This window comes from Lytechinus variegatus, chromosome 7 (genome assembly GCF_018143015.1).
Source record: "Lytechinus variegatus isolate NC3 chromosome 7, Lvar_3.0, whole genome shotgun sequence".
Classification (NCBI taxonomy): Eukaryota; Metazoa; Echinodermata; class Echinoidea; order Temnopleuroida; family Toxopneustidae; genus Lytechinus; species Lytechinus variegatus.
In genome coordinates, this window is record NC_054746.1 from 7,279,253 (window position 1) to 7,409,891 (window position 130,639).

Sequence of the window (130,639 nt, forward strand, 5' to 3'; positions counted from 1 at the left end):
AAAGGGAATGCTTCTGCCAGTCTCACCTGCATTAGAATGTTTATGAGTGCAAACAGTTGTCAAAATAGAACAAGTGGAGTGCCTCTGGCAGTCTCACTTACATCACGTGAATCAATATAGCAGCAGTGCTGACTTTTAAAACTACTATATAATCATTATTCACAAAAAACACATTTTCATATAATGATACAATATTATGTTCATTGACAATAAATGGCATTGACCTTGGTCATGTCAACTGAAATTCCCACAGTATGTTCAGTAATACTTAATTACTCTTATGTCCAAGTTTCATGAATCAGATCCATAAATTTTCAAAGTTATGATGCTAATTCAACAGATACCCCAACTTGGCAAAAGTTCATTAACCCTAAATGACATTTGACCCTAATCATGACTTGAAACTCAGGCAGAATGTTCAGTAATACTTGATTAAACTTATGTCCAAGTTTCATGAACTAGGTTCACATATATATTCTAAGTTATGATGACATTTAAAAAACTTAACCTTCGTTTAAGATTTTGATGTTGATTCCCACATGGTCTACGTTCATTGACTCTAAATGACCTTTGTCATGTGACCTGAAACTCAAGCAGGATGTTTAGTAATACTTGATTAACTTTATGACCAAGTTTCATGAACTAGGTCCATATACTTTCTAAGATATGCTGTCATTTCAAAAACTTAGCCTTCGGTTAAGATTTGGAATTGATGCAGTCGCAGTCAGAAAAGCGGCGCCTATAGTCTCACTCTGCTATGCAGGTGAGACAAAAACGGTGGTTGGAACTGCATTTAAACATTTTGATTCAGCCCTACTTTAAAGCTGTTTCTCCTTTTATCTCATAAAACAAACTTCCTACAGCAATTCTGAAAACCGTAAGGAAATATAAATCTACCTGATCTTTATTTATTGAAATATAAATTATAAAGTCAACACCCTATTCAAGGCTCACTTTATGGATAATACTGATATCACACATTGGCATGAACATGGGATTGTAAGAATTGTCTACATGATATGGAAAGTATTGATTTGTTGCAAATCTTCTTTATCTTGGAAGAATGGTCCAAGGACATTCCTACATATTGCTCATCTAGTCATGAAACAGGTCCCTGATCTTTATAAAACACCATCCATAGAGGTGTTTCATACAGACCCCCTGGTTCTTATCTTCAATAATGGAAGAAGAAATTAGTTTATCGAAAGAATGAAAGGAGAGGGAATGTGGTAGGAAAATAACAGCAACAAAAGGTCATTTTGTAGTTTGTTATAATTCCTTTTATTTGCATTGCAAGCGCTTTGAGCCTTATGAGAAAAGCACTGTATAAGTAATTATTATTTTCAAAAGGTCTTGACCAACCTGCAGTTTCTCTGCCTATTCTATAGCATCATCTCTCTCCGTGAAGATTCTCCATCTCTGCATAACCAGGAGCCGGAGCTACCATTGGTGGTGGTGAAGATTCTCCATCTCTGCATAATAACCAGGAGCCAGAGCTACTATTGGTGGTGGTGAAGATTCTCCATCTCTGCATAATAACCAGGAGCCAGAGCTACCATTGGTGGTGGTGAAGATTCTCCATCTTTGAATAATAACCAGGAGCCAGAGCTACCATTGGTGGTGGTAAAGATTCCCAATCTCTGCATATTAACCAGGAGCCAGAGCTACCATTGTTGGTGGTGAAGATTCTCATCTCTGCATAATAACCAGGAGCTGGAGCTACCATTGTGGTGATTGTGAAGATTTCCATTTCTGCATAATAACCACTGGTGCTGGGAAAGCAGGAGGAAAAGGGCTGGGTAGCTGGAGAAATAAACAAAGATGATTGTGTTGATAACATTTTAAATACAGACATTTTTAAAGTTTTGTATAACAGCTACAGCTGCACGTACAAATGTGCCAGCCAATCTGCTGGCACATCCGTACACTCAGCTGTAGCTGGTGGTGATGGAAGAAGAACCCGGGTCCTGGCTGTTCCCGATCTGTTTGTCATCAAAAAGAGCTTTATTTTCCAGAAAGGTGGTAAGCTGATTGTATTTGGTATAAATTTATCTTTATTATTTCTTCCCTTTCCCCTATCAAAAAGCAAAATTTAGGAGTGATCAAGGAGGCGGTGCATAAGCGCACCCATTCTCCATACTGCCTCCATGCTATAGTTAACATGATAAAGCGGCAATTGTTTGCTCCACCATTAGAGCCCAATGGCTGTCATCTGAGTAGGAGGGAAAAAAATCAGAAAATGTTGAAAAACTCCTCCGAAACAGCGGATTTATTAGTCTAACTTAAAGTTACTCTACATGTCAGTACTGAGCCTCTGGCATCTTTAGAAGCCAGGAGGCTCCTAGAGATTAATTCATTTACTATGTAGGTTAATCTCCATGGAGCCAGGGATGGCATGCCATTGCAGTAGACACACCATCATTTTTCCCACGATTAAAGCTCCTCAAAATCACAACTTTTCTTTTGGGTTTTGAGCCCAAACTTACGTTAATGGGCTACAACAATCTTATTAACCCTTTTGGCCCACATTTGTATCGTTTCAAAACAAAATTACACGAAAAAAATAAATAAAAACATTATTTATAAGAAGATGAGCATTTACTCACAGATGTTATTGTCACCATCTTATCTTCTTTGTTATTGTAGCCTAGCTACAAGACATGTCTTGAGGGCGACAGCATCATCAGTGGTGCTAGATAAAATTGCGTGCATTTGCTGATAAATATCATGAATCTCACCTCGAGGGATTTAGCATGGAGGTGAGATTCATATTTATCTGCAAATGCAGCCATTTTTATCTAGCACCGGCCATGATGTTGCCGCCCTCATGACGCATCTGGTAGCTAGGCTACAATAACAAAGACAAGATGGATCTGATGGCTACAATAACATCTGTGAGCATGGTGAGTAGGGTCTAAATGCTCATCTTCGGTCATATTCATAATGTTTTTATCTATTCAGAAAATTTTGTTTTAAAACAATACAAATTTGGGCCAAAAGGGTTAAAAAGTTAGTAAATTAAGAGGCTTTTTATAGGAGGAGATTATAATTTGTTTAACAAATTTTCGGCATTACTCCTATTTGTTTAAGATCAGTATGCTCAATCTGTAATGAAAATCATAAGATCAGTTTGCTCGATCTGTATGAAAATCATAAATCATAAGTCAGAAAAAATTGGAACCAGTGGGATTCGAACCTGCCATCTTCTGCTTTCCGGGCAGCGACTCAACCACCAGGCTATTCTGGTTCACGGTTAAAAAGTTATTGGGAAAGAGTTCCATATCATATGCACAGCACCCCCTACCCAAATTAACAAAAGATTGTTGAGACTTCCCGTTTGTTTACTTCAGAACGGGAACACTTCATGAATTCAGAATCATTTTATTACTGTTGCTTACCTTAGGACTCAAACTTACCTTGTTGTATCGGCAGTAAAGACCTCTTCCCACTATACTAGCAAGAAGCACTGATACTGAAAGGGGTCTTTTAGTAATTATCATGTGTGTGTGTGTGTTTTTTGTCAGACGTGTATAAATTCAGAAATGATTATTTACGTCTGGGACCGAACTTTAACGTCACCATCCGAAAGATGTGACCAGGGCTCGAACCTCTGCATCAATCTGTAACTTCTCCAGGATTACAGGCGCAGGCCACAACACCCAGCCAATGGTTCTACTAGTCTAGACTCAAGACAAATTGGCAATTTTGTTTTGTCTAGATAAACATGTTTAAAGAATAAAAAAAGACTAAATCCTCATGTAAATGGGTAGACTAAAAGCTTCGGACTCTGTTTTATTGGTTGTTCCGCTGAACTCCGTTGGCTCCACTCAATACAGAGACGGAAGCTCTAACTCGATCTGTACAGGGACTCAATGGCCGTATGTTTATTAAAATTCAGATAAACTAGGGAAGTAAAGTCGCGCGAGAGCCAAAGTAAAGAAGGTGCGCGATATTATTCATAAGCCAGTTTGTTTACGGTTCTGAAGCTTGTACTGCTTGCTGCATTCTAGGCGCTCAGCATTACTTTCTTGCTCGTTCAGTCCACTTTCATCATCATCTCGTCAAAAGATGGCGTACTTCACCTATACATGGGTATATATAAATGAAATGCAACCTCTTGATTTTTTTTGTACAATTTCCTATTATGCGCCTATGGTTGATAAGCTGATTAGTACTAAGATTTCTAAATGTCTAAAGGAACTTTCGTCAATTTTGATTGTGATTGTACAATCCCAATTTCTCATACTTCACACCCAGCCATTTTCATGATGATCTGATAACTTGATCACTCTGCTATTGGAGTTAAAACCAGGGTCCCATGTTACAACTATGGAAAGCCAGCAAATTCATCATATAAAATGCATGTTTGTTCAAAGAAATTTCTAGATATGAATGTATATCATAAATTCATTGATTTCTTGACAATTTGGTGTGTTCTCCATGGTTAAAAAAGGACACTTTGAAAATTTCCTGGAGAAAAAATTATGACACTGATAGATTTCCATAGAGTTACGGTTGATTGGATCAATCGTAACTCTTTGTAAGACCGGGCCCAGGTATGCCAATTTCACTTTCTAAGTAACGGAGTAGGCACATTCTCTCATATGAGCCTGTGTGTTATAGTGAATGACATCAGGGAAAAAATGGCGACCAACATTGGCTCGCGGAAGTGTTAATTTTATTTGAGGACACGTTTCCAAAATCCATTAACATCGCGAAATCGCCGCAAAAATCCACGTTTTTAGACCCCTTATTTCTTAACTATGATGTTAAGGAAATGCAATTGTGACATTTTTAGTGCAGGTGCGGTCATTTAGATAGGAAAATTTCACTTTTGTTTTGCCCATGTCATCGGATGATTTTGTTTAGTGATAGGGAGCTTGTGAATGTGTGGGGTGAATTGTATAGTTTGTGGCTGTGTTCAGTGGTATTTTGCAAAGTATGTTGAACTGCTGATCATTTTTTGTATACGACAATTACAAGTATTGAGGAGAGTTGAGCTATGTTTTCTCGAGTCAATTTTTTGATTTGTCATGTAGCAGAATGTGAAATCCCAAATTATGTGTGATTTTTTTATGTGGGTAAAACTGATTTGCATGTGTCGTGTGTGTGCGCATATGAATGATATTCCTTCGCACGCGAGATGATATGAACCCATGGGTGATTCTGCTATGAGCTATGTGACTCTATGACATTTACCGAACCATTCATGCCATTTAGATCCTTTGGTGACTTCTCCTTGATTGATTTTTTTTTCCCAAAAATATGTATTTTTCTAGATCTTCAGTGAAGATTTCATGGAGATACAAATTGATCAGCGACAAAATCAATTTTTGGCCAAAAGAGGGCGCAAGATGAATATCAAAGACAAGGGAAATACTACGCACCTAAACTATTTTACACGCAGGCATTACGCGGAGTCCGTGAAGTGTCCAATCTTGTCATTGTAGGCCTATAGATTTTGGTATATTATAGGCCTCCCGTATTATTGACATTTGTTAAAGCTTGTAGGCTACTACTGATGCTGGTTTGTTCCAGGCACTTAAAAGACATTCATGGATTCCTCTAACTAACGTTAGGTATGCAGCAAGTGTGATGCAAAGAAAACGGTTGGAAAATATGAAATACTTTTATCATATTCATAAATCATGAGACATAATTTTCATATTTGGAATTTGATTGTATTTTCTCTAGGCCTAGATCTAGATCTAGTCTTCTTCATATGACAGCATATACAGATATAAAAAACATCATCATTGCGTCCTCAAGACTATATTTTCTCTAGTTATCATTTTTAAAGCAATAGGATACACTGCCATAATCATGATAATACGCCTGCCTCGTACACGGACGAGAGCTCCCTGGCCTGGATCCTGAATGAGTGAATACAGAATAGACATGACATGCCATGACTCATAGACCACATTGACTGACTTGCTTTCATCCTCCTGTATCATTCAATATATGCCATTAAAGAGCACAAAAATATAAATCAGGTGGTGGGGTACACTTACCTATAAATCGCCATTGTACTGCAAGAAAGAAGACAGTTTTCAAATTCAAAACACGTTTCGCCCCCTGAAAAATCTCTCGACTTCTTGTACAGGTGCACAGCTAGCACTGCACAGCATGTGCAGCACTAGACCAAAAGCTTCGGTCTCTGTTATGTTGTGTTGGTTGTTCAGCTGAACTTCGTTGGCTTCACTCACCAAATACGACGAGGAGAAATTAAAAAAATAAAAAAATGTTAAAAAACTCCTCGAAACAGACGGCTGCCAGCTGTCTAGTGCAGCACAGCTAGCTCGCTAGCTAGCTGAGTTAGTTCAGTTCTAATTCAATTATGGCGCGGCCAATTATAGTGTCGGCAATTGGCAAAACGAAAAAAAACTGCTAAAAACGTACGTTCTACTATAATATAAACCAAATCCTCCATCTAAGTCAGGGCAGAGAAAGAAATGATGTTTTGGTTTCCAATACGGTATTATAAAGTGCAGATAATTGAAAATGTAGACTAAATATGTAAATCTCAAGATATCATGATCAACTTATGGAACTTAGCTTAGCTTAATTCCCAGGTTTGATGGTGATAGATCTCAAAGTGTTCGGGTTGGGTCTATTCATAGTAATTTAGCAAGAACTACCTGTGGCGTCCCGCAAGGGACAAAGCTCGGACCCATTCTTTTTTTTTTAATCATGATCAATGACGTTGCTACGGTCTACTCCCTAAGATGGAAATGTGTTGATGATTTGAGTGTTGCTGAAAGCAGAAATCACCGACCCTCTATACCCTACCGGAACATATATATCTTTGATTTCCAAATGTTCTTCTGATATGCAAATGACCCCAAAACCAGAGAAATGTAAAATAATGCATATATCCCTTTTAAGGAAACCTACTCACATGCCGGAAATCAGTATTGGGGATGATGTTCTTCAGTCCATTGAGTCTGTACTACAATCCGACATGAAATGGAATATACCATGTGGATTATGTCATCAAACATGCAAGCATCAAAACGATTGTATATTCTTTGTATACTTAAGAGATACAATGTCCCAATGAGTGATTTGGTTGCTATTTATAGCATGTATATTAGGCCAGTAGTCGAATATGCCTCACCAGTTTGGTCATCCTCCATAACTGCCCAGCAATCAGATAAGATCGAACGTGTAAAAAGGAGGGCCTGTCGTATAATGTTAGGTTATGGTAACTATATTGAGTATCTTCATGCACTTGAGTGTTTGGACCATATTATAAGGTCTTTGGTTTGGACATCCCAACCCTTGCTGATAAACGTTTGCAATTACTTACAATGTTTGTCAGATCTTTTGTACAATCAAGGCATGCATCCCATGCATGCATGCTTCCACAACGTAGAGATGCCTTGCCAAATTTCCGTCAGTTGAGGAATTCTGACCCTCTTTGCAGCATATACCTTGCCGTACTTCTAGGTACCAAAATTCATTCCTACCTCAAGCAGTAAAGATGATCGATGATTTGAAGCTTGTTTGATTTCATTTCTAACTTGTACCTTTTGTTGATGAACTGTACTTTTCAATTTTCTCTCTCCTCTTTTCTGTCTTTCATTCTTTTCCCTTCTGTCATCTGTTATTCTTTCTTTTCTCTCTCCTCTCTTGGAATTCCCTGCCCCTTTCTCTTTCCTCTTCTCCCTCGATCCTCTCCCCTTGCCTCCTTCTCTTTCTCTTTCCCTTTTTTCCCCCTTTTCCCTCTCTCCCCTTCTTTTCTCTTCCTGTCTTGGAATTCTCTGCCCCTTCTCCTTGCTTCTTCCCCTTTTGTCTTTCCTTTCCCCCTTTCTCCTTCCTCTCTCTTACTCCCCTTCCTCTTCTTCCTGCTTCTTTTTCTTTTTCTGCCTTTTCTCTCCTCTCTTTCTTCAGGAATTATTTGTTGTCTCAGGTTTTGAATTTAGATGGTTTGCATTTAATCTCCTCATGTGCAATATCAACACAGTGCTTGGACATCTTCCGGGAGTCTATTTCTTCAGCTATACTTTTCCCTTTTTGTGCTCGATTCAATTCAATTACTACTTTATTTACATGTTATTGACTATTGTAAAATGTCTAGTATTGTATAATGAGTTTTTTTTATTCTTAAGGTTGTCTCTTATTGGCTTGCTTTCTTGAGCTTGCAAACAAATATTATTTCGTATATTTCATGTTTAGCGGGATATTTAGCCGTCAACCACTGGCGGAAAATTGTGTTGCCATGGTACAGCATTTTTCATTGCAAAATTTAGGTAAAAACCTTGCAATAACTACTTCATCAGTCTTCAACCGAAATTTGGCTCACACATTCATGCCTTGAGGTAAAGACGTGCTAGAGACATTTTCCAGACAATGTGTTGACATGGTTACCACCAATTATAGCCATAAATGCAGGAAAATCCTTGTGGATCAAACTACTTTCCCAGTTTTTAGTCAGTGCTCATATAAGTTGGAACAAATTTTCATCTTAGGGTACTAAGATTTATATTAATTTCTAAATGTCTTCTAAACTGCATTACAATGTTCAGCAATAGTGTGGGGTCAATCACCTCCAGTAATATTTCTAGGTTTTGGGGGGAGGGGCAGGAGAGTTCCTTAGAAACTGACATTAAATGAAGAAGGTTAAAGGCAGTGGCCATTGGGAACATAGAAACTCTTAAAGTAAGCATCCCCTGAGTTCCACCTCTCAAAGATGTGCACCCCTTTAGTTCCACCTCCGCATCAAACTAGCCTACGCCCTTGCCCCTCAGGGGTCTTTGCACTTTTTAAGCGAGACTGCCTTTTTTTTGGGGGGGTCTTTAGAAAATGACCTCATAAAAGTAAAAGTAATAAGATTATGTCTACCCCCCCTGATAAAATAGTGATATATTTTTTTGAGCAGAAAATGCCCCCTCTCCTTAAAAGGTAAAAAGAGTCCTATGCACTTAAGACCATTCATTTGAAGTTTAAAGCATTCTGCTTTGACAAGATAGTTTACTATACCCATATTTAATCATTGTTTTATTTTCTCCTACTCAGTCTTTTTTCATATTCCAATCCTACTCTTTGTTTCTAACTTCATAACATCACTGTTTGATTTTGAGCTTCACCATACCATTTTCTTTCCTATTTTAAACCTTTAATCATGCAAATAATTCTAATATATATATATATATATAAACAAAATTATATGCTGAAGATAAATGGTAATGCTTTCAAAGCCAATATAGTTTTTATTTCCTCGAATTTTCGACGGACCTCCGTCTTCTTCAGGAGTATATACAATGTGTGGTATCAATCAGAGAGCGCATCCTCAGACAGGTGTTATGATTGATACCACACATTGTATATACTCTTGAAGAAGACGGAGGTCCGTCGAAAATTCGAGGAAATAAAAACTATATTGGCTTTGAAAGCATTACCATTTATCTTCAGCATATTTTGTTACTATTAGAGAAGCCAATACATGAAACTTTAAGATATATATATATACATACATATATATATATACACAAAAATATCTCCACTTGCTTTAGAAATTCCCTTGCAAATCCATGACTCAATAACATATCATACCCCATACCAAATATATATATAATGAGTGCACAATAGATTTTAGCCTTCTGTTTTCTTTGATCTATTTTTTTCAGCATACAAGTATTTGTGTGACAGCCCCTGCTTTATAAATCCTACATCTCCCATTGTCAAAAAATGAATATTATGTTTCAGAAGCAAAATTGTTGGATGCAAACTCTGTCATTTTTCCAATAAAAATGGAAAACAATTTTCCATCAGAGTTAAGACAAACTTATCCACTCACTGTTCATTGAGCAAATAATGACTTTTATTTCTCTACGCTAAGCATGATATTCTAGTCACTACACCATGGCCATTCCAAATGGTGGTGACTGCAGGTATGGGAAATCTGAGTGGTAAAACAAAAAAAGTTCACGGATGATTTTTGGAAAATAACTATGTCCATTATTGTAAAGCAATAATTATTCCATTCTGAATGCTGCAACCTTGTTGATATGAATTTGATGCACCTTTTCCAAAATATAATACCATGACAGTAATTAATCCAACTCTTGAGACAAATAATACTCATAGCAGGCCTATTATTCAGAACAGAGAGTAGCCAAAATGGAGTTTAAAAGATTATAAAAGAAATGTCATCATGGTATTATATTTTGGTGTAGGTGTAAGCATTCAAAAATGGAATAATTTTGCTAGCTAATATGGAATGATTTTTGCTAGCTAATATGGAATGATTTTTGCTAGCTAATATGGAATGATTTTTGCTAGCTAATATGGAATGAATTTTGCTAGCTAATATGGAATGATTTTTGCTAGTTAATAATGGATTAAAACTTATTAAATTGCCCTTTAAAGGAATGTTCTTGGCTGATAATAATCTGATTTAAACAGATAAAGAAAAATCAGACAAACAAACACTGAAAATTTGATCAAAATCTGACAAGGAAATACAAAGTTATGGCATTTTAAAGATTTGCATTATTCTGGTGAAACAGTTGGCATATATTCATCAATATTCAATGAGAAAACTGATGATTTCATATCCCCACTTGATCTTTTGTATTTGAAATTAGGTTTATCAGAATTTTTCTACCAAGAACTGAAAAAAAACTGGAGTGACAACTGATTTAGTGCATTAAATTTTCATTGCTGCAACTTATTTCATTACAAAGGAGACACATCATTCACACATGTATGTAAAAGTGAAACAATTATGATTTCATATAACATAAGAAAAAGGAAAAGGGGATGTGACACCATCAGCCAATCTAATGAATATTCATGATGACGTGCATACAACTATTTTCACAAAATACTGCAAAACTTTAACATTCAATAACTTTGTTATTTGTTATCAGATTTTGATGTAATTTTCAGCATTTTACTCTGTGAATTTTACTCTATTTATTTGAATATTATAATTTTCAGACCGGAGTACCCCTTTAAAAGTAAGAATATGACAGAAAAAAGTAAAAAGTATACAATTCATTCTCAATCTTGATATTTAAAGAAAAGTCAAACTTTTATTGGCTCTTTATCATCCAACGTAAAATGATACACATCGAATAATTATTATACACTTTAGAAGTGTGATTGATCTATTTAACACATAATACACTTTGATATATTAATTTGTATATATCTTACACAGTTGACACATAACTAGTTAATCATTTTGAATTTGTTATAACACATCACTAGACTAGAATTACATCCTGTTTTCGTTCATTTTGATTCAATCTGTTTTTTGTTGCATGATCTGCTTAAAAAAGCTTTGAATAATACTTTTTTCTTTATAAGTCATTATAATCTACACTATATGATTATTTAAAAACTCAAATGCCTGTATAAACTTCAAAGAATTACTATTTTATTAAGACTTCGAAAACAGATGTTGATATTGATATCTGGTTTTAATTGAATTTTTAAATCTAAGTATAACATCATTCTTAAAGTATTTATCCGTAGACTTGACTTCTCCCTAAAACATGTACAAGACTTCAATACATACTGAAATCAATTTAATCTATACATAATATAAGAGCTGCAGATCACATACGTCAGTTAATGTACAATGTCATCATCTATTTGAAGATAGAAGAGCAATAAATCTTTTAAAACATGAGAACTGTTGCATTCAATAGATTTTTAACACAATGGGCAGTGGTAGAAAAAAAAACATGAATACCCAGGAAGAGAGTTCAATCACACTGTTCTTCCTTCTTTAAAGCCCACCCACAGCAGAATCATGGAGGGGAACCAATAGAAGCCTGAACAAGAAGATGGCCAATTCAAAATAAAGTCTTGATAAAGAGCTCTTTGACATTCAATTGACTTTTAACATGGAAGGTTCTGCGAAATGCTTTTAATAAATGCACCCCTTTAAGCATTACACCTTTTCATTTCAAAGTCTTTTAATTTGACAAACAATGTACACAGTAAAAAAAAAATATACAACACTGTTTACTATATGAACCTTACAGTAATTGTTTAAATCTTAAGCAACAAAGTTTAATTTTCAATATCTAATCTTCAATAAATTAAACATGATTGTTTTAACGGTTAAACAAATACTGTAAGGTTCATATAGTAAACAGCGTTGTATAAAATCTTAAACAGCTTTTTTACTGTGTACAATTTCTTGAATGCAACCGTGTATTTTAAAAAGTCTTTTAAAAAGATGTTTTGTGGCTAAAAAAAAGTGTTGACTGAATGCAGCCTTAGAAAGATTTATTGCCCTTCTTACTCCTAACAGACAATGCTTTCTTCATCAGCAATTTCATCCCTGATTTTTTTTTACTCTCGCTTACTCCAAATATACAATGATTTCTTCATCAGCAATTTCATCCCTGATTTTTGTTTTTTACTCTTTCTTACTCCAAATAGACAATGTTTTCTCCATCATTGATTTCATCCCTGATTTTTTTTCTCAACAAGTATATAACATTAATTTTCATGAACATGTATCAATGTCAAACTACATGGCCTCCTGAATGATTGGGTCACACATTGTATCTGGGCCCCATTAATGGTAATCAAAAACAAATAATGGGTTTTAAAAAATACTAAATTATTACATTTGATTGATTAAGAGACAAGTGGAACTTCATATTTTATTACTGATAGCAAATTTCATAAAATGGATAAATAAACATGTTTATAACCAACATGAAAAATCTCAAGGGTAAAGAAAGCAATTAAGATGGTAATGAAATTTAGCATTGCATAATACATGTAGGTCACATATTTTAAATGTTTTATTAGAAATTTCAAACAGTATAGTCTCAACAGACTGTGTTTTACAATAAGGCCAAAGATTGATCTGGCACTTTAAATTCTATGAAAGATTATTTCAATAAGAGCACAAAAAGCCTAAAATACAATAAAAATTGATTAAAAATACAAATAAGATTATACAGCTACATTAAGACACAAAAATAATAGAGATACAGACAGCACATAAACATTAATAATCCAAGTTTGTTGCATTTCAGTTTATAAAACATTTCAGACTCTCAACAAGTTAATTAAATCATTCATAACATTTTTAAGTAGAAATGTTGCAAAACAATTTCAGCTGTGCACAGTAATTGCTTTCATGATATGAATTTTTTTTTTCTCTTATACTTTAATCAAAACTGTAAAAATGCATGGAAATACTAACCAGTAACTTTATAATTTACAATTAAATTCTACCAGTACTCTTATTAAAGATATAACAAGACAATACAAGCGCTTCATAAGCTGTTCGTTAAGTTTCGCCCAACTTTATGCACAACTGGAAAATGTTCTGAGGTGCTAAGTGAGCTAAATATGGCAGGGTAGCAAATATTTTTTTAAGAGCTATGTTTTTCCCTACATTGGGGCAATTGCAGAAATTTAGGGGCTATTTGCTTTAATTCCAAGGGCTACTTTTAAGGAGGTAACAAGCATATATGCAATAAAACCAAATATCATTTTCCATAATTAGATTATTGATTTTAAAAATAATCTTGAAGATGGTTTGTGACAGATCTTGGGGCGACCCTAGAAAGCATGGTCGCCCCAAAGCATGCATTTTGGCAGAATTTTAGCGGTGGTTTCGGCTATCATGAGGGCGAAATCGCCATTCGCCCTCATGAATTCCCTACATTGTACATAGGGATATATCATTAAAGGACAAGTCCATCCCAACATAAAGTTGATTTAAATAAGAAGAGAAAAATCAAACAGGCATAACTCTGAAAATTTCATCAAAATTGGATGTAAAATAAGAAAGTTATGACATTGTAAAGTTTCGCTCAATTTCACAAAACAGTTATTCGCACATCCTGGGCGGTATACAAATGAGGAGAATGATGACGTCATTCACTCACTAATTCTTTTGTATTTTATTACATGAAATATGAAATATTCTGATTTTCTCCTCCTTGTCAAGTGAAACAATGCTTAATTCCTTCCTGAAATTTTGGAATTAGCATTGTTTAATACTATATGGTTCAGTCAACTTTGTCCTTATTGTTAAATCTGCAAAAAATAAAATATTGTATAATTCAAACAATAAAAACATAAGAAATAGTGAGTGATGGACATCATTGACTGACTCATTTGCATGACACTGAAGTGAGCATATCACTGTTTCGTGAAAAAAGCGAAACTTTAAAATGCCGTAACTTTCTTATTTTACATCGATTTTGATGAAATTTTCAGCTTTATGCTCGTTTGATTTTTCTATATTTATTCAAATCAACATTTTTCTGGGGTGGACTTGACCTTTAAGCACAAGACGGGGTCACCAGTCGTGTGTAAAAGTAATTCGTAACTTAAAAACAACTTTATGAAATACCCAACATAATAAAGCTTATCATATTAAAAAAAAAGGTTAACACTGGTTGTGAAGAATCAATTCCTGCCTACAATTAAACAAAAATACTGCAGTGTAAATCACACATTTCGAAGAAGTATTTAGACAAAATTTAATTGTAAGACATACACAGAAAAATAGCCAAGCCTTCATTTTCATCCTCTGCAATGAAAAATCCTTGAAAAATCACATATCAACAATAATTAAAAGATATATTTTCATCTGAACATAAAACCATAAGTATGACACATAAACAATTGGTTGAAAGCTGGCCTCAAAGAGCAAAAGGATAATATATATATATTTGAACTTATATACATTTCATATTGCACGATGCAATACAGGTAAACAATATATGGCACATGATAATTAATAATAATCAATTACATTATAAAAATAAACATCACATACACTCTTCTTATGATACACAGATTGAGAAGCAACAAATTCAATATTTTTTTAACTTTTCTAATATATTTCATTAGTTTAATTGAAAGGGCAATATAGTACTGATATTATCAGCTTTGTTTTCTTCCCCCTCTCCTGGTATTTTTTAAAATCCTCATTAAAATAGCCCATTGAGCAATTACTTTACATATTTAGTAACTCAGACAATGCAACACTTTTTGGTCTGCCCCCTCCTGGCCAGAGCCATTTCGTCTTACAAAGAGTTACGATTGATCTGATCAATCGTAACTCTATGGAAATCCCTCGATGTCATAATTTTTTTCTACGAAGAATTCGCACAATGTCCTATGTATGCAAAGAGAAGCACAGTGAATTTTCAAGGAAACAATGAATGCATGATTATCTTTCATAGCTAGAAAATACTTTGAAAAAAAAACATGCATAATAGATGTTGTTGTTGCTGGCCATCCTTAGGTGCGATTGATCGGATCAATCATAACTTCTTGTAGATTTTTTTAGATTTTTAGATTTTATTCATTTTCCGTTCACAAAGCACAACAAAATCAAACATTACATAGTCAAATTCAAAGTACATCAATCGAAATAAGGTATAAACAATGAGAATTAATGCAAACTAAAGTAACTTTGACTATAATAACTATATAAAACAGAACGGAGGGGCTTGCCAAGAAAAGCGAAGCTTGTATGGGAGGCAAGCCCCCGTAACTTAGTTTCAATACGTATATTACAAAAACTATAGTATAAAAGGAGAGACGGAAGACAGTTTAAAAGGAGGCTATACAAAATATCGAAGGTAACAACGAAAGAGTGAACCAAATTAGAATAAATAATAATAGTAATAAAAATAAAAATAATAAAAAATAACAACATGGTTACAATAATTGTGATTATGAGGGAAGAACAGAGGCAAATATAGGGAGAGAGGGGGTGCAGGTACAATTGGAGGTGCAAAGAAGAGCATGGCAGGTGCGGAAACAGGTAGCAGGCAAGTTGTATGATGGGAGGAAAAAAAAATTGTATATGGTTTTGGTTATGTGGTAGATTGACTTGTTTGTGTAAAGTATTGGCAAATAAGCATCTTTTTAAGGTTATGTTTAAAAATTGTGATGCTTGGGGATTCCTTAAAGGCGTTGGGCAAGGAATTCCAATATACAGGACCAGAAAAAACAAAAGAATTTTTTGCAAGTAAAGTTCGGGTTGGAGGTAGGTGATAAGAGTTTCGTTGTCTTGTAGGATAATCGTGTACAGAGGAGTTTTTGCAGAACATAATTGAAAAAATTGCGGGGAGATCATCTTTATTTAGTTTGTACATAAATTGGCCGAGTTGGAACAGATATATATCATTAACTTTAAGGATTTTGTTTTCAAAAAATAATTTATCTGTGTGACATCTGAAATGTGTATGAAATATTATCCTAAGTGCTTTTTTCTGTAACAAAAGTATCCTATGTAATTGTGTTTGAATTGCACAACCCCATGCCAAAATACCGTAATTAATGTATGGTAATATTAAGGTGTGATATAATGTAAGTAGTGTACGAGATGGAAGAAAAAAATTGAGCTTGTTGATAATTCCAATATTTCTTGAAATTGTTTTGCATATATTATCGATGTGTGGTTTCCATGACAATTTATTATCAATAAGTACACCCAAGAATTTTGTTTCAGAAACATTTTCAAGGACAGTGTTTTCAAAAATGAGATTGCCAGGCAAACTATTTACTCTATTACTAAATAACATGTAATTGGTCTTTTGTAAGTTAAGTGAGAGTTTATTTGCCTTGATCCATTCAGTCACATGCATGAGTTCAGAGTTAACGATCCTAATAAGTTGGTTTATGTTATCATGAGAAAAGAAAATGTTGGAATCATCGGCAAAGAGTATGAATGAAAGTAAATTTGAAGTTTTGTGGATGTCATTGATGTATGTGATAAAAAGAAGAGGGCCTAGTAAGCTACCCTGTGGTACCCCGCATGTAATTGGAAGGTTGGATGAATTGTGATTATTTATTGATACAAACTGAGTCCTATCTGTAAGGTAGCTCTTGAACCACTCCAAGGCCTTCCCCCTAATACCGTAATGAGATAGTTTATGCAAAAGGATTTCGTGGTTAATGGTGTCGAAGGCCTTGGAGAAGTCCAGGAAAATACCGACAGTATGACAACCTTTATCAGTGGAAGTAGTGATTTTGTTAATGAAAGATAAAATTGCATGCGAGGTGCTGTGATTTTCGCGAAACCCAAACTGAAAGTCCGAAAAGATATTGTTTATTTTAAAGAACGTACTGGTTCGTGTATGGACAAGTTTTTCAAGAATTTTTGATAACGAGGTGAGCAATGATATGGGACGGTAGTTGGAGACGAGCTGATTATCTCCTTTTTTAAAAAGAGGGACTACTTTTGCGATTTTCATAAGATTGGGTACCCTTCCTGTGTTCAAAGAAATATTAAAAACATGCACCAAAGGATCGACGATAGCCAAAATAATTTTCTTAAGTAGGAAGTTGGAAATACCGTCAAATCCCGGGCACTTTTTGGACTGCAGACTGTTAACAATATTTATAATTTCTCTTGAACTTGTGGGATTAAAAAATATGGAGTTTGGGTTTGGGTTGTCGAGAAAATTATTGTAAGATTTGTTAGTTTGAGGAATTTTGCTTGCTAATTTGTTGCCAACTTGTGAAAAATATGAATTAAACTCTCTTGCTATTATGTTATTGTCATCAGTGGTTGTATTGTTTGATTTTATTTTTGTAATTGTAGAACTCCTCTTTTTATTGTTTAATGCCCCATTGATGATTTTCCATGTGTTCTTCATATCATTTTTGTATAGATCGAGTTGAGAAGTGTAATATTCTTTTTTCGCAATACGAAGTAAAGATGTAAGAGTGTTTTTATATGAAGTGTACTTGTGGCGAGATGTATCACTTGGTTTAGTTATGTATTTGTAATATAAATTGTTCTTGCGGTTGATGGATCTTAAGAGTGATTTAGTAATCCAAGGGTGGATAGGGATCTTTTTATGATTTGATCTTCTGTTAGTTGTAAAGGGAACATGTGTATCTAGAGAAGATGTTAGTAAGGTAATAAAACAGTTGTATGCATCGTCAGCGTCCGAGGAGTCATATACAGTAGACCAGTCTGTTATGTTTAAATCATTAATCAAATTGGTTATGTTGTCGTCAGTTATCTTTCGGAATGAATTATTAAATGTTTCTTTATGGAGACTTTTATTAGTAGATAATTTTGCCAAAATTGGAAAGTGGTCGGAGATATCACTAAGAATGATACCAGCTTTATGATTTTGTCGAATTGTATTACTGAAAATGTTGTCAATTATAGTGGCCGAGTTATTCGCCACTCTTGTCGGCTTAGTTATAAGGGGCAAAAAAGAATGTGATAGAAACATTTCAAGAAACTCTTGCGACGTGCTATTAGAGTTGCAATTTACTAAGTTGATATTGAAGTCTCCCATAAAAAAACAATCTTTATTTTTCAAAAGAGGATTTAGTAGAATTTCATTCAGTTTTTCTAAAAAAGCATTTGCATTTGAATGTGGAGGTCTATAAAATACACCTAGCATAAAGTTTTTACCCATCGGATTTATGATTTCAACAAAAAGTGTTTCTAAAACATCGTTAGATATTGTCATGTTAGCTATAGGAGTATAATCTTATTGTAAGACGGGGCCCTGGGGTCTTTTTAAAGGAAACCAAAACCCAAGACGAGAAGCAATCTTATTGGAAAGAGTAAAATGAGAGGAACAATTTAAAAAAAGTTTCATCAAAATCGGTTATGAAATAAGCAAGTTATGGGAGTTTGAAAACTCTTGTTGTACTTTCTATGGGGATCCTCAAATTGGCAAATGTGCTTCAAAATGGCTGATTTTGTGGACAACTCTCCATTTGTTTTGTACACAAATTTTTAGATTTTCCTCATTATCTTTCAAATAGCATCTTGCCTCCTTCTGAGCACAACATATGTCATGGGGACATATAATTGACACCACATAAGAATATGGAAATCCATCAATGACATAATTATTTCTCTAGGAAATTTGCTCATTCTCCTTTGAAATCAAAGAGTAGCATACCGAATTGTCAACAAACAGTGAATATATGAACTAACCTCATTTCTGCAAAAAATTTAACAAACATAATGTTAGATGCTAATGCTGCTGACCGTCCATAGTTGTGATTGATCGGATCAATCATAACTCTTTGTAAGACAGGGCCCCAGATCTTGTACCCTCCACTAGACAGGACTTGTGTAGTGACCCCAGGGGCCCATTCCAAAAAGAGTAACAATCAATCGCAACTCTAAAAATCATGCGCAACTTGATTTCAACCAATCAACAGCGAGCATTTCGGACTTGCGATTGATTTTTTGACTTGCGTTTACACGCAACTCTTTTTGCAACGGACCATAGAAGTAATTCAATTGTATATCAGAAAGCTACTAACAAAGATAATTATCCTGAATCTTTTAGCCCATTCCACGTTCAAGAAGGGGTTTCATATCAACAAGACATAAATACGCAGATATTTTATTTTGATGTAAAACCCGTAAATTTATCCAATATAATAACACGTATAGTTTATATACTTCACATCATTTTGTGGGGGCGTCATGGTCCAGTGGTTATGACTCTCTTCTTCCAATCTGAGGGGCGTGGGCTCGATTCCCAGCCATGGCGTGTTTTTCTTCAGCAAGAAATTTACCCACATTGTGCTGCACTCAACTCAGGATGGGTACCCGGCAGAAAGAAATTCATTGAATGCCAGAGCGCCTGTTGGCAGCACTGCAATAGCCAGGGTAATAATATTATTGTAATGCGCAGTTGAGTATATACATATAGAAATTGCGCAATATAAATGTGAAATTGTTATTATTATTATCATAATCATAACTGTTTTAGAATACACACATTCATGCACTTTTTGGGAGGATTTACCAAAACTCAGGATAGGCTGTTAAAGTTCATTTAACGCCAGAATGGCTTTTTTACAGAATGACATTTGGTAATTAACAGCAAATCATCATCTTAAAGATAAACATGCTACCTCAGTTTATAAACACATTTACAAACGTTATACTGCGACTGCAAATGAGTCATCAATGTAATGTCTCATACATGGGCATATACTTACACAGTCAAGTGTACCAACTCAACTGTAGCTTTGAAAAAAATTGCTGTAACATCACCCAAACAATAGTTAAAAAGGATAGGCCAATTAATTTCACGTACAAGAATCAGCATCAATGAGAGACGTACATAATTATGTATTTGTTGCTTATTTTGAGATATATACTGGCATCATATGACTATCAAACTGAGATCGATTGTAAATTTAAAAAACAACAATAGAAAAAAAATATGGGTTAGTCAATACTTCCAAGCTAACAAAAACACCCCCCCCCCCTCCAAAAAAAAAAACCCTCAGAGAGATGTGCCGTATATGTTTCCTATCATAAGATACATAGCCTACTGGTAACACATCTAGAATGAAATGAACTCCCAACTTCTTAAAAATTGAAGATTTTTGTATTTTTTTATGAGGGGGGGGGGTGGTTAATGATTTTCATGTTGTTTACATTAATCATAATTATTTTTCATTCAATAACTCAAGGGAAAAATCTAGATGCAGAACCACTTGCTTAAATAGTTCATTTCATATTTCAGCAGACAGTACATAATGCCTACGAATATCCTCTACCAAGCGCAGCACATTGCCAGATAGTGATTGCCGAAGTGTCAGGGGTAACCAAGTAATTAGGCCTACAGTTCTGTTCTTTTCATTATAAGAATCACAAGGTTTATCCACCATCTCCCTCCCATAATGTAAACTGTAGTTTTCCTACAACAGTAAAATATAACCATTATTACAATTCTTTAAACAAAGAAAAACTTTTATCATTTAACCTGAAAAACATACATCTTTGCCATTTTTCATGTAAATATTCAGTGTTTGACTTGATGTTTGCTTTTTCCCTATTCATTCAAATTTACTTGCAGCAATTTACTTGGTTGGGCTTGGCATTTAATGTGATTCCAAGAAATGAAAGGCTAAACATTCATGTATTCAAGTTTATGTATGTATTAGATAATATACAGCATGGCGTGAAAAATAGACTAAATAAAATCATGAAAACACAATAAAACTAAGATAAAAAAATAGACTAAATAATATTCCAACATTTGTTCACTCTGTCAAGGAGATGGTTACTCCATTGCTCTGCTATAGGCCTATGTTATTATTCTTGTTCTGGTATGCCCTTATTTTGTTAACAATAAAGCCCTTGTCAGACATTCCTTCCAAGAAAAAGCTATATATCATGCTTTCATGACCCTTTGCTACCATTCAATGTGAATGTATACAATATCTATAGTCTATCACTGTGTTTCATATTATAAACTCAGGGTGATAAAAACCCTTTTAGAAAAAAAAAGCCTACACTCAATCTTTGATTCTTTCTTTTGGATGTGCCTGACACAATCCTAATTTCATGAAAAACTAATACCCGAGAGTAACTATATAAAACATATCTATATCATCAAACAGTAATAACAGTAAAGATTCTAGTTCTATTTCCACAATAAATCAGCAAATCTAAAAACAGATTTACTTCTTTTGGCCCATATTATGGTGGGTATACATAATAGACAGTCATTTTTTTTCTCGAAAAACATACCATGTTACATAATAAAATGTTTGATACTTTACATTTCAACTGCTTGCAATGGAAAATTTACATGAATGTAATTGAAAGATAAATAAAGCAGACAAATTAGAAGGAAATTAAAAGAACATAATATGAAGATATTTATATGAAAATGTCAATATGATACACACAAATGCAGCATCTGCATTGGTTACCAGTATATTCATGATGAACACATAAAAAATGCCGTTGTCGAATCTTGGACGCCTGAAATAGAAATAAAATTCTTTTGCACCACATTTATCAGTATTATCATCTTCCTCTGCTTCAAACGGTCTTTGGTATCAGGGTTCTAGCTGCATAGAAAAAGAGAAATAATAGGAGAGATAAGAAGAGAGAAGGGGAGGAAGATATAGGGAAAGGAAGAGAGTGGAGTTAGCATAGGGAGAGAGAAAGAAAGAAGGACAAACCAATAGAAGAGAAAGAGAGGGAGGAAGAGAGAAAAAAACAAATATTAAGGGGGGGGGGGTAGTTTGGTAAGAGAGAGAGAGGGGACAAAAAAAGAAAAAAGGGAAAAAAGGAAAGGGAACGGGAGAGAGAGGGAGAGGGGGTGGAGAGATGAATAAATAGATAGGAAGGTAGGTTGATAGAAGAGAGAGAGAAAGAGAGGTAAAATAAAAAAGGAGAAAAGTACATGGTATTAAAACTTACATGAATTATCAACAGTTCTGAAAATCAATAATTGTAAAATTCCATTTCATAAAGGAAATACCCACAAGTTATAAGGCAGACCTACTTTTCAAAGTTACAAGAACTTTTGCTGGGACATTTAGCATGTCACATTTTGCAATGAGAACACAATTATGCAAGAACAGTTTCTTCTAAATTTACAGGCACTTAAGTTATGGCATCTCAGGAAGGTATGAAAATGAACAAGATGACTTAACATGGTACTTTGTACAGACTAAAGTTTAGTACAAAGGAACTAGCGACAAGAAGGAGAAGACACTTTAAATCATAATTCCGGCGGCCTATCAATGAAATGTCATTTATCTGGTTTGTTGCCAGAAGAGCAAAGATTTAGCTTTTGTTTTAACGACAAGGTCATATTGTGACCTCTCCAGATGTGGGTGTCTTGTTCAAAAGTCTTTACTACTCTCAATTCTCAAACATAAATGGAAAATGATATCCTCCACAAAAATCAGCTTTTGATATACTGTATACAAAAACACTTAAAAAAAGATAAATACCAGTTGTTGTGGTAACCATCTCAAAATGAGTTCGAATAGAATCTAATGAAATTACCACCCAAAGTGTTTGTAAGTATGTACATAAAAAATATAGTTTTGGATATGAGATGTCATAAACGAACAGTTTCCCCATACAGTATGTTATATAATAAAGAATGCATCAATTTTTATTTTTGAATGGTTCGTGATGACTTATTTTTGTTTTCCTTTTAGAAATGGGTGTGAAATGATTTGTCTATTGTTATACTGAAGGTACAGTAAAAAACTCTTTCAATTTTCTGAGAAAATGACATTTCATTGACGTTTTACCATGCAACATGTACAAAAGCTGCTTGCTTGTGATGTCACAAGTCAAATAATTAAAATTCTAATAACTTTTTGATTCTTTGATTCATTTTTCTCAAACCTTTGGCAATATCTATTATCATTTTTTTTGCAATTTTTACAATAAACTTTTGGTCAGGGTGAACTTTCCCCTTAATAGGGAAGAAACGGCAGGTAACATGTGAAAGATTGTTGGAATACGCTGGCTAAAATTATGTCTAGGTGGGACAGACCTAAGCTCCTCGATGAGATATTCTAACCACTCTAATAAGAACGATCTTTAGGTTACCCTTACGACATTGGCTTCATGCATCATCTATCATTGTCAGGATTAAAACCCAATTTTCAACTGAATAAATTATTAATCTCCCTGAAGATCATTTTGCCTTCTGTTAGAAATTATATGTGGTCAGCTATTTCCTAAACCGCAAAGGAAGGTCCCCCAGAGCATTTTTCTGAATTTGCAATCGGTTTCAAACATCATCCATCAATATAAGCAATCTTATATATTATGAGGAAAATAACAACACTCTGTTTGGATTCTTCTTTCTTCCACAATTATTGATCAAATACAATAAGGTAATTCCTACATGTACTTTCCTTATAGTGGAAGTTCATCCAAATGATAACTTGGTTTTAATGATAGAGACAAATTGCAGTGAAGATTTATAACAGAGTTAATATGGATGTTAAATCTTTTGATTTTTTGACATCAAACAAGCAGCTTTTCCATAAATCATGTGATATAGAGAAAGATGTGATTTTCTTTGAGGGGTGTATATTTAATCATGCACATATAATTTCATACCCCATTTTGTTAGAAAAAATATTTCTATTCATCATGTTCCACTGAAAAAAGTTGGTGGTATGTGCTACCCTGTATAAATATCAGGAATAAATAATAAATGAATGAATGGAAAAATAAATAAATAAATAAATAAGTAAATGAATAAATAAACTAATCAAATGAACAAATAAATCTATATTACCTGATATAAAGCTGCTTACAAATCAAATATTTTAAATTTTATAACACTCTTATTCTTTGATAGATTTTATCAAAAATTTGTCAATATATTTTTTTTGCTTTTCTTCTTTTACTAAAATAAACCTATGGTCTAGGTGAATTTCCCCTTTATGTTTACTTGATGTAAAATCCTGCAGTTTCTTCAGTATTCAATTCTTCAGTAAATATATCACTCCTGAATTAAATCTCTTCAATAATTCTTGAGGTGAACGTCCCTCAAGATGGACAGTAATGCTAACAATAGGCGGTTTCAAACCGCCTCGATCACAAGAATCCCCGTTAAATTACGAGAACTTTTTAAAGCTAAAAAATACCCGTTAATTATTCCTGCATTCACACCGCCCCGAAACACATCCTTCGGGATAAGTTCCCGAAGTTACGAGCATGCGCAGTGTGGTCTGATAAGCAGGCAAGGCGGGAGATTCAAAATCTCTAGCCCAGCAGCCACCCACGCCGCCGCGCCCAACGACACGCTGGGATAAAAGTAACGACACGCTGGGATAAAAGTTCCCGTAATTTGCTTTCACATCGCCAAAATACCTGCGACCTTGGAAAAATCCCCACGAAAGTTCTCGTAATTTCGCCAAGTACCTACTATTTAGCGGGTATTTTCTTTCGGGGAGATTACGCGTAGTTTGCTTTCACATTACCAAAATACCTGGTACTTTCTGATCGGGGTAAATTTCCCGATCAGAGAATACCTGGAACTGGCGAACTTCGAGGCGGTCTGAAACCACCCAATATGTTTTCAGAGAATAATTCTGCTTTCATATAAATCCCAGTTTCCTCTCTCAGTGTGCCGATACAAATTTCTTCCTATACTGTAATCATGACTAATAGCAAGAGTAGACATGTTAAGCTGATAAACCAGATATCAAAATGATTGGTTAACATTTTCTTTTAGGATAAAAACATTCTCATTTTGATAAATGAAAATGTTAAAAAGATTATAGTTAAAAGGATAATCTGGATATATCAGAGTGAAACATGTAATGGAAATTTGCTTAGAAAGACTAGCGAAAAATCAATGAGCCACTGGTTGAAAATGAGGCAGTTCTATTTCTACTTCTGGGTCTTGTAATGTTTTGTTAATATTTTCTTGTTGGACTCGAAATAGAACCATTTTTTAAAACCTAAATACATTGTGTAAGCATGTGGGTTGTAGCTTAAAAAAGAACAGTCTGAGTCCTAGTCTTAAATTATGTCTATTGTCATTAAAATACCTTCCAATAGTGAGAATCTGACCCAAAACAATGTTTGAAAATACCAAAATATCGATCATTCTAATCGTAGATGCATTAAACTTCCACGAAGCGTTGTGGCCCAGTTGATAAGTCTTCTGACTTTGAAACAGGGTTGTGGGTTCGAGTTCCAGCCATGGTATAATTTCCTTCAGCAAGAAATTTATCCACATTGTGCTGCACTCGACCCAGGTGAGGTGAATGGGTACCCGGCAGGATTAATTCCTTGAATGCGTGAGCGCTGAAAGGCAGCTGGAGTTGAAAACGGGGTAGTAATAATAATAACAACAAGCCTTGGAATAGAATATTTCTAGATAGATGGCACTATTAAATATAAATGCCTATTATTATTATTATTATGGCGTTTCATAACACTGTTGGTAATGTACACACAACTTTGCACATGACTGCATGGTAAACCTTCCTTCTCCCATCCCTCCAATCCCCCTTTCCAATCAATGACATCACAGTCACACATGTACTTTTGTAACATGAACAGGGGGGGGGGGCAACTTTCCTTACCCGACAGCACAGATACCAGTTTGAACATGATAGCTCTAGACAGTGTACAAACATCAAGGATGCTAATGTGCATCACATGACGGCCAGCTATCATAATGAGCACTTTCACATGGACTTGAAATGTGTCATCGGAATAAAGGGTATGAATGGGTGAAGAATGCATAGATTTTCAATAGCATTCAGAGAATATGTTCATTTTCCATTCCCATTTTTCGGCTATTTGGGATATCATTTATGTACTTATGTAAAAATCATATATTTTTAGTAGTAGTCATGTAAAATGCATAGCAAATTGTGATACAATTCCAGGAAAATCATTAACTGGGATTTATTATAACAAGGCAATTCTTTATTTATTATACAGATACTGATATATCTCAAAGTAATGTTCAGGCAAAAGATGCATTAATAAAAGGAAACTAGAGCTCCAACTCCAGAATTATTATTAAAGGGGAAGTTCAGCCTGACATAAAGTTTATTGTAAAAATAGCAGAACAAATCATAAAAAATACTGGCAAAAGTTTGATGAAAATCCATAAAAGAATAAAAAAGTTATTAGAAGTTTAATTATTTGATTTGTGATTGTATGATGAAAAATCAATGAAATGTCATTAAAATTGAAAATGGTTTCTATTGTACCTTAAGGATTTCAATACACCCGTCTGAAAGAGACCCAAAATGTAATTCATGTATGTTTTAAAGTCAAGCAACTGAACTTTTCAGAGGCGAAATCACGATCTCCAGCTGGCTTCGCATTGTAATTTTCATTGAGCAGGAAAACGAGGTCAAATTGGGCGCGCCTTTTTTCGAAAGTTTTTTTCCGAGTGTTGTTATTACGTGGAGATACCATGGAGCAATGCGACTGTATTTGCCCGAGGATTTTCATCTCACCGGAAGCATGTACCAAATGACGTCATTTAAACACGTTTTCGATCTTATGCAAGTTCTGTTTCTGTTTATACTTCCCCAGAAAGCCTGATTCTGGTCAAACGACATTTACAAACGCACCTTTTTGTGAGTTTACGATCGGCGTTTTGAAACAGCGTTTAAATGAAAGTAAGCATGGACGCAACCGTGTTTTGGACTAATCACGTTTGGAAACGCTGATTCTGGCCTGAAAAGTTGGAAGCATAAACATGGCCTAAAAAGACCTCAACAGGTAATCCTTGAAAGCTTAAAAGCCATGCAGAGGTAATTTGGATAATGTATTCAGTGGTAGGCATTAAAGACCCATCTGAAAGAGACCCAAAATGTAATTCATGTCTGTTTTGAAGTTAAGCAACGAATATTTTAAATAGTAAGTGTTACAGACCCATCTAAAAAAGCCCTCAACATGTAATCCTTGTATGCTTAAAAGCCAAGCAGTGGTAATTGGATAATGTATTCAACGGTAGGTATTAAAGACCCATCTGAAAGAGACCCAAAATGTAATCCATGTTTGTTTCGAAGCCAAGCGGAGGGTAATTCGATAGTATATTTAATAGCAGGTAACACTTGACAATGACCTTGCACTTAAAATTATATGGATATACCACCCAATGGATCGATCCCGTGACACAAATCACCTGTTCATAACAGCACCTGCATCGTAAAGTACAACTTCATGAGGGTCAAAGAATGTCATGATGTAATTCAAAGTACTGTTTTGGTTAGAGGCGTGAAGTAATTCATCTTAAGTAATGTGATAACGCTTCCAAAGAATCGAAAGTGAAGCGAACCTCTCACTCTGATTGTTGTTTCGGTTTGGATACAGACATTGGCGGCGGAAGCCAAAAATTTTAGGAGGGGACAACAAAAAAAATTTTGACAAGCAAAAAAAAAAGGTTCTCAACCCCAAAATTTTAGGGGGGACGTAGAAAAATAAATTGACAAGCAAAAAAAAAAAAAAAAAAAGGTCATCAACAACAAATTTAGGGGGAACCATCCCCCCTCCTCATATTTAGGGGGGGACACGTCCCCCCATCCCCCCCCCTTCCGCCGCCTATGGATACAGTCCCATGCATGCTCATCTGATGTTTTATATGATTAATAGAATGAACTCCCCCTCCCCTTTTCAAAAAAGGCAATAAATTGGATATACAAATAAAATTCTGTCTCTTAGGGAGAAAAAACGCTATCAAGCAGTACACTGTTCTCTTTGCAGGATGAAAGCTCCTTGATGGAACTGGCAGAGGCCAGGGTATATCATACGGGGGAACTTCTTTTCTATTATTGTTTCATGACGCAATGCAAATGTAAACAAATGAAAATCCTTGATACACGTACATGTTTACAATCTGGGCCCCCACCCTTTTCATAAAACGTATCGTCATAACAAATTTGCAATAACAGTTAAAAGCTACTGAAATCATTCAACTTGATTGGCTAATAGTAAACTTGTTATGTAGAACTCGTAAATTTGTTGTTATAACAAGTCTTCATGACATGAGACCTAGACTTTGATGAAGTTCTAGTTTTGCGTAATTCACCCAAATACTCTCTCACGAACACGGACTTTAAAATGAGTGCAGAAGTCTAATGATACTATGATAGACCATGCTGCCCCGTGTCAATCAAAACTGGGTCTAGGACAACTAATTACGAGGAAATGGTGATCATGGCGGAGAACCGACGACTAATCATCTATCCGAGACGATGACTCCTATACCGGGGTTATCCTCCATCTGGGTCATCGTGTCTATGCCTCTATCATTCTATTATTCACAGCGTGGTGTGTGTGACATGTAGTCTGCTGTGCAAACCCTACACTCGAGTTAAGGGTCTGAATTGCAGCCTACTCATGCCTTGTGTACCGAAGGCCCTCAAACAGCAAGTTTTGTATGTGCTAGTCTTTGGAGGAAGACACACTTGTTGATCAAAATTTCAATCAGGGTCTGTGCCTGCAGACTATGTGACATGCTTCACATGATAAAGGATTTCACCATGGCTTTCAATCCCCGTGCGTGACATCAGCAATGAAGCCTGGAATTTTGAAAAGGTGATGAAGGGGCCGTGGGGTGCAACTGTCTGCTTCATATTAAAGAAGAGGGTGGGGCAGATAATTATATGCTTTTGTGGGATTGTACTTTCATAGAAAACTCAACAGGGATGGGAGTGATGAAAAAAAAAACCCTGAAAATTCTGGGAATTTCTGAAGAATATGCAGAACATTTTATCTTTGAGTTGAAGGCCTCCTGAAAGTCAAACACGTTTTTTGCCACCATGGTATAAAACAATAGAAAAATGTCCCCAAAACCTTTCTTGTCATCTCATTCATTCTAAACAAGATATCATTGTATTAAAGTATCATGGACCATTAGAAAATGGAGATCTCCATGCTCCGGACCCGGAGGGGGGCCACTTACATTGACAAGTGGATACCATGCGCGACAAAAAAAAAAGTAAAAAGGATGTCTATTTGAAGATAGGGTACGTTACGTACATAATGTAGTAAGGGTGTCAAAAACACTAAAATAATGAAAAAAGGGTATCTATTTTCGATAGGAAAGCTTTATGTTAAGGGTCAAATTTGCTAGGGTATGGGTATAAACAAATCAAGACTAAAATGATTTATAAAGGATGTACTTTATGCCCCAAGAGTCAACACTACGTGTTTAGAGTACGATTTGCGCGAGTGGGGCTGTACTTGTGATGTATGCCAATACATGTATCGTTGCCTAAATGCAACTGTAAGATATTTATGCCTAACTATATGAAACCACTATGACTCAACCAACTATTGTCAGAAACCTTTGTAACTTGTAAATAAAAATCACTCCTCATCTGTACCTCAACCAAGTCAGACGTGTTTTTGAGCCTCCTTGTTTCACAGTACTAAACCCAATGATGCAGGTTAAAGTAAAACCGACGTCTGTGACATAACAATTTGTTGTACGCACCACGAACCGTCCTCTCTGGAATAGATACAGTGCGCTATCGCACCTTGCGATTTCACATCGAACCGTCCGCTCTGTTACGATGCCCACTGTAGCGTAAATAATTCACTTCAAGAAAATATAAAGATACGGGATGGAACTTTGGGACCTGAACTATCAAACGAAGAAACCGGTAAATAATTTGCTCTCCTTGAAGGTGCACTTATTGCTGGTTTTAAAAAAGCTTTTCTTTAAATGCGTTTTCTGCAAAACTAACTTTTGCATTAAAGTGCGCAGAGAGGACGGTTCGTGATGCGTGCGACAAATTGAAATATCACTGTACTAGTTCAGGGGTTCAATTCAGGGAATACTTGCCAATAGTATCGTTTGTTTCCAATACTTGTTAAGGGTAGGGTTTCACATGCCAATACTTGTCAAGGGATGCATTTTTAGAATATGGAAAATACATGTTTAGGGTGCTTTCTGAGATCTCAGGGTCGCGCATGGTATCCACTCGTCAATGGAAGTGTCCCCCGCCCCCGCCCCCCGGGCTCTAGATGAAGAATTAAGAGCAACCTGTGCAACTTTGGTTCCAGTAGGTATAGATTGCCAGATATAAAAGATATGATTGACACTGTATGATCAGTTCCATGATTTTTCCAAACGATGAACCCATTGATTAATATGGCTAGACTGATATTCCTCATTTCAGTATTCTTTTATATGCATTTAATAATGAAGATATAATGAATGGTAATTTCCCCTTCATGATCCACACAGTCAATAAATAACTTCAGATAAAGTGGTAAAGTAATTATATAGGTTCAAACCTGATTTAATTTGCCACATTATTATACTCTTCACATTTCCAGACACAAACTTATTATATCTATTCAAAGACTAATCAGTAAAGAAAGCTAATCTCCTAGAAAATAGGTTCAAACCTGATTTAATTTATCAAATTATTATACTCTTCACATTTCCAGACACAAACTTATTATATATATTCAAAGACTAATCAGTAATGAAAGCTAATCATCTCCTAGAAAACAGAAGCTTATAAAAGGAAGGGTTTCAGATGGAACATATGATGGATGCAGCTGGAAAAAGAATAGCCACCAAGCAGGCTGAAGTACCAGAAAGACCTTAGCAAAGCAGGGTGGGATTTCGAAAAGACTTTAAAGTGTGACTAGTAATAGTTGAATTAAATTATCAGATGCGTGCAGTATTTAATGCAGCGCCGCATCAGTAAAATTATGCTCAGAGGACTCTTGTTACTGCCTAGTAATCAATGAGGTTACTCCTTAGATGTGGCAAGCATGTTGGCATTTAGGCAAGACTCGGATGGGGGCGTTGCAAGAAACCTAATGTCGAATTAAAAATCAAGCCCATTTCCTTTGATTAATAGCAAATTTACGGTCAATATGCATTCAATTGCAACTAAATTTTCTTGAGACAACCCATTACGCTTAATTCAGCGACTAGAGCTTTATTTGCAACTGAATATGATGGCCTGTATTCTGAAGTCGGGTTTAACTTAAGCTCAGGTTTAAAGTTGTGGTTTAAGTATGGCGAGCCAATTGTTACATAAATCACTAACAGGAGAGATATCATGCTTTAGCTCATTTGGCTCTCAAATCATTCATAATTGTCTAGGAAGTATAACAAAGATTATTGGCTTCACCAGTGATGAATCAGGAAAGAGCACAGTAAACATAAGAAACATACAACTTAATAACAAATTTGATACTTTTGGCTTCCCATACTTCAACCACAACTTTAAACCCGAGTTTAACTTAAACCCGACTTCAGAATACGAGCCATTAAGTTTAATGCAACGCCACGTGCTTGACTTTTGTGAATCACCTCCATCCAGAAGTAGTGCACCATTTTGTGGGTCGGTTCATGTAATGACAATCATCGCGATGGATGCATGAGATGGGAATAGAATGACTGTATGACATCTCGACTAGCTACGCCACACCACCGTACGTACGTACGGAAACAGGATCGATCAAATGCAGTTAACATACCTCGCTGATCACTCATCCGCATGTTGGTTCAGCCAACATGACAATGCTCCTGGTCGTGGGGGGGGGGGGGGGGAAGTCTGGTTGCAATAGCAACCTCATCCATGCATCTAATATACCACAGGATCTCATACCAGGCCTCCCTACCAAGACTCTCCAAGAGTAGTGTTTTTTTTTTGTAAGGCATTAGATGTACAACGTACTAGTCTCTGAAGCCTGCAACCTTCATGTGAGTAACACTGATCAAATATCCCAAGATTTCTTCAGGGGATTTTAATTTCATTTTCATCAGTGAAATAAGTTCTATATTAAGAAACACGTAAGGATCAAGCATCCTTTTTTGTCTCATTCCAGCTTTCACTTTTCATATTTTAGCTCTCCAATTACCGGTATATCAACTACCGGTAGATAAAAAGGCAGATAAGGTAGATAAAAATCATATTGCTTGCTCGTGATTGATGAAAAAATTTGAAAAAGTTATCAAAAAATCACGCTATGAAAAATGGATGAAACAATGTTATCATTAGTACACTCTGACAAAAGGGACTATGAAATTTAATTTAATGCAAACAACAGCAAAATAGTATGTTATATAAAAAAAAAGTATTTATCAGCAGCTGTGGAATGTATCAATTGACAATTAATGATATTTTTTTAAGCAAGCACCCTTCCCATATCAATGCAATGCAAAATCTCAACCATACTGTCAATAAACCCTAAATATAACTAGATTTTAATTCGTCATGCGGACGAATTAGGTGGTCTGTCTTTATTCTCGCCATCATGATCACTATTACCATGTTCATGCATATCAATATGATCTTCATGATGACAACGGATGCTCATTATGGAAGGAATACTTGTGAAAGACGGGAGATGATAAAGCACTGTGAAAAGGGTCTCTTCGATGTATGACAATACATGTGATATGAAAAAAAGTAATTAAAATCTGTTTTATCTTGCTAAATTTTAACTTTTATACCATTAAATTATCATTAAGGGTCATGTACGAGGTGGTAAAAAGAAAAAAAAATGGAAAAAAAATCTTGTTTACCCCAGGACTCGAACCTGCGCCCTTTAGAAAGCAAGTCAAATGCGTTATCCATTGAGCCACGATATTCCCCATAGAGAATACACGTACCGGTAAGCAATTTTGAGAATTGAAAGTCCAATTTTGCAAGTGAAAAACGGGCATGATCCTGGCATCTGATCAAAAAATGGAGGGCTTATTTCGAAAGCTTAGAATCTCAGCTACAACATACTAAAAGCTCAGGGAGAACTGACAAGAAACAATGGAGATATGGCTCACGAAATAGAGGAATGTCGAATCTAGTTTTGACAAAAAAGTCATATTCCCCATAGACATTACACACAAAATAAGGAAAAATGACATGCCTCTTTTCATCGCTGTTTTACGCAATGATGCGTTTCTCAAAACAAAAATTCATTTTAACTGACGAGAAAGAGTACATGCTAAACTACTACCTATCGAAATCTGGGCGAAAAAAGATCTATATTCGAGAAGTTACAACCAAATTTGCATAAATTTGATGACGTCATTTTTGAAAAAATGAAATTTTTAGTTTAGGCGCCATTTTGATGACGTCATGATATAATTTAGGGACATTGATGACATGAAATCAAATCTACAACTCATACTCTATCGATATATGAAAAAAAATTGGGGGTCAATGGACTATTTAAAGAGCTAGACTTCAGAGTGAATTTCAATAGGCATGTTTTTGCCCATATATGGCCTATAGTGAGAGCTCGCGCGCGCATGTGCTGCAAACTTTAACGGGTGTTAATTTCGTTATTAATGGTTGTAGAAGGTTGATCAAAGTATCAAATTGTTCAGAATTTCATTATCAATGCAATGATCTAAAAAAACGGTGTTTCTGCGTTGCGTTAAGGCGTTGCACGCGGAAATGCGCGCAAATTTTTGAAATGCTCAAAACGACCTATTAAAACACACCCAAAAATTTTTATAGGCCATTTGGAATTTTTTTTACCTTTGACGCGCGCGTCATGACCTTTGATGACATTGACAGTTGACCTTTTACCTGAAGTTAATGTCATGTCAATATATGTAATTTTTAATAATTGATAATGAAGATATGATCAAATGAAGAATTTTACAAAATGGCACGTAGATGACGTCATCATGACCATATGACCTTGAAAAGCTTAGTATGCCGTCTCTGTGATAGACTCTATATATGACAAAAAAATCAGTAAAATTGATCAAGCCAATTCCGAGAAAAATTGGCGACAAACATAGGTGCGAAAAATAAAAAATAAATAAATAAAGAAAATTCCACCTAATAACTTTAACATACCATCATCAATGATTTGGATTTTTGAAATAAATGTTTTACAATTTTCTTCTCAACTTCCCATGCATATCTAAAATTATAAAGAAAATGGATAATAGCTCTATTGCAACATACTAATCACTAATACCTGTCACATTTGCTCTAAGGTGGCCGTACGGCGAGTCTAAAACAGCCGTTTTAGAAGCCCTTGATTGCTAGTCTGAAAGCACAAACTCATATTTGAAACTTCAACCAATAAGAGGTCTAAGACTATAGTGAAGACTTGACTCCAAAGACTCTCTGTGTCAAATAAGTATGGCCAGCCACAGTACACATAGAGGCTGTTCTCACTACGCTCCTAAAACTAGTTTACTGGAAACTAGTTTAGTGGAAACTAATTTAACACGTAGTGAGAACGGTGGAAGTGGTCTTAGAAGCGATCTTCCAAACCAGTTTGGATAACCACCTCGCGATGTAGTTTTCAAGATCGCTTTGCCTTGTTAAACTGGTTTTAACATAAGTGAGGACACAACCGTTCTTCAGTTATCGATCTTCGCACATTTTGAGCGCGCTACTCCACACGACAGGTGTAGAATGCCTATGCTGCGGTTTCGGATTTCGCGCGAAACGTGTCATCCCACTGAGAGCATTTCCATAACAACAAGAGTGCTTTACGTGAAGTGATTTAGAAAACCACTTTCGTGTGATCAAGTAGGAACGCTAGCAAAGCGATCTTTCAAACTGGTTTCCTGAATCGGCTTCCCGTAAACTAGTTTTAGAAAGCGTAATGAGAACGGCCTCATAGTGAATCTAGTCTCACTACTTCAGACTTTGTATTATGCAGTATGTTAATAGCGAGAACAAAGGGTCTGTAGCTCCAGACTACTTGATTGCTTTGCTTGCGTGTATACAACATAACAAAGAAAGAAGAGAGAATTCTTGGAGTGTTTTTGGATGATGAAGCGTGCCATGTCAGTCAACAACAGACAAATGGAGGCATGGCAAATTATAGAGGTCAATGAACTATCAACATGTTTATAGTCATGCTTGTATCATGGACCCTACATGCACATCAGACATAGGCCGTGTTCATGCTTCCATTTTTCAGGCCAGAATCAGCGTTTCCAAACGTGATTAGTGCAAAACACGGTTGCGTCCATGCTTACTTTCATATAAACGCTGTTTCAAAACGCCGATCGTAAATTCACAAAAAGGTGCGTTTGTAAACGTCGTTTGACCAGAATCAGGCTTTCTGGGGAAGCATAAACACAACCGCGATCATAAACGTGTTTAAATGACGTCATTTGGTACCTGCTTCGGGTGAGATGAAAATCCGCAGGCAGATACAGTCGTATTGCTCCATGTTATCTCTACGTAATAACAACAATGGGAAAAAAAACTTTCGAAAAAAGGCGCGCCCAATTTGACCTCGCTTTTCGATGCGAAGCCAGCTGGAGATCATGATTTGCTCTGAAAAGTTAAGCATAAACAGCACTCCCAGAACCACGTTTACGATCGGCGTTTTGAATCGACGTTTGAAATCGCTGATTCTGTCCTCGCAATGGAAGCATAAACACACCTTTAGAGTGGTAAGGAGCTGATTGCCCTGTACTGTTAAATACTTTAAGGGGAAGTTCACCCTGACAAAAACGTAAAAATAACAGGAAAAATAATACGAAATCATTGGTGAAGGTTTGAGGAAAATCCATCAAAGATTAAGAAAGTTATTAGAATTTGACATTCTCATTTGTGACGTCAAAAGACGAGCAGATGCCCCGTATCTTATGTAGTATAAAAATCATGTATTTCAATTTTTAATGATTCATGATGACTAGAATATCTTTTTAAAAATAATTTTTCTTTTGACATACTGACGGTACAATAAAAACCATTTACATTTTTTTTTTAGAAAATAACATTTCATTAATATTTTTTAATCTCTATTATCTATTGATTCTTTGTGAAATTTTGAATTTTGATATTTTCAAAATTATTTCTAAAAAGTATCTTTCAACCACTTATTTCCACTTATTTGATATGTAAGAAACCTATATATAAAAGACCCTTTCGTATGTCCATATGACATAGTACATTATACTGAAATTTTCAGTCCATTCCATGCTTGAGGAATGGTTCATAATCAAAATAGAAAAGAAAAATCTGTAGGCCTATATCTTAATTTCAATCAGTCACCAACTTCTTTATATTTTATGTGAAAAAGAAAACACATGAAATAGAACATTATTTTGCTTCATATTGTGCAAACTTTCAGGTTTTATGACATAAATGCCATAGACTGAAAGTCAATCAAAATAGATCATGGTCAGGGACCAATCCAAAATTGGATTGAAAGTTTCAATCACATAAGATTAAATTTTAAATCTATTAGACTGAAAACTTCAATCCAATTTTTGATTGGTCCCAGATTGCTTTTTTTTCAATTGAATGATTTAAGAGAGTATACTCAATGAATTTAACCATGCAAGGCAGTGCTGCACCATCCCGAGTTTGCTCAATGTCGAGATTTTAACCCGATCGGCCCTCTTCCCGATTAATCTTGAGATTCAAGAGACCCCGTCTCCACCATCGCAAGAAGAGCGATTCCTGCTCAACAGACATCAATGCATCCCAAATGCGTCTGCACCTGCGAATTAGCACGATAGTTTGTAAAATAGCGCGCTATTTTAAAAATAATCCCAAGGTGACTTGGGATTGCAATCTCGGGATTAATCCTACGAACTAGCGCGATAATTGCGTCTCCATTACAAATAATCTCGAGATTGTTCAGATCGGGATAATTTGCCAGATCAGAAATAGCACGCTAATTTGAAAACTCGGGATGGTGCACACTTCCTGCAGTGCCAAACTTTTTAAGGGATTTAGTTATTAATTTCATTTCATACTTACAGCTTTTTTTGGCGGGTTGTCAGGTATCCATTCCTCCTGCTTTAGCTTTGGCTCTCTCTACTGCATCAAAGAACCACACAGTGATAGCATACCTGATAGATACAGAAATAAACAAATCATTGGCAGACAATGTAAATATTTCATTTAAACAAGGCAAATTGGAAAGAGATATTACCCAAGAAGTACAAGTGACAGCAATTGTACCCCTAAAAACAATTAATCAATCAATCAATGAATCCACCAAATTAATCAATCATTTCTTCAGTTCTCTCTTCTGTATCAATGTAAACTGTACATTGTACCTGATACATATATAGGCCTATACATTACTGAAAGACAATGTTGCAGATACACAATCTATGACGAATTACAAATTATGAGATAGCCGAGGACTATACTGGAAAGATACATTACTCAATAACTACATGTGACGACAGCCAATGTACCTCAAACTAAATCAATCAATTCACGAATCAATGAATAAATAAAACAAAAATACATAATAGATCTAGTGACAACCTGGAATCAATCAACCGATTGATCAATTGATCGGGAGCATGATAATCAATCAATCAGTCAGTCAATCAATCAATCAATCAATCAATCAGTCAGTCAATCAATCAATCAACCAATCAACCAATCAATCAATCGATCAATCAATCAGTTGAGGTAAAAATGGGTAGTTGGTAGGATCAATTCCTCGAATGCACTGAGTACAGCTCATAAAAAAGGGTAGTTCAAGCTAAAGCAGGGGTAATGATAATTGCACTTTGCATCCTCTGGCAAAAATGCTATATAAATCAAATTCAATATCATAATCATTAACAGATACATTGTGCAATTGAAAAGAAAACTTGGTGAAACCTTTGTTCGAAGTTCACAGAGAAAAATTTGCATTAATATTTTTTTCTTCTGTCCTGAATCCTGATTCAATATCATTATTGATTAGTGCAATTAAAAAGAAAATATGTTGAAACCTATGCTTGAAGTTCACAGAGAAGAATTTGCATTAAAAATTCATTTTTTCCGATATCCTGATTCGGGGTACACATGTGTATTATATAGACTGTCATGTAACTTGATATGTCAAATCAATGGTGGTTACTGAATTCATACATTCTCCGACTTCTCTCCAGCAATTATGAATTGTGTTCAAAGGAAAAAGAAGATCAAGCCAAAATGGCGGATGGGTACTATAAACAGAGCAGAATGAGAAACTACGAGAATGACACATTCAAATGGATCATGTAACATGTTCATGTGTCAGATCCACTTCCTGCCTAAATGAATGTTTATTTGTTCATGTGCCAAGTTCAAAACAAAAAGTAAATCATGCTCCGGATCTCTTCAAGAGGCTCCAACCATATCCCCCATTGGGAGCTATGTATCTTGTTAATTCAAGCTTCAAACATTTTTTTCCCTCATATTTTGATATACCCTGGATACATGAATCGGAAGTATTTGTAAGAGATTGGAACGAAAAAATGGCTGGATAAATGCCAAGGCCTTGAATGCACTCAGGTAAAGGATAGAATCTGTACAGGTATTTTGGCAAATAGAAAATATGATTTTTACTTCAAGAAACAAGCAAAATTGTAGTCATTGTACCATTAAAGGACAAGTCCTCCCCAACAAAAAGTTGATATGAATAAAAAGAGTAATATCTAACAAGCATAACACGAACAGTGAATATTTCATCAAAATCGGATGTAAAATAATAAAGTTAAAACAATTATATGCACATCCTGGTTGGTATGCAAATGAGGGAACTGATGACATCACTCACTCAAAAAGTTTTATTTTCCCTGAACGTATGGAATTACCATTGTTTAACATTTCATGGTTCAGTCAAGTTGGTCCTTATTGTCAAATCTATAAAAAGTGAAAAATTGTATAATTCAAACAATAAAAACAAAAGAAATGTGAATGATGGACATCGACTGTCTCATTTGTATGTAACTAAATTTTGCATAACTATTCTGTGAAAAATAAGCGGAACCTTGAAATGTCATAACTTTACATGTATTTTACATCCGATTTTGATGATATTTTCAGCATTTTCACTTGTCTGATTTTCTCTATTGATTCAAATCAACATTTTCTGGTGTGGACTTGACCTTTAAACAAAACCATTTCCTTTTAAAATTGTTTACGTGTATCTCTGTCGAACCTGCCACAATTTTTTTAACTTGCATGATTGCGGTTGTTTGATTTTGCTTTTGAATTGATTTTATTTCTTTTCAAGGACAAGTCCTTGTTAATTATGAAACTCCTGGAGCAGCAGTCATGGGGAGTGTTCCATAAGCATCTTGTCATTGATTTTTACTAGACAAATTTGCTCTAAGCCAATCAGATGCAAGGATTTCAGTAGCTTATAACAATTGTCAGTCAAGATCATTGACTATTTGTTTCATGAAAAGCTCCCCTGTATCTGAAGAGAGAGCATACGTATCGCAACTTTTGAAAGTACAAGAACATCTTTAAAGACTAAGAGAATGAAACATTTGAAGCACGTTGGCTTTATGTAAAAGCAGAAAAATCAAAGGATAAGATCAATGAGAGTTTGACTGAATTTGGACTAGGATAAAATAAAGTTGTGAGCATTTGAATTTGTCAATGCAAACATGATTTGCGATACAACTCTCACATTTGGACATTGAAAAGTGAAAAAAAGAATGCTCATTCTAATGATATCATAAAAAATTTATCAATAATATAATGTTGTGAAACCTCTATTAAATGAACATGTTCTCACATGAAAAAATAACACCTGAGCTTGTGATAGACCTGATAAAAGAGAAGTTTTTAGTAAAATGGGTACAAAAGTAATGTGGAAGTCATCACAGATCTCTGTCACATTGCAAATGGGAGGATCTAAATAGCATTTAACAATCTTAAAATTCAAATGCTCATAACTTTATTCTTCCTCAAATTTCAATTGATCTGTTTCTTTGATTTTTCTTTTTTATATATGAATTAAACTGGTTTCAAGGGATTTGTTTACCTTTTACAGCTAAATTACATTGTGAGTGGGTCTTTGAACGTTACTCACTCTTCCTCAAATTTCCAATGATCTGTTTAATTGATTTTTCTCGTATATATGAATTAAACTGGTTTCAAGGGATTTCTTCTCCTTTAACGGTTAACTTTCACTATGTGAATGGGTCTTTCAATGTATTTCACTCATCCTCAAAATTTCACTGATCTGTTTCTTTGATTTTTTCGTGTATATGCATTAAACTGGTTTCAAGGGATTTATTCTCCTTTAACAGTTAAATTCTATTGCGTGAATGGGTCTTTAAAGATCATTCACTCTTCCTCAAATTTTCATTGATCTATTTCTTAGATTTTTTTAAATCTTTTATAATATGAATTTAACTAGTTTCAAGGGTTTTGTTTTCCTTTAACATTTAACTTTTATTGTGTGAATGGGTCCATGAACATCATTCACTCTGCCTCAAATTTTCATTGTGTGAATGGTCTGTATGTCATTCAGTCTTCCTCAAATTTTCAATGATCTGTTTCTGTGTTTTCTCTATTGTACTGGTTTCAAGAATTTTATTCTCCTTTATCATTTAACTTTCACTGTGTGAATGGGTCTTTGAACGTCATTACTGGATGAATGTGAAGAAAGGTCAGAACATGAGTGATGAGAGAGTGTTAATCACATAGATTTATAGGATCAACATAACATCAGGTGGATCAAATGGCATCCACATCCATGTTTGTATAACATCCATTGTGATTGTAACACACACCTTGTCATACTACGTTTCTCAAACTCAAATGTCAATGTACCCACGGACCTATGATGTACCACATACGAACATACTGTATATTCCAAGCGCATGTGCATGAAAGTGTTACCTCATTCATTAGCAATATCAACAATGCAATTTTTGAAACGGTGACATTCGCTCCGTCAAACTCAGAGACCATACACTCTGAAATAATCTTATGAGCTCAAACATATTGGACCTACATAATGTAACATATGACATTATGAGTAATAACAGAAGTATGTCATAGGCACAATGCATTCATTAGCTTGTTTTGTTTACAAAAGATAAAGCCTTCCCAGCTGTGTTGTCACACACACTACATACGCACTTATGTTCCATCGTATGTTCGCATTGTGCGTGATTGAATGTGTTTACGTATGACTGAATGTGTTTACGTATGACTGAATGTGTCTACGTCAGACTGAATGTGTCTACAGTACAGCGGTACAGTGTCAGAGCACATTCTCAATCTCAATCACCAGTGTAAAGGAACATGAACCTGCACTTGTACTAAGAACAGTGAGTCAAACATACGATGTTTGTGAATTCAAAAAATGTTATCACACATCACATGGAAGAATAATTAATTTACCAAGTGGATGTTTCATAAAGCTGCTGGAATAAAAGTTACAAATGACTTTTAATGCATGATCGGTGAAATTTTCTTTTGCTCCATAATACATAAATTTGTAGCCGACTTAACATTTAAAGGTCAAGTCCACCTCAGAAAAATGTTGATTTGAATCAATAGAGAAAAACCAGACAAGCACAATGCTGAAGATTTCATCAAAATCGGATGTAAAATAAAAAAAAGTTATGACATTTCAAAGTTTCGCTTATTTTTAACAAAGTAGTTATATGAATGAGCCAGTTACATCCAAAATGAGAGAGTTGATGATGTCACTCACTCACTATTTCTTTTGTTTTTTATTGTTTGAATTATACAATATTTCAATTTTTGCGAATTTGATGATTAGGACCTCCTTGCCTGAAGCACAAAATGTTAAAATAATGGAATTCCACGTGTTCAGGGAGGAATGAAACTTCATTTCACATGACAATGACGAGAAAATCAAAATATTTCATATTTCAAACAATAAAAAACAAAAGAAATAGTGAGTGACGTCATCAGCTCTCTCATTTTGGATGTAACTGGCTCATTCATTTAACTGTTTTGTGAAATGAAGCGAAACTTTAAAATGTCATAACTTTCTTATTTTACATCCGATTTTGATGAAATTTTCAGTGTTATGCTTGTTGAATTTTCCTCTCTTTATTCAAATCAAATTTTTTTGGGGTGGACTTGTCCTTTAAGAACATGCTCCAGTTGTTTGTAAAGTCATGCATAACTATAAATAGTGAAGCACCACCCTTGTATTGTTTGTGAGATATATACAATATATATATTCAAATATTCTATTCATGCAGGAGACATTCATTGTATAAAAATAAACTATACTGCCATTTGTTCACAATAAAAGATGCAATAGTCGTAAATCAACTGTTTCATTTGTAATGTAGTCAATATCAATTGTATATTCAACTTTAAAGGGATGGTCCAGGCTGAAGATATTTATATCTCAATAAATAGAGTAAAATTCGCTGAGCTCACTGAGCAAAATGCTGAAAATTTGATCAAAATTGGAAAACAAATAACAAAGTTATTGAATTTTAAAGATTTGCATTATTCCAGTTAAACAGTTCTAGGAATGTCTCGTGAATATTCAGTAGGTGGGCTGATGATGTCATATCCCCACTTGTTCTTTTCTATTTAATATATGAAATTAGGTTTATTCCATTTTTTTTCACTAAGAACTAAACAATTGGATTGACAATTGATTAAGAACATTAGTTATTTATTGCCGCAACTAATTCAATCATAATGGAGACAATCATTTACACATGTATGAAACAATTATTATTTCATGCAAGAGAAAAGTGGGGATATGGCATCATCAGCCCATCTAATGAATATTCATGATGTGCATATAACTGTTTTCACAAAATATTGATAAACTTCATTTAAAATTCAATACCTTCTTTATTTGTCATCCAATTTTGATGAAATTTTCAGCATTTTGCACTGTGAATTTTACTCTATTTACTTAGATATAAATATTTTCAGCCTAGAGCATCCTTTTGATTGTGTGAGTACAAAGTGTACAGCATTTAAAGGTACCAGGCCAGACTAGCATTACTATTATAATCATATGTCATCATATTTCTTTCATGTATTTTTTTATGCTGTAACTGTTTTTTTTTATAAAATTCAAGTTCAATCATTAATCATTCTTTCTATCTTTTATTGAGATGGTAAGCAAACATCATCATAGCTGCCAACCAAATTTAAATTGGTAAAATAAGATTGACACAATGTTTGAAGAGATATAAACAGGGTTAATTATAATTCCAAAGAATATATAGGAGGCTCAGATAGGAGGCATAGCCTACACCTCTGATCAGAAAAATGATCACTGTCCATGGGTGTGTTTATGCTTCCATTGCGAGGACAGAATCGGCGTTTTCAAACGTCGATTCAAAACGCCGATCGTAAACGTGGTTCTGGGAGTGCTGTTTATGCTTAACTTTTCGAAGCGAAATCACGATCTCCAGCTGGCTTTGCAGGAAAGCGAGGTCAAATTGGGCGCGCCTTTTTTCAAAAGTTTTTTTTACGAGAGTTGTAATTACGTGGAGATAACATGGGGCAATGCGACTGTATTTGCCTGCTGATTTTCATCTCACCGGAAGCATGCACCACATGACGTCATTTAAACACGTTTACGATCGTGGTTCTGTTTATACTTCCCCAGAAAGCCTGATTCTGGTCAAACGACGTTTACAAATGCACCTTTTTGTGAGTTTACGATCAGCGTTTTGAAACAACGTTTGAATGAAAGTAAGCATGGACGCAACCGTGTTTTGGACTAATCACGTTTGGAAACACTGATTCTGGCCTCAAAAGTGGAAGCATAAACATGGCCTATGTCCTTCGCGAACACATTACATACATAACAGAGCAAAGGAATTCTTTTAAAGAACTTCGCTTTCCCCCTGCTGATCAAAGCCCCAGCTGCCTCCCCATCTATACAGGCAGTTAATTAAATTATCAAAGGCCTCTGGTATCCCCATGCTGTTAATTTACTCACGAGGTAACAGTACGAGATTGATATAATAATATTGTTAGTAGGCCTACTGTATGAATCAGTAGTGGATAGAGGATTGACCAGAAGGGATTCTCAGAAGGGGCCATTTTGTCCAAAATTCCCTGAAACCTACCATTCAAATCAGGGGCTGATCCAGGATTTTCCAAAAGGGGGGGGGCAAATTTTTCGGAGGAAAATTTTGACAAGCCCCCCCAAAAAAGGTTTTCAACCACAAATTAAGGATATTCGAAAAAAATTGGACAAGCACAAAAAAAAGGTCTTCAATTTCAAAAGAGGGGACACACCTCGGTTTTAAAGAGAAATGCCAGTAATTGCAGTAAACACTGATTTCATGAGAAAGTCTGTAAAACCAGGCTTAATTGTCAGTATATCATCGAGGATCTAGATCTGGTACAGTTACATAAACAGAACTTTGTGAAATCTTGAAATCTATGCTGAAAAATGTTCACACCGAAGATCACCAACACAGATAGGCACACGCGGGACAGTGTATTATTATTGCTGGAATAAAGACCCGACGGAAGTGACCGAATCCGCGCTTATTTTGCTTATTTCTCAGCAATTACACAATTTCTTCCAGAATCCTTTGGTACATATTTTTAATTCATACAAACAGACACTTGGGTGGTCATTATATTAGATTCTGTAAAAAGTCATTTTTAAAATCGTTACCAATACTGGAATTTATCTTTAATGCCATTTTTACATTTGAAATTTTAATTTTTCTTCTCAAATCACATCCTTCCCCTAATGTCAAGTAGGATTTTCCTCAGGGGGGGGGGGGGGCTGCCCCTGTGATCATACAGTAAAATGCGGAACAGTAAATGAGAAATGGTTTTTCAAAGGAGTATTTAGAAGTCAAACAGATCTCAACACTCAATTGCTCTTTGTCTGTCATTTATATAATTTTTCTTAAAATTTCATTGTCAGTCTCTCTAATGTCCATCTTACTACAAATCAACTGGGTTCAAAGGTTTGATTTTCATCAAAAGTTATATGAAAGATATCCAGATACCTTGTGGCTCTTGCTGGAAGCACTTCATGTGGATTGCGTTTGTCGGACCAGAAAAAGATGAGTCTGTTGAAGATAGGATCTATGTTGGCTACAATGTTCTGAGTGGTAGGATATATCTGAAGACGACCCCCATGCTTCTGCAAAAAGAATAAGATACCAAATAATAATGAATTCAGATTAAAAATAACTTGTTTTTTTTTACAGGAACACACGATCTCTGTACAAGACACATGGAAATTGTGAATGTGGTTTTCAAAGAGTAAATGATAATAGTAATAATAGTTACATTTATATAGCATTCAATACTATGTGTTTCTAAGCACTATAATTTGTAATTTTTATTAACCTGGTCATCGGATCTTGGCAATATGCCCGCACACAATCTATGCACTTTTGCCTTTCCCTGGAGAGTATTCCAACAACAATTCCAAGACACAACCAGGCTATTAGACTTTTGCATCTTTATGGGTAGGGGAAGGCGGGGTAAGTTGTGACAGTTTTTGCTTTTTGCATGTTACAATTGATATGATTAATAATCTTGTCGAAATAAGTACCTTGCCTTGAAATTTAATTCATCTGAAATATTTTCCACCTATATATAACTTTCTATCCCCACACTGAAAGTCATCGTGACCTTTGACAAAAACGATGTCAAATGGCTAACTTGCCCCATATATGGGGTAAGTTTGAGCCACCTTCTGGGGTAAGTTGAGCCACAATAACTATGTACAAAATGTATGGGGGAGAACCAGCATGTCAATTTTTTGTTTAAAGACTTTTCACTTGCTAATTCTCTATGAATACTAACATCCTGTAAAAGGAAAAGAGCAGTCATGTAAATTTGCTCCTTTCAGCCTGCATTTCAATCGTTTTTTATGGTTTGTTTGTTTTTTGAGATACATTACCATAGGAATTACCATGGCTCAACTTGCCCCATGCTGTTTGGCTCAACTTACCCCAGTCCGAACTTAGTGCAATAATTTTGTATCCACACATTTATTATGCATCCATCATATAAAAGACTATGACAAGAATGAAGATCCATACCTGGAATAATAATGTTGTTATCATGTCTTTATCATATTTAAAGACGTGTGTGTTTATAAAGCACTTATCTATTTCACACTCTTTTTTACTTTTTTGGCTGAAATTCATATTTTTCCCTCTAAAAAACTACTTTTTGTTTCAAAGTTGGAAACAATGTGGTGGGGTTAGGGGTTATGCTATGGGTCATCAATACATGACACCACCACAATGTCTGACTCATTCATTATTGGCCTGGGGCTGGTGGCTCAACTTGCCCCTATGCTCAACTTACCCCGCCTTCCCCTACCTATCTAACACCTGGGTGGACAGTGACAAAGTGATGCCTTGCCAAAGGATGCTAGGCCCTGGTGGGATTTGAACACACGACCCTCTGATTACAAGGCAAAGAGTCTGACCCGCTTCACATGACAATTCCAGAGGTAGTTGGGTTCACACTGAATGATTAAGGAACTAATACCCTTTTTACACAGGATTTTCTTAACCCCGGACTATCGCTAACCCCGTACTATCCTTAACCCCGTACTATTTTTTTCCTTTTCACACATGCCGATTTTGTTCTTGCTAACCCCGGAAAAGGAATGCTTGCTTTTTACACACGAAACTCGCTAACCCCGGACTAGTGGTTTTTGTCGATCATTCGTAGAACAAGTACTTCACTCGTACACTTTTTACACACGCTAAAATATCCTTAACCCCGTACTATAGGTGGGGCTAAATGGCAATTTTACACTAGCGATCTTAACCCCGTACTATCGCTCTTAGCACCGCAATTGCTGGGATAACCCTGCTTTTTGCAGGGCCAAATAATCTCGTACTAAAGGTGGGGTTAGCCCACTTTGCAAAAATGCTATGTAAAAAGAGAGTGGGCTAAGCTTAATCCCGTACTATAGGTGGGGCTAAATGGCAATTTAGCCCCACCTATAGTACGGGGTTAAGGAAATTTTAGCCTGTGTAAAAAGGGTATAAATGATATTAATGCTTCTTGGTCAAGGGAAGCTCTGCAGGGAAGGGTTGGCATATTTCCTGCTTACATGTTTTGAGATATGATTGTCATAAAATTTTGAGCTTCAGTGTACATGAGTCAATAGGTGGTTTCAAACTGCCTCGATCATAAGAATCCCCATTAAATTACAAGAACTTTTTAGGCTAATAAATACCCATTAATTATTCCTGCTCTCACACCGCCCTGAAACATACCCTTCAGGATAAGTTCCTGAAGTTACAAGCATGCGCAGTATGGTCTGATAAGCAAGCGAGGCGTGAGATTCGAAACTAGCTCAGCAGCCACCCACGGCGCCCACATCCAACTACGCACATGGGCTAAAAGTTCCCGTAAACTGCTTTCACATTTTATTACGAGAACTTTCTTATTACGAGAACTTTCGTTCTCGTAATTTCGCCAAGTACCTACTATTTAGCAGGTATTTCCTTTCGGGGAGATTATGCGTAATTTTCTTCCACATTATCAAAATACCAGTTATTTTCTGATTGGGGTAAATTTCCTGATCAGAAAACATATTTCTCGACCATCCCTATACCCGTAAATATGCCAACCTTGCTGCATAGCACTCTAAATATGAAATCATTCTGATGGCTATTATTGGTCAAACACTGTGAGGCAGATATTTGAGGACTGATTTTTTTTATTTTGCCCACTTTTAACTCCGCTTGATGGTGATTTTGGTCTGACTTTAAAAATACAAAAGAGATACTGGATTCATTTATATGGTGCTGATCATGCAAAATATTCTATAGCACACTTTACACAATTTGATTGAAATCATTCATGGAATAAGATTTTACAAGTACCTAACTACCTATATCAATAGAATATAATCACATCTATTTTGGGGGTAATGATTTTAAAAATGTAAAAATATTCTTAAATTCATAATTTTTTATAGAGGGGTTCAGAGTGAAGAGTGATTAAATGATTGCTTAAGTGCGAATGGGATCCAAAGCTTTTTTTTAAAGCCCCTTCACAATTCCCTGACGACAATCAAGTCCAAAAATAAAGAAGCATTTGAAGATTTATTGACATAAAGTATCTCGAATTCCATACTGAAGAACAACAACAGAAAAATGTTGTTACCATTATACATGGATGACAAGAAAACTTTGCTCCCAAATGCAAGTTAGTCCTGGTTAATAAATGACCGAATATTTGTTTACCAGTAATACGTGTGTTCTGTCACGTAGCGAGCCCAACCTTATTAATTCTATAATTTGTTTTATATGACACATAGTAATGAGCTTCCTAAAGTTTATAATGTAATCCACAACTATATTGACATCAAGAGGCTTACATCGGTTATTTACGTACATTTTATAGACTTCATCTAGTGCACTAACTTCATCTACCGTAAATCAATTATTGAAATAAAATAAAATAATTTCATGAAGAGCATGAAACCTAAGTAAATAAATAGGTCTATCTCTAGCTAAAAAGGAAAGTTTAAGATATATTTGTATATGTTTTTGCATCAAAGACTCACCACAAGCCACAGATAAAAAAAAATCAATCATTCATAAGTTCATATCAATTAGTGGTATATCATGATGTAGCCTTATCATAATTTCAATAGTTTTGAAATTTGTATTTCATTCCATATCACTTTTAATATAAATCTTGAAAGAGAAAACTGCAGAAAAAAAACGCAAGAAGAAGAAAAGTGGTATGCTGACATATCTTTTATTTCAACCAAGCATTGAAATAGCCTTAAGGTGATATATGACCCGATTTTATGAAAGACTAGCTTCAGATTCAATGTTGGCTTAGGACCCTGCGGTTGGGAGTGAGTCACATGAAGGAAACTGCACGTACACCACCCACAACACAATGGATAAAAAGGGGGAGTTCTGAGCAAACATATACAAGCTAGTGATGCTCAACTGGAACCTGCTTATCAATCAGCATAATATTTAGATAGAAAATGAATGCAAATCAAACAGCCCTTATCTTGCTAATGGCATTTTTTAAACTATGGAAGGAGGTTTCTCTTTATGTTTTCGGTAAAAAGAGGGAGCTGATTGATAAGGGAGTATGTGGCTTCCATTATCATACCATCTTACACTTTGTCAAATGACACATGAATCTGTAGGCTTATAATGAAGTTGACAGATGATCATTCTCATTTTATGATCTCATGAAAGTTGGGTAGAAATCATATTTCAAAAAGTGAAAGTTAATTTACCTGTATAGCAAAGAGCTTTAGATTCACTGGGCAAAATAATTAAGGACACCGTATAAAAAAATATGTCAAAGTTGGTTAAAAGTGAAAAGTTGAAAATGATAACATGGAATTGCGTAATACTCCTACCTTTGTATCCCAGTCCTTATTGAGGTAGTATATACATGTAATACAACGTCCATCTGCGTTAGGGTTATCAATGTGCTTCACATATTTGGTGTTGTTGCCAGGGTAACATGCTACCATAGCCTGCAAAAACAAACAAAAAAATAAAAGAAAAGAAAAAACATTTGAAAGGATATATTATACAAGCCTCTGTGCACAATGGTAGAAAGTTGAAAAAGAATTTATGAATAAATATACGTCTACATGTAAAGAAAAAATTTGGGGCCCTGTTTCAGAAAGTCTCATAAAGTTGCCATAATGGTCAATCTATAATAGCTGTTACTCTTCATGAATATGACACCATTCTCATTACAGTTTCTAAAACCAATTTACTGGAAACCAGTTTGGAAGATCGCTTTGCTAACATTCCCATTTGAATCACTTCAAGTAATGCGATCCTGTTGCTATGGAAACACTCTCAGTGGAGTGACACGTTTCGCACAAAATTCGAAACCGCAGCATAGGCATTCTACACCTGTCGTGTGGAATAGCGCACTCAAAATGTGCAAAGATCACTTCTCAAAGAACAGTTGTGTCCTTACTTACACTAAAACCAGTTTACCGAGGAAAAGCAACCTTGAAAACTACATCGCGAGGTGGATTTCAGAACTGGTTTGGAAGATCGCTTCCAAGATTGCTTCGACCATTCTCCTACGCGTTAAACTAGTTTCCAGTAAACTAGTTTCCTGAACGTAGTAAGAAGGGTGTCTATGTCCCTAGTACGCAAGTGGCTAAAATACACTGAAATACACTGAAAATAATTCACTTATCAAGACAAAAATCTGAATCAGAGAAAGAAAAAGGAAATGTAATTTCTCCAAAGTGGAATTCTGAACGAATCAAAAAGTAACATTTTATGTTGTTATATATAGGCCTACATGTATCTAGGCAACTGAGGTATAACAACATAAAAACACAGTAGCATCAATCAAATTAATCACAACTTTAAAGATACTTTCTGCACTAATTTTATAAACATTTGAACATGTCTGAATATACATGACCAATTCGTAAAACTTTTATTATATGTCATGAACTAGTAGGAACTACACTAGGTTTATGTATCTTAGGTGTTATTGCATTGTTATTGATATGTTGTTGCAAAATGCAATTTTTTTTATTGGATACAAGCATGTCTTTTAGTTTTCTTTTAAATGAATAATTTCAATAATAAAAATAAGTAGATATATTTTCAAAACTTAATTAACACATGATTATTTATTTCCTAAACATAATAAATCATAAGTTTTGAATAAAACACTACGCTATTAGAATTTGCTGTGATTAGAATTTTCCTAATTATGTATGATACAATAACTAAAAGTGAATAGATGTGTAAAGTGATAATATATAATCTGCTGAACTGACATCAACTTTTTCTCAACTAAATGAAGAAATTTTTTTTTCTTTCTTAAATTTCTTAAGAAAGAAAGGGGAAAAAATATGGAAACTCAAATCTGCAATGAACTGTCCCCCCCCAAAAAAAAAAACACCCCAATTTGTTGATACCCCGGCACAAGTCTTTATTTTGAGATTTGATACTCCTCGATCGGACACCATCCCACCCCCAAACAGACCAAGTTCATTTGCATGTCATTAGCATCAGACTACGTGCAGAAAGGAGTGTATACACACATTGGTGGATGACCCCAAACAGTGTGTTACCAGCTGGTCGTGGCTTACAAACCAAGCCAAGACAGTCTCTGCAGTGGGATAAGCTTCTTTATCTTTATAACAGGACTGCTCACAGCCAGATAGGTATAAGGCCGTTATGCTTCCACTTTTCAGGCCAGAATCAGCGTTTTCATACATGTGCAAGATTAGTCCAAAACATGGTTCCATCCATGCTTACTTTAATTTAAACAACATTTGAGAACGCCAATCATTAACTTACAAGACGGTGCATTTCTAAACGTTTGACCGCAATCAGGCTTTCTGGGGAAGTATAAACAGGACCGCCATCGTAAACATGTTTAAATAACAACATATGGTACATGCTTCCGGTGAGATGAAAATCCACGGGCAAACAGTCGCATGGTTCTAACAGGGACTTACCTCCTCGGAATTACCTCTCGTCTCCCTGGTTCTAATAATGACCATAATAATAATGATAATAATATGTCCATTTATATAGCGCAGTTAGTATGTGCATATACTCAACTGCGCTTTGATACTTGGTATCATATTATTACCCCGGCTGTAGCTGAGCCGCCATATTAATAGGCGCTAAAGCATTCAAGGAAAAATCCTACCGGGTACCCATTCACCTCACCTGGGTCGAGTGCAGCACAATGTGGATAAATTCCTTGCTGAAGGAAATTACGCCATGGCTGGGATTCGAACCCACGACCCTCTGTTTCAAAGTCCGAAGACTAATCCGCTGGGCCACAACGCTCCACCATTGTACATTTGTATGCTATGATACTACTATCACTATTACTATTAATCTAATTTGTCATCACGATGAATGTTGAGGGATTTACAAATAAAAAAAATACGGAGTTATGATGAGACATTGCAGAACCAAAAGCCGCAGTAGCATAAACAAATAGATGTCTTATCATTTTCTTATGTATACTTTAATATTCGTTATTTTATCTTACTATTGTCCTCACCATGGTGAAAATTCTATAGCTATGTCAAGTAGCTCCATGCAATTTACTTAAAGATCCGTTGTTCGAATGAAGTTAAAATTACTTTAAAGAATAGTCGTCCATGCACTCGGAAAAAAAAAATTTGAAAAAAGGGTGCGCCGAATTTGACCTCGCTTTCATGCTCAACGAAAATTACGATGCGAAGCCAGGTGCAGATTGCATTTTCGCAATGTTTGCGATCGGCGATCTGAAATGACGTTTAAAAACGCTGATTCTGTCTATGCAATGGAAGCATAAACACACCCTATCAGAAACAGCACAGGACTGTCATCAGGTTGAGCTCTCTCTTTCCCCCAGAAGAAGAACTCTTCAGAGTTTTCTTGGTCATGAACATTTTTGGCAAGGTGGGACGTGAATGGCAAGTAAATGATAGTCCTACCTAATACCCCCGGTTGCTATTTCTGGATCATGCGGGGTGGTACGTGCAGAAAAGTGGTATAAGATTGGTATAAGAACGGTAGGAAGGCGGGTCACGTAGGGGTTAACCACCTCATGACATAACCGCCACATTAAGTTTCAGGAACTTGTTCATGTTCTACTTTATAAACAGTAAGATCTAAAAATAGATTTGTTTATGAAGTGGTGAGAAAGTGGGAGAAAAATGTAAAGCCATGCATGTTTGAGGTAACACAATCCCATACCAATTCTTCATATGGAATAAAAAGATTTCTCAGGATTTTGTTTGCAGTGCTACATATAAAAAGGGTTGAGCAGACCTATTTATTCATCTGATTTCCCAAAAGTAACTTCATTTTCAATGAATGACGCCAATTAATTTGGCAATTATCATAATAATGCTGAAGAAACCTAACATTGCGCCATTCTTAAGCCTATATTTTGAGTCTTTTTTGAGATTTCATCACAACCACATTAGTACACAATCATTTTGCCTAGCAACACCAAGATGTTCTGGTGAGAGATCTCTTCCAATAGTTGCAGGCTTGCAGCAAACAATTGTTTCAGGAGGAAGTCTTTAAAATTGAGGTTAAATGCCACAATATCAGCATAAATCTAGTAGTTCTGGTACATTGAAATAAACTTACATGTATCTTTGTGAAATCATGAAATCTTAGCTGCTAACCGATAATTCTGATGATCACTACAAACAAAAGAGCAAAGCTGGGAGAGTGCATTATAACGTTAAGAATATACCGGACATTTTATTGAATTCCGTGCTTATTTTGCTCATTTTTCAGTAAATACACATTTTTTTTTCCAGTGCCATGTGGCACATATTGTTTTAGACTTTTAGTTATGCATACAAACACTTGGGTGCAGGGGCAGATCCATGATTTTCCAAGGGGGCAAATTTTTCAGAGGAACAAGCAAAAAAAAAGGTCTTCAACCACAAATTAAGGATATTTTGTACCCAAATAAATTTGACAAGCAAACAAAAAGGAAAAAACAAGGTCAAGAACACCTCTGTTTCATGGCATTTTTACATTACAAATTTTTAATTTTGCTTCTCGAAAGGGACCCCTGGATCCACGCCTGCTCGGGTGGTCATTTCATTGGATTCTGTTTGAATTCATTTTGAGATCGTTACCACAACTGGTATTTATCTTTAAAGGATATTAACCTGTTTCAGTCACAATACCCCCTACAACTATGAAATGATTCTATAAAACGACCTTTTCACCTATTAAATAAGCAATTTAAACCTTTGCATCTGTTTGAGCAAGTTTGTCTTGGAAAATTATTGGATTACACTTGCACAACTGCACAATACCCTGAAACCATTTAAAATAAAAGACTGGAGTTCTTATAAGAGCTGTAAATTGGTCACAGACAATGGATGTTGAAAACTCTACTTGTTATTTGATTTCAAAATGAGAAGCCATTTAGAGGATAAATTAATCAATTACATTTTGAATTTTGAATCTGTGAAGTCCATGTAAAAATCACTTAAAAAATGGTGAAAATAATTATTTATCACCCCTTAAAGATCCACAGATTTTCTGAGAGAGTGTGAAAAATTGTGTTCTCTAAATCATAATAAGAGATAATAATTTCAATAATGTAATAATACAATATTGGTGATTAAATGGAAAGTGGCTTGCATTTGAAGTGGAACTTCAAAGCGGATAAACCATCATGCATTGTATTACTACAATTAAGTACTGAAAAATGTGTGTGCACAAAAATTCTAATTTTCCATCGTAGCCTGTATACATCATTTCCCTTATAAAATATTGATCTAGAATCCATGAAGAAAACCACTTTAGGGATTCCCATTACTCTTTCCTTTTTTAAATACTATCAAATATGCCTTGATGCTTCTATTTCCTTGAAGAAATATCCCATTACTGTTAATTTGATCTTTGCTGCGGATTTACAGTGGTTCAGGATACCATAAAAATGTAATGGTCTATACAATGGAAACAGAAATTTGTGGTAACTTTGGTATAAAATGGGGAATTCCAAAAAAAATAGAATTTGTCTATAGTAACCAACTAAGGGAAACACAAAATTGTAGATAGGTGACTGCTATTAGACAGGTTCTTACAAGATTCCGTGACATTCGCTCCGGCGACAATTGCTCCGCTGTGAATTCTATGCACTAATGGATTCTCCAACTTTAACCCTGGATTTAAAACTTTACCCTATCCTAAACAGAATCCTCAACCTGAAATAACCCCCCCCCAGGGGGGGGCACTTCCATTGACGAGTGGATACCATGCGTGACCATGGGGTCTTGAAAAGCACCATAAACACATATTTTCAATATTCTGAAAATGCACCCCTTAACAAGTATTGGCGTGTGAAACCCTACCCTTAACAAGTATTGGAAACAAAACGATACTCTTGGCAAGTATTCCCTGAATTGACCCCCTAAACAAGTAGAGCGATATTTTTATGTCACATACATCTGTCGTCGGTACCTACATCATTGGGTTTAATTAGTACCACCTCCCACATCTTGCGCAAATCGTACTCTAAACATATTGTGTAGACTCTTGGGGCCATAAGTAAATCCTTTATAAAACATTTTAGTCTTAATTTTTTTACACCCTCGCAAATTCGAGCCTAAACACGTAGCTTTCCTAGCGAAAATAGATACCCTTTTTTTCATTATTTTAGTGTTTTTGACACCCTCAATACGTTACGTACATAACGTGCCCTATCTTAAAAACATATCCTCTTTACGTGTTTTTTGGTCGCGCATGGTATCCACTCATCAATGTAAGTGCCCCCCCCCCCCCCCGGATGCAACCCTAGTGCTATATCTTAGCCAAAATAAAGCCTGGAGTAATTGTTGCAGGAGCAAACGTCATGTCACTTCTATATCACAATCTGCCTCCATGGGAATCAGTTACAGTGGTCACTATAGACAGGTGGCTGCTATAAAGAGGAAGCCACTAATACTGTTTTGATTGTAATTTTAATGATTTAAATTGCCCTATCAAATCAATGTATAACCCCACTCCCCCCCCCCCCTATTTCTTCCTATCTGAGTGTGACCTCAAACCCCTCAGTACTTATATTTTGACCGCATAGTCGCAGACAAATTGATGCAAGGCAATGGTTCAAAAGGACTCATGTTGGGCATGACTATTCGTCCTTGACATTGGGGGAAATTCAGCCTAAAGCTCTGATACCAGATACCTCCTCCTACTAGAATAGGACCATAAATTACAACTGAAGTTAATTCCAGAATGAACCTCAGTCCGTCTGTATGCAGGAATTCCACCATCAACAAACCGTCAACAAATACGATTGATTTGATGCTGCGCTTGATGGATCAAAAGAGGAAATGGAAAATAAGACGTAATTGATCATCAAGCGTACAGTTTGAGGGAAACCTTCCCCCGACATGTAGTTTGAAGAAGCAATGACAGATGATGAAATACTATGATGGGGCAGTGTGACTGCATAAACTAGGGTTTGTTTACATTCCAGTAATGGCCCAATGGAGTACGTGCAGCAAGAAGCATGCGAGCTTGGGCCTGGACTTTTATCCTCCCTCAAGCATCAATATAAAACGGTGATAACACGTTTATTGTTTAGTCTCTTGTTCTTCCAAATTAGTACAGTTTGTTTTCTTCTCTACACATTTTTTCAAACTCCTTTTTACAGTAAATTGCGATTCGTCTACTACCTACTCTTCCACTCACCAAATGGTCTACTTTCATTTATAGTCTCATGCCATTCTGTCCATCAACATTTCGTCTAACAACCATTTGGTCCAATCATCACTTTGTCTAATCACCACTTTGTCTGTGACCATTTTGTCTCATAACCTGCTGGTCTAATATTCATTTCATTTTTATTCATTTTGCACAATTTAACACTTAGTCCAATTGGACCAAATGCTATGTGGACTAAATGGCTATTGGACCAACTGGTTATTAGACAGAATGGCATAAGACTAAATGAAAGTAGCCCATGTGGATATCGGACGAACTGATGGTGGACCAAATGATAGTAGACAAGTTGGCAATTGGACATATTGGCATTAGACGAACTGGAAATAAAGCCTTTTTATCACCTATAATGTGGATTTTTCTTCAACATTCTTCAGATTTGCATGGGGGCAGGGGTAGGGCTGGACAGTGGACACCATGGATGTACAATTAAACTTCACTTTAAATCACTTATGAAATTTCCATGTCATTTTTACAGATACCTTTAATTTGATTTTAAATCAAAACAACGAATAGTAAAGTTGGTATATTGACTCTACTTAAATCATAGAATAAACATTATATGAATCTAGATACAATATTCAAAGCCATTGGCAGGTCTGGCACAGTGTACCCCTCCCCCCCACACACACAAAAAGGGGGGATTTTCAATGTTATCTACTTCTTATCACAATGTTGGTCTATCCTAAACACTTACAATCTCATATCTTATCAATTGCAGGTCTTAAAACGCCTCTGGTAGTTTCACCTGCATTATGCGAATCAATATACATGTAGCAACAGTACTGACTTGGAAAATGACTATAAAATAAAATAAATTATTCACAAAAACACCATTCAACTAAATAATAAAACACTATGTTCATTACCAAAAATAACATTTGACCTTCATCATTGTGACCTAAGACTTGTGCAAGACGATACCTGATTACCCCTACAGGTATGGCTATGTCCCCATTTCATGAACTATATTCATTAACTTTCAAAGTTATGATGGCAATTCAACAAATTCTCACAACATGGCCAAAGTTCATTGACCGTAACTGACCTTTGACCTTGGTCATGTGACTCAGGAAACTCAGGCAGTACTGAAAATTTTCAGCAAAATCAAAAGTAAAATATAAAGAAAGTAATGACATTTTAAAGTTTCGCTTATTTGGGTAAAGTCATATGCACAACTCAGTGACATGAGACAGTCGATAATGTCCCTCACTTGCTATTTCTTTTTTTTTATTGTTTGAATTCTAAAATACTTCATTTGTTACAGATTTGACAGTAAGGACCAACTTGATTGAACCATGGCAAATAGTATTTACCAATACTCATTCCACATGTTCAGGGAGAAATTAATTGTTGTTTCACTTGACAATGAGGGGAAAATTAAAATATTTCATATGATGAAATACAAAAGAAATTGTGAGTGATGTCAACAGTCTCCTTATTTTGCATAACGACAAGGATGTGAATATAACTGTTTTGTGAAATTGTCTCAGGAGTTCCACAGAGATCTGGTCTATAAGATGGTACCTAAATCAAAGGAAAAAGACAAAAGATTCTATGCTTTCATTTCCATAATTTCATTAAATAAAGCATTTAATTGTGCGGGCTATTTTCATGGTTAAAAAGCAAGTCAATCCCAACAAAATTTTGATCTGAATACATAGAAAAATCAAACAAGTATATGACTACAAATTTCATCAAAATTGAATGTAAAAAAACAAACATTGTATATGTTCATTCTAAAAGACAAAGTAAGTATCTAATAAAATCTTTGAAAGATAAGAAAAAAATTGATATAAAATTATAAGAAAGATAGATTTTCACATATATGCACAATACAGAGACTAGCAAATGAGAGTCAATTATGTCACTCAATATTCTTCTTTTGTATCTGTTTGAATTATAAAACACAATATTTCATTTTAACAAATATGGCAATTAGGACATTCTTCATTTGTTACAACAATGGCAGAACACATCATTAGAGATTAGTTAAGCTTTGTTTCACCTAATAGGAAGATAATTGGAATACTTCATGCAATATTATAACACAAATGAAAAAAAGAAAGAAATGAAGTGGGTGATTAGTTCCCTTATTTGCCTACTAACCAGGATGTGAATTTGTTTTGTGAAATTAAGCAAACTTTTCAAATGTCATAACTTTCAAATTTTACATCAAATTTTGATGACATTCTCTGTAGGAAGCTTGCTCAATTTGTCTCTTTTTACTCATGTGGGGTGCTGTCAAAATGTCTTTTCTTTGGCAGGGTATATAACTTGGATCTTTTAGATCTATTAGAGGTGATTTTTACATTTTGAAAATCTCATTTAGGCCTACTCTTTCAGAAGATCAAATCATGTTGTTTGTATCAGGCCAAAAAAATTAAAAAGATTTTTGTGGGCTACTTTTCACCACTAATTGCATGAATCTTTTACATAGGGTAAGCATTATAACATTTAAAGTGGAGTGTTGTGGCCCAGTGGATTAGTCTTCGGACTTTGAAACAGAGGGTAGTGGGTTCGAATCCCAGCCATGGCGTAATTTCCTTCGGCAAGAAATTTATCCACATTGTGCTGCGCTCAACCCAGGAGAGGGGAATGGGTACCCGGCAGGATAATTTCCTTGAATGAATGATCGCTGAAAGGCAGATCGAGCTAAGGCCAGGGAAATAATAACAACGCGACTTGGAATAGAATATTTCTAGAAAGATGACGATATAAATGCCAATCATTATTATTATTATAAAAGTGAATGGGGACTTTCTGCTCAGGCTTTTTTGTTTACTTCCCAGGGCTTTTTTAGCATATCGGAGGCAAACTCGAGCTCTTGGGCTGTATCTGATCATGGTCGTTCCATGATCATGTAAATTTCCTAATTGCTATATGATCAATCATGTAATTTTGCCATTGTCATTGCACACTTCCAATTCTATTTTTTAAATGGTTTTCTCAGTTAGGTACTTACAAGGATTTTGAGACCGACAGCTTTGGCTGATTACTTAAAGGACAAGTCCACTCCAACAAAAAGTTGATTTGAATAAAAAGAGAAAAATCCAACAAGCATAACACTGAAAATTTCATCAACATCGGATGTAAAATAAGAAAGTTATGACATTTTAGAGTTTCGCTTAATTTCACAAAACAGTTATATGCACATCCTGGTCAAATGATGCATGCAAATGAGGAGACTAATGACGTCATCCACTCTTTTGTTCTTTTTTTTGTATTTTATTATATAAAATATGAAATATTCTAATTTTCTCTTCATTGCTATGTGAAACAACGATTAATTCCTCCCAGATCATGTGGAGTTAGCATTGTTTAATACTACATGTATATGGTTCAGTCAAGTTGGTCCTTATTGTCAAATTTGTAAAAAATCAAATATTGTAGAATTCAAACAATAAAAAACAAAAGAAATAGTAAGTGAGGGACATTATGGACTCATTTGCATGTCACTCATTTGTGTGTATCACTGTTTTGTGAAAAATAATCAAAACTTTAAAATGTCATAACTTTCTTATTTTACATCCGATTTTTATGAAATTTTCAGTGTTGTGATAGTTTGATTTTTAAATGATAGATATGTAATTTAAAAAAAGGAGCGATGAAATGTGTACATGGATGCCTTTCTATCAACCTAAAAGCTCTGAAACCAACAAAAAAAAATGCTTTTGATATGTTATAATCAAAGGTTTTGTGTAATTTCTATCATGCTGATAAAAATAGAACACACAAGAGTATGTGATGAAATTAAGATGGTGTTTCTGGTCACTTTATATTTCACTTTTTAAGCACTTCGGATGCATTTTTTTCTGAGCTTCATTTTTGTAACATATATATCACAGACACAGGTGACAAGTGGGACACTGCTCAGATTTAAAAATAAAAGTCAAATCAATGTTAGCCAATGCCTTTAATCAGACATTACTTATTGGAGGATTTCCCATTTTTTTCAATGGAGGACATTATTGAGTGGAAACAGATTTGGAGAATTTTCAAGCAAAAGATTGTCTACTATTTCAACTAAAACAGATGTTACAAAATATCCCAGGTTTTTTGTTTTTTTAGAAATATATATACACATATACACCTGTAACTGTACACAAATCAGGCATGACACTAACAACTATTATGAAAAAATAACTTCTCTACATTTATAACTACGGAAATTTAATTTGGAACTCATATTTTACTAAATTAAGACAATATTTTGGTAATTCATGACCATTCATTGACCAACAATGTATCCAAGTTATTCCGCTTGCCTTTGTTTTATAATTACTATTTTAAGTTAATCAATCATTAATGAGAAAGGAGAGGGGTAAAGGCCCACTTGAAAATCAACTCAGAGTTGAAATGACTACCTTGGGTAAATAAGAGTTTAAATTTGTGAGCAGCAGATTTAAAAAAATTCTCCAACCAAGATGAAACATTTGTACTATTGCATGTATTAGAACCAATAAACCCTGAAAACAACCACTATTGAGAATGAAAAGCTAAAACTACAAGGCAAACCCTGATTTTGTAAATAGGCGTCTTATAGACGACTAAATAGTACACATAAGTTTAAGGGATGAAATTAAGATGGTGTTTCCGCCTTTCAGGTCATTTTATACTTCAATTTTTGAAGCACTAAATAATTATTTTTGAATGCAATTTTTTTTGGATTCATTTATGTAACATATCACAGACACAGGTAACAAGTGTGACCTTCTAGATCAGATTTTTTAAAAGTCAAACCAATGTTAACCAATTACTTTAATTCAAAGAGGTCACTCTAGCTAGAATGAATTTACAGTATATGGAATAATTTTTTAGGAAGCCATACTAAAAGTAATCCTGCTGGTTTAGGACTAATAATAAGTCTAATGTAGCTCCAAAACCCTTTTATCCTACCTTCTTTATCATGAGACTACGAATAGATTTAATATAGGCCTACTGTAAGTTAATCAATTATTCATGCTGTATGTGAAAACTGGGGCAGGCCTGAGGACTCCTTACCAGTGGGCCAAAAGTGCATTCACCCAATTAGATTCATTCACAGCGTGTGCAAAAGGTTAGGTGATAGTCATCCCCGTTTGTTGCCTTCAATTACTAATATATTAGCAGTTATAAAATTCAAGGTAGGCCTAATGATGCTGGGGGATGACCCCCTTCCACTTTACACAAGATATTGGTGGAATAACGGCACAATGAGTATACATGTACGGGTATTACAGAACAAGATTATTACTTTTCACTGTGAACTAGATAATTATAATGGCAAATGTCTGATATTGCAAGGAAATGAAAGTCATTAAAGACACCACATTGTGTAGAAAGGTATAAAAAAAACATGATCAAAATTGTTTTAAGCCTAAATCAAAATGATAGATTTGAACACAAGTTTACCTAATTCATTAAAGGGGAATGAAACCTTTGGAACAAATAGGCTTGTGTAGAAACAGAAAAATCAAAGAATAAGAATAAAGAAAGTTTGAGAAAAATTGGAAAAATAATGAGAAAGTTATGAGCATTTGAATATTGCAATCACTAATGCTATGGAGATCCTCACATTGGCAATGCGACAAGGATGTGTGATGTCACTGATGAACAACTTTCCCTTTGGTGGACTATAAAATACCCTCAAAATGTCTCTTTTTGCTTTTTCTCATGATGATACAAACTCTTTATCCATGATGTATTCTTAAAAAATATGTATTACATGCCCTCATGTAGAAAGAACACATGATCTATGGATAGATGTGATAAAAGAGGCAATTCAAGTGAAATATATACTAAAGTAATGGGGAGAGTTGTTCACAAGTGACATCACACATCTTTGTCGCATTGCCAATTTGCTATCTCCATAGCAATAGTGATCGCAATATTCAAATGCTCATAACTTTCTCATTATTTGTCCGATTTTTCTCAAACTTTTGTTGATCTCTTTCTTTGATTTTTCTGTTTTCACACAAGCTTTCTTGTTCCAATGGTTTCATTCTCCTTTAATGAATGTGCTTGCCTCCATCTTTGAGGATGTGTGCAAAGACTCAGTCAGGAATTCAAAAGGTAATTGATGTGCACAATATCTACTCCTTGGGGAGGATCCCCCACCAGGATATCAATCCCCACACCTCATGGTTTATAGTCTGAAGTTGAACTTCTGATCACTTCTATCTTATCTACATGTATGCCAAGTAATTACTGTGACATTTAATGGATGATTGTGGAATGGGGGGGGGGGGGTGCAGGATAGTTGTGGGGGTAGAACTATGGAATATACAACACAAGCTGCAAATGCAAGTGTTTACTTTTAATTTAATGGAATTGTAATTTAGTGAGACAAAAAAAATCCCTCAAGAAAAGTCTTATAGGCTTTTTACACAGGATTTTCTTAACCCCGGACTATCGCTAACCCCGTACTATCCTTAACCCCGTACTATTTATTTTCCTTTTCACACATGCCAAATTGTTTTTGCTAACCCCGGATAAGGAATGCTTGCTTTTTACACACAAAACTCGCTAACCCCGGACTATTGGTAGCTCATGAATATTCACGAGCGCACTGAGGGGTCATTCGGGTCATATCCAAAATCGCTGACTTCTGGCGCGCACTTTTTTTTTCATCGCCGTGATCGCTGTTCATGAATATTCATTATACTTACCTCTGATTGGACAACAGGGCCGGCTCTGTTGCGGGGCATGAATGGGAGCGCTTAGCCCACTTTCGTTTTACACATGCGATCTTAACCCCGTACTATTGCTCTTAGCACCGCAATTGGTGGGATAACCCTGCTTTTTTGCAGGGCCAAATAATCCCGTACTATAGGTGGGGTTAGCCCACTTTGCAAAAACGCTGTGTAAAACGAAAGTGGGCTAAGCTTAACCCCGTACTATAGGTGGGGCTAAATTGCCATTTAGCCCCACCAATAGTACGGGGTTAAGGAAATTGTAGCCTGTCTAAAAAGGGTATTTGTTTATTTGAAACCAAGTTCTTCATCAAGGATTCACAAAACACAGTAAAAATATCCTTGTTACACTTTCATATGATAGTAGCAGTTCTAAGAGAAGCCAATGAAAGTCCCATGGGGAGCAGAAAAGGAACAAATTCAGATTCAAATAGTTTTCTTTATTACAAAGGCGTGCAACCAATTTATAAATATGGGATATAGAGGGATACCTAAAACCTATTTGAGTGTTTATATTTGATGTTTTTGCCCTTTTTAAAAAAAAAAAAAAAAAAAAATATTACGATAATTTTCAATTTTCATGAATATAACATAATAACCTTTCAAATGCCATATCACTTAGACCTCATAAAGAGCCTAACAATTAGTAAAGTTAAGCAGCACACATGCCCAGCTGGAATCATATCTGTGAGCACTTTTACAGAGCCATGTACAGTAACTGCTCCATACTTCATGATAAACCAACCAGGGAATACCATCAACTCCCTGGCCCAACATGCACTATACAAAAACAAGTTGCTTCCTCGTTAGTTGTAAGCTCTGCTAGCATTAAATCATCATACTTGTGTTAAACCTAATGTCCTAGCTATCAGCAATAACTATCATCATTACATCATCGTCATCATCACCATCATCCTCCTCCTCCTCCTCCACCACCTCCTTCTCCTCCATCTCCTTATTATCATCCTCCTTCTCCTCATTATCATCCTCTTTCTCATTATCCTCCTCTTCATCATCATCATCACTCTTCACCTCCACCTCCTCCTCCTCCTCATTATTACCATCATCATAAGCAGTAGCAGCAGAAGTTCTGGCATCGTCATCAGTTCTATCACCACCACCAGCTTCATATTTTTCCTCAAGATCGTCATATGTTACAATATACATGTGTTATGTAATCAACAATAATGGATTCATAATATTTTACTGTAGTTCTTTCTGTTGGAAATGAATACAATTTGGAATATATGCTCAATTGTTTGGCATTTACACTCTACAATAATAGGGGTATCATAATATTCATCTGCAGAATCTACCTTAGGACACTAGGTTGAGTGCACTCTCTGTAATTCCCCCCCCCCCCCCCTTTACTCTTTCTTCCCCCCCCCTTTTTTTTACAGAGAGTTCAATGCAATGAAGTCAGGTTTGTGCTTGTGCTTGCACAGATTCACTGCTAAGTAGTCTCACTGGTTAAAGAAGATGAACAAGTTAACTTGAAATAAGTTAGCTAGTATGAAAACAGCAAAGTCAAACAGTGTCAGATCAATAAAAGTTTGAGAACAATTAGACAAATACTCATGTTAAACTTCCTTAAATTTTTTCTGTCTCCTAAAAAGCTATTTGTTTCCAGGGTTCATTCTCCTTTCATTAAATCTTGTATTGGATTGCAGTGTTTGGTGCATAGAGAAGAAAAGTCCCTTTGTACTAAGCCAAAAAAAAAATCATTGCTGTGCTCACCTTTGTCCGCCCATTGATGACAAGCTTTCCAAGATGGCCCTGACACTGCATGATGATTGCATCCATCTTTGAGATGAGGTGTCCAATACTGGAGCATCCTTCCTCCGTTCCGTTTTTCCACGTAATCTTATCCCCTCGGATCTCTTTACTGGATGTATGCTCCTGGCTGTACACAAGCTGTCCATCCGTCAGGTTGCCATCTTGGTGAAGGGCCTTCACCTCCTTCAAGATTTCTTCTCCAAGGGATTCGTTCAGGAACTTATCAACCACACAGATTCCTTTGTCCATCATGTTTTTCACAATGTACTTGACCAACGGGGACAAGTTCACATTGACAGGGGCATTGATTTGGTCGCCGTTGTCTGCACTTGTGGGGATCTTCAACTGAGGAGCAACACCAACCGAAAACGGCGTAGGTGAGGTGATCACGTTTGAGTCACTGCTGCCAGTGTTCTGAGGCGGACCAAGAATAAATGAAACAGAAGGAAGTGTGCTCCTGTAGCCTTCAGTGTTGAACTCGTCGATGTCTTGCATTTCTCCAAGTTCCGACAAAGGTTTGAGCCCGCGTCCACATGATGTGGTGCGTCGAAACGATCCTGTTGATGTTGATTGCTCATTCTCTTGCTCAAACTGACTGTCGTTCACATCTGATAGACTGCTGAGCGAGCCACTGGACATCAGTCCTAAACTCTGCAGATCCCTCGACACCGACAGAGACGAGATAGACGAAGACGACGACATTGACGACATGGATGACGATGACGAGCTCTCGTAATACCTTAAGCTTGGGTTACTGTCACCTGTTGAGCGTTTGCGAAGATTACGAAGACTTGGCAAACTTGCTTTCATACTTTGGTTACTGCTGCCGGCTTTAGATATTTGATCTCCTACAGCTGATCTACATACCTTTTTATGACTTTGCCAATCACTTTCCATATGTTCTTTGGAACAATAACATACATCTTTACAACGAGAACATGACAATTTACTCATAACTGAACATAATTCAATGGCACAAGCGGCTTCTGAAGCTGCCGGAGGACTCGAAACAGCCTCTTCCCTCGCCTCCTGAACTGTCCCTTTCCCGAGCCCACTTTTGTCACGTACGCCATGAATGTCCATATCTGTGTGACTTTAGATTCAACTCGACGGTCTTCACAAAGAATGATTTAAGATACTGTAATCGGCCACTCGACCGTCATGTCTCGGTTGTGAGATGAGAAATTAAACAAAAGAGAACGGATAGTTGACGTCTTGCTGCAACATGGCAGAGTACTTACTTCTGTCAGATGTATTGTTATTATAAATATGATTCTCAGAATAGTATTACACATCGCGAGATACACGTACACAAACCACTATGATTGCGAGCGCAACGTGCAGGTTAGCTGGTAGCTCAGCGACTCTAGCGGCCGGCAGCCCATGCGTGTACAGACGCCTCTCGCTCGGCGAACGACAATACACCAAACGGTGGCCTGTGGTTTCCAGACGAAGAAGAAAACAATGTTTACATTTCTGTTCGCATAACCACAAATATGAAATACTAGTAGCCTTTGACCGAGTTGTTCGTGGTATAGGCCTACCAATGTTATAACCGAGGATCGCATTTGTAAAATGGTGATAAGGGAGTGTCAATGACGGAGCCAACATGAACGCTCGCTCTGCAATATAAATTATTATCTTGATTTCACTTCTTGTTCGGAGTTTGTTTATATCGTAAGCGGATGTCAGTTTCATAGCAAAAACCTTGATTTGCACAGGGTAGGTCCACAGCCTCCCCCTCGATTTACGTCGACCAGTCCCCCCGACCAAAATGAAACTTTACTCTAGCTCTATTCATCCAAGCGACGCTCGACATACCAGATTCTCATTGGCTACTCTCAATTAACTTTTGACCAATCATATATCAAGGAAAACTCGCTATTGTTCGGTAATATCTTCTCGTTGCGCAATCTCATCATGGGCCAAAGAGATAGTTCTATAACTTCGAGTAGTATTCGGATCTTGGCGGATATCGATGGAGGGGGGGGGGGGACTGTGCAGGACTGTGAGTGGAGGTGCAGGGGCATACTAGCATAATTACATAACTTACTGCCCCTTTTTGTCATCCCTGAATTCCTCTCGGAATTATTAATAGCCCCTAACAGCTTGCTTGGCCAATTGCAAGAAAAAGTCTTCCTGAGAAATGAGGATTTCGAGCACATCACTTTTTGTGTTGGCCTAGGCCAATATCAAATTTCACTCCCCCCCAAAAAAAAAATGTCATCAAAATCTTACAGGGATAACAATGAGCGGAGAATGCTTTTATCAGGGCCATTGGTTCCAGGGGCTGAGGGAGCCCCCCCCAAAAAAAAAAAATGGGGAGGAGAAGAGAATAAGAAGATATAGTCAGGGGTAGCGCCAGGATGTTCTGATACGGGGGGGGGGTTCAGGTATTGAGATTATGAAGTAGATGAGAACTCAAGAACCAACACGAGAGGGTCATTTTACTGTGGGGGAAAAGTGTCGGCAGCCACGTCTAAGGATTCGAATAAGAAATATTTCATTAATTATATTAGCTGTATACACAATACATTATTTTGTTAATCATTTAACAATACGAGTGTCACCGAAATGGGGATACTTTTGGTATACAGTCATTCATGTGGGTTACGTTCACAATCGTATCCAGTGTTGGTAGGGGCAAACCTGCCGCCCCCCCCCCCGACACCCTAAAAAGTGGAAATCGTTTTAATGCCAGAATTCTTATTAAAAAAATTTGTCAGAGTTCACCAAACCCTAGAATTTCAATATTGAAAATGCAAAAGTGCCATCGTGATAAGATCAGCTGCTTCTCACCCTCGCTTTCGAGCCCCCCCCCCCCCCGACAAAAATAATAATCATATTTGCTGCCCCTTTACTTTTCCAAATTTGCTCCCTTTTGCATTTAAAATAATAATCAGTCGTCTGACGCATGAATTCGTTGCCTCTAATACTTTTTTTTGTAGCTAAAAGATTACATTTATTATACTTGACGCATATTTTCTTTATATAATCTTCAAGTAACTGAAAAATTAATGAATGTGCGCATTAGTACTTAAATTTCTACTTAACCTGAAATCACCGTTAATTAATAAAAATTGATTATTTTTTCAAATTAAAAAACAACAACTGTGTCCATAAGTTTTGATCTGTACTTGTATAATTTTATGTAATTTCATATAACCACCTCACTTAAAACCTAAATATATATCTTATCATTCAGAAATTACTTCAAAAAAAAAAAACTTTGCTCAACTTAGTAACTACAAAACAGACAATTTCTTTACACAGATGATAATCGCATGGTGAAAATGACCGTTTGCACCAAAGTGCCCTTTTAGGCATATTAGTGCCCTGTTTTGGCTTTGTCCCCAAACAAAAATACGTTCCTCCGCCCTTGGTGAGATATGTTTACTCTTAATGGATTCCTAAAAAATATAGTCCTTACAATGTCTCTGTTTGGGGTCAATCTATACGAAGATTTCAGCTCGCCACTCGCGCTCGCATTTTGTTTAGCGAGACAGGTACGTATCGTGATTACACAAATTTGCTTATAATTTCCTTTTTTAGGTCTGAATGTAAAAAAATCTTCAGCTCGCGCCCGCATTATGCAACCGCGTAGCCAGGATTTCATTTTGGAGGGGGCGGTAAATGCACGCGAAGCGTGCCAATACTTACAGAGCGCGCAAAGCGCGCTCCCTAGGGGGTGGGTGCAGGGAGGGGGAGTTTCCCCCTCCCGCGCGAAGCGCGAAGCTTTTAGTGTTTCATAAATTAAAATGAAAAGGAGCAGTTTCTCTTGTCTCTAGTACCTCCAATTCGGTTGACTATATTGCGATTTTGAACCTTGTTTTCAAAAGTGATTGTGAACGCACAAAAGAGGTATACAATGGAGGAAATTAAAATGATAATAACTCCGCGCGTAGCGCGGAAGCTAAAGTGTTTTATCAATTTTTCTTGCCATAAAAAGGGTCCCGAGAAAAGGGTATTCTTAAAGATATATTGAAACTTTCTTTAGAAAGATCAGATTTGATTACAAACAATTCAGCATCAGTGCATATTTTTAACTCCCAAAACAGAGGAGAAGATTGGTAGAGGAAGATATTCCTCCCCGTGCAGAGCAATGAAACTCTGAAATTTCAAAGGGCGGACGTTTCATCAAATGTAGATATCTCTAATACCCAATCGTCTCTAATTCAATTGATTTTCTAAGATTATTGAACTTCATTACAAGGAAAATAGTGCGCATAAAGTTGAAACTTTTGTGATTTATTGAAATTATCTATCTATATAATAAAGGATGATTAATTTTTTTGACTTATCCTGAAGCGCTTCATTTTGAATATAAAGAAACTTAAGTGTCATTCAAAATTTCAAACTGAGGGCGCAAAACAGGACAGGAGATGAATGTATACAGGGAAATGACATGAAGTTTAATACAATTTGATAAAAAATATTGTACTTTTTTATTTAATACGACACGAATTCCATACCTTCCTCTTTTTAAATTAGGAACCTGTTTGCCCCCAAATTATGGTTGTTTATAGTAATGAGCTGAAAAGCGGGAGAAGCTGACTTTATGGAGGTGACGGCAGAAACTGATATAAAGATTTTACCCGCTCGGAGCCGACCAGACCAGAAGTTGCGCGATCAATTGAAATAAAAGATAACTTCATATATTTACTTCGGCCTAACCTTACTCAAATTCATGCCCTAATGTATACAATTTTAACTTTAACTGGCAAGAAACACATAGCTGAGGTGGAAAAACAGGGTTAGAGAAAAGGTGGGGAACAATGGAGAACTTCAATATTGTCATTTAACCGCGCGCAGCGCGGAAGCAAAATTCATATATGAATTTAGAGCAAGAAGAGTGAAGGAGTTTCTCTTTTGAGAAAAAAATAAAGAATAAAAAGAAAAAACACAAAGCTACCTTTCTTCCCTTTCCTCCCTTCCCTTTTCCTTTTCTCCTCTCTTTTTTCCCTTCTTTTTTTTCTTTTTGGGGACGTTTTGGGGGGGGGCGACCGCCCCCACCGCCCCCCCTGGCTACGTGCCTGGCATTATGTGATCAGTGAGATACATATCCATTAAAACTCCCATTTCACAGAGAACAAGACCGCTTAAAGACCTTTGAAAGACCATGAATTTTGGTTTATCTTTCAGAGGTCTCTCAATGAACCTACAATGGTCTTTGGGGTCTTGCACGAGTACTGACCAGTCTTTCAGTGGTCTTCGTGGTCTTCATGGGCTCCAAAACTTTTGGAATGGTTCAAAACAGTCTTACAACGGTTTTATAGGAAAATGGTCTTTCAGTGATCTTTCAGCAGTCTTTCAGCGGTAATACTATTTCGATGAACCTTAATTTCAATGATCTTCCGGCAATCTCTCAAGATTTTTGCGGAGATAACTGTAAGACTCATGAGAGATCATTGAAAGATCATTCAAAGATCATTGAAAGACCAGGCGAAGACCATGGAAAGAATTCTGAAAGATCACTTGTTGCATAAGTGGGTCGTGGGTTCAAATCCCAGCCATGGCGTAATTTCCTTCAGCACAAAATTTATCCACATTGTGCTGCACTCGACCCAGGTGAGGTGAATGGGTACCCGGTAGGATTTTTCCTTGAACGCTTTAGCGCCTATTAATATGGCAGCTCAGCTACAGCCGGGGTAATAATATGATACCAAGTATCAAAGCGCAGTTGAGTATATGCACATAGTAACTGCGCTATATAAATGGACATAATTATTTTTATTATAAAAGATCTCTGAAAGACCATCGAAAGATCTCTATAGGACTACTCTCAGACCAGATTTCTTTGAGGGGTCTTTCTGAGCCATTCCACAGAGATGACAATAATCAGTGATCTTGAAGACCGCTGCAAGACATCACCAATTTCAAGTCTTTTAGTGGTCATTCAATGGTCTCCATTCTGTGGAATTGGGGCCTAAGGCCCATTAATGGCATAGTGGTATAGGGGGCCCGGACTTTGTTTCAGCCATATTTTCCTAATCGGCCGCTCGAAGATTATTTTTGTTTGTTTATTTGAAGGGGTAGTCCTAATAATCACTTCTTAGCTTTATTCTTATAAATGAACATAAATTTATAATATCTAAATCCTTGTTTGTATGATGCAAGCGCGAAGCGCGAGCTATTTTTTTGGGGGGGAAATTTTGTGTATTTTTCGTAAATTTTGAAGCTTCTAGGCAATGTTTGTTATCATGAAAAATATGTGTATGCAACTAAATAATTACTATAAATGCGAAGCGCGAGCGGAAATGAACTGATGGATAAGGGTACGTTTTAAAGACTGCTTGCAGTAAGCCATAAAAACATTCATATTTCAACAATCAAATAATGCGAACGCGAAGCGCGAGCAGAAATATTTCGACATTTTCATCTAAAGAATGGAAATTCTAAGCACTTTTTTTTAAAAACTTAAACAGAATAGGTATATAACTAAACAATTGATGCGAGCGCGAAGCGCAGGCCGAAAATTTCGAGATTTAGTCCTACTGAATGAAACGCTATATTCATGTTTTTTTTTTAAATCATCAAAAGGACGAGTAATTGGTAATCTTTCTTACATTAATAATGCGAGCGCAAAGCGCGAGCATAAAATTTTTATATGCGTTATGAACTGATCGAAAAGCTGCATGTTAAGGACTGCTTGCACTTAGCTATGCAGGCGTTACATATTTTAACAATAAAATAATGCGCGAGCAGAATATTTTGATATTGTGATCTGAAACTGGATAATGTTTTAAAGAGAGAATATGAATAAACATGCGCACGGCGCATCTTTTATATTTAGACCTAGAATCTAGGCATTCTAAATATATTTTTTATCATGAAAATCAAAGCGAGCACGAAGCGCGAGCTTTAAGTACTATTTAAGTACTATTTGATATTCCGTTCTGAAAAAAAGAGTCAATATCAGCTTTATTTCAAGCACTTTGTAAGAAAATTGTGAGGTGGATATGAACCGCACTTAAAAAAGAGCTAATACTTTTTTTTATTATTACTTTAGTTTTGATATAGGACCAGGACATTCTTATATAGGAAATGTCATCATAAAAATTATGAAAGTGATGAGCAACTTCCTATTCCTCTTGCTCAGCGCGAGATGAAACAAAGAGACAATTTAATTATTAAAACTATAAATGCCTAATGATGGTGCGAAATCTGATGACATTATGGCCTGAAAGCTGGACATTCCAATCACTTTTGTTATTATGAATAGAATGCATCAGTTAATATATTTCGAACCATTAATGCGAGCGCGAATCGCGAGCTTAAAGTTTTGATAAACTGTCATGAAAAGGGGATTTTAAGTTTGTTGTATAATCAATATTTAGACATATATAACTCGCCAATCAAGATACGAGCACGGCGCTAGCTTTAAAAACGTTTTGACAATTAGACCCGAAATGGATATTTTGAAAACTTTATGGAATGCAAGAAAATAAAAGGTACCTGATAAATCAAACTTTGCGAGCGAGCGGAAAATGTTATAATATTCAGACCACAAAAAATGAAATTTTTTACAGGGCAATTTTTAAACATCATTTGTAAATCACGTAAAAAATAATGAAAGTTCGATTTCCGAGTCCAAATAATGTTTGGTATATCGACTTCCAAACTTGATATTCAGGCTCCATGTATTGAACAAGATATGTAAATCACCTAACAGGCAATGCGAGCGCGAAGCAGGTGCGCAAAGTTTTATACATGTATAGTGGCATGAAAGATTCTTTTTATTTTCTAAGTCTCCCCCTCATCTTATTTTACACACTCGTCTTTCTCTTCTTTTTGTTTTCCTCCTCTACTTTCCCTCTCTTTTTCTTTCTTTCTTTCAATGTTATTCTTTTTTTGCTCCGCCAATAGGGGGGCCCGGGCCCCTCAGCCTCTCCCCCTGGATCCGCCTCGGGATCTGCCTATGGAATATATTATATACAGGGAAGTTGTCACGAAATTAAGAAGGTTGTGGTATTGCATATCTCTATTGTCTTCACGCACCGTGCTGTTTTCAGTAGCGCTATCTATATCTACGTACGTTAGAAGTACCCGTATTATAATTTTTTTGTATCATACTTGTCTCATATTAAATTTCTGCTAGAAATCTCCCAATCATGGATGAACAAATGTGTCCACGTTGTAAAACCACGAAATATCGGAACCCATCGCTGAAACTCATGGTGAATGTGTGTGGACACACACTGTAAGTATAATGGCTATGTTTTTTTGTAAGAATAAGGATGGAAATAAAGATGATCAGTGTAGGAACTTATATTTGTAGGTTCAGTCCGATACATTCAAAATCGTGTGTGCCAAGATCACACCAAGTCGAGTGAGTGACACTGATACAGTGATTGATAGACAGCTGGCAACCGTCTATTCCGAGGACTTTTTTAACATTGAAAAAAAAACCCTTGTACACAGACAGCTCACGTTTCTGCAGACTGCAGCCACTATTATCCTATTTAGAGGGTTAACAATGCAAAATCCAACAGGGTTCATCAATTTTTGTCTGTCTAGTGTCTTTCATAAAAATATGTAAAAACACAAAAGAACAGGGGAGTATTCTGAACATTGTCTTTTTTTTCAATATTTTATCTTTTCTCAGAGATATGACAAAATCTGTATTCTGGTGGACATCATAACTTTTGTCACAAAAACTTTCATAAATTTTGTGTCTTCTCTTTAGCGCGCACCAAATATGCAGCTTTAAATGCGCATAATCCTTATACAACTTAAGCAAAAGATATGACAAAAGTTATGACAGGGGGGTAGCAGTCATAAATTTTGTCATATCTTTTAGTACCAAATATCTCGATAACCTGCCAGCTGAATAACAAGCTTATAATGATGTTATTTAGATTAGATTGTGGTATTAGTTTCACTCATCCATGACAATTTTCAATATTATATTTTCATGCTACAGTTAGTTGGGCCCTACATATTAATTCCTCCTTTTTTTCTCTGTTTTCCTTCTTTTTCTACTTCTCTAAAATCCTTCACAGCTTCCTGTCTCTCTTTGTAATTAAGCATATCGATATTCGCGTAGTTGCGAGATGCCTCTCATTCAATGAGGCCTTCCTCTTGGCTAGAATGGCTCCCACTGGGAACTAGCGATGATTTTGATTAAAATAATCTTTGACTAAAATAAAGTCAAAGATTATTAGTCTTTTTTTGTCCTGAAATGCACAAAAACAGGAAGAAATAAACTTAAAAGGGGGAAAAAACGGTGACTTAGTTTGGCTGTTGCACAACTCCCACTTCCCTGCTGGTTTATCCTAACTTAATACATAAACATATTGCCAGAGTCCCTGTACAATTCAAGTTAGAACGTCCGTCTATGTAATTGGTGAGTGGGCCAACGGAGTTTAGCGGAACAACCAATATAACAGAGACCGAAGCTTTTGGTCTTGTGTAGTGAGTGAGAGTAGTAGTACTAATGACTTAAGGCCCTTAAGGCAGGGGCGGATCTAGAATTAAAAAATAAGGGGGTTGGATACATTTTGTTAAAGTTTGGACAAGCCCCCCAAAAAAGGTCTTGTTTCAGTTCCTCCACTGCTGTAGAATTTAAGTTTAGTATCCACTTTGGGCCTTTTGGTTTTGCCTAGTGTCCCTTGCAAGTCAAGGGTTCATTGCTTGTCGACGCGCACAGAAAAATCAAGCCATAGAAGTCTTGTGTTGTGGACGCCAGAAGTGGCATCGCAGAAAGCGTGACCCACTGGTAAGAAATCCACTGCCAAACGTGGTTCTTTGTACGAGACTAGTATCATAGGCGGAGACAGGGAGGACTTGTCCCCCCTACATTTCTTTTTTGCTTGTCAATTTTATTTTCCTGCACCCCCCTAAAATTTTTTGGTTGATAACCTTTTTTTTCCTTGCTTGTCAAAAAATTTTGATGGTCCCCCCTAAAATTTTTGGCTTCCACCGCCAATGGGTAGTATACTAATACTAACCTCTCACTTGTGTGAGTTACTATACTAATACTAATCTCACACTAGTGTGAGTGTATCACTTGCATTTGCACACACACAAAATATGTTTTTAAGAGTTAACTTGCTTGTGTTTTACTTAGAATTTAGATGTGATACCTAAACTTATCTTTCATTGACAATGAAATGTTAAACATATGACTGATATCTGGAATAATAAGCCCATGGCATTGGAAAAGGACAAATCTTTTTAAAAAATGGAGGCAATCAAGGGAAATCTATTTCTCTTGGTTTAGCTTTACAGGGATATCCCTCATCTTCTTTTTTAAAGGTCAAGAAAAATTTGGATTATCTTGTCATTTCAGATGTGATAACTGTGTTGAGCTGTTATTTGTACGAGGAGCAGGGACATGTCCTGAGTGTAAAACACCTCTGAGGAGAAACCAGTTTCGAGTACAACTCTTTGAAGATTCAATCATTGAAAAGGAAGTGGACATTAGGAGAAGAGTGATGAAAGAGTAAGTATGTGAAGAAGTGTATCTTCCATCCACTCAAGGGTTCATTATTCTGAACATTGTCTTTTCTCCATATTTTATCTTTTCTCAGAGATATGACAAAATCGGTATTCTGTTGGATGTCATAACTTTTGTCACAAAAATTGCCATAAATTTCGTCTCTTCTCTTTAGCATGCACCAAAAATACGCAGCTTTAAATGCGCGTAATCCTTATACAAGCCACGTGTTCACTGCTACCACCCTGCCTGTGGGGAATCTACAGGTAGGACTATGGTATGCCAATGCTGTACACAGCACACACTTAAAAAAAAATCATTAAAATATCACTTTTGTGACCAAAATTACTAATTTCCATACAGTTGCAATTTATTTCATATTAGTAACTTGGGAGTAATTTTTGTATTCACCAGAGCACTCGAAAAATTGAAAGTTTGGGCATATTTTGTGTATGCCCTCTATTGGTGGAAAGTAATATGGCAAGACAATTGTCATTTTTCAATCTCTATTTTTAATTAAGAAAAAATAATTTAAGGAATCAAATTTACTTAAGAGCCAAGTTATATTATGAATAGCTGTAATGGAAACTGACAGTGTAAAAAAAAAATCAAGCATTTGTCCCAAAGAAAAAGAGAAAATAAGCCAAACATTGCCAAACTTATTTCACCACACAGGTCGATTAATATTCATCGTGTGAAGAAGTAATGCGCTGGCTTAAAGATGAAGAGTATGTAGATTTTGCACTCGACCCTTTGCAAAATTGACTCAAGTATTAATCACTGGTAATAATTACACCCGTGTGAAATTTTATTGGCAGTGTACGGTTCCGATCTATGAATGCAGATATTTGGGATATGTTATATTACTGTTTATTTTAATACTACACACCTTTCTGATTCTGAAATCTTTCAGCTTCAATAAACAGGAGAGTGACTTCCAGACACTGAGAGAATACAATGACTATCTAGAAGACATAGAGCATATCGGTGAGCTAACATTACAGTGTACTTGTTAGAAGTAAAAAAAAAAAATCCATATTTTATCGTTTGAAATAGACATCAGCAATGAAATACTCTGAACATTTGTAAAGTCTGAATATTGCTTATATTTGGGAACATTCCTGACTAAGCTTTGCAAATGGACAATGATATTATGTACATCTATTTTGATGTAAAATGTCTGCTACAATGTTTCATTGTGGGTAAACATTTGGAATTCAAGTTTTGTGATTTAATTGATGTGAAATCTTACAGGTATTTTTATTTTTTATTCAACAATTTACCAGTCTGCACAGGTCCATGTGAATAATTATTAAATATGTTGGATGTTGAAATTTTCTAAGATTATACAGCACTAATCCTAATTTACTTGTTGCTTTGCTTGATTTTTATGTTTTGTAGAATCCCCCATTTCTTTATTGATCTATTGCCCCACTATTTGAGTTTCTTTTATTGCATTCATCTTTATTTTTTCATTTGTCAAAGTTTACAATCTGACCAATGGAGTAGATGTTGAAGTCACCAGGAAGAAGATTGAAAACTACAGAAGAGAGAATAAAGAAGTGATTACCAAGAACAGGCAGATGAAGGTAAGGTTCTATTCATAATTGATGCCACAGTCGTACTAACGAAACTTACTCCAGAATGACCAAATCTATTGTGTTATGTTCCATAACACAATATTTGACGTTTTTGAGTTGGTATGGTTGATGGGACTGTCGCTTGAAGGAATGAAAGTGGTAAATGGTGGTGATTTCTTACCTGATTGCTAAGAAAGCATGCTACCAGAGGACTGATGGCTTAAGGTCCTCTCTGAGGGACCTAGTAATGAGGATGAGTGCCTTATCAAAGGGCAATAGCGCACTAAGTGGGAATCGAACCTGGGTCACCGGAACCCGAAACCTCTGCTTTACCAACTGAGCTATTGCGAATCCTAAGTGTTATTCATCATCTTGAACTCTGCTTTGATGCATTGGATTGGTTTATGCTGTCTTATTAGGAAGTTATTGTCCCTTTTGTCCTTTTCCTCCATAATTTTACCATCAGAGAAAGTCCATATTCTTTTTTAATTCAAAGACTCCCATAGAATATATACATGGTCCTGGTCGGTATATTGATCTCTCTCATGTAGGAACATTTTTTTATCTCCCTATTGCAAAGAATCATGGTGCACTGTACCTAGATGCACAGGATCGTAAAACTTGTTATAATAACAAATTTTAAATAACAGTTTGAGGCAACTTCAAATAGTTTGATTTTATTGACTGATAGTGAATTATTTTGTTAGAAATTGTTCATTTGTTATTATAAAAAGTTTTAATGAAGTGGGGGCTGTTTCATAAAGCTGTTGGTAAGTTAAAAGATCGACTGGTGACTCTTATTCGCTTAACAATCACCAATTGTGTATACCATTTGCCAAAAGAAAGGATCACCAGTCGTTCTTAAAGTCGCTCTTATCTTTCGAACAGCTTTATGAGACACCCACCTGGTCTTGTCTAGATTATTGGGATTTGTTTTTCTCCTCATTTCTCAGAGTCATGATATGATGTACTTGGATGCACTGTTGGAGGAGGAACAACAAATCAAAGAAGAAAGGAAACAGGAATACGAATTCCTGGAAAAGCAGAGTCTTAACCAAAAGAAGAGAAACAAAGAAGCCCTCTTAGATGAGCTGGTAGGTTGGATATCATCATGGGAGTGTAGATCTTGAAACTAAATGGGGCATTGCTAGAAACATGGGTTCAATCACAAATTAAGTGTATATCCCGTGGAGCGTTGTGGCCCAGTGGATTTGTCTTCTGACTTTGAAAGGGGGGATCGTGGGGTTCAAATCCCAGCCATGGTGTAATTTCCTTCGGCAAGAAATTTATCCACATTGTGCTGCACTCTACCCAGGTGAGGTAAATGGCGGTACCTGGCAGGAATTTATTCCTTGAAATGGCACCGCACTGTAAAAGGCTGCGGGGCTATGCGCTCTACAAGCATATGGGTATTATTGTTATTATTATCCCAAAGTTAAGCAGATAGGACATTACATGAAAGATAGTTGCTATTGAATAAAAAGCAAATTAGCTGCAAATTTGCATTTAATTAAAGGACTTATGCTTGATTTTGGGACCCTCGCATGATTGCAATGGAATGTAAGTTACTTGCCCCCTTAATGAATCAAAATCAAATACTTGGAAAAAAAAAAAAACCTTGCTTTATTTTCAATCATTCAGAATCGTTTGTGGGACTTGCATTTAGATCACAATGAAGAAGTTTAGAAAAGAAAGCATAGATTCATCAAAGATAAACAGATCACAATTCAATGTTTTTAATCCGCATTTATTTAAGACCAGTACCGGCTGCAAAGAACGTTAGCGCTATCAATGTACTAAGAGAGGCTCTGCTACAAACTAGTAATGTCACATCAACACTTTATTTACCTCTTGGATCAGCATTTGACATCAGAATTCAAAAGATGTGATTTGGCCTAAATACTGTTAGTGCTCGTTGTGGCCCAGTGGATTAGTCTCCGGACTCTGAAACAGAGGGTCGTGGGTTCGAATCCCAACCATGGTGTAATTTCCTTCAGCAAGAAATTGATCCACAATGTGCTGCACTCAACCCAGGTGAGGTAAATGGGTACCTGGCAGGAATTTATTCCTTGAAACGCAGCGCGCGTTACAGCTGCACAGCTAAAGCTAGGGTAATTATGCTGCATATACTGTAGAGCGCTTAGAGACTTCTGACAAAGTAAGTATTAAGCGCTATATATTAAAGCAAGTATAACTATTATTATTATGAGCTAAGAACGCTTTTGTGTTGCCGGTACAGAATTTTTACCGACCGATGTTGTTTTGGTAACTTTCTTGACTTACTGAAATCATTTTTGTTTGATTTAGATCTATTCTGATCGGCCAGCTGACCAGGTGATTGCAAGCCATGTTTCCATTCAACAGAACCAAGAGGCTCCTACGTATAAAGCTCCTCCTAAGAAAGCGATTGAAGTCTCATCGGGAGCAAGACTGGTAAGCATGTTAATCATTCCCAGTTCTATTTCTAGTGAATTGTATCGGCCTTTCTCGTTTGAACCAACATCTTTTTTTTTTATCTTATCAGGTCTACTATTTACCAGTATACTATACTATTTTGTTATGATACAATATCCGAAGTTATGATTGGAAATATCAGTGAACATTCTTGCTTTGTCATCATGTTGCTATTTTCATTTGTGCATTCTTCTAAATTTGTGATCATATTGCATTCATGTGTATGTATATTTTGTGATCTGTCAGTAGAAAACAAATTTCTTTGTAAAGGTTTAAACAGACCAAATAAACATTTTGCCTCCAATTCTTATTAATGTTGCATAGATTGCTCTGTAACCAATTTTACATCTTAATCCGTGTGCTCAAGAACTTGGTTTTGACCCATTTCCCACATTGCTTTTGGGTATTAGAGATTGAACCGGTCAGCGACTTAAACATTTTCGGAAGATTCGCAAATTAGTCAGAACATTTCTAGTTTTTGTTTAAGTATCGCTTGAAGTATATTGTTATTATTACTATCATCATCATCATTATTGTACTGTGTTTTCCCAGAATGACCCAAAGCGCTTTTATAACGAGAAACATGTTGAAGTATGAAATAAAATTGTGCAGTTCTAAAACTAAAAAAAACTAAAAATTAAAATGTCTAAGGTCCCTTTTTTTGAATGAAGAGACAGGTTATGATTGCCCAAGTGTCAGAAGTATCCTATTCCAATATTTGGAAGAAGTTACAGTGGAAGTCCTTTATTTCCAGCCATTTTCTGTGTAACTTTGTAAAAGGGTCAATATTACATACAGATCTATCGCTTTCTATTTGATCTTAGGGTGTTGGATTCCAAGATAACTTCTTACCCATACCCAAGATAGAAGAGATACCTTATGAATATATGGAACTAGAGGTTTATACGTTTGGACCGGAGGCACCAAGCTCACAAGAAGAGCTGACATCCAATGGGTAAGAATGGTATTACTTCTTAAGGTTTATATCTTAGGTGTCCATCTTAGGGTGCAAGAATTAAATAGGGTAAGACCGGTGACAGAAATAAAGTAAGTTTTGAAGGAGACGATTGCAGCAATGGCTCTGCACACACATTCAGTGGAAACATTTGTTCTTGTGTCTGTTTTATATATATAGTAATTTAGATATTGTAAACTTGCCTTGGTGTTGGTATTGGGGCATTTCCGTAATTAATAATGCACCCTCTTTGTACGTCCGCCCCAACCCGTCCAATTTTTGTCTCACCTGCGAAGCAAAGTGAGACTATAGGCGCCGCTTTTCCGACGGCGGCGGCGGCGGCGTCAACATCAAATCTTAACCTGAGGTTAAGTTTTTGAAATGACGTCATAACTTAGAAAGTATATGGACCTAGTTAATAAAACTTGGCCATAAGGTTAATCAAGTATTACTGAACATCCTATTAGAGTTTCATGTCACATGACTAAGGTCAAAGGTCATTTTAGGGTCAATGAACTTAGACCATGTTGGAGGATTCAACATCGAAATCTTAACCTGAGGTTAAGTTTTTGAAATGTCATCATAACTTAGAAAATATATGGACCTAGTTCATGAAACTTGGACATAAGGTTAATCAAGTATCACTGAACATCCTGCATGAGTTTCACGTCACATGACCAAGGTCAAAAGTCATTTAGGGTCAATGAACTTTGGCCGAATTGGGGATATCTGTTGAATTCCCATCATAACTTTGATTGTTTATGGATCTGATTCATGAAACTTGGACATAATAGTAATCAAGCATCACTGAAAATTTTGTGCAAGTTTCAGGTCTCATGATTAAGGTCAAAGGTCATTTAGGGTCAATGAACTTTGGCCGAATCGGGGGTATCTGTTGAATTATCATCATAACTTTGAAAGTTTATTGGTCTAGTTCATTAAACTTGGACATTAGAGTAATCAAGTATCACTGAACATCCTGTGCGCATTTCAGGTCACATGACCAAGGTCAAAGGTCAATGAACTTTGGCCGAATTGGGTGTATCTGTTGAATTACCATCATAACTTTGAAAGTTTATGGATCTGATTCATGAAACTTGTACATAAGAGTAATCAAGTATCACTGAACATCCTGTTCAAGTTTCAGGTCACATGATTAAGGTCAAAGGTCATGTAAGGTCAATGAACTTTGGCCATGTTGGGGTTTATTGTTGAATAACCATCATATCTCTGTAAGTTTATTGGTCTAGTTCATAAAAAGTGGACATAAGAGTAACCATGTATCACTGAACATCTTGTGCGAGTTAGAGTAGTATTCAAAGTCAGCACTGCTGCTATATTGAACCGCGTGATGCAGGTGAGACGGCCAGAGGCATTCCACTTGTTCTCTATTATACCGCAATTCATGAACTGCTCAAACGAGGATAATTGAAGAGCACTTTATCTTTTCAGGGGCCCGTTGCAGAAAGAGTTGCAATCGATTGCAACTCTAAAAATCATACGCAACTTGATTTTCAACCAATCAACAGCGCGCATTTTGGACTTGCGATTGATATTTTGACTTGCGTTTAAACGCAACTCTTTCTGCTACGGGCCACAGATGTACTAAAAATAAAAAACAACATACAAATCGATTCAGGGAGGTTCCACATATAGAAGGTCGGACGCACATACTTCATAGGATTTCCCATTGCTGATTAGCAGATGGAAATTTGACATAATCTCAGAGCTGATTGACTGTGGAATGTTAATATCACAGCAAAGGTCCAGAAAATGTGGAGCAAACAGTTCATGATAAAAGCAACTAAGATATAGAAAAGTTCATGTTGTTAGCCCACATTCTGAACTAGGGCTTAATTTGAACTCTGGTCTGAAGTAGTGGTTTAGCTATGGAGAGCTAAAGGTGATACAATGAAGTGAGAGTCCAGATAAAATGTTTCATTTCTGATGAAACTAAAATCATTCATAACTACCTTGGAATGATAAATAAAGTAGTTTTCTTCCAAGCATGAGGAAAGAACAATGCAAGTACAATATTGACATTTTTGGCTTTCCATAATTTTTACATAGAGTTAGACCATGGCCTAAGTGAAACTGGACTCCAGAGTACGAGCCATTTGAAAAATTCACTTTTATACAAATTTTGCATGCTTTTAGTGTTATGATTTATGAATCCAGTGAATCATCGATTCATAATTTGATTCCCCCCCCTCCCTCAGGTATGTGAGGCACATCCGTTCTGCATCACCTTCGGGTGTTGGGGGAGGCTACAAGGAGCACATGGCATGTCAGAGGGCCGTAGAGGAAGCTTTCTCTGGCCTTTTCTTCTTCCCGTTCAGACATAATAAACATATTGATCCTCTGGGAATCGAAACCAGCTGATGAGGCACATGCGTGTGAGGAAATTTTAGAACTTAAGAGACTACTGCGAGCGGTTGTAAATGCAATTGGAAAGTGGAACCAGCTTGAAACAGAACCAGCCTAAATCACAAAGGAAAGTGAGATATTGGTTTTGTAGTTTTCACTTGAGATCTTCAGAGCAAATAGAAACTGGAATGGATTAACTATCTTGGTGATGCATTGGAGACCATGTTGGAATCAAGGACTACCGCCCACCCTGCAAATGTGTAGCCTGCTTGAACTGCAAAATAGCTTGACTATAATTCTTGTTAAGAAGATTCTTGGTTAGAGTATCGTGACTTAGTTTTCTCAAAATGGCCTTTACTCCAAAAATAGAGGCTTGCAATTATCCGAAATTTTTATGTTAGTATTCTTACAGTTAATTTGAACCTCACAAAGATATTCACTTTTTCAGAAAAGCATGAGACGATTTGTTCCAAAATTGGACCATGGGGCACTGGTAAGGTGTGCGGAGCCCTTGACCCTAAAAGGACTGGGCTATTTGAGATGTAGTGAGGACTGGAGGGGTGCCCTGATGGCCCCCACTTCTGATCTTGGCCGCTGTTCGCGCAGAAATTTGGCACGCACATTCTTTACCGAGTAAACTACAAGCCAGTATAAAAAATTCTTAGCATAATTATTTTTTATTTATTTACGAATATAATATGCAAATTTATTTGTGAAATAAAACATTGTCATAATTAACACCCATGTTCACTTCAAATTTTTTTTTCCATATGACATCTTTGTAATAAAATTGCGAAATCCAATTTTTTCCTCATGTATTTTCTTTGTTTTTAGAATTTATGTATTTCCTTGTTTTCTCATTGTTTTTTTTCATTGAAAATTAGTACAGACCATTTAACAACTAAATTAAACCCTGAATTAAGCAGACCAATTAGAATGAAAAATAATCACCCTTTAATGAATTTCATCTCCCAACACAAAGTATAAAAATGAGACATTTTCGGCATGACATTGTCTCATAAAAAGTCATGTGGCATCGTGATGCTATACCCGTATGTCGCGAATTTGGTATAAAAAGTTGCATGAGACTTCAAAGAAAAAAGTTATTAAATTTTGCGGCGCAATCTTTTTTGTTTCAGAAATATCATGCCCCCAAGTCCTTTTACGGTTAAATTGCCCCAAACTCCCCCCTCCATAAAAATAAATAAAAGAAAATCACCATCATTGTGACAAGTACTTTTCATTAGTGGCCTGCATAGTTCACCGACATTGGTGTTTGTAAATGTTAAGTTACAGCTAATTCTAGCTTTTAATTTTCTCACACTTCAAATTTTGCACACTCTTATTTTATTTCTCATTTTCCATTATCCTCTTTTCACCCAACTTCCCACTTAAACACTTAAAGGAGAATGAAACCATTGGAACAAGATAGCTTGTGTGAAAACAGAAAAATCAAAGAAACAGATCAACAAGAGTTTGAGAAAAATCGGACAAATAATGAGAAAGTTATGAGCATTTGAATATTGCGATCAATAATGCTATGGAGATAGCAAATTGGCAATGCGACAAAGATGTGTGATGTCACTTGTGAACAACTCTCCCCATTACTTTAGTATATATTTCACTTGAATTGCCTCTTTTATCACATCTATCCATAGATCATGTGTTCTTTCTACATTAGGGCATGTAATACATATTTTTTAAGAGTACATCGTGGATAAAGAGTTTGTATCATCATAAGAAAAAGCAAAAAGAGACATTTTGAGGGTATTTTATAGTCCACCAAAGGGAAAGTTGTTCATCAGTGACATCACACATCCTTGTCGCATTGCCAATGGGAGGATCTCCATAGCATTAGTGGTTGCAATATTCAAATGCTCATAACTTTCTCATAATTTGTCCGATTTTCTCAAACTTTCTTTATTCTTATTCTTTGATTTTTCTGTTTCTACACAAGCCTATTTGTTCCAAAGATTTCATTCCCCTTTAAGTTGGTGTACTAGGTGTCAAGTATGTTAAGTGTAAAAGAAATCACCAACCACAAAGGAAAATTAAGACTTTTTGCAATAAAAACAAATGAAATCATATCTTGTAAACGGATGTGTGCTCTTTATTATATCTGTCTATATGGCTACCACATAGGTGACATAACATATGAATAGTTAAAGAGAAATGCCAGTAGTTGCAGTAAACACTGATTTCATGAGAAAGTCTGTAAAACCAGGCTTAATTGTCAGAATATCATCGAGGATCTAGATTTGGTACAGTTACATAAACTGAACTTTGTGAAATCTTGAAATCTACGCTGAAAAACGTTCACACTGAAGATCACCAACACATATAGGCACACGTGGGACAGTGCATTATTATTGCTGGAATAAAGACCCGACGGAAGTGACCGAATCCGCGCTTATTTTGCTTATTTCTCAGCAATTACACAATTTCTCCCAGAATCCTTTGGCACATATTTTTTATTCATTCAATCAGACAATTAGGTGGTCATTATATTAGATTCTGTAAAAAGTCATTTTGAGATCGTTACCAAAACTGGAATTTATCTTCATTACGAAAGTCTCCCGTTTGATTCTCGACCGCATTTCGGACTGCAAACTGCGGTCGTATACCCCATTTTTCGTTGGCAATTTCACCACCACGGGCCAGCTAAACGAGCGTTGAGCCAAGGACGAAATGATAAACAACAGCTGTGCTATTACGTAAGACTTGTCTGCCTGTAGAAGGATCTTCGGAATGAAATTATTGTATTCGATATTAATCACGTTTTCAAAGGCATATTACATTCAGACATCCAATACTAGTCCATTTTCAATTTCGAACGAAGAAAATCGACCTCGAAATAAGGAAAGTAAGCGAATAAAAATTACGGTATGCTTTTAGCATGCAAGGACCGCGATGCATCCCATATAGTTTCTGTCGGTCCAGCAAGAAAATATGGGATGCATGCCATTCACTCGCGCAATGATACAGTCTTAACGAAAGAAAGAAAGGAAGGAAGAGAGAGAAAGAAAGAAAGAAAGGAAGGAAGAAAAAAGTTTCTATCAATGCGTGTATACATGGAACTCCATGCACTCACCAGAACTACACACATTGCAATCCATCGTGTGTGGCCCCCTGCTGTGACCGTTGATGCTGGGGTTTGTTATCTTCGGACCAGGTCAAGAAACAGGTGTTTCTATACTTAAATTTCATGCTTGAGGGCAATAGGGTTTGTAGTACTGGGAGAAGAGAATTGATGATAAGGGAAACTGGGGTATACTGCTCTTCAAAGCAAGATTTTCGTCATGTTATGCTAAGATTGATTCCAATCCAACTCATTTATGAGACTTGTGGGTGTTTCATAAAGCTGTCCGAAGCTATGCATTACTATGTATTCATTACTGTCGTTTAATTACTTTGATTTATCAGATACATATGAAAGATAATCTCTGTATATTAAAAGTAAAGGCACCCCCTGAAGAAAATGTTGATTTGAATCAATAGAGAAAAATCAAACAAGTATAACGCTGAAAATTTCATAAAAATTGGATTTTAAATAAGAAAGTTATGACATTTTACGTTTTGCTTATTTTTCACGAAACAGTTATTTGCACAACGCAGTGATATGCAAATGAGAGAATTGATGATGTCCCTCACTATTTTTTTTTTGGTTTGAATTATACATTATTTCAATTTTTACAGATTTGACAATAAGGACCTTCTTGTTTTAACCACATAATGTTAAAGCAATGGAAATGCAACTTCTTCATGAAGAAATAAAATTTTGTTTCACAAAGCAATGAAGAGAAAATAAGAATATTTCATGTAACGAAATACAAATGAAATAGTGAGTGGATGATGTCATCAGGATGTGAATATAACTGTTACGTGAAATTAAGTGAATCTTGCAACTCATCTTTCTTGCAACACCCTGATAATGCAACCCTACTGAACTTTGGCATTATAAAGTTAATACAGTGATATGTGGAATACTTGATTTTGATTGGCTGTCCAGGTTTGTTGCCATGGTAGTCATGCATTGGAAGGCTAATCTGCCATAATAGTAACATGGTTCACGGTTCACAGATCTTTATATTTTTTTGCCAGATATTTTTGCCACCCTGATAATACAAGAATCTTGCTATAATAATTAAGAGGCATTAATTAAAATGGTCCTCGGAAACCTTCGTCAAAGAGTTTAACGTCCAGCCGCCAGATTTTGAACTGGCAACTCGTAAATGGGAAAGGGCTCTGTCACTAAAGCACTTAGTGATCTTGGCTGGGAATCTCTTCAGACAAAAAGAAGGAACCATAGACTCTGTATGCTGTATAAGATGAATTACAGACTGGCCAATATTTAAATAAATGAGCTCGTCCATCAGAGTACAAGATTTACAAGGGGAACAACCGAATATTCTACCAGGTTCACCATGAGTGCCCAGGTTTTTCATGATTCTTTCTTTGTGAATACCGTAATGGACTGGGATAATATCCCCTTCTCAACTGTAAATAGCCCTTCAATGGAAACATCTAAAAAAATAAAACAGCTGTAAGTCATTCCACACACAGTGCACTACTCTTTCCATCAAGTTAGTGTGGATGTGTCATCAAGCAACATTTTGCTGACTCAACTAAATATTAAGATTCAGACATTGTTATACCAAGAATTATGCATAAGTGAAGATGGGTGAATTGACATTTGTCTAAAAACAGCTACATTCCTTCAAATGAGATAAGTGGATGCCTTAACAAAACTGGTTGAGACAATACATCTCAGCCAGAATATTTTGAGTTTAATGGAGACCCTCTATGATATCTAGAATTTGAAATGTCATTTGATGGTATAGTGGGAAAATCATCCTCACCATAGAGGGAAAAGTTATTGAGGATACATCAGATTGAGGTTACATCAGAGCATGCCAACTTCTGAAAGAAAGATCTGGGAAATTGTCATAATAGCCAGGAAGCACGAATAAAGAAGGTCACAGACGGGCTAACCATACCACACAAGGGCTTGCAAAGGTTTACAAACCAATGCTGGACATGCGCAGAAAGCACAATGGCTCTTGGTATGCTACAAGATTTGGGAGCTCACCAGGAGATGGCAAAGACCATTCAGAGGCTGCCCACATTTCTCAGAAGAAGCTGATGGAAAAGTTGAGATCCTACACTACAGTCAGAAATTAGAAGATAATCAGGATGGTTAAAAAATGAGAGAATTGAAGAAAAAAAAGGATCAGAATAAAATAATCGCAGAAATGGAATATAATGTTCACAATATCATGGAAACTGAGAAAACTCAAATTCAAACATTTTGAAAAGGGTCGTCGGTACTCCAATATATTCGTTTAGTTGTTTATGATTTACTCAGCATGGGGTCGTCCAAAGTATCACAGATAATAAGAACTGTTGTTGATAAAGTCACCAAAATGAAGCTAGATCGTCTCCCAAAACCTGCTATCATAAGGTAACATGGCTACTGAGCAAGGAATGCTTGTAAAATATGCAGCATACCAGTCTATTCCCAGCAGTGTGCAGCCTACCACTTCTTATGTGGTTGGTACTAAGAAAAAAGAAACACATTTTGTAACCAATCTGATGAGTACTGACAAAGGAATTGTTGGACTTTCTTCAGGCCTTCAGGAGACTTCACTAGCTGTTGTAGTTTCAACTTAAAAAGGACTGCTGAGGATCATAAAGGTGAGTACATTGCTGATATAGTTAAGGCCGTCCTGCATAGTTATTAGATGGACAAATTTCTCGTATCCTGTAAGTCCGAGTCTGATGCAAAGTTGGCCCAGAAATGAGGAGTCTCCTTGAAAAGGGAGGGTTCAAACTTATGAAATGGCCAAGCAACATCACTGAAGTCTTTCATTGCATTCCAGAGCAAGAGAGAAGCAAGCCAGTGAAGGGTGGAGATGCTGCAAAATGAGAATAAGGAGTTGAAAGCAAAGAACAGAAATCTGGAGGAGAGAGTTGGTGACTTGAGTAGAGAAGTTCAAGACCTGAACCAGCATCATCGCAGGGTGAATCTTGAGATAGCAGGGATTATGGAGCAGAAGGATGAAAATCCGGAGGAGATAGCACTCAAGGTGGCACAGAAGGTGGATCAGACGATCATGAAGGGTGACATCGACATCGCATTGGTTCCCCTAAAGATCGAGGAGGTGCGAGACCCATCATCATGAGATTTACGAATCGCCGATCTCGGAATGCAGTGTACGAAGGAAGGCGACAGATGAGAAGCGTTTCGATGAAGGATGTTGGAATCCATGGAGCACCGGCTGGGAAGATCTTCATCAATGAACACCTGATCCCTACAACTCGAGCTCTCTTGGGAGAAGTAAAAGTGGAAAGGAAGAAGGCCGGCTTCAAATTCCTTTGGACACATAATGGAAAAATATACTTGAGGAAGGAAGATAAGGCATCTCCTATCATTATTTGTTCTTGAGAGGACATGGCCACGATTAAAAAGTTATTATTTTTTCTATTCTCCCTCTCAATGTTATCAATTTTGGAATATACTTCAAATGTGATTATATGTTACTATGTCAATTGTGTCATAATTGTAAACATGAAATTGAAAAATTAAACGATTGAATTGAAAATTGAAAGGGTTTAAATTTGAATAAGATCCTCTTCTTATGGAATGGCATACAGAGACGGACCTCATAACTCACTGCGCAGCACACAGAACTAAGCTCTTGACCCGCCGAGGTCGTTTCAGTGGAATCCCATCAATGTACAACCCATATGGCTTCGCTACTCCACTTTTACTGAAATCGAAGATTTTCATTGGAGATCTTGCTACTATGAAGCTTTGATGGGACGAACCTGTACCATTTGGTACTCTTTCAGGACAGATGGAGGAATCAATGGCAAAATGAGTTGTGCAAGATGTCAGAGTGAGCAGGTGTTACAGATCATATATGACTTGAGACGTACAAAGAAATATCAGCTTCACCACTTCAGTGATGCCTCGGAGAAAAGCGTATGGAGTAGTGTCGTAAATTTGTAAGAAAATGAGACAGGGAGAATTTCCTGTAATATTGAGACAGCGAGTCCTGCCACTCTCAGAAGGGGGACATTCCCACGACTGAAAACAATGGCCGCTCGCCTGGCTGTAACTACGCATCTCCATTCTAAACAAGTCAGTGTCTAGGACCGACAGCTCTATCATGCTTCATTACTTTAACAATGAGGGCATGCAGTTTTGAAATCTTTCAAGCAAATAGGGTGACAACTATAAGAGAAACGTCTGATTGGAAGCGGTGGCAAAATGTCAGATTTGAACTGAACCCTGCAGGTGATGTAACCAGAGGGCTACCCCTAGAAAGAAGCAGGGACGGTGGTTGAGGGTACCTGTATGGAAACAGAAATTTATGGCCAAAAAGTGAACAGGATAACATAAAGGTCAAAGATTATGTAAGTCGAGCATTAAAGCTTGCTTGTATAACTCTTTTATAACATAACTATGCACAGGTTGCTGTAATGGCAACCATTGATAGATGAACTTGAGGGACCTGCATATTGCCAATGATGGTTGCACAAGAAGAAATGAAATGGGATGTTATATTCGATGATAGATTTAGCACAATCAGCTATGGATAGAATTATGTGGCATGGCAGCGGAGATTGCATTATATCCATTTATTTTTGCAAGTGGGTAAGACACAATATAACTAACACCATCTATATGTTTCGGATATTGACTTATCACTTTTCATCTGGTACAGCATGTACAATACATGATATATATGTACTCCACATCAAATACAGACACTTGATCAGAGCTGCTTTTTAAATAACTATACTTTAAAATACAATATATATGGTTATGCATTGTATCCTCGATGCCTGAATATACCACAGACAGTTTTCACAAGTCTACCAACTGGATATCTTCCCAAGTAATGGGCATACATGTATCTTTACAACGGGTAAAAAATAAAGTAGTTCAATTGGGTGTTTCATAAAGCTGTTCAAAAGTTTCAAGCAGCTTCAGGGTACTACATAACTTTATAGAAGCACTTACCCTGTCAGGCAAGTAAATTTTCAAATAGTTGGAATATACTTGCCCAAAAATCTATTCCACTTGATGAAAAAAATCCTTGATTTTTTTTTACCTCTTCAAAAAAAAGCTTTGCAGTTTTATAAACCATTGACCTTTTTCTCCCTTTTTGACATGAACTGATCTACCTGCCATGACCAAAATTAGGGTCAATATCATATCATATCGACCCTAATTTTGGTCATTCTACTGGGAGAATTTTGCTTGCCCAATTCGGCCAAGTAGTTTTGGCCTTTACTTCAAAAAACTTGCCCGACTCTTCTACTTGCCCCAGGTAATCGGGCAAGTGCTTATGTAGCACCCTGAGCTTTACAAACAATCCTTTCTCATGCTTCATGATCACACCTGATTTCCATTGGTGTTGATGCATTTCCTAAGAAAAGCTCACCAGTCATTCATAAAGTTGCTTGTAAATTACAACCAGCTTTATGAAACATCCACCAGGCTAGTATCAACACTAATATGATTTCCTGCAATGATTTTTTACCTTGTAAACATTTAGTGTGACAGAAATTTGAGGTAGGCACAACTTTGAAAAATAAAACTTAAAGCGGATAAAATCCTTGCTAAAAATACATTCCTTAATAGTAAATATCATTGTATCCTTGGTTTCTTCTTGTTGGGTTCATCTTGAGTTGATCCTTCTGTACACTCTGATTGTTCAGTCTTGTCTCCTACAGGTATACAAATTAAACAAGATAGAGAGAAAAATAGGACAGACTTAATGAATAAGATTTCTATATTTTTGCTGCACAACCTGTTAGAACTCCAGGGTCCCGTAACACAAAGGTTAGCAATTAATTGTATGCTTGATTTTGACGTTTGATTGTACATTGTAGTTAATGCAGTCATGTTCTACGATCACTCTTAGCTAAGCTTTGTGTTACGGCCCCATAGGGGTGTTTCACATAGCGTTAAGTGAGACTTTGTATCTTGCATAAACGCCAACACACACATTATCTAAAAGCCCAGTCACATCGTTCAGTGCAAGCCTTGTGTGTGACTTCCGAGTACCTGGTTTTGTTACCCGCAGGTCGACTGCACTGACAGTATCTCGCACGCAACTCCCATGCAAAAGTGCACGCAGGAAAGTTTTGAACATGCTCAAAACATTATTGCGGGTGAGTTGCGGGCAATCCCCTGCAAGGCTTGAACGGAACGATGTGACTGTGACAGGGCATTCACAAGCAATCTGGGGAGCGTTTCATGAAAGGAGTTGTCAGACGTTTTATCCGACAAGTCCCATTTTGTCAGACAGTCACCATAGTAACACTGCTTTTTAGCCAATCAACATCACGGAAAGATGTCAGATCTGACAACTTGTCGGACAAAATGTTGATGAAACACTCCCGTGATGGATGGACATACAGTAGTGCACATTCCGTGTGCACAACCTTTCCAGTGCAGAGATGTGTTATATTATATAACCGCATGCAACTGAAATTTAAATGCGATTCAGTCACACTTAAAATCTTTGTGAAAAAAAACCTCAGTTGTGTCATGAAGGGGGAAAGACCAAACTAATTTTTTAATATGCCAAGTAAACACTGATATGCAATTCAGATGAAGGTATGTGAAACAATTTGCTAGAAGAACATTTGTAAAGCATATACATTTCTTCATTAATCAGGGATGATTCCATGAACATTTGGCCCCTCCAAAATAAATATGTCAGCACAAAAAGGAATGTCTCTCTCTTAAATGAAGAATTTTCTAATCATTCTCTCTGAATTCGTCAATTTTAAAATGGTTGAAAAAATCAAATGAAACTAGTCTCAAATATTTCACCTTTGTAATAAATTGTTAAGTGAGTTTTGTACTTGCCAAGATGGTGACTGAAACTGAAAGTGTACACAGTACAATGCTTTGCCTTGAAATCTCTCCAAAAAATATGCTATATGACATTAAAGGAGAATGAAACCTTTGGAATAAGATAGCTTGTGTAAAAATAGAAAAATCAAAGAAACAGATCAATGAAAGTTTAAGAAAAATCATACAAATAATGAGAAAGTTATGAGCATTTGAATATTGTGATCTCTAATGCTATGGAGATCCTCAAATTGGCAATGCGACAAAGATGTGTGATGTCACTTGTGAACAACTCTCCCCATTACTTAAGTATATATTTCGCTTAAATTGCCTCTTTTATCACATCTGTCAGTAGATCATGTGTTCTTTCTATGGGAGGGCATGTAATAAAGATTTTTAAAGAACATCATTGATAAAAGAGTTTGTATCACCATCAGAAAAGTAAAAGAGACATTTTGAGGGTATTTTATAGTCCATCAAAAGGAAAGTTGTTCACTATGACATCACACATCCTTGTCGCAATACCAACGGGAGGATCTCCATAGCATTAGTGATTGCAATATTCATATGCTCATAACTTTCTCATTATTTGTCTGATTTTTCTCAAACTATCTGTGTTCTTATTCTTTGATTTTTCCGGTTCGACACAAGCCTATTACTAGTAGTACTTGTTCCAAAGGTTTCATTCCCCTTTAAATAGTTACTACAAATGTTACGATAAACATCTCCCTAACCATAAATGATCATTCATCAAACTTACCTTCACAATCATCTTTATCAGTTGGAGCAAACAAGATAGATGGAGGTACAGAGAAGCTGATACACATCATCTCTTTATTGGGAGCAACATCTCTGACATCGTGGATCAAAGGACAGTTCAACCTACACTTCAAGATGTCTTCCACCCTGTTCTGGATATCCTCAGCAGGGTTGTCTGATTTGGAAAAGCCATGGCAATGGACAATAACCTCTGGGATCTTCTCTTTGAGTTCTGATGGCACAAGGCTAAGAAGGGATGGGAAAATGTCTAGAAATTCCACAGCAATCGCAGGGAGATTCATGATGATGTGTGCTCTGTGCTTGAAGCCTTCTTTAGCTTTGACGACCAAGTCTGGTTTAACAACGTCAACGGCAAACTCTCGACCATCCAAGTTTAATGCCCTCAGTCTCCTGGAGAGTTTGTTCTGTTTGGCATTCTCCTGCAACCATCGGAAGGATTCGGGATTCAAGTCATTAGCAAATACTTCACATCCCTTTTTGGCTGCAGGAATAGCAAATGGTCCAACACCGGCAAACATGTCATAAACAACGTCACTCGGGTTGAGTTTATCGATGATGCGCTGATGTTCCGTAGATAAGCGGGGGTTCCAGTACACTTTGGCAAAGTCAAAGGAATAGGCTATATGGTTTTCTTTGACCGTCACCACTGTATCAGGGTCTCCTGCAATGCACTCCATGTTGAAAAATCGGTAGGTATTGTCAATCTCATTGAGTTTGTTGACGACTGTCTTGATGCCCTGAGTTTTTTCCAATAAAACTTCCCCTGAATTATGGAGGGAAAAAAGAACATGAACGTAAGAGGAAATCATTTGTAAGAATTGATACTTGTAGAAACATTTTGCATTAAATTGCATGTAGTTACACAAAATCATAAGAATGTGACAAAAAATAAAATAGATAGCTAGTGTGACATTGTGATATCAGGGGCCTGTCTTACAAAGAGTTGAGATTGATCCAATCAATCACAACTATGGAAAGACAGCAAAGTCAACATTTAAATTCTAGATATGAATGTTTATCCATAATTTCATGGATTTCTTGACAATTTGGTGTGTTCTCGTTTGTTTACAAAGGACATTTTGAAAATTTTCAAAATTATGACACTGATGGATTTCCATAGAGTTGCGATTGATTGGATAAACCGTAACTCTTTATAAGACTTGGCCCAGGAGGTCAACATTATTATTTTTAATTCATCAGGGTTTTTTATGGGAGAATCTCCCGGTGTGTTTTTTTTATTAATCTATAAATCTTTTCACAAGCAAGCGATACTTTATTGTCATTGTATCATTCAGTTGTCCCAAAATATTTGACAAAGGCAGATTCACCTGAAAATCCACTGTACATGCAAAGATCCAGCTATCAATCCAGTCTTACCTATCAACTTTTTATACTCCAACTGGGACTCTCTGAGATTCAGATGCATGATGTGGCCAATCCTGCTAAAACCAGTGGGAACTTCTACACCATCAGGCAACAATCTCTGAAGCACTTCATGAGCGTGCCAGTCTTTGTAGGTAAGCTCCAAGGTATATTCATGCAATCTTTCCTCTACACCGTTCTCCTTCAAGACGGATCGCTGTTTGTCTGTCATGGCATCCACGTGACATATATTCTGTGGATCAAGGAGCAGGAACTTATCATCCGGGTTCGCCGGGATGTCGCGGATGGGAGCAAAGCGGGGTCGACTGAACGAAGCCAACTTGAATGCCTTGAGGAGTTTATGTATACATCGTTTGTTGATTTTCAGAGCAGGTATGGTGACGGTTTTCTTGAATGCTTCTCTGTCGATGTCATTTGAATGCGTAATGTTAGTTGGTGGTTGGAAGACATCCAGAGTGAATGAATGTAATGAAGCCATTGCTGCTAGTCTGTTGCTTCTACAGTGTATCCGCAGGGCCAGTACCTTGTTAAGGTCTTTAAGTATCACTCTTGGCTGTGCAAAAAACATGGAACAGCCTTGTCAAATCATTCATCCACATCTAAAGAAGTAGATAAGTGCCTGTATATTGAAAATGAAAATAAAGGATGATTGAGATTATTACACATATATATCGCCATAAGATCTAAGCCAGCGCACGACACAGGCACTGGTCCGACAGTCCGAGACCCGTTAAAATTGCTGACTGGCCAGTAACTTTTAAGAAATAGCCAGATTTACTGGTCTGACTTGACCAGTAAAAATTACATAAAACTGATATAAATGATATTTCATTCTCTTTCATAAATTATAAACATGGCTCCAGCATTTTACAAAAATGACTCTAAAAATTGAGAAATGACTCTCATGAATTATGTTTTTTTTTTTTGGGGGGGGGTTACAATATGCCATAAAAGACAGCAAAATAAAATCAAGTCTTTTTTATTTTTTCTTTATCTTTTTTGAACCAGTAAATTTTAAGTTTGGACTAGTGAAAAATGGAAAAACTGGGTGTCTACTGATCCAATATGATCACGTCCCCAGTAGAAAAAGGGTTAGTGCGGAGGTACATTGCCAATTCGTCTATTGCCAACTCGTCCACTAACCACATGGTCTACTTTCATTAAGTCTCATGCCATACCGTCCATCAACATTTTTCTAACAACCATTTGGTCCAATCACCACTTCGTCTAATCACCATTCTGTCTATGGCCATTTCGTCTCATAACCAGTCCATCTAATATCTATTTCATTTTCATCCATTTTGCACAATTATTACTTAGTCCAATTAGACCAAATGGTATATGGACTAAATGGCTATTGCACCAACTAGTTATTAGACGGAATGGTGAGTGGACGATTTGGAAATTAGAACATGTGGATAGTGGATGAACTGATGGTACATGTAGACCAAATGATAGTAAACGAGTTTTTCTTCTTCCGTTGAGTACAGTCACAAAAACACGACATTTGCTGGTGCATTTGAACAAAAGTAAACTATAGTGCAAGTAATAAGATGCATCTCAACTGGAGAGCTAACGGAGTTGGCAATCGGACGAATGGCCGGGCATTAGACAATTTGAAAATAATTTTGTGATTAGTGTGGAGCCCTGTCTAACTTTAAGCAAAAAAAAATCATCTTAAAGCCTCATATTCTAAAACTATGTTAGGGCAATTCCACAGGTTGGTGGACATGAGCTTAAAAATTCAAATTCAATATTTTCTTGAATTTTTGAATACTTTAAGTCCTTCATACATGATAGTTTCAGGAACAAGAAATAAAAAGTTTATTTTCATATGTATACTTTGGAAAAAAATGGTCAAAAGTTGTGCTTCCATTGTGTACCAAAATACAAGAAAAATAGTGAAAAATGAAATATGCCTTATTACCATTTTGTTGTTGCAACAACATACCACTTTATATATTTCTGAAGTTTAGAAGAGTCAAATTACTTAAAATACACAACCGCTTTTCAAGTAAATTTGTAGTACTCATTCAAAAATAAATATTGCAACCTGTTCAGGTGATGTAAATGTGAGTAACCGAAAAAAATGACTTTGTTTTCTGAGAGAAAAATTCTTCACAGTTAATTGGTGGGATTTTAAATTCTCTTCCTTCAAACAATCTTTGACACAGTGATGACTATCAAAATCATTAAAAAGTACAATTTTTTTATAAAATTGATGAAGAAAAACTGTAACGTGAGTAACTTTGTAACGTGAGTAACCATCATGTAATGTGAGTAACCAGTAAAAATTATTCAGTTCGGTAACATTTTTTGTGGGATGTCAAGTTTTAAGTCTCATGGTTAGTTGTGAAGTTATTTTTGATTAATTAAAAGCAAAATGAGGGTACATCTCTTTGATGCGACTCTTTGTTCATCAAAATATCAGTGGTCATACAATCACACACAAAAATTGAATATTAGTAGAAGTATTCACAATGCGAGAGTGCATTAGTAAGACTTGGTTTTGATTAACCAAACTTTAAAGAGTGTTTGAACAACACATTGAATGCCCTTACCTGTAACCCTATCTAGGCCGGGGTATTTTGGGAGTTGATATGGCCCGGGGGGTTAGGCCCAGGCCCCCCTTGAGATCTCGGCCATTGGCCGCACGATCACGCCGAAAATTTGCATGCAGGTTGTCTTGGACATAATCTACAATACTATACAGTAATTTATTTCATGCAAATTGGTATTAAGCGATTATGCTAATTTATGCATAATTAGTAAGCGAAATCATACTTTTCCCTCCTACTCCCTAATAAAGCTCCAATTTTTGGTATAAAATCTCTTTTAGATGTTCCTAGCAATGAATTTTACACACATTGAATTTTTAATGACATGTGTGTTGTTAACCATACATGGACAAAATGTAACGTGAGTAACCATATTATCTGCACCCCAAGTAAAAACCATGTGTTCTTTATTTTTTTAATTATATACAAAGTTTGTCTCCCTAATATACTTCTTTGAAATGGATATAATCAACTTTCATAAAAGCCTTGTATGAGGAGACTTTTCACTTATGTTGACTTTTCATTTTATGCATGTCCAAATCATGTAACGTGAGTAACCGACACATTCCAAAGATTTGCCAGGAGCATAATAGAATTTCCCAAGTTTTGTTTTTATACGAAGGATAGTCAGACTGTGTACTTTGTTGTGATAAGGAGATGTTTAGTTCCTATCAATAATAATGGAGTTACAGCTCCAAGTATGAGTCAAGGTGTCTCCAAATGTAACGTGAGTAACCGTGGAATAGCCCCTTAGCTGAATAAGATGTGGTAAGAAAATATGCATTGATATCAATTATCATTGCGCTGCCGTCTGAGCCGGGCATCTGAGAGCTTGAAGTCATTGCATTGTACGCGTTGGTATCTGCAATGAGCCATCTCTGACAACTCCATAAGTGTGTATTCCTTAAAGGAATTCATTAACATTAGAATTACTTATCTAACCTGGCTAAGTTAGCCCTGGTCACGTCTTTCGGATGGTGACATTAAAGGGTCGGTCAGAGATGTAAAAATAATCATATTCATATCTGATTGATACACGTCTGACAAAACTCAAATACACATGTTAGGCCTAACTTAATGTAACAGTGATTCCATGCTAGAAAAATCAGCCATTTTCACATTTTTTAACCTGCTGTCCAAAAGAACAAAGAACTTCAATTTGTTTTGTGGTTACTGTATATCGAAGTACTAATGGGTAGACATGCAAAAAACTGACAACCAACAAAAATATGTTGTCCATAGGTGAATTAGAGCTTAAAATGTTGCGTGTCGTATGGCCAGTTCTGCATCCCGTACGACACACAACATTTTCACCTATAATTTACCAATAATCAATTTTGTTGTGTTGGTCAGGGTGACTAGACGACCGTATTTCCCTGGATCGTCCCATATTTTGCTCAGGACTTTGTCCCGGCGTCCAGACAAACCCTTGCCGGGACCCCTATATTTCCCTTTATTTCAAAATATTTAACAAAGGGTAATTAATACATATATTTAAAAGTGACAAATTTTCATCAAATAACCAACAGATGACGAAGCAGAGGCAACAATAAAATCGTTAACTGTAAACTTTTGCAAGTTCTGCAGTGATTTTCTTGCTAACCCAATTAAATACACTGCAAACGAACTGGCCTAATAACTGCATATGTGTGGCAGGCTACTCTAGCCAGGCATGGATCAGATTCTCAATGGTGCAAACAATCTCACATGATATTATCGGCGGGAAATTTTAAAATAATATTATGGATTCTCAGATTACTGATTTGGAGATGTAATAAGAGGAACAAAGTTATTGAGTTTTCATAACTAGATCTAGTTGTTTGAGCTTTCGTTTTGAGTCTTGGTGTGTATGATGCCGTGATGTTTCATCTAATTTTTAAGTTTGACAATGTTTCACTTTGAAATTTTTTATTCATTTCTAACACATTTTAGTTTAAGATTTCAAAAATATATTTAAAAAACACCTAGTATCATGATTTTTGTTAGATGATTGGATTTTTTTTGCTTGACGTTCAAACTTTTTCCTCTTTCTTCCTTTTCTATCATTATTTCTTCATCCTTCCTGCTTGCCCTTTTTTGTTCCACCTATCTTCATTTCCTATCTTTCTCTCTCTCTCTCTGTTCATTTTTCTTTATTTCCTTCTTTCTCTTACTTATTACATGTAAATTTCTGTTTTCTTTCCCTTTTCTTTCTTTCTTCTCCCGTGCTCAGTCTCCCTTTTCTTTTCGCTCTTTCTCTCCTTCCATTATTTTCCTTCCACTCCTCCCTTCATTCTTCCCTCCCTATCTCCTCCTTTCTTTCATTCTTTATTTCATTTCCTTCTAATTCTTTTCCCTTATCCTTCTTTCCCTTCCTTCCTGTTTTCTTCTTTGTTTCTGTCAAAGAATGAATAACATTTTTCTTTCCTTCATTATTTCTTTCCTCCTCTTTTCTTTTTTTCCTTTCTCTTTTATTTTGTCTTTCACACATTTATTCATCTTCCTTCCTTTCTTTCTATATTCTTTTCAAAGAATGACGGAAACCTTTTTTTTTTTAAATTTTCCTTCATTTGCCCCTTCATATTTTCTTTCTTTCTTCTCAATCCATCTCTTTTCTTTCTCTCCTTCATTCTTTCGCTTACCCTCCCTTCCAATTCTTTATATTTTTTCACAAGTAATACTAACACTGTCATGACTGTGTAGCCTTCTTTGTCCACTCTAGGCGACACCGCAATACTTACCCGTGTTAAGAAACTGGGACTCCACTCACGCGCATTTGGGCCGCCCTAGCTTAGAACTAAGCTTTCTTTCCGTAAAAAAAAATTATTCTTATGATTAAATAAATATTAATTAATACATGAATACTGTTAAATCGGTACTCACCGGTTCTCTTCTTGAATTTTCTGCCAATTTCCCACGCTGCTGGCTGCAATTCCGCGGTAAATTTCGTCGCCATAGAGAGCTGTTCATGCAACGTTATTTATAAATGGAGCGCCCTTTACGAGAGTTGTTAATGCCGCGGAGAAATCGTTAGGCATTTTGGCCTGTGTTCAAGGCGTAGCTGTTCTATTTTTTTTTATAAAATTATGTGTGAGATCGAAATCTCAGCGAGTAAACACTCTTCCAATATGGAAGAGTGTATACTCGCTGTGATATGATCCCGATAGGGAGGCGCAACACCCCCACCCACATGGGCGCAAACCCCAGGGCCGGGGGACATGTCCCCTCACCCAAAATAGTAGGGGGCACATTATGAAATGTCCCCCTACTATTTTTGGTCATGTCGTTCAAATTCGAAATGTATTTTGGAAGAGACGATCTTACTTTTGGCATGCCCCCTTTTTTTTGCTTGTTTGCTTGTCAAATTTCTTTTGGTCAAGATGACCTTCTTTAGAGGGTGATAAACCTTCTTTTTTTGTTTGTTTTTTGCTTGTCAAATTTTCCAGCCCCTGGTCCCCCTACCTTTGGGGAGAGATTTCCGCCCTTGCAAGTAGACATATACTCTTGATATTGTTTGCGAATCTGCACGGGCGTCGATCGAGGGCTGGGGATGAGGAAAAGCGGTGAGACGAGAAAAAAAAATAGAACTTAGAAGGGGAAAGGCGACAGAAAAAAAGTGAACGAAAGAAAAATTAATGGAAAATAAAAGGGAAGAGTAAATAGGGAGAAATGTGATGGGTAAAATAAATTATGGGAAAAGAGGACAGAAAAAAAGTGAACGAAAGAAAAATTAATGGAAAATAAAAGGGAGGAGAAAATAGGAGAAATGTGATGGGTAAACAAAATTATGGGGAAAGATTCTGGACGCACTATTCATGTTTTATCATGAAAAGGATAAGTTATTTATCCGCGAGCAGACACTTTTTGATATTGTGATCTGAAACTGGATAATGATTTAAATAGAGAACAATCTGCGTATCTGAATTAAGGTGTGTTTTAGATTTCGACCTAGAATTTGGGTATTCTAAGTAACTTTCTTATCATGAAAATCAATAAAGAGAGCGCAAAGCGCGAGCTAAAAATATATGATATAACAAAGGGTGAATTTAAGCTCTGTAATGCAAACACTTTGTGGGAAAATTGTGAATTGTGATGGATCACAGTTAAAAAAGAGCTGATGTATTTTATTTTTATTACTTTGAGTTTTTACATAGGACCGGAACATGCTATGAGGGCATTATGTCATCATATGAAATTGATGACCATCTTCCTATTTCTCTCGCATGGGAGCGCGAAATGTGTTAATTTTATGGCCTGAAAACTGGACATTTAAAGCACTTTGTAATTATGCATAAGAGGCATTATATATCTATCAATGCGAGCAGAAATCGCGAGTCGAAGTTTTTGATAAACTGTCATCAAATTAGTTTGATTTAGAATTAATATTGGGATATACATAACCGACTAATCCAAATGCTATAGCGTGCGGCGCTAGCTGATACGTTTTAACAATCTGACCTGAATAGGGAACTTTTTGAGAACTTTATGGAATACAGGAAAATAATACGTACCTGAAAATTCAAATTTTGCGAGCGCGCAGCGCAAGCAGAAAATGATAATGTTCAGATGATATCACAGACATTTTTACAGAGCACTTTTTAAAAATCAATTTGTAAATGAAACAAAATAATGAAAGTTCAATTTCCCAGCTGAAATATGTTTTGTATAATGACTTCAAAGTTTGATTTTTCAAGCTCCATATTGAGCAAGATATGCAAATACCCTAAAAGACAATAAGGCGCGAATCGCGAGCGAAAATTTTTTATCCTAACAAATAGATTTAAAAAAAAATTATTTTCAGAGTCTTCCCCTAATGTTATTTCATTTAATCATGTTCCTCCTCTTATGTTTGCCTTTCTTCTTTTTTCCTCTCTTTTCCCTTCCTTTTCTTTTTTTTTCTTTTTTTGCTCCGCCAATAGGGGGGCCCGGGCCCCTCGGCCCCCCTGGATCCGCCTATGTTAGCGGTTGTAGGTATAAATCGCGCTCTAACGCTCTAAAACTGTGTTCTTTATCAAAAAGCTGTCTTTCATATTCATTTTGTTCGCAAAAGAATATAAAGTTAATTTCAATCATTGTATATAGTTATCCTGTTTATGATAAAAATACTTAGAAATTGGGTTAGGTTAGGGTTATCAAATTATCAGGGCAGAAAATATATATTTTTTTCTCATTTTGCGCGTCGAGCTGGCACTATTTGATCTGTGTTATTATGTTTTTGATGACATTCATTGTATTCACAACAATAATTATTAAACATTGCGCACGCGCCGTGCGCCGCATGAATTATGTAGATCAGGTGAATAACTTACCGCTACACACGAGCAGTTGCTCTATATATTCTATGTAATATAATATATAGAGCAACTGCCCATTTTTAATGGTCCATAATATACCCACTTTCTTCTTTTTTTGGAACGAGTATGAATTTATCTACTGATATACTGAATGTACAATAAAAGTCATTATCATGTATTTCTTGGCATTTCATTTACTTTTTTTACCATAATTATATCACACAGCTGTTCGCATAGGCCTACGCCGTCACAAATAACAAAACAAAATCTCACTTTTTTTCTTTTTTGGTGGGGGATAGATTTTCCATACGCATACGTACAATTTTTCAAATTATTTTTTTCTGCTATTTTCATAATAAACTTTAAATGATTTCGCCTTTGCACTATTATTTTTTTAAAGACAAAATTACATCATCATCATATCATCGTCACCAACTTCATTCTCATCTTTATCACCACTACCACCATCATTATTATCATCATCATCATCACCGCCACCATCACCACCACTATCATCTTCACCAAGATAAATCCTGCTTTTTTTCCTTCCTATTTTCCTCTTTTTACAGGGCACACCACCACGCCCCCTTACTGGATATCCGCCTCTAACGTTTGTTGTTGTATATAAGTTGGCGGATGCCTCATGAAATGAAATAATATAAAATAAGGAAAGGGAAACTAATTAGAAAAAGGACTGAGGAGAAGAAAAAAGAAAGCCAAACAAACAAGAAAAAACAATATCAAAATTTTGTTGTAAAGTCTTCTACGTCAGTTTAATAATTATGTTTTCAATGAAATGAGAACATAAAAAAATGAAACAAGTAAGATGGGCTATACATCGTAGCAAAGAAATAGAGGGAAGCTCCGAGACAATAAAAAGGGTGAGAAAAAGAAAAGACTTTGAAATACTCACAACACGAGCATAATAAAAAAAATTGGAATAAGCAAGGACAAGTAGCTGAGGGACACCCCCCCCCCCCTCTCTCTCTAGTTATTTATGTATCAAACTCGCATACACAAGAATTTCTTACTAATCAAAATATTGCGAGCAAAAAGCACGAGCTGACATTTTTTTAAATATTCAAAACTGATAGAGAGACACATTTTAAACAATTCATGAATCATAATAATTATACAACTAGCTTACCAATCGAATCATTCGATTGCGACAAATGATCTGAGAATTAATGCTTTTAGGAATTCATTAAATTAAAGCAAAGTATCTCAACATTAAAATAATTAAGGCGGGCGCAAGGTATCAGCTACTACACCGATAATTTTTTTTTTGACATTTGAAGTATTTTCGGTAATCATGAAAAAGATCGGATATTTCATGAAAGCTCAAATCCCGAAGAGCGGAATATTTTTATTAATTGACTTTTTAAAAAAATGTTCTAAGCCCCATTTAATATTTGATTATAAGTCGATGCATTAAAAGCTGAAAAAATAAAGTATTTTGTGTTCCTCTATCATAATTGTCTTTCTCTTTAACCCTGGTTCTTTTTTTCTGGGGGAAGCATTTTGGTTAAAAAAAGAGAAAAAAGATAATTGCTGGCTTGTGGACGCCCGGTGTGGACGGTGGTAGGGACACCCCCCCCCCCCCGTAGTTACGCCAATATGGGACCAAATGATCCTAAATGTCCGAGGCGAAACTTGTGCAATCAAACGTTATTTCTGAATAAATTAAAGCTTGCGCTGTTCAACTTCAATCTCTTTCAGCTAAATTTGCGATGAACGCTGCGTTATGAAATATATAATTATCAACATCTGGCGAAAAGAATAACCGACCGATCACCTGACGAGAACGCGTATACGTGATCTGCATATCAGGTCCGATCGAGAGTCAGAAGTGAAGGACAACTGCCAAGAAAATCAGGAAAAAGTCGTCAAAATGTAAGTTCCCCTTCATTTCTTTCAATTTTTTGTTACTTATTGAAGCATTAATGTATCATTAAAGCAAAATTTCAACAAAAGCCTCAAATTTAGCTAGTACTTTTGTTGAAATTACAATAAATTTAGATCCACATAAATCTCTAACCCAATTTTAGCACTGATGTCGCCTATGAGGTCCATACATGTAATGTTTGGACCTCATTGGTACTAGGAGTGCTTTGTCTGTTTGTTGATCCCATTTTGTGAAATCTGGTCACCCTGGGCCTGGTGTTGGTTATTAGTTTGTTCACATGACTACCCACTACAGCTTTATCATTGACAAAAAAGAATATTCTATTGCCCAAGCATTCGGCTAGGGACACTAGAAATTTTTACACGTATGGAATCGCCCAGACATTTATTTTGAGTGACAAACTCACAAAACCAAACACAGAAAGAAAGACGTGGGACTGCACACTCACATCCACAATTTAAAATGCCTCGATCAGACCGTCCATGATCAAACATATCACTCAGTTTCTCAATGATTCGAATTTTATGATGATTTAAGTTAACGTAGGAAGACCCGAGAAAGACCAGGAACCAATTATTATGTATGAATTACGTTTAGCCTATCTGAAACTTACTTGAATAAAATTCGACCGACTCCAAGTCCAATTGCTCTACTTTTAGCAGTGATGAGAGTATACTAGTCTCGCCAGATCAGACGTATCTCTTGAGTTAAGTTCAGTATATTATAACCTTGTTCATTGAATGAGTGATAACAGCAAAGAAAATAACTGAAGCCTCCTAGCCTCTCTATAGCTCTTTCTGTAGATCCACTTTCCATCGGCTTATATAGTATTTTGATACTGAAAATCGTTAATGCCAATACAGTGGCGTACCTAGGATTTTCCACAGGGGGGGGGGCCGTCCGCCAAAAAAATTGACAAGCAAAAAAAAAGGTCTTCAATCACAAGCTCGTCAGGGGAGGGGGGGGGGAATAAAGGTATTCAAGCTCGTCAGGGGGGCAATAAAGGTGTTTCATGCTCGTCAGGGGGGGGGGCAGGGATACGTCCTTTGCATGGGTTGTGACACTATGAACACGAGCAGGAATTGCTCTCGTTTTACTCTCAATAAAACGAGAGCCACTTCTCCCGAAAAAGTGTCTCATTTTGAACTATTTTTAACGGATTTTCATCTCAAAATTTTCGAGAGAAAAGTTAGTTTTTATGATCCTCTCGAAGGCCACACCTAGAATTTAATGGCCGTTTGGCCCTGAATGGCCCAAGCGAATCACTTCGCTGATGGGATTTACGATCCTACAGGGAGTATCCGTTCCCTCTCGATCGTGGCCACTAGTGCGCTTAATCTCAGTCCCAGGCTTTCATGAAATTAAAAAAAAAGTGCAGGCTTATGCAGTGAACTGTACATAAAAACCGATATAAAAAAATTATTAGAATAAGTTTGAAATTGAAAAGAGCTTTTGATAGACGGTGTTCTGCAGCATCCTTTGGCAGTATCACGTTTGTGTTGTTTTATACTTCTACGGATCTGAAAGGCCCAGAATTTTGTGGCACCGTCGAACAGGAAAGAAAATTGTGCTGTTAGATAGTGGCTGTTCTCATATCTGAAATTTACTAGGAAAACTCTTCATCATAATTGTCTTCGAATAGTATCATATCACAGCATGACTTCAATAATATTTCATGAATTTGTAAATGTTATTATAACTTTATCACATTTCAAATCAATTACTGTTCTGTGCTATTTTCCACAGATCCCTGTAGAAAGCGTAATGGCAAAAAAGGGTTAAAAGTTACAGTTGATTTTTCTTCAGTTCTTGTATATTGAAAAAATAGATGCAAAAAAAAATACAAAGTATACCCAAGTATATTTTTGCTTTGTAAAGTACATACTGCATGCATTCATCGCATCTGTGGCTGAACAATCATTATTCGCAGCGAATAAAAAAATAAAGGAAACATTAGCTCAGACAACACCCTAAAGAATTATTACTCCCAGTTTTCACCTATTCGTTTTATTTTCAATTTTAAACAAGGTCAACAAAGTTAATGAGCGTACAGATGCAAATCATCGTGTTATAGCAAAGCAAACTCAATACAATAATCTCATATCGACATTTTCATAAGATAAACTAAACAATTCTGAAATTAGGCATATATGACATATTGAATGAATGCGTTTAAAATGAGATCAACAGCAAAGGAGCGAGAGGCTTATAACACTAAAAATGAACGCAAATATAAAACGGACGAAATTTTTTAGCAGATGGCCATGGATAAATGGGGTGGGGCTTCAATAAAAGAGAGAAAATGATACAACAGAAGAAGGAAACAACAATAATGGAGGCATCTAATCAAGGGGGCACGATCAAGCTACAAGCTAGTTCTATTGACAGGAAGCATTGGGGCGTAGTGAGTATAAACGGGTCCTACGTAAATGTTGTAAGAGTTCTTTGCAGGCAGGCGACACTTTTTCTCAAAATAAATTGTTAAAGGGATGATCCAGACTGGAGATATTTATATCTTGAAAAATAAAGTAAAATTCACAAAGCAAAATGCTGAAAATTTCATCAAAATCGGATAACAATAACGAAGTTATTGAATTTTAAAGATTTGCATTATTCCAGTGAAACAGTTCTAGGCATGTCTTTATAACATTCGGTAAGCTGATGATGTCATATCCCCACTTCTTCTTTTGAATTTTATTATATGAAATCAGGTTTATTCAAAAATTTTCTAACATGAACTAAAACAATTGGATGGACAACCGATTAAATTCATTACATGTAGTTATTTACTGCCGCAACTTATTTTATCATAAATGAGAGACATGCATCATTTACACATGCATGGAAAAATGAAACACTTATGATCTCATGTAATAACACAAGGAAAAGGGAAAGTGGGGATGTGACATCATCGGCCACCCCATGACGATGTGCATATAACTGTTTTCACAAAATATTGATAAACTTCAAAATTCAATAACTTCGTTATTTGTTATCCGATTTTGATGAAATATTCAGCATATTGCACTGAAAATTTCACTTTATTTAGTTAGATATAAATATTTTCAGCCCGGACCATTCCTTTAAGTAGGGTAATTCTTGGTGGTTATACCCGAGTATATATGGCAAGATTCGATCGATAAAGGATGTTTGAATAAAAGAGACTGTCTAGGGAATGTCTAAAATTAAACATACTTATAATCTGCAGAGGTTTCTTTTTGTAAAATCATGGTTCTATAGGATCCATGGTAAAAATTAATAATTCAACATTATGTTGCACTAATATTACGAATATTACGCGATGGATGATAGTGAATAAACTAAAACTTAATGATAATAAAACTGAATTTTTTGTTGTGGCCTCTACTTATAACTTGCGCAATCTTCCAAATGTTCAACTTGATGTTGATGGTACACTCATTAGACCATCAGAAAAAATACGAAACCTTGGTATCATATTTGATTCCCGCATGTCAATGTCGTACCATATCTCTCATATCTGTAGCACAGTCACTTTTTATTTAAGGAACATTTCTAGAATCAGAAGGTATATTGACCAGTCTGCCTGTCACAATGCTGTTCGTTCATTGGTTCTGTCTCGTATTGATTATTGCAATGGGCTCCTTTCTACAATTCCCTCTAATCAATTAGCCCGTGTTCAACGACTACAAAATTGGGCAGCACGACTAATTTTACAGGTTTCCCGGGATCATCCTTCCCAACCACTCTTTAATTCTCTTCACTGGCTTCCTTTTAAACAGAGAATTACGTTCAAATTACTCGTGATTGTCTACAAAACACTGAATAAACAGGCTCCACAGTATTTAAGTAACTGCTTGAATCTGTATACACCAACTAGAGCTCTTAGATCGGCCAGTGATCACCTTCGCCTCACATATTCAATAACTCGTACATTAGCTGGCGACAGAACTTTTACAGTGTCGGCTTCAAAATCCTGGAACAACCTGCCACTAATAATTAGACAGTCTCCATCATTAGCAATCTTCAAAAAGTCATTAAAAACTTATCTGTTTAATACTTTGTAGTTTTTGAAATATTACATTGTAAGCGCTTTGGGCCTAATGGGAAAAGCGCAGTACAAATGATAAGTAATAATAATAATAATAATAATGAGATTTGAGTAGAACTGACGATGAATATAGGTCAAATCCCAGGGTCAAATAATTTGTATGTGGGGGCGGGGTCCATTTGAGTGTGTGATTTGTGTGAGTGTGTTTATTACATATACACCAACATTTGTAAGTATGGAGGGACTATATCCCCCCCCCCCTGAATATGGACAGGGGAATCCAGCGTTGATCATAAAATGTCGTGGTAGAAAGGGCAAAATAAATAAAACAGAATGGTGTAAAGGAGTTAGAGAAGCACTTTGTCCGCCCGCTATTCAACTTTCCCCTTTCAACTTGTCTGATTTTTCTTTTTCTTAAAGTCAAAACCGTTTGTATTTGGGTTGGATTCCCCTGAAATACTAGTAGGGTCCGTGATTAGCGACATCATCGGGCGCGTGCGACCTTCAACATGCCCACTTTAGATCAGATTCTACAAAAAAAAACCAGGTAAAGATAAATCTCATCACGTGTAACTTGTGTAAGCCCTTTACGACATAGTCTGCTGTGCAAACCCTTACTCGAGTAAAGGGTCTGACTTGCAGCCTATATGCCTTGTGTGAAACAGAAAGTTTTGTATTTGCTAGTCTTTGCGTGGAGACACACCTGTTGATCAGTTTCAATCAGGGTCTGTGCCTGCAAACTATTTAGGTCATTGTGTGCAGGGGCGTAACAGGCGTCGTTGGTGGAGGGGGGGGGGGCAAAAATTTACCAGTCATATCATGGTATGAACGGGCAGTGGTTTAAATGGGAAGCTCACCCTGACAAAAAGTTTATTGTAAAAATAGCAGAAAAAATGATAAAAAATATTGCCGAAGGTTTGAGAAAAAATCATCAAATAATTAAAAAGTTATTAGAATTTCAATTATTTGATTTGTGACGTCATATGCGAGCAGCATTCCTACATAGCGAATGGTAAAAAATCAATAAAATGCCATTTTCTCAGAAAATTGAAAATGGTTTTCACTGTAAGTTTTGTATATCAATAGACAAATCATTTCACACCCGATCATGAAAAGAAAACAAAATTAAGTCATCATGAACCATACAAAATTTGAAATTCATACATTTTATATTATATAACACATGGGGCAGCTGCTCGTTTATGACGTCACAAATCCAAAATTGGGAAATCTAATAACTTTCTTATACTCTTTAACGGATTTTCCTCAAACCTTCACCAATATTTTTTACTATTTTTACAACAAAGTTTTCTTCAGGGTGAACTTCCCCTTTAATGAGGCAAAATTTTTGAGGGGGTCAGATATGGCGTATCGGAAAGAAATTATCTTTAAAAAAAAGTTGCGATGGAGCAAAGCGAGCAAACAAAAAAGATCAAATTTTGTGATAGATTTTGACATAATATTCAGAAAATAAAATATCATACTTCACCCTTATCTCTTTCCTTTTTTGGTCTTGGCACTCGCATAAGATGGCTATGGTTAGATATACAGTAGGCCTATATATTCTTAATGGATTCCTAAACTGTATTCCTCAAATGTCTCTGTTTGGGGTCATACACGAAAATGTCAGGTCGCGCTTTGCGCTTGAATTATTTGTTTAGCTAAACAGGTACGTATCGTGATTACAAAAATTGCTGTAATGTCCCTTTTTAGGTCTGAATATCAAAACTTGAGATTGCGCATCACGCTCGCATTATTTGATGAGTGAGATACATATCCGTTCAATGGCACTGTCCCTAATAGGTCAGTCAAAGTAAATACCTGGAATTTTTGCCGGTCCCCCCCCCCTTCAATGCCGCAATTATAAACCCAAGGTATGCCAGTAAAGGAATATAACAATTTATGTGTAGCGTCTCCGGGAGAACTACTCTGTTACAATCATCCACTTCTCCAATATTTTATGTCTTTTTACACCATTATGTACATGTCCCTAGTTCCTGCTTTGTTATTTGTAGTTAATTTGCAAGTTTTCTTTTAAAGGCATACCACCCGCGCACATACACCCATACGCACACCCAAACATAAAATATGATAACTGATCCACTTACCGTGCCGGATAAGTTTTCCTTTGGCAGGGCATTGCACTGTTTTTGCCTCTTTTGGCGGAACGTGGTTGGTATTATTCTCCATATTTCATTAGCTTCAGTACTTAGTAGTCACTGAATGCTGGACTGACCATATTTGCAGGGCAGTGGCTGCTGGCAGAGTGACCGATCGAAAGGGTTTGGATGGGCTTGGCACAATTTTTAGTGTATGTGGTTGGAACATGGTCGGAATCACTAAAGCAATCTTGATATTTCTTTGGTTCAGTTCTGCTTTTGAATAACGGTGTACTGAGGGGAAAGTGTCCTTGACTTTTAAAGGCCAAGCCGATAACTATTTAGTCCAAGTGCTATATGGAGTAATTGGCTTGAAGCGGAAATGGAAGCCAATCTCCACTTACCGACTTTATGCGTCGTGTAGAGAAATCCGACAGACAATTCTTCAATGTGTCCAATTATTATTGCACGATCCCAGTATTTGTATTTATACGTGTATAAAATATACACAAGATCACACAGATTACCAAAAAATAACTTGACTAGCACAAGCGGTATTTGGGATTTTTCTCTGAGTGAAATGACGGAGAAAAAGGGTAGTACGATAACTGGTATGTGAGATGAAGTGGATGAAGTTTGCTCCAAGTGAGATGATGGAAGTCCACATAATATGAAGCCTGGGGTATAAAGTAATTTGACGACGTTCTCAAAACACGTGTTTACGAAAGTAAGAAACCTTGAGAAGTGTGCCAGAAAAGAAAGTACATGTACATGGAATACTTTTCATCCCAAATGAGATGGAGAATGTAAACAAAGAGAGAGAGAGAGAGAGAGGGGGGGTACCAATTCAGAGAATTTATGAGTCACAGGTGAGTGTGCGGTGTTTGAGAGTCACCACTTGTTGGCATGTTTATTGCTAAGGAGTGGAGGTAACCTGTATCCAAGGGTGATGTCCTCTCGAAGATGATGGGCAAATTTGAGAAATGGAAAGCGATAAGATTTTGAAAATACTACAGGCTTTTTAACCAACTGGTTAATATGGTGAGTGGATACATTGGCAATTAGACCATGTGGATAGTGGAAAGGCTGATGGTAAATCATAATTATGATAGACGAGTTGGCAATTGGCTTGAGACTAATTGAAAATAAAGAGCTATAATCTTCAATGCCAAAACTTTTATTCATCCGAGGAAAGCAAATGAAAAACCATGGTTTGTTATTATAAGAACATGCGAAAAAACAGTGGGACATACTTATTTTTGCCTGTAATATACCTATATGTTCACACCTTTGTCAGCTCGTTCTACAAACATCGCGGTCTCACGAGATCGCGCGGCCTCCTGATAGAAGCAACATCATAACATGTAGAATGATTTGATTCTATTTTCTACAATACTCGATCGTGTTGACTTATGTATACAAGGCAGTGATTATTGGGGTGCATTCATTTGCAGCCTGTATACATGCTGAGTATCCAATTAACTTAACGATGTTACAGATGTATTCGGATGTTCATAAAGTGCTCCAAATGCAATTAAGGTTTCACTTCAAAATGTTTCTACCTGGTCACCACATTCCCTCGTAATAAAAGGGTGTCATTGACATTAAAACCCAATATCTTGCTTTATTCTGTATAATACATTTTTTTGCATTTAAGGGCTCTAAAATATGAGAATATCGCTCTTAAAAAAATCCTGAACGTACCAGTCCCATGAATCCCAGCCCCCCCCCCTATCGTTAAATGCCCTAACACCCATTAGGGTGTTCTCAAGCATTTTGAAAGTTTGATTTTTTTTTCGTCTGTCGGTCGCTACGCTCCCTCGCATATTACAAATATTTTAATGGAGGGGGTGTACAGCTTCTTGGTCAGTATAAGGCTAGCAGCAATAGGTCATTTTCAGTGTAATGAGTAAACCAACGTCAAAATTTTCCCAACTAAGCGCCCCCCCCCCCCACCAAATAAAAAAAAAACACTTTCGTCTAGAATCGCGCCTGTTCATATTGTGTCTTATGGCTATGGAGAGGCATCAATTAGCACTTGAACGTCTTTCAATAAATGGAAATAAAATTATCCAAATGATGAAATGAGTGATTGATTTGTTTATTCTTATTAAGAAACATGTTCAAACAATAAACCTTTTATGACTCGGTGATGACATGGTAAATAATTGTTAGTCACAGCATAGAGCTATTGTCAAATCTGTAAAGATTGAAATATTGTAGATTTCAAACAATAAAACACAATAGAAGTGGTGAGTGAGGGTGAGGGACATCATCGATTTTGTCATTTGCATGTGACTAAATTGTGCATAGGCCCTATAACTATATTTTGTGAAAAATAAACGAAACTTTAAAATGTCCCCACTTTCTCATTCTACATCCGATTTTGATGTAATTGTCAGCATTATTCTTGTCTGATTTTTCTTTGATTCAAATTACACTATTTTTTATGTGGACTAGACCTTTAAGTTGTTCCCAATGTATTGCTCTATGGTCACATCATGGACCTATTACGTGGAAGGGTCCATGATGTAGGTAAACTATTCTCGACCTTAACCCTTAGCCTTTTTATGGGTACTTCAGAGGAAAACAAAGGTGCCACTAGTCTGCTATGCAGACTCTGAATGGCTCGTGAGGTGGGATCTGCTACTGGTTTGCGAAGCAAATTCGCAAACCAGCCTGAAAGGGCGAGCGAAGCGAGCCATTTCATCCATCTTCTGCAGCCTCATCCATCTTCTGCAGCCTCAGTAGACCTAGTCTGCTGTGCAGACTCGTTGAATCAGCTGAGGTGCAGATGTGGGTCTGCATGTAGACTAAGGTGCCACCGTCTCGAAAGATGGGTGTGTTTGGACCGATCACCATGTATAGTAAAAGTTGTGAACATGATCATGATTTCAAATGAACAGTGAAACGCGAATAAGACCGGGGAATAAGAACCTTGTCTATTTGTTGCTCTGGGATATGAAGCTTCAAATGCCATGGCAGCTAATAATGAACACGGTCCCTTTGCACATGATAGAACAAACGTTTAATACACAGTCCTTATATGGCTTTGTGTTTTTTTCTTTCTGTCCAAAGAATAAAACCTATATTCTTCTCTCTCTCCATATAAATTTTGGTTTCCATTTTAGTTCCCACACCTTTTTTCTACTCAGTTTTCCCCTATCTTGCCAGAAATTGTAAAGTATACACGATGTAAGGGTATGAAAAGTATTTTTTTCATTGCACATAAATACACAAAATTTCGGCTCTTCTGTTCGGAGCGGATTAACACTTCCGTCACTCCCCGAGTTCCAAAATACTATTTCTTCCGCTTTTCAGCAAGCAATTTTTGAGCAAAGTATCTGCTCACAGGGGCGGAGGCATTTAATTCGTGTCATGCTACATGAAAATGTATATGTGATGAAACTTTTTATATCGCTGCACATCCATCTCCTGTCTGTTTTGAATAGTGTTTTAATTATAGTTACAGAGGTTTCCATGCCTCGCCTGCATGGAAAAGTAAAAGTCCAGCATCTAGCTTGCATCATGCCGTTCATTATTATGTTGAGCTCTTTTTTTCTTCGTAATCGAGTTATAAATTTATAAAAATATCAAAACTATAGAGCAGGTTAGAGTTTCAGAGAAAGTTCTAAAATTCAGAGCTTCAACTCCATTCGCGGGAAGGAGTATTTGCTCCCATTGCACATTTTACAGACAGATCAAGTGAAGATTATCTACATGAATTACAGAGATAACTGGATATTATGCAATTTGCATGACATCCATTAAAAGTTAATTTGCATATTTGAAACGGATTAAAATAGGAAACAATCAAAGTCGTGTAATTCCCTATCAGAACAACACATCACCGTGACACACTTCCAAACGTATAGGGTTTCTCAAATGTAAGATCTCGATAAATTCAGAGATTCAGTGATATACAGATCATGCAGATGGAGTTATTTTAATTATTGAACCGAAAGCCTTTTAAATGAATTCACATTTGTGAAAGGTGGGCCTGAATAGCAAACAGTTGTCAAACATTGTTGGTGGTTGGCAAGATATGATATATAGAATGTTTCCCACAATCCTAAAATGTTTGGCAACATGCTGTCCACACAACAATAACTGGTTAAAACTTTTTTTTTTCAATTTTGTGTAGTTTTAAACCAATAATGTGTGCTTTGGGTGAACGACTGTGTTCATTTTTTTCTTTAATCCGTTTCAAATACGCAAATTAACTTTTAATGGATGTTATGCAAATTGTATACTATCCAGTTTATATCTCAGTGATTCATATAAATAATATTCACTTGATCTGTCTGTAAAATGTGCAAAGGGAGCAAATACTCCTTCCCGCGAATGGCGTTGAAGCTCTGAATTTTAGAACTGTTTCTGAAACTTTAACCTGCTCTAGTTTTGATATTCTTTATATAACTCGAGTACGAAGAAAAAAGAGCTCAACATGATTATGAAAGGCATATACATGCTGCAAGCTAGATGCGGGACTTTTACTTTTCCATGTACACTCTAAATTACAGGGATTTAAAATATTAAGTCCAGATGGACTGTAGTTAGGGACCAATCGATTTTTGGACTTAGTTTTAATCACAAAGACTTAAATTTAAATCTCAAATGATTTAAATTTAAATCTTTCGAGATTTAGAAATGAATCTTAAGGATTCAAACTAAATCCGGAATTCGATTGGTCCCTAACTACAGTCCATGTGGACTTATTTTAAATCCCTGTAATTTAGAGTGTAGGCGAGGCTTGGAAATAACCTCTATATAACTTGGTTAAAAAACTTCAGTGATATTCAAAACAGACAGGAGATGGATGTGCAGATCTCGATAAATTCAGAGATTCAGTCATACAGATGGTGTTATTTCAATTGAACGGAAAGCCTTTTAAATGAATTCAAATTTGCGGAAGGTGGGCCTGAATAGCAAACAGTCGGCAAACATTGTTGGTGGTTGGCAAGACATGTTATTCTAGAATGTTTCCCACACTCCTAAAATGTTTGGCAACACAACAATTGGTTAAAACTGTATTAAATATTGTGTAGTTTTGGGGTGAAAACTACAGTACCGGTTGAAAACTATTGTTGGCCAATTGTGTGGACAGTTTGTTACCCAACATTTTACGAGCGTATTTTTAGTTATTATTACAAAAAATACAGTCTTATTCAAAAGAAGATATGGTTGATACTGCTGTATAATGGGGATATGGATCAAGATTATTAACTTTTATTCAAATTATAGCAATTTACAATTTCATTTGGGAAGTCTGTCAAACTTTGGATTGAATGCATGCATTTTACGTGTTTGAGAAGTGTATATACATGTGTGAACTTGTAAATTGAACGAAGGCACTAGTGAAGTATAATTAGACAATTAGACGCTCTTTTACCAGTACATGCATAATTATAATGAAAAATGTATAGGCCTTTGACTTAAAACATCACAAAATGACCATATTTCAGAAGTTCTTATATATTGTATTCGGTCTTAAAAAGATGGAAAAGGAATACACTATAATATCATTGCATTATGGTATAAAGGCATATTACTTTCAATTTTATTCATACTGAATCAATGTTTAACCATAGAATGTGTAAAATTTCAAAGCAGACATATTTGTTTAAAAATCAGTAAATGCAAATAAAATCATACAAATTATGAAATAATTTATTGATTTGTCTAATCGATAAGAATAACAAATCAACCTTGCACGATTTGTTTTTATCGAATAGCGAATACTTTGTTATAGAAGCTGGAGAAAGGTTAATTTTCTTACAGCTTTCCAATAACCTCATTTTCATACAGGCCTGGATATGTTGCATGTAATTTCAGAGGAGCAAATTTAACGAAAACCCTGTTGAAATGACATTTGATTATATTGTTAAACGGGACAATCATACGGATCTTATCGAAAACAAGGAGAAAACATAAATATTACGTATGGCATAAAATCTTTCAAAATATCCAGCAGGAATGATGCCCGACCCGGACTGTAATTCCCCCGGAACTCAAGGCGGGATGTGTCAGGCGTAGCCGTAGAAGCAGCAGGCTGGAATTGCCAGGCTTGACATGATTTAGAATTCTTTGCACATTTTACAGAAAAATCAAGTGAAGATTGTTTATATGAATTATAGAGATAACTGGATATTTTACAATTTACATGACATCCATTAAAAGTTAATTTGCATATTCATTGAAACAGATTCAAGAGAACACAAACATAGTCGTGTAATTCCCTATCAGAACAACACATCACCGTGACCCTTCCATTTAGGTGGTTCTCAAAGTGTAGGCTAAGGGCTATCTAAGAAATAAAACAGATGTCTATATAATGTATATAATATATAAATGTATTGATGTAAGATCTCGATATATCAGAGATTCAGTCATACAGATGGAGTTATTTTAAATGAACCAAAGCCTTTTAAATTGAATTTGTATTTGTGAAAGGTGTTCCTGAATAGCGAACAGTTGTCAAACATTGTTGGTGGTTGGCAATATATGATATTTAGAATGTTTCCCACACTCCTAGAATGTTTGGCAACATGCTGTCCACACAACGATAATTGGTTTAAAAAAAATTCAATTTTGTGTAGTTTTAAACCAATAATGTGTGCTTTGGGTGAAACTACAGTACTGGTTGAAAATTACCCAGAATTTGATTTTTTTTAATAATTGTTGTGTGGACAGTTTGTTACCCAACAGTTTAAGAGTGTATTTTTAGTTATTATTATAAAAAATACAGTCCTATTCAAAAGAAGATCTGGTCGATGCCATAACGGGGATATGGATCAAGATTATTAACTTTTATTCAAAATAATGATAGCATTTTACAATTTCATTTGGGAAGTCTGTCAAACTTTGGTTTGATGCATGGGTGTGTTTGAGAAGTTTATACTACAGTACATGTGTGAACCTGTAAATTTAAAGAAAGCAACAGTGAAGTATAATCAGACAAGGAAAAACATCCCATTCGCCCTTTTACCAGTACATGCATAATGTAATGGAAAAAAGTAGGCCTTTTGACTTCAAACATCACAAAATGACCATATTTCAGAAGTTTTTATACATTGAATCCAGTCTTAAAAAGATGGGAAAGGAATGCACTATAATATCATTGTATTATGGTATAAAATCATGTTACTTTTAAACTATTTTAAGAAAGAAAACTGTTACAATAATTCTATAATATTCATACTGAATCAATGTTCAACCATAGAGGGCGTAAAATTTCAAAACAGAAATATTTGTTTAAAAATCATCAAATGCAAATAAAATCATGCAAATAATGAAATAAATTATTGATATGTCTAATTAGTCAGCATAAAAAAAATCAGCCTTGTAAAATTTCTTTTTATCGAATAGCGAGTGCTTTGATTAAGAAGCTGGAGAAAGGTTGATTTTCTTTACAGCTTTCAAAATGACCTCATTTTATAGGCCCAAACATGTTGCATGTAATTTCAGAGGAGCAAATTTAACGAAAACTCTGTTGAAATGACATTTGATTATATTGTTAACGGGACAATTATACGGATCTTATCGAAAACAAGGAGAAAACATAAATATTACGTATGGCATAAAATCTTTCAAAATATCCAGCAGGAATGATGCCCGACCCGGACTGTAATTCCCCCGGAACTCAAGGCGGGATGTGTCAGGCGTAGCCGTAGAAGCAGCAGGCTTGAATTGCCAGGCTTGACATGATTTAGAATTCTTTGCACATTTTACAGAAAAATCAAGTGAAGATTGTTTATATGAATTATAGAGATAACTGGATATTATACAATTTACATGACATCCATTAAAAGTTAATTTGCATAATTGAAACGGATTAAAGAGAACACAAACATAGTCGTGTATTCCCTATTAGAACAACACATCACCATACAGATGGAGTTATTTATGAACCGAAGCCTTTTAAATTGAATTTGTATTTGTGAAATTTGTATTTGTTGGTGGTTGGTAAGATATATTTTTAAAAAAATTCCACCAGTATGATCTGTTTAATATCAAGAATACAAAGTTATCCCACAGCTCTATAACAGCCAAGTTGCAGTGGTAATAATTGGTGGGAAGAGCACCGAAAAATGATTGATTGATTGCATTTATTCTTTTTCATTCCAAATTTAACAAAAGTTACAATGTAAAGCATAACACAAAAAATATCATATACAGAAATGAAAAAAAGGAACCCACTGGAAAGCAAAGCTTGTTAGTATGGGTTCCCAGCAATAAATAGTTAAAGTATATCTTTGATCAATGAAATTCAATTCGTAAATTAAAAAGGTTTGTACAATGAAAAAGAATACCAGTGGGGTCAAGCTTTTTATGTTTACTAAATAAGTTACAATTAACAGAAAAAAATGTTATATCGTGCCCCTGCTGTATAAATAAAAAAACCTAAGTTCAGGAGTGTTTGAACAGACAATCACTTGGACAAGAGAGGACGAATACTAAAAACAAAACAAAGACAAAAACAAAACAAAACAGAACAGGACAAGACAGCAAAAAAAAAAGGAAAAGAAACAAAATGGCACACACACACACAAACAAAAACAAAACAGAACAGGACAAGACAGCAGAAAAAAGGAAAAGAAACATAACAAAACACACTACAAAACATAGACGGACAGAAAGATTATAAAAGCAATAGAACTAGACATAAAGATGACAGGAAGAGAGAGAGAGAAAAAAGAAATGTGAGAGGAGAGGGAGAAAGATAAGAAGGAAGAAAATAAGAAGGGAAGAAGAACAAAAGAGGTGGTAGCTGCTTACACAGAAATGTTTGAGTTCTGGGGTTTATACTGAAGGATAAAAATTTTCTTCAACCCTCGACCGAAACTTAAATGTGTTGGTTTGTTACGTAATGATTCTATAAGGGAGTTCCATAGTTTGATACCTGTAAAAATAAATGTTTTATTCAAGAGGATTGTTCTAGCTCTTGGTGGATGAAAGAGCCCGGCAGACCTAGTAGGATAATGATGAATATCGACATTTTTAGTAAACATGGAATAAAAAATATTTGGAAGTTCATTTTTATCTAAACTATACATGAGTTTTCCGAGATTGTATACAAGTCACCAATCTTTAAAATATTATATTTATAGAAAAGTTCGTCAGTGTGTGAACGAAAATCAGCATGACAAATAATACGAATAGCCTTTTTCTGCAAAAGTAAAATTCTGTTCAGGAGGCAGTCAGCACAATTCCCCCATGCTGTTATACCATAGTTTAAATGAGGCAGGATCAAAGTTGAATACAAATTAAATAGTATATATAAAATGACTTTATATCAATGTGTTATTATTATTATTTAAACAAAATACAGTCGATCATATTCAAGAGAAAATCTGCATTGGTATACAATAACGGGATATGGATCAAGATGATTTAATTCAAATTACAGCATTTAACAATTTAATTTCAGTAATCTACATCGGTCAAACCATGCGTTTGAGAAGTGTTGTAAAACCCACTCTCAAAACTGTTTGGCAACATACAGTCCACACAACAATTGGTTAAAACTTTATCAAGTTCTGGGTAGTTTTAAACCAATAATGTGTGCTTTGTTTGAAAACTACCCAGAGTTGGATAAAAATTTCAAATCAATTTTTGTGTGGACAGTATTATTCCTAACATTTTGCATATGTGTACCTTTAAATTGAAGGAAATCAACGGTGAAATGTCATCAGACAAGGAAAGTCATATTTGGCCCGTATGGCTTAATAAGAGCTCACAGAATTCCAGGGGTGGTGGAGCGAAGTTGAAAAGGGGGAGGGTTAAGGGCACATTTTTTTCCCGAAATGGCACTCACTGCACTCACAAAGCTTTGACATGAAACTAATGTACATAGCTTATCATTTGATTTTAGCAACAGCCTCGTTTTCCTCGAGGCTCGATATAATATTTAGTAATTTAAAATGTGTGTTTCCAGAATCTTTATACATGTAGTAGGAAAACTTGTGCAAAAGGAAAAGGGACGCTATTAGAACATTATCAAATTGAAAATTTATCAAAAGTAAACAAGGGTATGTTTTAAGACTTTATGCAACGCTGTTTACTATATGAACCTTGCAGTATTTGTTTAACCATTTAAACAATCCTGTTTAATTTATTGAAGATAAGATATTGAAAATTAAACTTTGTTGCTTAAGAGTAAAACACTAACCCTTGTTTAATCATTTTACACAATTACTGTAAGGTTCGTATAGTAAACAGCATTGTATATATTTTTTTTTACTATGTAGGACAATCAATAATTTAGAGGTTATAGGGATGAATTTCATTATCAAAATAAATTTGTTCTCGTACACAAAGGCTCGAACAAGATAGAATTTCGATTTCATTACCACTACTTTGAACGCTAAGATTTTATTGGATGTAATGTTAATAAAATTTGCATCAAATGTTATTACAATTTATTTGCTTTTCGGATCGCTACGAATCGTTTTGCACCGCGGGCTTAAGGGGAATCCAGTCTTCATATTTTGTAGTTAAGAAATGTTGAGGTCCGTGCGGGGGTGCACCTTTATAAAAGTTTAATTACAGATCTATGGATTAACAATGTACAGAAAAGTAACCCATCAGTAGATTAAGTAAATTAAAAAAAGACCTCTGGAATAATATATCTTGTACGAGAAAACAATGATAGTTATTCAACAACACAATGATAATAACTGTGACGATAATGAATAATTCTTGGCCAACAGAAAGTTTGGGAAGCAACAAAAAATATCGATACAACGTTTATAGCTGTGATGAAAAATGAAACTGAAAAACGTAGGAAATATAGTATTCTGGCTTAAAATGTTTCACACAGCCTTAATATTACGATCATGGTTCCTGTTGATTGTTTTTAAATGCTAACTGTATTAAGCTATGCAAACCAATGTGGTGTGATTGCTGTACTTCTAATTATTTCGTTTAATCCAATACTGTTCGGCGCTAGGAGGACAGGATTCCTTGCAAATTTATAAGATCACTGACATACTGATGGGTTACACTCCCCGGGGTTACACTCACGGTCTACATTTGATTACCGTATATTTTTTTCGGAATCTCAGCTGTAATTGACAACATAAGAGAAAACAAAATCAGCTGAAGAAAAGAAAATCATTGCCCCTATGTTAAAGTTATGCCTGCCATGACTCATGTAAAAATAAATCAGATAAGCACACGCACCATGATATCGACCAAAGATCGTTGCACGCTGCATATGCCTTTTGGCTGCCACATTTTTGGCACACCCGACGATCCGAAGTGGGGGGGGGGGGGTCTCATCCTTGAATTCTAAAGCAAAATATACTATTTTAGAGTCTAAATTTGGCGTGTTGGCTAAAAATATTTTTTACGAATCATTTAGGCTATAAACAATTATTTATGTTAGCAGGGAGTATTTTTTTAATAGAAAAATTATTTTGCCTCTCTCGTATGTTATGCAACTTTCTTTTTATTTTGTTTTCTTCTCACTGGTATAACAATCAAGGGGCTATGTTCCGAAAGAGATGTATAATATTAAGTGGTAAGCTTTGAAGCTCCATTTGCACCCCCTCTCCTTCCCTCCATGCATGTATAGCATGTAAAAAAATCGTCTCCTGCCAGAAAGTATAAATGCCTCAGACCATAGAGCTATTAATACTAGACCTACCATAAAGCGTGCAGACCATGGGTCAGGGGGTCAAGGCGGGGTTCCATTATTGTTAGCACTGACTTCTAGCAAGATTTTATTGTTTACGAAACACGTCTACAAATTTCATGAAAGAGTTTCCCGACTTCGTTTGATCGCAGGAGATGGAAAGTTTCCTCCCCCCCTCGACCCAGATAGATTGTGCCTTTATTTATTTGATGGCGTAAATGATATAAATCAATGTGGGAACTAGGCGAGTGAAACAGTTTTCAATTATTACTACATCAAAGGACAGAATTATGTTGTCCAAACCATATTTCAAGTAATGTGTAGTTTACAGTATTTATCACACGCATATGGGGCTCCGTGAACAATAATACTACCATTTCTGAATTTAATATCGTGTTAACAGATAAGGCCTCTCTCGATTTTTTTTTTCCAGATGGCTATTGCTATGGAAATTAGATCTTTAGCAGCTAAAGGCAGAATAGTATCTAAAACGTCGTTCAAGGGGTATGTAAGCGAGCGTAGTGAGTGAGCCTTGAAGATTGCTTAGAAAGTAATGTGCATATTATTACAGAAGAAAGTAAGTGCAAGAAGAACGAAAACTTAAAGGACAAGTCCACCCCAACAAAAACTTGATTTGAATAAAAAGAGAAAAAATTCAACAAACATAACACTGAATATTTGATCAAAATCGGATGTAATAAGAAAGTTATGACATTTTAAAGTTTCGCTTCATTTTACAAATCAGTTAGGCCTATATGCACATCTCGGTCGGTAAGCAAATAAAGAACTGATGACATCACTCACTCACTATTTCTTTTGTATTTTGTTATATGAAATATGAAATATTTTTTATTTTCTCATCATTGTCATGTGAATGAAGTTTTATTCCTACCTGAACACGTGGAGTTCCATTATTTTAACATTGTGTGCGTCAGGTAAGGAGGTCCTAATCGTCAAATTCGTAAAAAGTGAAATATTGTATAATTCAAACAATAAAACAAAATAAATAAATAGTGGGTGAGTGACATCATCGACTCTCTCATTTGGATGTAACTGGCTCGTTCATATAACTATTTTGTTAAAAATAAGCGAAACTTTGAAATGTCATTACTTTCTTATTTTACATCCGATTTTGATAACATTTTCAGCATTGTGCTTGTCTGATCTTTCTCTATTGATTCAAATCAACATTGCTCTGAGGTGGACTTGAACTCTAATAAGAATAGGAAAACGAAATATAAATTAGTTGTTACATCACAGTTGGCAAATAAGGATAAAAAACAAAAACAAATTGCTCTTTGAAGTCGAATCATTTAAGTATTAGGTAATTATTACAAATGTTAATATAATGAGCAGAACAAATTTCCATGTGAACAATAAAATAAAACTAAAATTGAAATGAAAACTAGTTTCCTAACTTTTTAGAGGTGAGATATTAAGACGATGGTTATCGGGTATAGGGATGTCTTATGAAATGATTATGCCATTACAGGCCACAACTTCAAACAAAAAACTTGGAAATATCACGATGATTAAAATGAAAAGGAAAATATTGCGAAAAGGACAGAGTTTGAACAATCTTTAAAACTATGCAGAGATGATGTAATTACCCTATAAAATGAATAAAATTGTAGAGATATGTCGGAAATGTTGTTGTCCTATCGTATAAGTGTTTCATTAATGACATTGATCATATATATACACTTAACTGTTTTGAAGTATTAAAAAAAAGAAGAAAAGAATATGTCACTCGCTTCCACACACACCGCTAACATCCACGCCAGTAAATGTCAGGATGGTTCGGTTCATGATCAAAGTTATATTATTAAAGTTAATGAAATCATACAGTTCATATACGGAGCCGTTAATGATAATAAGAAACATGATTGCGGTCATAGACTTAATTGTGCACAATATTATGTACACAGTAACATATGAATAATGAGAATCTGAAATGATTGATATTCACAATAAATAAAAAAATATATGTATACTTAAAAATCGAGATAAAATGAATTAGAAACAAAAAAAAATATTATATCATGATTGACTGCAAAAGTGGAAAGACCGCAGAGGAACTTTTCGTTTTTAGAATGCAAAATAATAGGCAAAATAAAACATTTTGAGTGCATTAAATTATGAATTCACGCGTTATTATTTGAACATTAATCAATTAATATTTTTTCTTTTAAGTACATTTCTCTTCACAAGGTGCGTATTGATTATCTCTAATGAAAATATTATTACTGGCGGGCAATGCTTGCATATATTGCCTACTTGGATGTGGAAGTTATATATCCATGTTCTGCATGACACAAGTCATGTCCAGTCCTCCTGGCAGTGGTTGAGAATGGGGCTAATAGCTCCATGGGTCAAGGGTTTAACCCCTAGCTCAAACTACAAGGTCTGAAGTAGATGAAATGAACATTTGTATTATGATTTATTGGTCTATGGTCATACCGTGGACCATATATTGGACAAAATAAAGACGTCCAGATCTATAGACGAATGACTTTCCTCTGTATGGATATTGCCATCCTCCAAGATGGTTGGATCATCTGGCACAAACTTACAATAATGTGAACAGTATATGGATTAATATTTTCATTGAACAATCCATCATGCTTTCTCTCTCTCTGGCTCTCCATCCTCTAAACACATGTATGTGTGTATTTTATACGGTGAACCCAGCTGGGTTCACCCAGGGATATAACCCCGGGATGCGCGGATATAACTTTCGCGCGTAACGTGACTGTCAGTGGTGGCGGGAACTATCTCACTGGGAAACTCTGCATGAGGGAATATGCTTTCGCGCAGGCTTCTGTACATTAATATTGTGATATATATCATGGCGACGAATTGTCCACCAGTAGCATGAATGACCAGCAGAACACGTGGATGTTTGTGAGTATACCTTTTCCCTATAAATTGTATTCGTCCCGAAGGAAAAGTAAATTTTAATATTATAACCACATACAATATATATGTGTTTTCGAAACATACGTCAACATAATAATGTAATTTTCACATGATTGGCGTCTCATAAATTAAAGCAGCTCGTTTATTAGGCCTGTTGCCTAATAAATCCTGTAAATTGCCATTGTAAATAAGAGTAAATACAATTGAATGAATGAATGAATGAATATGCGCGAGCAGTATGATATCAGGAGGATTCATCATTTTGATGTTTTTGAGCGTTGGTCCCTTTTCCATGAAGGCGGGGGGGGGGGGGGCGGGGAGTCAACATAAACTTTATTCAACTCAGTGGCGTGCATATGGAGAACTTGGCCTTGGGGCGCTTGCTCCTGACTAAAAAAATCACGACCAAGAAAAAAAGAAATTGAAAAGAGAGAAAGGTGAAATACATTTTCTGAATATGTCAAAATTTATCATAATACTTATGTCAGAATTTTTGCTTGCACGCTGACAACTTTTCATAAATGTTGTCTAATAAGCCATGATCCTTTTCACTTTTTATTTTTTACCCCTCATATGATTCCAATTAGTGTATATACATGTTTTTATATATTTATATTGATGTTGTCTCAATGCAATCTGTAGTTTTATCCTGAATTCCTTTCAATATTTTTACACTCTTATATTGTTTGTCCTCTTAAAATTGTATGCGTGCACCAGAAATGTGTGTTATGATGACAGTTTCCAATAATTACATATTCATTTTGAATCATTGTACCTATTTTATTATTCCTTGCTCCTTGTGAAAGCCTTTTCAATAACGTGGTATCAGCCTAATTCATTCAATTTTATAAAATATTTAGTGTAAATTCTTGCCAAACTATTTAATTTTATGATCTTTTCTTATAACAACATATATCATGTCACTTTTGTTATTCTGTTTGATTTACCGTATATGTTCCATATGTGTTTACTTTTTTCTTTGTATATATGGACCCATGAAAGAACAGTATAGTCATGTAGACTAAACTGAAAATGAGCTATCCATCCGTTTTGCATTTTTTTAATATACGGAAAATAAATACTTTACTATAGTATAATATCCAGCCCTTACAAAAAAATGGCTCATTATGCCACTTATTCAATTCAATTAAAGGGGTACTCCAGCCGGGCTGAAAATAATATAATTTAAAGAGATAAATAAAAATCAGGCAAACAATACATTGGATCCGAATGGGATAAGGAATAGTTTCGGCATTTTAAAGATTTGAATTATTTTGGTGAAACAGTTCTAGGCATGTCTTTATGAATATTCAGTGAGCAAGGTGAAGTCATATCTCCACTTGTTCTTTTGTATTTAATTATATGAAATTAGCTTTATACATTCTTTTTCAAGCAAGAACTGAAAAAAATGCATTGACAACATATTAAGTGCATCAGATATTCATTGCTTCAACTGATTTCATTAAAAGGGAAACACATCATTTACACGTATTGATTTAATGTAATAACATTTAAAAAAAGACAATGGGGATGTGACATCATCAGCCCACCTAATGAATATTAAACGTGCAGATAACTATTTTCACAAAATATTGATAAAACTTGAAATTCAATCACTTCGTTATTCCTAATCCGATTTTGATTAAATTTTCAGCATTTTGCTCTGTGAATTATACTCTATTCATTTAGATGTAAATATTGTTCAGATTGGAGTACCCATTGAAAAATGAATTGAGAATTAAAAATGATTTATATTCACAATAGTAAATGATAAAGAAGAGAGATAAAATGTGTGCAATTAAAAATATAGATAAAAATGAATAAAAACGAATATGTTTGTAAATATAACACTCTGCATTTCATATTTGTGTAAAACGGATTATACTTTTAAACACGCTTGGATGTTTGTGTAAACTCACAAACTCCAGATAGTAAATTGGTTGAAAGAAAGTTCAATGCTCCTTTCTCCATTGACACAGCTCCTTTTGTTTAAAGCAAAGATTGATGTGGTATCCTTGTCACTGCATTGTGGTGACTGTTCCTCCTAAGAGGTGATAAGGAGGTATACTTTATCCTCCATCGAAACTCCTTCCCAGATAATTGCTCCCTGAAGTCAGTTGCAAATAAACTTTCATTTTTGGTTATGCTCCACCCTTCTTTCCTGATTAATTGATACATTGTTTAACTCCTCCCCCCTAATAGGCAAAACTAAGAGTTGTACCCCCAAAATAATAAAAGAAGAACTTCTCTTCTCCGTCTCTTGACGAGAGGACACTGCTTGCTTGGTCTCCCTCGCCATCCCTTTTTAGGGGCTACCATATGGCCTTTGTTGGGGAGTACCTAATATAACAGCTATAATTTATAACCAGCTATATTTCCTACTGTGTATATATCTTATCTATTCATCCTTGATTAGTATTTATCATCGTTAGAATAAATGCTAATGAACTATAATCACTGTGTGACAGACTATTGATTTGTCTTGGATCTTGTCTTGTAACACTAACAATCACCACGCTACACCACTATCAGCATCTTTTAAGTGTTACATTTGCTTAATACTATAAACGAGGAGAAGGCATAGAATACAGAGAAGCCTTATTGGTGCTGCCACCAAAAGAACAAAATAATGAATCTATATCAAATGTATTGGCATGAGGCTATGCTCAATGTGGAGAAAAGCTTACTTGTCAATTTTCTTGTTCAAAGTTTATCTAAACATAAAATTTCATATTTTATTCATTTTTGCATATTTTTTTTCGAAATCGTGTAAATGAGCAATGGAAATAGATTAGCCATCTGTACTTCACCTAGTCCAATGACCTTCTATTTGGACCAGATTTCAGTCGCTCTTGTTTGTCCAGACCAGTCGGGAGGGAATGTCAGTTAAACAAAACAAAAACAATGGCGTTGGTGTTATATTTATTACACTTTGCTTCATTTAATTGCTAATTTAAAAACTGCATATTTAATTTCAGAATAGTTATTGCTGGTCAAATTGGTTGTTGTCATTATCTAGGATGCCTTATGAAATAATTATAATCCACCACAGGCCACAACAGGCTTATATAAATACGTGGAAATAGCAGGATGATTAAAATAAAAATAAAAATTTATAGGACAGATTTTAAACTTATATTAAAAAATGATGCAGTCACCATATATATTGGATACTTTGCAAAGATAATTATATGGGAAATATTGTCCAAACGTAATGTGTCATTAACGGGTTGATTTGATCAATGTAATCTCATCATACACTCTTGATTGCCTTGCAGTATGGGATAGGACTTTTTTTGTAAAAAATATCATCCGCCTCCACAAAGATGACAGGGTATGACACCACCGCTTACATTCACGCCAGTGTGTCTATACTTTGATTGTTTGTCTATCTGTTTTATATTGGACAAAACGAAGTGTTTAGATCTACACTAGAATAAACAGAAGTTTAATGACTTTCTCTATCAATATTACCATAGAGCTATTAACAGATATTACCACACTCCAAGCTCCAAGAGTTGGAGCACAAACTTACAATGAAATGCCAACATATGGATTGAATCAATCACGCATCTCTCCCTTTCTCTATCCTCTTTCACATACATGCGTGTATTCTCAACGGATGTGTCCATGGCGAAACCAAGGATATACAATAACTCAAAATTTCGCCCGTATAGTGTAACTGCCATAAGTGGTGGCGGGAGTTACCCAATGAAAAAATAAACTGAGGAATTTCAATATGCTTTTGCGCCAGCGTCTGTACATGACTCTCATGGCGATGACAATTTAATGTATACCAACACTGTTAGAAAAAATAAAAGAAGTTCCTGCAGCAGAGTCTCGAGAACACCTGTAATCTTACCGAATTGCGTAATAATCATTCTGTAAATTCATAAAACAAGTATTTTTCTGCAATTTAACAGAACAGGTCTGTTTAAAAAGGGGGAAAAGGGTGTTTTATTCAAGGAAATTTGTAAGATTCCATACATCAAATACCAATTTCCTGTAAGATTACGCAATTCGGTTAGATTACAGGTGTTCTCGAGACTCTGCTGCAGGAACTTCTTCTATTTTTTCTAACAGTGAATTCTAGACCTGTACAAATATAGAATGCATGACCAGCGGAGCGCATTGATGCTTGAGAATATACCTATATATATATATATATATATATATATATATATATATCCTATAGACCTAATATTGTATTAATTTAAGGGAAATCCTTCCTGAAAGAAGTATATTTGCATACTATAAGCATACGAATAGAGGTTCTCTAAACAAACGTCAAGAAATAACTGTAATTTTCACATGACTGCGTCTCTGCATTTAATCAAAACAGCTCTTCCGTTAGGCCTGTCCTGAACATTTTCATTGTACATGAAAATAGATAAATGATTGAATAAATAAGTAAATCAATTATTTAATGATTTAAAAATCATTTTTATTATTTTTTTTTCTTGAAAACAAAGCTTGCGTAATATTTTCAATGAATACGGATGCAGTACCATGATCATTATAATAGGTGGAATCGTGTTTACGGTATTTTAGAGCCTTATGCAGTTGGGCCCCTTTTCCTCGAAGTATGGTGGGGGAGCTCAACTTAAAGCTTTATCATTCCAGTGGCGCACAGATGCCCCCCCCCCCTACTTGGGGCGCTTTACCCCCCACCCCAAAAGAAATTAAAATCACGATTAAGAATGAAAAAATAGAGAAGTGTCAAATTTATTATTTGAGTATTATGCCAACATTTATCACAAAAATATCGTAAATTTGTTTTGAAATGTTGAAATCTTTTTCATAAATATACCCGAAAAGCTATACAGCTCCCTCATTTATTATTATTATTATTATTATTTTTTTTTTTGGGGGGGGGGGTCATTACGCCACTGATTTAATTCAATTCAGGCGAGGTTTATTGAAAAAAAAAACCCTGCTACAACCACCATAGTGCCAGAATTATTTAGATGTTGGCGGAAATTGCTTTAAAAGTTTTAGTTGGTAAGCTTAATATTTCTTCATGCGAGAGATACACAAGAAATCGAAATGATTTGTGAAATGAGGAGACAGCTCAGAAGGCAGCAGAAATAGCCTTATTATGGGGCTGCCACCAAAAGAACAAAATAATAAACCGATACCAAAAGTCTTGACATGAGGCTATGTTCCATGTGCAGAAAGTCGACTTCTCGTGTATCAATTTCCTCCGTTTAAGGATTGTTTTAACATGAAATTTCATACTCTATTCATTTTTTTACATGTTTAGTCGATATCATGTAAATGAGATAGGGAAATAATCATGATTAGCTAATTTCTATACTTCACCCAGACCAATGACCTTCTATTTATATCGGGGCCAGACTTCATAGTCTACGTACAGTTGTTTGTCCAGACCAAATTGGTGGGAATGTCAGATAAAAAAACAATAAACAATGGTGTTGGTGGAAAAATGAATTAAAGTATATGATACATTGATTCATTTCATTGTTAATTCATTAACTATATTACTTGCAGAATAGAAAATGCTGGCCATGTTGGTCGATGCCATTATCATATCCAATCCAATGTATGAATATACAGACTATTTGATGACCTATCTGGGGAGTGAGCGCCCTTCGGCCGCTCGTAAAAAGGGACATTAAATCGAAACGGTTTCTAGTGATTCAGCAATGGTTTACGACCGTTGTCAAAATTTGAGAGGAATTGAAGTTCTCTGACCTTCGCCATTGGCTCAACGATGTATGAAAAATCTCAAATATATCCTTTTTCCAACTTTTTTACAACTACCCCCTTTCACCCTGACGAGATAAAAACGAGTGATTTTGGCCAAGTAGAAAATTAGTCGAATTGG

General features: G+C 35.8%; 3 protein-coding genes and 1 long non-coding RNA gene across 5 annotated transcripts in view; 1 reads left to right on the plus strand and 3 right to left on the minus strand.

Annotated features, from left to right (window-relative positions):
* LOC121418328 overlaps window positions 1-6,215 on the minus strand; it is a 14,316-nt gene extending 8,101 nt beyond the window's left edge. The window contains exons 1-2 of the long non-coding RNA XR_005970452.1: window positions 6,015-6,215; window positions 1,363-1,803 (exon numbers count right to left, since the gene is read on the minus strand). This is a non-coding gene — a long non-coding RNA (uncharacterized LOC121418328). The remainder of the gene's footprint in view (window positions 1-1,362; window positions 1,804-6,014) is intronic.
* Window positions 6,216-36,935: 30,720 nt separating this feature from the next.
* On the minus strand, window positions 36,936-66,167 carry LOC121418329 (egl nine homolog 1-like). Its single transcript, XM_041612140.1, has 4 exons — window positions 64,499-66,167; window positions 49,253-49,372; window positions 44,886-45,022; window positions 36,936-37,016 (listed from the first exon to the last, which is right to left on the minus strand). Exons 1-4 carry the CDS (start codon window positions 65,618-65,620, stop codon window positions 36,944-36,946), a joined length of 1,452 nt encoding a protein of 483 aa, XP_041468074.1. The 5' UTR covers window positions 65,621-66,167; the 3' UTR covers window positions 36,936-36,943.
* Window positions 66,168-72,577: 6,410 nt separating this feature from the next.
* On the plus strand, window positions 72,578-83,047 carry LOC121418330 (CDK-activating kinase assembly factor MAT1-like). Its single transcript, XM_041612141.1, has 8 exons — window positions 72,578-72,737; window positions 74,829-74,981; window positions 75,889-75,962; window positions 76,461-76,564; window positions 77,509-77,649; window positions 78,863-78,988; window positions 79,834-79,964; window positions 82,184-83,047. The coding sequence occupies exons 1-8, from the start codon at window positions 72,649-72,651 to the stop codon at window positions 82,344-82,346; spliced, it is 981 nt and encodes a 326-aa protein (XP_041468075.1). The 5' UTR covers window positions 72,578-72,648; the 3' UTR covers window positions 82,347-83,047.
* Window positions 83,048-90,544: 7,497 nt separating this feature from the next.
* On the minus strand, window positions 90,545-104,815 carry LOC121418331 (tRNA (guanine(37)-N1)-methyltransferase-like). 2 transcript variants are annotated; one of them, XM_041612142.1, is made up of 4 exons: window positions 104,719-104,815; window positions 94,363-94,987; window positions 92,966-93,748; window positions 90,545-91,070 (listed from the first exon to the last, which is right to left on the minus strand). In XM_041612142.1, the coding sequence occupies exons 2-4, from the start codon at window positions 94,934-94,936 to the stop codon at window positions 90,991-90,993; spliced, it is 1,437 nt and encodes a 478-aa protein (XP_041468076.1). In that variant the 5' UTR covers window positions 94,937-94,987; window positions 104,719-104,815; the 3' UTR covers window positions 90,545-90,990. The 2 variants fall into 2 exon arrangements, with proteins under 2 accessions (XP_041468076.1, XP_041468077.1); XM_041612143.1 differs by having other exon boundaries at window positions 104,708-104,738.
* Window positions 104,816-130,639: the final 25,824 nt, after the last annotated feature.

What these genes read in the sequence shown, in the direction of transcription:
- LOC121418329 (XM_041612140.1), bottom strand. Translation starts at nt 65,620, where the DNA reads ATGGACATTCATGGCGTACGTGACAAAAGTGGGCTCGGGAAAGGGACA. An exon ending in ATAAGGACTGGGATACAAAG is followed by an intron (nt 45,023 to 49,252) that starts GTAGGAGTATTA and finishes TTCTTTTTGCAG; the next exon opens with AAGCATGGGGGTCGTCTTCA. An exon ending in CTTCCAGCAAGAGCCACAAG is followed by an intron (nt 37,017 to 44,885) that starts GTATCTGGATAT and finishes TGTATCTATCAG; the next exon opens with GTATGCTATCACTGTGTGGT.
- LOC121418330 (XM_041612141.1), top strand. Translation starts at nt 72,649, where the DNA reads ATGGATGAACAAATGTGTCCACGTTGTAAAACCACGAAATATCGGAAC. An exon ending in AGAAGACATAGAGCATATCG is followed by an intron (nt 75,963 to 76,460) that starts GTGAGCTAACAT and finishes CATTTGTCAAAG; the next exon opens with TTTACAATCTGACCAATGGA. An exon ending in TCTCATCGGGAGCAAGACTG is followed by an intron (nt 78,989 to 79,833) that starts GTAAGCATGTTA and finishes ATTTGATCTTAG; the next exon opens with GGTGTTGGATTCCAAGATAA.
- LOC121418331 (XM_041612142.1), bottom strand. Translation starts at nt 94,936, where the DNA reads ATGTTTTTTGCACAGCCAAGAGTGATACTTAAAGACCTTAACAAGGTA. An exon ending in GGAGTATAAAAAGTTGATAG is followed by an intron (nt 93,749 to 94,362) that starts GTAAGACTGGAT and finishes TCCATAATTCAG; the next exon opens with GGGAAGTTTTATTGGAAAAA. An exon ending in TGATAAAGATGATTGTGAAG is followed by an intron (nt 91,071 to 92,965) that starts GTAAGTTTGATG and finishes GTATACCTGTAG; the next exon opens with GAGACAAGACTGAACAATCA.